Source organism: Coregonus clupeaformis, chromosome 16, assembly GCF_020615455.1.
Source record: "Coregonus clupeaformis isolate EN_2021a chromosome 16, ASM2061545v1, whole genome shotgun sequence".
Lineage (NCBI taxonomy): Eukaryota > Metazoa > Chordata > Actinopteri > Salmoniformes > Salmonidae > Coregonus > Coregonus clupeaformis.
In genome coordinates this window covers 30,562,490-30,706,668 of record NC_059207.1, presented here as the reverse complement: position 1 = coordinate 30,706,668, position 144,179 = coordinate 30,562,490, and the positions used below count along the sequence as shown (strand labels likewise).

The 144,179-nt window shown below is 44.3% G+C and overlaps 6 protein-coding genes across 12 annotated transcripts in view; 1 reads left to right on the top strand and 5 right to left on the bottom strand.

Annotated features, from left to right (window-relative positions):
- Positions 1–1,063: 1,063 nt before the first annotated feature.
- On the bottom strand, positions 1,064–3,051 carry LOC121583986 (coiled-coil domain-containing protein 42). Its single transcript, XM_041899829.1, has 3 exons — positions 2,992–3,051; positions 1,792–1,953; positions 1,064–1,679 (listed from the first exon to the last, which is right to left on the bottom strand). The coding sequence occupies exons 1-3, from the start codon at positions 3,049–3,051 to the stop codon at positions 1,467–1,469; spliced, it is 435 nt and encodes a 144-aa protein (XP_041755763.1). The 3' UTR covers positions 1,064–1,466.
- A 28,661-nt stretch (positions 3,052–31,712) lies between these two features.
- On the bottom strand, positions 31,713–57,115 carry LOC121584921 (T-box transcription factor TBX5). Of its 4 annotated transcripts, none has more exons than XM_041901176.2 (10): positions 56,922–57,115; positions 54,854–54,964; positions 53,260–53,424; positions 52,371–52,465; positions 43,080–43,199; positions 40,274–40,421; positions 39,617–39,769; positions 36,125–36,216; positions 33,775–33,992; positions 31,713–33,602 (listed from the first exon to the last, which is right to left on the bottom strand). In XM_041901176.2, exons 3-10 carry the CDS (start codon positions 53,392–53,394, stop codon positions 33,130–33,132), a joined length of 1,434 nt encoding a protein of 477 aa, XP_041757110.2. In that variant the 5' UTR covers positions 53,395–53,424; positions 54,854–54,964; positions 56,922–57,115; the 3' UTR covers positions 31,713–33,129. The 4 variants fall into 4 exon arrangements, with proteins under 4 accessions (XP_041757110.2, XP_041757111.2, XP_041757112.2 ...); XM_041901177.2 differs by having other exon boundaries at positions 54,854–54,951; XM_041901178.2 differs by lacking the exon at positions 54,854–54,964.
- Positions 57,116–61,693: 4,578 nt separating this feature from the next.
- On the bottom strand, positions 61,694–81,781 carry LOC121584922 (pleckstrin homology domain-containing family A member 2). Of its 2 annotated transcripts, XM_041901179.1 has the most exons (12): positions 81,610–81,781; positions 79,522–79,686; positions 74,934–74,990; positions 74,789–74,837; positions 70,803–70,900; positions 66,929–67,057; positions 65,236–65,337; positions 65,084–65,152; positions 64,669–64,739; positions 64,505–64,568; positions 64,117–64,194; positions 61,694–63,929 (listed from the first exon to the last, which is right to left on the bottom strand). In XM_041901179.1, exons 2-12 carry the CDS (start codon positions 79,660–79,662, stop codon positions 63,459–63,461), a joined length of 1,329 nt encoding a protein of 442 aa, XP_041757113.1. In that variant the 5' UTR covers positions 79,663–79,686; positions 81,610–81,781; the 3' UTR covers positions 61,694–63,458. The 2 variants fall into 2 exon arrangements, with proteins under 2 accessions (XP_041757113.1, XP_041757114.1); XM_041901180.1 differs by lacking the exon at positions 65,236–65,337.
- Positions 81,782–83,133: 1,352 nt separating this feature from the next.
- On the bottom strand, positions 83,134–87,599 carry si:ch211-113d22.2 (activin receptor type-1C). Its single transcript, XM_041900025.1, has 3 exons — positions 87,472–87,599; positions 86,602–86,715; positions 83,134–84,003 (listed from the first exon to the last, which is right to left on the bottom strand). Exons 1-3 carry the CDS (start codon positions 87,518–87,520, stop codon positions 83,786–83,788), a joined length of 381 nt encoding a protein of 126 aa, XP_041755959.1. The 5' UTR covers positions 87,521–87,599; the 3' UTR covers positions 83,134–83,785.
- Positions 87,600–89,016: 1,417 nt separating this feature from the next.
- Positions 89,017–123,157, bottom strand: LOC121584924 (transforming acidic coiled-coil-containing protein 1). Of its 3 annotated transcripts, none has more exons than XM_041901183.2 (14): positions 122,670–123,157; positions 102,165–102,256; positions 97,161–97,569; positions 96,930–96,965; positions 96,147–96,207; positions 95,613–95,697; positions 94,844–94,896; positions 91,923–92,060; positions 91,765–91,841; positions 91,404–91,447; positions 91,112–91,272; positions 90,886–90,992; positions 90,651–90,771; positions 89,017–90,471 (listed from the first exon to the last, which is right to left on the bottom strand). In XM_041901183.2, the coding sequence occupies exons 1-14, from the start codon at positions 122,732–122,734 to the stop codon at positions 90,403–90,405; spliced, it is 1,518 nt and encodes a 505-aa protein (XP_041757117.1). In that variant the 5' UTR covers positions 122,735–123,157; the 3' UTR covers positions 89,017–90,402. The 3 variants fall into 3 exon arrangements, with proteins under 3 accessions (XP_041757117.1, XP_041757115.1, XP_041757116.1); XM_041901181.2 differs by lacking the exon at positions 122,670–123,157 and adding an exon at positions 103,694–104,443; XM_041901182.2 differs by lacking the exons at positions 96,930–96,965; positions 122,670–123,157 and adding an exon at positions 103,694–104,442.
- Positions 123,158–142,812: 19,655 nt separating this feature from the next.
- Positions 142,813–144,179, top strand: part of si:ch211-166a6.5 (clustered mitochondria protein homolog) — an 18,381-nt gene continuing 17,014 nt past the window's right edge. Inside the window, exon 1 of the mRNA XM_041901185.2 lies at positions 142,813–143,110. Coding sequence (XP_041757119.1) covers positions 143,065–143,110 — 46 coding nt within the window. The 5' untranslated portion in view covers positions 142,813–143,064. The remainder of the gene's footprint in view (positions 143,111–144,179) is intronic.

Sequence of the window (144,179 nt, the reverse complement as noted above, 5' to 3'; positions counted from 1 at the left end):
GGTAAGCCTACACAAACACAGCCCTTATTTGAAGTGTTTCTAAAATCCCCTATGGGAAAAATGAATGGTGGAAAAACGATTGGAACCATTTCTGTGTTTGACTGCTAGGTTTTATGGATATTATGACTCATTCTGTGGTACTCTATGCTGTCCTGGAGGAGGACTTCAGTCAGGTCTAGGATGAGTGGTGTGGCTGAGGAGGGAGGGAGGAGGAGCAGAGAGAGATGGGAAAGAGGAGCCACGCTGCCACCCTGATCCAGGCCTACTGGAGTGGCCACTGTGTCCGCAAGGCCATGAGGGGGAAGAAAGGCAAATAACAGCAGTTGTCCTGTGGAAAACTCAGTCAGACCAGGACAGCCTATTAGTCTAGCATGGTTTTTATATTTGTGGAAAAGATGTGGCAGCACTCCAAAAACACGCAAATTTTCCTTTTCTTCTTTTGTATGTTTGTCTTTTAGGTGTCAACGCAGCACTAGATGACTATTTTCTGATTACTATGCCATGTTTTATTTTATCTCTTTGTTCAACAACAATGCCAAAGTGTTCCTTAAAAAAAAAGGTGATTTTTGTTTTGAACCATTCTGAAGATTTTTATTGAAACATATACAGTGCATGAGGTATTAATAAAGCAGTATAAATAGAACTCAACAATTGTATTATTGTTATGCAACACTGCATGGTCAGAATAATAGAATACTGACACAGTGGAATTGTTGGATACACTTGATCGAGGCTTGAGAAACACTAGTAGGCCCTCTATTGATGTGTGTATAGTAATTATTCCCTCTGGTTGCCACTAGTTGTCAGTACTAGACTAATTGCAGAAGTATTATTGTCATCATGGCACGTTTGCTGCACATTGCTGATCATTACATTAGTATTTGTGTGGAAACAACACAATATATGTAATATCAACCCCCAACAATAAGCTCTGCAGGATCCTATGTCTGTCCACTTGATCATCCTCCACCTGCTCACTTCAAATTGGCTTTTGTAGTAAGCTGAGAAGGGCTCTGTTTGAGGTTGATAACTATGGCTGGATGAAGAGCTGGGTCTGGAGAGAAAAATACATTTAGATTTTACTGTTAGCAAATTCATTTCTCCCCTACTCTACATCACTGTGACATCACTAACCTTCTCTAACTGTGACATCACTAACCTTCTCTAGCTGTGACAATAAGGTGACATCACTAACCTTCTCCAACTCTGACATCACTGTGACATATGCCACATTCATATGCTAGTCGGAACTAGGAAACTCAAAAATCAGACTTGCTGATTCATTGAACGCGGCACGTGTATAACTACAAACAGCAAGTTGGAAATGTAGAGTTTCCTAGTTCCGACTAGCAAATGAACGCTGCAATAGCTGACCTTCAGCTGTCATCACTAACCCTCCCTATCTGTGACATCACAAACCTCCATCTGTAACATCACTGACCTTCTCCAGCTGTGACATCATAAATCTACTCCATCTGTGACATCACAAACCTCAATCTATGACATAATGACATCACTACCTTCTCCAGCTGGGTCACTGTGTCATTGATGGCCACTCCCTCTTCCTGCCCTGCGGTCCCGCCCATCATGTGGTAAAGGCTAAAGGTTACCTCTTTGATTTGGCCCAATAGAAGCATCTCCTTTACTGCTGTGGTTTGGATGTGGTACCATGTGCTCTCCTGAACCCCCCCAAAAAACGGTTTATAGTCTGGACAGAGACACATGGACTATAATACATGGTAAATCTGGGACCCATCTAAAGGTCTGTGAGTGTGTGATCAGGTCTGGTACCCATCTGAGAGTGTTGGAGCGTATCTGGTCTAGCTCTGTCTGTAGCTGAGACAGCAGGTTTTTCTTCTGCAGAATGCTGCAGCTCTGCTGGTCTGTGTATCTTTGTAGTGCCCCCCGTTGGCCGTCAGCCTGATCCTGCACCTCCTTTTCCCTCTGCTGCAACTACTCTCTGGTGGATAGCAAGGTGGCAAACCTCCCCAGCAGCTCCCACACCTCCTCTTACTACATATACACATGCACACGTTATACATTTGAACATGAAGCTAGGGTTAGGTTTGTGGTTGAGGCTGGGATTTGGGTTGAACTGGGATGTGGACATGGCATTTGCAACAAACATGAGCTGGTAGATGAATCAGCCCACATTTCCAAGAGAAAGCATGTGCACTGATCCCACAGGAAAAATGGGAGCTTTTTAAATGCTCTGAAGTTGAACAGATAAACACATTTCTCAGGAGGGGGATTGTAGGCTATAATGGCCTGGCTCTCCGGGTGGATCCATGATAATACCTAGAAAATAGGTTTAGCCATTATAACTTTTCAGGTCATTTTCTAGATATCCTTCCAGGAAACCTTCCCGTAACTTTCCCAGAAACTTCAAACTTCAAATTGGCACAAATTAACGACCTGATATTATAGATTTTCACACACAGGTAATTTCCCAGGTAATTTTCCCAGGTAACTTTCCCGAAAACGTTGTAGTCAATTTTCCCAGAAATCTTTGTCTCAGTCAGTGGTGTGACAAGGCCTTAGTATGTGCCAATCGTTGGCACCTTGGCCAGTCTGAGGACCTGTTCCAGGAAGGTCCAGTAGAGGGCAATCTCCACCCTGCGCTGCAGCCTCAGTTTGCAAGCCTCCAGGATAGCGCACTCCTCCGTCTCTCCCTCCCTCTTTCTGACACACAGCATCCCTCTCTCTTTCTGCCGCCTTCTTACCATGACCTCGCTTTGCGTCGTTCTCCTGCAAGACGGCACATGTGACTATGATGGTTTTTCCAGTGTCTGTGTGTGTGTTTGTGTTTGTGTGTATGTGTGTGTTAGCCACCCACTATGAGGAATTTGTCAAATTCGAGCAGCGACTCCTTCAGTTTCTCCTCCTTCTTCATCACCTCATCTCTCCGTATGTTAACTCCGATAGTCACATTTTTGTCACTTTGTTTTTATGATTGCTATGATTATTATGAATAAGAACATAGATCCTCACCTCTCTGTTTGTCTGGAGCTGTTTATCCACCTCTCTGATCTCTCTCTGTTTCTCAATCATCTATGTGGCTCCACTCATCAGACCTTTGTCCTGCACAGGCATTTTCCTACACACGCACACACACACACAGAACTCAGAAACTTTCAGTGGACATAAATCTGTGTTTCTTTACACAACCCTACTAGTGGAAGCATAACACAAACACATACAAACTCACAATAAGAGTTGTTCCTCGAAGACAGTCTGAAAATAATCCTCCAGATCCAAGGCAGTTTTATCCACTGTCTCCAGGGAGTTTCTGATCAGCGGTTAGAAACTTGAGAAACGTTCTCTTCAGACTGCCCTCTACCCTGCTGTACTGTCTTGTCTCTATGGCAACACATAGACAAAGCCTCTGTTGCCCCTAATGGCAAACTACTGAAATAGAAGCTCCACTACAGTGTGTGTGTGTGTGTGTGTGTGTGTGTGTGTGTGTGTGTGTGTGTGTGTGTGTGTTCTGTGTGTCTGTGTGTCTGTGTCTGTGTGTCTGTGTGTGTGTGTGTGTGTGTGTGTGTGTGTGTGTGTGTGTGTGTGTGTGTGTGTGTGTGTGTGTGTCTGTGTCTGTGTGTCTGTGTGTGTGTGTGTGTGTGTGTGTGCGTCTGATAAGGCATGTGGTCTGTTTTCCATGCTGTCTCTGTCTCTCTCTCTACTTCTATTTATAGCCTACCTGCATATCCATAAGGACTATCTTTAGCCTATATATTTCTCACTACCCAGAATCCTTTCAGATAGCCTCAGAGGTGTGTGTGCGTGCGTGCATGTGTGTGTATTTCTCCCATCTGACTAATGGCTGCTGACAAACAGAGAAAAGTGTAATCTCGTGACTTCAAGCTGTAATGTCACACCTGATATCACACATTTCTATGGGGACTGTGCCACAGCTAATACATCCAGTCGTATTTAGTGACTATAACTGATCTTCACTGACTAGTTGCTACCTGTGATCCAGAGAGCATTGTCATCTTCAGATCGCAGACAGTAAACAGCTCAGTCGTCACCTTGTTAGACTACATTACAACATAACAGGAGACAGATGGGAATGTTATTAACAATCATATAATGTAGCTAATGGAAATACAGTGTGATGTTATGCCTGCCAGTTGAGTGTAACTCTACTGATCGTAATGTGTTAAAGATGGTGAGACAGATGAGAGAATAGCAGGAAAAGGCATCTACAAATGCAAATGTGACACACACACACACTGCCGTGACCCAGAGCCATTGGAGGGGAAAAATAACAATACAACGATGAAGGGAGTAGGGAGACGCAGCTGTATGTATTTTTGATGCAAGACACACACACAGGCCACTCATGCATGGAGATGTCGCACACACACACATACGGACACACATGCCACACACACATGCATACACTATTAAAATAAAAGTGTGTTGTTGGAGGTGACAGTGTGAGATTAAGGAGATGGAGACCTCACACCCATGTAAATGCCACCAGACCTTTTAACAGCTGATTAATATTTGAAGGCATCCTCCTGACTCTCAGGCTGATTATCTGTGATTTTTTGTCGTTTTCTGCTCCATCTATCCCTGGGTCTCTCTCTGTCACTCTGCTGTCCCCTGGGAGAGGAGAGGAGTGGCAGACACCAGCACACACACATCAACCTCCAGCCATGAATATACACACACTTCAGCTTTCGGAGACACACATCACACATCTCTTGAATTTTTTATTTATTTATTTAACTTATTATTTATTTATTTTTTACAATAAACAAAACATACATAGACAAAAACAATAGACAACTTAACATTTACGTACATTTCCACAAACATTAATGACATCACACTTGCTCAGACCCACATGTTCCCACAGTAACCACACCCAATGTTGTTTCTAATGCTTCTAAGACTCTGCCCATATGACTTCAAATTGCTTCATGTTGTTTCTGTCTGTAGCAAGATTTTTTGCAAAATATATTGAAATAATAAAGAGCTTGATTCTTCCATTCACTTAACGCTGGTATCGTTTGACTTCCAGTATTTAAGTCATAGCTTCTTCAATATAAATGACGAAAATAATATTGTCCAACCCATTGGGTATCTCACCGCACCCCCATATGACATGTCTTGAAATATGCAGATAGACGGATTAAAAGTAAATTTACATTATACAACTTCTGACAGCCAGCTTTCTAACTGCCCATAACTTTTGGACTTTATAGCACTCCCAAAAATAAGGAATTATTGAGTCATTGTTAGTTTTACACTTAAGATGTGACTCTGAAGTTGTGCTGTAGAATTTGTGAATTTTGTCTCTTGTATAATAAATTCTATACATTAGTTTATACTGGATTAAGCGTATATTTTTGTTAACTGTAATTTCAGTTATTTTTAAGTCTTGGTTCCAGTAGTTTATATTTTTTTCTAAGAGATTGTCAGGTGGATAGGCTCTCTGCAAGGTTTGGTATATCTTACTTAACATATGACTATCTTTTTCTGACTCAAATAGGATTCCCTCAACATTGCTCTGATGTCCAAAAGCTTTCAGGTCGAAATTCCGTGATAGAAAACGTTTACGTTGCATAGATATTTTTAATTCTGTCATGGAAATAATTGTATTTCCTACTACCACGTCATTTACGGTTTCTATGACTTTAGTTTTCCATGTGGGCCAATTTATCTGTGAATTCTGAAAAGCTATCCAAGGATTGTTTCATAGCGGTGAGTGGCGCAGTGGTCTAAGGCACTGCATCGCAGTGCTAACTGTGCCACTAGAGATCCTGGTTCGAATCCAGGCTCTGTCGCAGCCGGCCGCGACCGGGAGACTCATGGGCAGCGCACAATTGGTCCAGGGTAGGGGAGGGAATGGCCGGCAGGGATGTAGCTCAGTTGATAGAGCATGGCGTTTGCAATGCCAGGGTTGTGGGTTCGATTCCCACAGGGGGCCAGTATAATAAAATATGTATTCACTAACTGTAAGTCGCTCTGGATAAGAGCGTCTGCTAAATGACTAAAATGTAATGTGAAAATGTGTGTTTTTAGGGAGTGATATTGGTTATTGTATAATGCGTTTCATTTTCGCCCATGTTGTTATAGTGTTCTTTACTATGAAGTTGTTAATGTTCTTAGCTCCATCTTTTCAAAACAGACAAGTGAAAAGATTCTGGGGATGAGCATGCACATGTTCAATATGTACCCATTGTTTCTCTTTAGTGCATTTAACAATATGTCGCAAGTAAAAGCCACCTAAAAGCCTTGGGTGGCGAGTTGACACACTTCCCAATCTGGGAAGTTAAAACCACCCTCAGATTTAGGGACATGTAAAACTTTCCTATATATTCTGAGTTTTATTTGCCCATATAAAGTCTGTTATGGTGAGTATACTTTTTTAAATAATGTATTAGTGAAAATAAATATACAAACTTTGGGAGCCATGCCATTCTAAAGAGGTATATTCTACCTATAAGATGAATGGGGAGATTGTTCCATTTAATTAGATCTGCTTTCATGTTGAGTAATGGGATAAAGTTTCTTTTTTTTCTTTTCTTAATGGTTGTTTTTGTCACTTATTAAGCATCCTAAGCATTTCATATTTTTTGTGGTCCACTGAAAGGATTGCTGTAGATCATGAGTTATTCTTTTTCTTTTCCTATTGACACTATTTCAGTTTTTTCCACATTAATTTTATATCTTAAGATTGTAGAGTATTCAGAAAATATTTTTGACAAGGGGGGCATTGAGTTTTCAATATTAGTCAGGTATATCAGGAGATCGTCGGCAAATACGTTTAGTTTATATTCATGTTTACCAATACTAATAACTCTTACATTTGGGTCCTGTGTCTAATTATTTCTGCAAGCGGTTCAATTGCCAATGCAAACAGGAGGGAGGAGACAGGACATCCCTGTTTCATGCCCCTTTCTAAAGCAATTTCACCAGATAATATATTATTTGTGTATATTTTTGCTTTAGGATATTTATATAATATTTGTATGAAATGTATTATTTCAGATGGAAAAATGAATGCTTCCAAAGTTTTTAATAGAAAAGGCCATTACTAATAAATCTGCATCTTGTTTCTTTGCATATTGTATTGTACTTGTATTAGTTTGTAAGTGTCTATTTTTAATAATGACTGTTTGATTAATATGTTTCAAGTCTGGTCAAACTTTTGCCATTCTGTTGCTTATGAGTTTTGTATTATTTTATTGTCGCAATTTATTAAATGTATGGGTCTGTAATCTGCAGGGGACTCTCCAGATGATCCTGGTTTTAATATAACTGAGATAACTGTTTGATACATGGAACTTGGAAGCACTGAATTGAGTGACATGTGTGATGTCATTTGAGTAAATAGGGGCGCTACTTTGTCCCATAATATTAAAAATATTCAATGGGAAAGCCGTCCATCCCTGGTGCTTTTCTCCACACAAAGGTTTTAACAGTGTCTAATATTGATTTTGGGGTGTTTTCCATTTTTTGTGATAATTTTATATCTGCTGATAGTTGCTTCAGGGTTATTGAGTCTAAGAAGGCTATAGGATCTGTCACTGTTATTTAATTCTGATTTATATAGATTTTCATGGAAGCTTTTAAATGTGTTATTAATAGCATTGTCGTTTCTAATTAAGGCATTTGTATCCTTATCTTTTAAAATGTTAACTGGTTTTGCCAGGTGTTTACCAGGTATATTTGCCATTAATTAGTATGCTTTATTTTAGTTTAACCTGTAGTTGTTGACTTTCTTCAAAGTAAAAGATAATATTTCTGCTTAAGTAAAGATTTTTTATGGGCTTTTTCTAAGATAGTGATTTTGTTTTCTTTTTCTTAAATTGTAATTTCTAACTCAGATTTAACTTTACATTTTGGGTCTTGAAGATGCGCTCTGTGTTTTTCTCCATATTCTGTCGCAAAGTGTATTCTCTGTTTGTAAAACTAAGCATGGGACAGGAGAATGAACGATATCACTATATAATAGATTTTAGAATCCAGTACATTGTTGAGTACATTTTGGGAAATAAAAATGTAGTCAATTCTTGAATAGCTTTTCTTACTTTGAGAAAAAAAAGGAGTAGTCTTTTGTAGTTGGGAATAATAATCTCCAGGTGTCCTGTAAAAAATGGTATATAGATGAAATTTGTCAGCCTCTTTGGCGGCTCCTTGAATTTCCCTTTTTTATTGCTATGTCTAAGCTGCTGTCACGTTCGTTGAGTACAGGATTGGACCAAGGTGCAGCGTGGAATGCATACATGTTTATTAACTACGTAAACACACGACAAAACAACAAAAGCAACGTAACGTGAAGCTCACAATGGCTACACACAAACAAGCCAAACAAGAGTCAAGATCCCACAACATAGGTAGGCAAAATGGCTACCTAAGTATGATCCCCAATCAGAGACAACGATCGACAGCTGCCTCTGATTGGGAACCACACCCGGCCAACATAGATCTACAAACATAGAATGTACACATAGAAATACACACCTTGACCAAACCAACTAAAGAAAACCGGTCTCTCAAGGCCAGGGCGTGACAGTACCCTCCCCCCAAAGGTGCGGACTCTGGTCGCAAAACCTAACTTAACAGGGGAGGGTCCGGGTGGGCATCTAGCCTCGGTGGCGGCTCCGGCTCCGGGCGTGACGTCCTCTCCCTTACTGCCTCCCCGTTGCACCGCTGGTCCGGTCTGGACCTTGGCGCGATGCTTCCCCTCTCAGTCTTCCCACGATGCACCAAGCCCTGTCTGGACCCTGGTGTGGGAGGCCCCGACCCTGGAGAGGGGCCGACGTCTGGGCCTGGACCAGCAATCCCCCCGCGATGCACCAAGCCCTGTCTGGACCCTGGTGTGGGAGTACCCGACCCTGGAGAGGAGTTGACATCTGGTTCTGGAGTGGAGACGCCGACTGGAGCTGAACTGGACCCCGGTGGATCGGACTGCTCTGGCTCTGGACTGGAGCAGCCGACCGGGGCTGGACTAGGCACCGGTAGAGCGGACTACTCTGGCACTGGAGTGGAGCGCTGACCGGAGCTGAACTGGACCCCGGTGGAGCGGACTGCTCTGGCTCTGGACTGAAGCAGCTGACCGGAGCTGGACTGGGCACCGGTGGAGCGGACTAATCTAACACTGGAGTGGAGCAGCTGACCTAAGCTGGACTGGGCACCGGTGGAGCGGACTGTTCTGGCACTGGAGTGGAGCAGCTGACCGGAGCTGGACTGGGCACCGGTGGAGCGGACTGCTCTGGCACTGGAGTGGAGCAGCTGACCAGAGCTGGACTGGGCACCGGTGGAGCGGACTGTTCTGGCACCAGCCATACCTGGGGACACGCACCACTGGTCTGGTGCGAGGAACAGGCACGGGCCGCACCGGGCTGGGGACACGCACCACTGGTCTGGTGCGAGGAACAGGCACGGGCCGCACCGGGCTGGGAACACGCACCACTGGTCTGGTGCAAGGAGCAGGCACGGGCCGTACCGGACTGGAGACACGCACCCCTGGTTTGGTGCGGGGAGCAGGTACGGGCCGTACCGGACTGGATACACGCACCACTGATTTGGTGCGGGGAGCTGGTACGGGGCGTACCGGGCTGGCGACACGCACCACTGGTTTGGTGCGGGGAGCAGGTATGGGCTGTACCGGACTGGATACATGCACCACTGGTTTGGTGCGGGGAGCAGGCACGGGCCGTACCGGACTGGAGACACGCACCACTGGTTTGGTGCGAGGAGCAGGTACGGGGCATACCGGTCTGGGGAGGCGCACTGGTAACCCAGTGCGTAGGACCGGAGCAGGATATACTGTACCGTGGAGGCGCACTGGAGGTCTGGAGTGTAAAGCTGGCACAACCCATCCTGGCTGGATGCCCACTTTCGCACGACACGTGCGGGGCGCTGGCACATGACACACTGGGCTGTGAAGGCGCACTGGCGACACAGTGCGGATCTCCGCATAACTTGGTTCCTCAATGAACACATGCTCCTTACAGCGAGTACGGGGAGTTGGCTCTGCTAAACCTCTGCTCTAAGGCCCGAGCTCTCTGCTGCTGGAGGGTTAACTCCTCTCTCAGTTCCTCCTGTTGCCTGGCCAGCTCCTCTCTCCGTGCATCCACTAATTCCTTCTCCCTTTGGGCCTCCTGCAGCGCCTCCTTCTGAAGTGAGAGCTCCTGCTCCCTCTTCTCTAACAGCTCCCGTAATGTGGTGGCCTCCTCTCTCATACTGCTGATCCGCAGGTCTTGGAGGACCTCTACAATAGCGGCCTCCTCCCCCACAGTTAGCCCTTTCACGGCCTCCTGCTGCTTCGTCGACCACCCCGTGTGACCCCCCAAAACATTTTCTTGTGGTTGCCTCTCGGGTCTCCTTCGTCGTTTCGCATTTTGGAATTGCCGTCGATCCGGACTCCAGCCCTCCTCCATTACCTTACCGTAACGGACGGATTCCTCCTCTCTAATTTTCCCCCAACCGAGGAGGGCATCTACCAATGTTGCTTCCCGCTGTGTCCAGGGTGTTTGCTCCTCCTGGGCACGCTGCTTGGTCCGTTGGTGGTGGGATCTTCTGTCACGCTCGTTGAGTACAGGATTGGACCAAGGTGCAGCGTGGAATGCTGCACCTATGTTTATTAACTAAGTAAACACACAACAAAACAACAAAAGCAATGTAACGTGAAGCTCACAATGGCTACACACAAACAAGCCAAACAAGAGTCAAGATCCCACAACATAGGTAGGCAAAATGGCTACGTAAGTATGATCCCCAATAAGAGACAACGATCGACAGCTGCCTCTGATTGGGAACCACACCCGGCCAACATAGATCTACAAACATAGAATGTACACATGGAAATACACACCCTGACCAAACCAACTAAAGAAAACCGATCTCTCAAGGCCAGGGCGTGACAGCTGCTGAATGCTTGATTTAGGTCACCTGCTAAAATAATAGTTCCTGTCTGGGTTAGATCTAATATAGCTTAAATTATATCTAAAAACACCAGGTTTGCCCCTTAAATCAATGTCTATTTTTTCCCCTTGTAAGGTACAATTCAAAATTAGAAAATGTCCTTGGTCCGTGTGCTGGGATATAAGGGAAAAGGGTGTATTCTTATTTATCAGGATGCCTACACCTCTTTTGTTACTACAGTAGGTGGCTGCATAGGCTTCTCCAACCCAGCTCCTCTTTACATTTCAAATTTCAATTTTTTTGAAGCAGGAAAACCACATCTGCTGACAATCTCTTTAAATGTTCAAGTACCGTAGGCTTTTTTTTGGCATCATGAAGCCTGTGCACATTCCATATAATAAGTTGGATTTTGTTGGCCTTTACTTGTATAGAATCAAAGTATAACATCAAACCTTGTCTGTTCCATCTGTCATTGAAGAACCAGATTAAACATTTTATCAGACATGCCATATGAGGGTGGTGGACATCCCATGGATACGGAAGAGTCGAAGTATGAATACATAGTTATTGTATACATTACATATATAAAATGTGTGAACATGTAGGCTAACCAAACATTTAACAGAGAACACACAAAAAACATAAAGCAAGTACTTCTTTGTACTTTAGGGTGCTATGCCTTTTTAGGGCTTTTAAGCTCCTACTCCTCCCCTAATGTACCAAATTATGTGGATTATTTCATTGCAAATACATTGGAGAAAGACTGCCACCTAAATACTGTGGTCAGTTTGTAATACCTTGTGAATTAAATAAAAGTATGGTGGCTGGTGGGGCTCTACTTGGGGAGAGTGGGTCAACCGAGAGACCAAAGTGAGATGAGTGGAGGCACCACATACACTTCAGGGAAGTGTCTGATGCCCTCCCAGCTCCCCCGTCCTGATCCCTCGGATAGAGCCCATCTCCACTCTTGTCAATAACCACCATTGGATCTTAACTATAATGGCAAACAATAAATAATAATGACTTCACGTCCTCTCCTAATTTGGCCAGAACTCTTAATCATTTTACAGCAGGTTTGCGAGTCACAATATAGATCCTTCCTTCCCTTTTCCCCAATCAAAGCTTGTCCCTCTCCACCTCATCACACATCTCAACTCCAGCTACTTTGATGGATGCACGAACACAAAGCCTAAATCTGCAGTAACTAACAAAACGTGAAGAAAACAAATGTTAAAAAACCAAAGTGGAACTTCCTAAAAGACGCTTCCCTTTCTCCCTCTCTCTCTCCTTCTCTCTCTCTCCCTCACTCTCTCTGTCTCCCCCACTGAGCGGCGATAAACATTTGGACATCCATTATTAAAGGTCAACAGGACAGCCCAAACAAAGCATGTATGTCCCTGAGAGGAAGTCTGTGTTTATGGTAATGATGGTCTTTGGGCTCATCGATTAGTGATGAGAGACCATATTTGAGGGATGCATGGAGAGTATGTGTGTGTGTGTGTGTTTGGGGAGGGGGGAGTAGGGGAAAACATGGCCAACAATGGGATGGTAAAAGGGAGGGTGTGTGTGTGCATTGGGGGATGTGTGTATGGATGTGTGTAGGAGTGTGTGTATGCATTTGTTTGTTTATTGATGTTTTTGTTGTGTGTTAGTGTCTCTGCAGGGGTCTTGTTGGGCTGTTTGCCAACATCATGGAACACGGGTAACAACAAACCTCCAGGGAACACTGGGGGAACACTGGGGGAGGAGCCTTCTGGCTGCATGTGCTGCCTGGCTGCTGAAGTAGGGCCTGAGGCCTGGACGTTGTAGTCTCATCTGAAGTTGCTTTTAAACTTTTTGTTGATTGACATGAGACGTTATAATATAATAAATTATATAATTAAATACAATTATTTGAAGTCACACTCGCTGATTTTCTAGGTGGTGAAAGAGGGTTGTGTGTGTGTGTATGTGTATGTGTGCGTGTGTGTGTGAGCGCACGTGTGTGTGTTTATGGGTGGAGGGGGATGGGTGGATTAGCGTGCCTCTCAACTCCCCTGTCTGTAATGAGACTGGACACTGGCTCCACGTCGACCCCCAACCCTCCAACTACTCACTGGGGGGTGCGTCTCTACTCCCCTTTCCTCGCTTTCATATGTGTGTGCCTCTGTGTGTGTGCCTCTGTGTGTGTGCCTCTGTGTGTGTGTGTGTGTGTGTGTGTGTGTGTGTCTGTCTGTCTGTCTGTCTGCCTGTCTGTGCCTCTATTCCTGTGTGTATGAGAGCGGAGGTTATTTGGGTCTAGTAGTAATTTGTTTGAGTTTCTGGGCTGGTGAACAGAGCATGACTCTATTAGAGGTGGTTTGTCTTTTTGTGCCTCACTGGAGACATGCAGGCTGGTCACTGGGCCTCCTTATAGAGCGCCGCACTGGAGACATGCAGGCTGGTCACTGGGCCTCCTCATGGAGCGCCGCACTGGAGACATACAGGCTGGTCACTGGGCCTCCTCATGGAGCGCCGCACTGGAGACATGCAGGCTGGTCACTGGGCCTCCTCATGGAGCGCCGCACTGGAGACATGCAGGCTGGGTACTGGGACTCCTCATGGATCGCCTCACTGGAGACATGCAGGCTGGTCACTGTGCCTCCTCATGGAGCGCCTCACTGGAGACATGCAGGCTGGTCACTGGGCCTCCTCATGGAGCGCCGTACTGGAGACATGCAGGCTGGTCACTGGGCCTCCTCATGGAGCGCCGCACTGGAGACATGCAGGCTGGTCACTGGGCCTCCTCATGGAGCGCCTCACTGGAGACATGCAGGCTGGTCACTGGGCCTCCTCATCGAGCGCCGTACTGGAGACATGCAGGCTGGTCACTGGGCCTCCTCATGGAGCGCCGCACTGGAGACATGCAGGCTGGTCACTGGGCCTCCTCATGGAGCGCCTCACTGGAGACATGCAGGCTGGTCACTGGGCCTCCTCATCGAGCGCCGTACTGGAGACATGCAGGCTGGTCACTGGGCCTCCTCATGGAGCGCCATACTGGAGACATGCAGGCTGGTCACTGGGCCTCCTCACAGAGCTCCATGCTGCAAACAGATGGGAAGTTAGGATGGATCTCTGTCCTCCACCTGAACAGCCTCTGACACTCTAAACCTGCAGGATTAGGGTTGTTTAACGCATACAGGGATCTATACTGCAGACTGTATGGGCTATATACAGCACTAGACCAGTGGCGGCCCCACTTGTGATTGGTAAAAAAATATGGATTATGTTTCAAATGCTCATAAAAGTGCACTAAATGTGTACATTTTCCTGTTTCAAAACTACACTGCTCCAAAAAATTAAGGGAACACTAAAATAACACATCCTAGATCTGAATGAATGAAATAATCTTATTAAATACTTTTTTCTTTACATAGTTGAATGTGCTGACAACAAAATCACACAAAAAATTATCAATGGAAATCAAATTTATCAACCCATGGAGGTCTGGATTTGGAGTTGTCGTATCGGGTGAATGGTGGCAATTATTGCTGTCAACAAAGAGTCCGCTTATGCTGCACAATGATTTAGAGGCTTTTATTAATATCACAAGGTTACAGCATAAGTTACAGACCCGCGGTGTCCGGAGAACGGCGTCTCAGATTGTCATGGCCGTTCTGCCCTTTCTGTAGTCTAGCCCCTATTTATAAACAATGCAAAAAGATGCTCCCTCTTCTGGCCAATCACCAGTCTCCCCTGTCTACAACACACTTCCTGTCTGTTGTATGTGGCGTTACACTAAAACATTCCCTTTTGATACTAACATAAACAACATTCCATTTCTTCATGAAAAACATTTAACAAAGACATAATCTTCATATACGATAGAGTCACCCTCAAAATTAAAGTGGAAAACCACACTACAGGCTGATCCAACTTTGATGTAATGTCCTTAAAACAAGTCAAAATGAGGCTCAGTAGTGTGTGTGGCCTCCACGTGCCTGTATGACCTCCCTGCAACGCCTGGGCATGCTCCTGATGAGGTGGCGGATGGTCTCCTGAGGGATCTCCTCCCAGACCTGGACTAAAGCATCCGCCAACTCCTGGACAGTCTGTGGTGCAACGTGGATGGAGCGAGACATGATGTCCCAGATGTGCTCAATTGGATTCAGGTCTGGGAACAGGCGGGCCAGTCCATTGCATCAATGCCTTCCTCTTGCAGGAACTGCTGACACACTCCAGCCACATGAGGTCTAGCATTGTCTTGCATTAGGAGGAACCCAGGGCCAACCGCACCAGCATATGGTCTCACAAGGGGTCTGAGGATCTCATCTCGGTACCTAATGGCAGTCAGGCTACCTCTGGCGAGCACATGGAGGGCTGTGCGGCCCCCCAAAGAAATGCCACCCCACACCATGACTGACCCACCGCCAAACCGGTCATGCTGGAGGATGTTGCAGGCAGCAGAACGTTCTCCACGGCGTCTCCAGACTCCAGACACATGTGCTCAGTGTGAACCTGCTTTCATCTGTGAAGAGCACAGGGCGCCAGTGGCGAATTTGCCAATCTTGGTGTTCTCTGGCAAATGCCAAACGTCCTGCACGGTGTTGGGCTGTAAGCACAACCCCCACCTGTGGACATTGGGCCGTCATACCACCCTCATGGAGTCTGTTTCTGACCGTTTGAGCAGACACATGCAAATTTGTGGCCTGCTGGAGGTCATTTTGCAGGGCTCTGGCAGTGCTCCTCCTGCTCCTCCTTGCACAAAGGCGGAGGTAGCAGTCCTGCTGCTGGGTTGTTGCCCTCCTACGGCCTCCTCCACGTCTCCTGATGTACTGGCCTGTCTCCTGGTAGCGCCTCCATGCTCTGGACACTACGCTGACAGACACAGCAAACCTTCTTGCCACAGCTCGCATTGATGTGCCATCCTGGATGAGCTGCACTACCTGAGCCACTTGTGTGGGTTGTAGACTCCGTCTCATGCTACCACTAGAGTGAAAGCACCGCCAGCATTCAAAAGTGACCAAAACATCAGCCAGGAAGCATAGGAACTGAGAAGTGGTCTGTGGTCACCACCTGCAAAACCAGTCCTTTATTGGGGGTGTCTTGCTAATTGCCTATAATTTCCACCTGTTGCTGTTGTCTATTCCATTTGCACAACAGCATGTGACATTTATTGTCAATCAGTGTTGCTTCCTAAGTGGACAGTTTGATTTCACAGAAGTGTGATTGACTTGGAGTTACATTACAGTGTTGTTTAAGTGTTCCCTTTATTTTTTTGAGCAGTGTATATTGTTCAAAACAAGCTGTTCAGTTACTTACTATTCTGCTCCTCAGTGACTGCCAGCAACAGCTCCGCCTCCAGGGGCGCATAGGCCGTGAGAACATTACTTGGATTGTTTTGCCAGCTATTTTCTATGAGGGGGAACTACCCCAATGAAATCGCAGGATTTCATAGCATAAATTATAACAGCACAAAGTAAATGGACCGTCCTGGGACGCTCAAATGTGCATTCAGTCAAAACTTCTGGGTCTGCTCTAGTCTCCTTCCCAATGAGTCTCTCGCGCCAGACAGCTTACTTCCGCACGTGAAACTAGATCTGCGCTATCAGGTACAGATTGCGATAAAGCAAAAAGCAAATTGTAATTAACTTGTAAATCAATAATCATAACAGTCATGGGAGCCTGGGTCTTGATAAACCAGACATCTACATCTAACAAGAGTCGAAGGACAGAGGGATACAATAGCTGGAACCTTCTCATTGCGGATCTGGTAGGACAAAAAAGCATGACGGTGGCTGGACAATTTTATTGTTTCCCCCAATGTTGTTCATCAGGTTCTACTGTAGGTGACAGGGCGACATGTGTGGACTAAAACAGCATAAGACCGGGTGTATCACAAAGCTACAGTAATTTTGAGAAACATTGAGAAATAGTTCGGTTGATTCTTTTGGGTCATATTACCAGTTATCTACCTTTGATAAGCAGCTATCTAGCTATAGCTAGCTGGTAGCATGCTAGCTAGTTAGCGGCCATGCCAATTTCAAGTCTTTCTACACTAATATCTGACTAACTCTGAAATATGAAGTTATTTCAGAATGAAAGTTAACTGGCTAGTGTTACGCCCCTGAAAAAGGGGAGAAATAATCACGAGAGTGATGCAGTTGTTTCCTCACTGAAAACTTTAGTATAATCCTTTTACAAAAATACCACATTTTACAGAACAACAGATCTACAGGAACCAGAGTTTTGTAGGGTACAAAGCTTATTCAAATCACAATAGCATAAACTGTAATTCACTAAAACATATACAAATGTTTCAATATAACTGTCAAACACAAAGTAGCTTTAGCTCAGTAACCCATAACTACATTTATCAACCATGTCAACAAAGTATTCGAAACACATTATACAAATAACCCCAAATATATTATTAACAGCGCACATGTTCATTCACAATTAGCATAAAATGGCAGCTACTCTCAGTACGAAGCTAATCTTCGCTGCAACCAAGCAGATTTCACTCACACACGCACCTAAATACTCTCTTCAACTTAACTCTAACTTACTCAAGATGTTACTAACACATACCTTAAACTCTCTTGACATGTTAGCAAGTTATTACATTCAAATTAACTCGTTTTATATCAATAACGTACCTGAAAAAGGGGAGAAATAATCACGAGAGTGATGCAGTTGTTTCCTCACTGAAAACTTTAGTATAATGAGGAAAAAGACCGCGATTTCCCCAGGAAGTTGGGTGGAGACCAGAGCAATCGATCTCAGGCTCATAGATTAAGAGCATTTAGTAGATCACAGATTAACACTTTTACCCTTAAATTAGGCACCACAAAATAAAGTAGTCAATATAACGTTTACACATTCCTCTTACAATATTTACCCTTTTACACTTGACGGATTTTAACACATTTATGAATTTTATCAATCTCTATGAACTAGTACTGGATGCATGATCTTTTTAACCTTAGATATTTTAAGATCCTTACATACCATGAACTTACTAATACTTTTTTAGTGTATAACAGGCTATGAATATGTCCTTTAACCTGTCACACTCTCCCCGACAAAATAAATGTTGTCCCAACATTACCAACATTGTCTTCTTAAACAGTCTATAAGCACTGGACGTAGAAAATCCTCTTCTGTAAGATAGTCCTTGAGCAGAGGTCAAAGTTCACAGTTCAAATAGAACCAAGAAGTTATATTCACAGTCCATATCTGTTGACCAGCTGTATAAACAGTCCATAAGCAGTCTTTTCTCATACTATTGTCAACAGTCCATCAGTTTTAATGATCTATATGCATAGTCTGCTAATTGTCTCGTGAAAGTCTGTGAAATCAGTCAGTAGTCCATGGTCAAACATGTCAACTCTGTCTGTGGCCTCAAGTTTGCTGAAGTCCATACATGTAGGGTGGCTGAAGGTAATATCGCTGTAGTGATGGCAGCCATGGAACCAGTCCTGGTGCAGGGTAGACAGGGAACAACTGTGGCTGTGGCTGGATACTGTAGCAGGAAGGGATACCAAGCTGATCATAGGTGGTACGTCTAGGAGGGTGTCTCTCTCTTTGTGGCAGCTGGTAAGCTGGTTCCTCAGGTTCAGCAGCAGCAGTTAATGAAGGAAAGGCACTTAGTGGACGATCATCAGGCACATTTTCAGCAGGCAAGTTCATCTCCTCAGCAGGCAGTTCTTTAACTGTTGTTTTCTCCTCCAGCTGATTTTCAACAAGCGGCTGTGCTGGTAGCATATCAGGAACTGGCATCGCAACTGTTTGTTTCACTGGTGGGGGCCTGTTTTCCGACTCTCTCGCTGGTTCAGCATACCTCTCAGGTACTGTAGGAGATGTGGGGACCTGTAGCGGCTCATGATGAAGGTCATATTCATCCCCGCTGTCTTCATCAGAATCTAGAGGCTGTGATCCAGGCTGATGTCTCTTTTTCTTACTTTTGTCATCTTTAGTCATTTCTGGTTGTCTCTCAAAAGGTAAGTAGTCACAGGACATGAGCAGGTTTCTGTGCAGGACCCTGGAGCGTCCCCTACCCTTTTCTGGTCTCAACTCATAAATCGGCAGGTCTGAACCCATTTGTCTCACTACTGTGTGAATTTGATCTTCCCAATAGTTACGGAGTTTGCCTGGTCCTCCTCTTGGTGTCAGGTTTTTAATCAGAACTTCGCTCGCCAGGCTGTAGCACTGAACTCCTAACTTTAGTGTCATAGTACTTCTTACTTCTTTCAGCAGCTTTCTGAGCATTTTCATTTGCAATGGCGTATGCTTCTTCCATTCCTCGTTTCCAGTTCTCCACGTAGTCTCGCTGGTTACTGGAACCTGCCTCTGTGCACAATCCAAAGAACATATCAACTGGAAGCCTGGGTGATCTCCCAAACAGAAGATAAAATGGTGAATAGCCAGTCACTTCGCAACGGGTGCAGTTATAGGCATAAACCAGTTTGTTTAGAGACTCCTTCCAGTTTGACTTTTGTGTCTCAGTTAGTGTCTTTAGCATTTGCAACAATGTTCTGTTCATTCGTTCCACTTGACCGTTCCCCATCGGGTGGTAGGGTGTTGTTCTGGACCCCACCATGCCACTGAGTTTCTTTACTGATGGAACAACTGATTTTCGAATTCTCCCCCTTGGTCATGGTGGATGCGGGAGGGGAACCCAAACTTCAGGGAAAAGTCATTGAAGATGAGATTTGCAGCAGTTTTTCCTGACTTTGATGTGGTGGCGTAGGCTTGAGTGAAACGTGTAAAATGATCAACAATCACGAGGATGTACTCATATCCCCCTTTGCATCTGTCGAGATGGAGGAAATCTATACATACCAGTTCAAATGGCTGTGTTGTCACAATGTTTGTCAGAGGAGCTCTTGTTTCATGGCCTGGCTTTTTTCTGCTTGACACAGCTACAAGTTTTAGTCACATAGTGCTCGATGTCAGATTGCATATAAGGCCAGAAGAAGCGGTCACGTACTAGTGATACAGTGCGGTCAGTACCTTGGTGTCCCATGTTATTGTGCAACTCTTCCATCACTTTACCTTTGTACTGCTCTGGTAGAACTAACTGCTTGCGGGCTGTAGTGATTCTGTAAAGAATACCATCATTGTCGATTGTCAATTTGTCCCATTCTCTGAATAGGCATTTTGTCTTTGGACTGAATTCCTTTTGCTCTTTAACTGGCGGTTTGGAACCAGACAGCTTGAAATCGAGCACAGGACGGATGACCGGATCAGACTCTTGTGCCTCTCTTATCCCCTCTTTTGGGATCGAGCTGATTGTTGCTGTAGTTGTCTCACCTTCAGCTGATACTGACATAGATGCAGCTGAAATTGACCAAGGCACAAAAGGCTCTTTCTGTACCTCTACTGCTTGTATCGTGGCGGCAATGGTGTCTGATGGAAGCTCCTCAGAACATTCTCTCATCAGTGACTCTACATCCAGTGGCATCCTCGACAAAGCATCTGCATCACCGTTCTCTCTGCCTGGCCTGTACTTTATTGTAAAGTGGAAATCAGCCAATTCTGCAACCCACCTGGAAGTGGTTTGCGTTCAGTTTGCAGTAGACAGAATGTAGCTGAGCGGGTTGTTATCACTGTATACAGTGAAGGTCGGAGCATAGTACAAATAATCATGGAACTTATCAGTGATTGCCCATTTTAGAGCTAGAAATTCTAGCTTGCCAGAGTGGTAGTGATAGTTCTTCTCAGCTGCTGTTAAGGTTTGAGAGCCATAAGCAATGACCCTAAGCTTCCCATCTTGCTCTTGATAAAGAACTGCTCCCAAGCCTTGGTGTGACGCATCAGTGTGTACAACAAATGGCTGAGTGAAGTCAGGGAAACCTAAGACTGGTGGGTGAAGCAGACACTCAATCAGCTGTTCAAGTGCCTGTTGATGCTGGTCAGTCCACAGGATTGGCTTGTTTGAGGGCACCACATGACTTACTTTCTTTGTTTTTGCTTTCCGTGGGTGGTCAGGTAATTTCTCTGAATCTGCTTTCAGGAGGTCATACAGACAGCTGGCCCTCCTAGAAAAGTCTTTGATGTACTGTCTGTAGTAAGTGAGTAAACCAAGCATTTTTCTGAGCTGGCCCACAGTCTGTGGTCTGATCTCTTTCAATGCTCTTACTGCTTCAAAATCGGCTGGGTCAACTTTGCTGCCGTCTGCAGACACTATTCTGCCCAAATAACGGACCTGGGGTTTAAAGAGATCACACTTACTTGGCTTGAGTTTGATGCCATACTCTCTGAGACGCTGCAAAACCTTTTGCACATCATTCACATGGCTGTCGAAAGTTTTACTGAAAACTAGCGTGTCGTCCAGATAAGGAATGCAGATGTTGTCCCGGAGCCCTTCCAAACATTCCTCCATACAACGCTGAAAAGCTGCAGGAGCGTTCATGAGGCCGAATGGCATACGTATCCACTCATAGAGTCCCCATGGGGTCACAAATGCTGTCAGTGATCTGCTTTCTTCAGAGATGAACCCTTGGTGATATGCTTTTCCCTGATCTAAAAGGGAGAACCAGGAATTACCACCTAAACTGTCCATGATGTCCTGGACCCGAGGGATGGGCTGGCGGTCGGGATGTGTCTTTCTGTTCAGGTCTCTGTAATCTATACACAACCGGAGGGTCCCGTCCTTCTTCCTAACACACACGACAGGTGAAGAATATGAAGAGTTTGACTTCCTAACCCAACCCTGGGCTATGAGGTCATGAAGGTAACCCTTCATCTCCTGATACAGTGGCCTGGGCACTGACATGTATGTGCGCTTGACTGGTTCAGAGTCCATTAGAGAAATAGTCATTTTCAATCGTTCAATGCAGCCAATGTCATTGTCTGATCTGGAGAAGGAGTGACACTCTTCTCTAAGCATTTTCCTAACAACCTCTCTCTGTTCTTCGGTTAGGTGACTTAAACCTACTGGTGGATCCCACTGTTCAGTAGCAGTACATGGGGTTTGAACACTGGTGTGATCTACAGACACTGTTGTTCCTCACTGAAAACTTTAGTATAATCCTTTTACAAAAATACCACATTTTACAGAACAACAGATCTACAGGAACCAGAGTTTTGTAGGGTACAAAGCTTATTCAAATCACAATAGCATAAACTGTAATTCACTAAAACATATACAAATGTTTCAATATAACTGTCAAACACAAAGTAGCTTTAGCTCAGTAACCCATAACTACATTTATCAACCATGTCAACAAAGTATTCGAAACACATTATACAAATAACCCCAAATATATTATTAACAGCGCACATGTTCATTCACAATTAGCATAAAATGGCAGCTACTCTCAGTACGAAGCTAATCTTCGCTGCAACCAAGCAGATTTCACTCACACACGCACCTAAATACTCTCTTCAACTTAACTCTAACTTACTCAAGATGTTACTAACACATACCTTAAACTCTCTTGACATGTTAGCAAGTTATTACATTCAAATTAACTCGTTTTATATCAATAACGTACCTGAAAAAAGGGGAGAAATAATCACGAGAGTGATGCAGTTGTTTCCTCACTGAAAACTTTAGTATAATGAGGAAAAAGACCGCGATTTCCCCAGGAAGTTGGGTGGAGACCAGAGCAATCGATCTCAGGCTCATAGATTAAGAGCATTTAGTAGATCACAGATTAACACTTTTACCCTTAAATTAGGCACCACAAAATAAAGTAGTCAATATAACGTTTACACATTCCTCTTACAATATTTACCCTTTTACACTTGACGGATTTTAACACATTTATGAATTTTATCAATCTCTATGAACTAGTACTGGATGCATGATCTTTTTAACCTTAGATATTTTAAGATCCTTACATACCATGAACTTACTAATACTTTTTAGTGTATAACAGGCTATGAATATGTCCTTTAACCTGTCACACTAGGTCATCATTTACATTTTAGTCATTTTAGCAGATGCTCTTATCCAGAGCGACTTACAGTTAGTGAGTGCATACATTTTCCATACTGGCCCCCGTGGGAATCGAACCCACAACCCTGGCATTGCAAGCGCCATGCTCTACCAACTGAGCTACAGGAGGCCCATCATGCTTTGTGACATTATGTTAGCTAGCTATCCCCAGTTAGATAATGTGTTTTCACGTATTGCATCTGCATGCTTGTTGCGTTCTCCTTGGTGCATTCGTTCGGTCATGAGCTGGCTGCTTATTCTAAATAGTACAGTGGCTTGCGAAAGTATTCACCCCCTTGGCATTTTTCCTATTTTGTTGCCTTACAACCTGGAATTAAAATAGATTTTTGGGGGGTTTGTATCATTTGATTTACACAACATGCCTACCACTTTGAAGATGCAAAATATTTTTTCTTGTGAAACAAACAAGAAATAAGACAAAAAAACTGAAAACTTGAGCGTGCATAACTATTCACCCCCCCCCCAAAGTCAATACTTTGTAGAGCCACATTTTGCGGCAATTACAGCTGCAAGTCTCTTGGGGTATGTCTCTATAAGCTTGGCACATCTAGCCACTGGAATTTTTTCCCATTCTTCAAGGCAAAACTGCTCCAGCTTCTTCAAGTTGGATGGGTTCTGCTGGTGTACAGCAATCTTTAAGTAACCCCACAGATTCTCAATTGGATTGAGGTCTGGGCTTTGGCTAGGCCATTCCAAGACATTTAAATGTTTCCCCTTAAACCACTTGAGTGTTGCTTTAGCAGTATGCTTAGGGTCATTGTCCTGCTGGAAGGTGAACCTCCGTCCTAGTCTCAAATCTCTGGAAGACTGAAACAGTTTCCCTCAAGAATTTCCCTGTATTTAGCGCCATCCATCATTCCTTCAATTCTGACCAGTTTCCCAGTCCCTGCCAATGAAAAACATCCCCACAGCATGATGCTGCCAACACCATGCTTCACTGTGGGGATGGTGTTCTCGGGGTGATGAGAGGTGTTGGGTTTGCGCCAGACATAGCGTTTTCCTTGATAGTCAAAAAGCTCAATTTTAGTCTAATCTGACCAGAGTACCTTCTTCCATATGTTTGGGGAGTCTCCCACATGCCTTTTGGCGAACACCAAACGTGTTGTTATTTTTTTCTTTAAGCAATGCCTTTTTTCTGGCCACTCTTCCGAAAAAGCCAACCTCTGTGGAGTGTACAGCTTAAAGTGGTCCTATGGACAGATACTCCAATCTCCGCTGTGGAGCTTTGCAGCTCCTTCAGGGTTATCTTTGGTCTCTTTGTTGCCTCTCTGATTAATGCCCTCTTTGCCTGGTCCGTGAGTTTTGGTGGGCGGCACTCTCTTGGCAGGTTTGTTGTTGTGCCATATTCTTTCAATTTTTTAAGAATGGATTTTATGGTGCTCCGTGGGATGTTCAAAGTTTCAGATATTATTTTATAACCCAACCCTGATCTGTACTTCTCCACAACTTTGTCCCTGACCTGTTTGGAGAGCTCCTTGGTCTTCATGGTGCCGCTTGCTTGGTGGTGCCCCTTGCTTAGGGGTGTTGCAGACTCTGGGGCCTTTCAGAGCAGGTGTATATATACTGAGATCATGTGACACTTAGATTGCACACAGGTGGACTTTATTTAACTAATTATGTGACTTCTGAAGGTAAATGGTTGCACCAGATCTTATTTAGGGGCTTCATAGCAAAGGGGGGTGAATACATATGCACGCACCATTTTTCCATTATTTATTTTCTTGCATTTTTTGTAAGTTATTTTTTGCATTTCACTTCACCAATTTGGACTATTTTGTGTATGTCCATTACATGAAATCCAAATAAAAATCAATTTAAATTACAGGTTGTAATGCAACAAAATAGGAAAAATGCCAATGGGGATGAATACTTTTACAAGGCACTGTATAATCTAATCTGTTCAAAACAGTAGCAGCATGTGCAGCAGTGGTCATTCAGTTTTTGACATGCAAAAGTGAAATAGGTGTATTTATGCTGTTGTTCAAATGCACAGATCGCGTTATACACTGAGTGTACAAAACATTAAGAACACATTAGGAGTTGCACCCCCTTTTCCCCTCAGAACAGCCTCAATTTGTCGGGGCATGGACTATACAAGGTGTGGAAAGCACTCCACAGGGATGCTGGCCCATGTTGACTCCAATGCTTCCCACAGTTGTGTCAAGTTGGCTGGATGTCCTTTGGGTGGTGGACCATTCTTTTTTTTTGGGGGGGTATATCAGCTTAATATTGCAGATAGATTGTAACTATGTAATTGTCTGCATCACTTCCAATCCCCCATGTTTATATATATATATATATATATATATACAGTTGAAGTCGGAAGTTTACATATGCCTTAGCCAAATACATTTAAACTCAGTTTTTCACAATTCCTGACATTTAATCCTAGTAAAGGTTCCCTGTCTTAGGTCAGTTAGGATCACCACTTTATTTTAAGAATGTGAAATGTTAGAATAATAGTAGAGAATGATTTATTTCAGCTTTTATTTATTTCATCACATTCCCAGTGGGTCAGAAGTTTACATACACTCAATTAGTATTTGGTAGCATTGCCTTTAAATTGTTTAACTTGGGTCAAATGTTTCGGGTAGCCTTCCACAAGCTTCCCACAATAAATTGGGTGAATTTTGGCCAATTCCTCCTGACAGAGCTGGTGTAACTGAGTCAGGTTTGTAGGCCTCCTTGCTCACACATGCTTTTTCAATTCTGCCCACAAATGTTCTATAGGATTGAGGTCAGGGCTTTGTGATGGCCACTCCAATACCTTGACTTTGTTGTCCTTAAGCCATTTTGCCACAACTTTGGAAGTATGCTTGGGGTCATTGTCCATTTGGAAGACCCATTTGCGATCAAGCTTTAACTTCCTGACTGATGTCTTGAGATGTTGCTTCAATATATCCACATAATTTTCCTTCCTCGTGATGCCATCTATTCTGTGAAGTGCACCAGTCCCTCCTGCAGCAAAGCACCCCCACAGCATGATGCTGCCACCCCCGTGCTTCACGGTTGGGATGGTGTTCTTCGGCTTGCAAGCCCCACCTTTTTCCTCCAAACATAACGATGGTCATTATGGCCAAACAGTTCTATTTTTGTTTAATCAGACCAGAGGACATTTCTCCAAAAAGTACGATCTTTGTCCCCATGTGCAGTTGCAAACCGTAGTCTGGCTTTTTTATGGCGGTTTTGGAGCAGTGGCTTCTTCTTTGCTGAGCGGCCTTTCAGGTTATGTCGATATAGGACTTGTTTTACTGTGGATATAGATACTTTTGTACCTGTTTCCTCCAGCATCTTCACAAGGTCCTTTGCTGTTGTTCTGGGATTGATTTGCACTTTTCGCACCAAAATACGTTCATCTCTAGGAGACAGAACGCGTCTCCTTCCTGAGCGGTATGATGGCTGCGTGGTCCCATGGTGTTTATACTTGCGTACTATTGTTTGTACAGATGAACGTGGTACCTTCAGGCGTTTGGAAATTGCTTCCAAGGATGAACCAGTCTTGTGGAGGTTTACAATTATTTTTCTGAGGTCTTGGCTGATTTCTTTTGATTTTCCCATGATGTCAAGCAAAGAGGCACTGAGTTTGAAGGTAAGCCTTGAAATACATCCACAGGTACACCTCCAATTGACTCAAATGATGTCAATTAGCCTATCAGAAGCTTCTAAAGCCATGACATCATTTTCTGGAATTTTCCAAGCTGTTTAAAAGCACAGTCAACTTAGTGTATGTAAACATCTGACCCACTAGAATTGTGATACAGTGAATTATAAGTGAAACAATTGGTCTGTAAACAATTGTTGGAAAAATTACTTGTGTCATGCACAAAGTAGATGTCCTAACCGACTTGCCAAAATGATAGTTTGTTAACAAGAAATTTGTGGAGTGGTTGAAAAACGAGTTTTAATTACTCCAACCTAAGTGTATGTAAACTTCCGACTTCAACTGTATGTATATATATATATATATATATATATATATATATATATATATATATATATATATATATATATATCACATACATATACATACATACACACACACACATATACATACATACATATACATACGTACACATACATACATGCATGCATGCATACATACATACATACATACACATACATATCCTTTAAAAAAAGGACCACACCACCCTTTCCCTAATTGGAGTAAACTAGTGAACAACAATGCTTAGGCCTCTACTTCCATCTTATACGTACTATATACATTTTATGGACACAGTCAATTTTACAATAATTATATTTTGTTTGTTTTTTCTCCTGAACTTCTTCTACTCTCAACCTCTCCGATAATTTTAATGATGTCCATCCGGTTTGCTTCTATATGCCATATCTTTCTAACTGTGCTCTTTCACAAAAGCTCCCAACCTACAACCTATATACTTATTATGGACACAGTATGCTTACATTATTAGTTATCTTGTTATTAGTTGTTGTTAGTTGTTATTAGTCCCATCCTTCAACTCCATTCAAAACCACCCATCTATCTCTTAACACCATCCATATAGGATTTCTATTTGCCATATATTTTTCAACTGTACTGTGATGTTTTACAAAAGTTCTGAACCTTTCTATTCTCATTGTTTCTACAGATTGTAAATTGAAAATAATTTTTTTTGCTAAGAGTATTATTATATTATTGATCGATTGACTATGACTTTTCAGATCACCCAGTAATGCTATCTGCAAGGTTAGCTCCAGGTAAATATTGCAATCCTTTAGCCATTCCTTGTTCTCAACTGGTTTACCTGGTTAAATAAAAATGAAATAGAAATAAAAAAAATAAAAATAAAATCCTGGACTTGTGTCCAAAAACAAGCTACAAATGGACAGTACCAAAACAAATGATCTAATGATTCTGTCTCTTCGCAGCAAAATCTGCAGAGCTGGGAAGATTGTATCCCCCATGTAAATAACATTGTATTGGTAGCAAGAATTGTATATAATAATTTAAATTGAAAGATTCTAAGTTTTGAATCCGGTGGTGGACATTCTTGATACACACAGGAAACTGTTGAGCGTGGAAAACCCAGCAGCTTTGCAGTTCTTGACACACTCAAACCAGTGCGCCTGGCAAACTGGTGCACCCACTACCATACCCTGTTCAAAGGCACTTAAATATTTTGTCTTGCCCATTCACCCTCTGAATGGCACACATACACAATCAATTTCTCAATTGTCTCAAGGCTTAAAAATCATTCTTTAACCTGTCTTCTCCCCTTGAAGTGGATTTAACAGGTGACATCAATAAGGGACCATGGCTTTCACCTGGATTGACCTGGTCAGTCTATGTCATGGAAAGAGCAGGTGTATCTATTGTTCTGTATACTCAGTGTATATCTTCTCAAAGAAACTACCGTTAGTTCTAAAACTTGGCATCATATTTCTGTCATGCTGCTTTGTTGACAACTCCAACCACGTCACAGCCCAGTGACCACCACTGCACTAGACCAGTGGTGAGGTATTACAACAGCCTTTCTAGATTCTCTAATCAGGTTAGTCTGACCCCCCTGACCTGTCTGCTGTTAGCTTGACCTGCAACCCCTCCCATTGTCTTCATGCTGCAGCTCACTGACCCGCTCACCAGCGTGTGTGTGTGTGTGTGTGTGTGTGTGTGTGTGTGTGTGTGTGTGTGTGTGTGTGTGTGAGGGGGAGGACTAATGATGAGTTCAGCGTAATGATAATCGGTATTTATCTATCCTTTGCACAATTTACAAGATTTTACCCCCACTGTGTTTTTGTGTTTTTGTGTGTTTGTGTGTGTGCCTTAATCCTTAAACGGGTAGTTTGGGATTTTGGAAATGAAGCCCCTTCTACTTTCCCAGAGTCAGATGAACTCATGTATACAATTTTTTTGTATCTGTGTTCAGTTTAAAGGAAGTTGCTAAATAGCGTTAGCGCAATTGCTAATTAGTGTTACAATCCCTTTAACCCTACTCACAGAAACACAAATAGATGAGAGCTGCTGTATGAAAATTAAATCCTGTCTCCCTGCCAGGGCACAGTGCATCAGTCCACCTGCATCATCTCTCAGTACAGCTACAATACACATGCACGCCTGCTTGCACAATGACAACTGCTTGTGTGTACACCCACCCCTGTGCTCTTTGCCCTCTCTTATCCCTGACAGTTTGCATCCATATTAAGATCTACTCCAGAACAACCAAGACTATTTCAGCAATAAAGTCTCATTTGGGGTTATTAGCCTGAGTCTGGGGCTCGTTACTATGAACAGCTTAATGACATTACCACTCTCAGGGCTTTTAAACCGTAGAATTAGAATTGATAGAACAGACATTATCCTTCTAATCAACCGTGCCTGGTGGGTGTACCATATTTGATACATATCGTTTGGAATGTTGGGTCAAATGATGTGGAACTGCTGCGGTCATGGTACTGTAAGTAGGCTATCATTGTTGCATGCAGCAGCTGTAGTGACTAACTGAAAAATGTGTGTATAGCTACTAGCTAGCTAATGTAGCCTAGTTAACTGTTGGCAGATACAAGTTACTTATGAGCAGTTACTTTTGTTTCAGCCTTACTGTAACGCACCTGTTTCTCCTAAGCTCGATCCATGCTAATTCTATGTTTTAAACACTTACAGGAGAGAGATCCACAGAGCCTGAGTTAGATGCTAGAGCTAGACGAACATCAGACCACTCTACTTCTGTAAGTGACTGACTCCTAGGACCTACTGCTGTAAGTGGAACATAATCAGTTTTTTCAATTACACTCCATTTCTAATGACTTATTTCCCCCAAATGATGTCATTAAGGACCGAACATCGCACAAATGCCTGTGTTCTTAAAGAGGATGGGTAAAACTGCAGATATTTATGTCAGATTATAATTAGATCTAATACTTGTCTAAAACCAAAACCAAGGAAGGAGGTAGAGGGAGAGGGGAAGAAAGAGAGGGAAGGAAGGAGGAGGAGAGGGGAAGAAAGAGAGGGACAGAGAGAGGGGAAGAGGGGAAGACAGAGGGACAGAGGGAGGGGGAGAGGGGGAGACAGAGAGGGACAGAGGGAGGGGGAGAGGGGGAAGACAGAGGGACAGAGAGAGGGGAAGAGGGGGAAGACAGAGGGACAGAGGGAGGGGGAGAGGGGGAGACAGAGAGGGAAAGAGGGAGGGGAAGAGGGGAAGACAGAGAGGGACAGAGGGAGGGGGAGAGGGGGAAGACAGAGAGGGACAGAGGGAGGGGGAGAGGGGGGAGACAGAGAGGGACAGAGGGAGGGGGAGAGGGGGAGACAGAGAGGGACGAAGGAGGAATGGAGGGGGAGAGGGGAAGACAGAGAGGGACAGAGGGAGGGGAAGAGGGGGAGAGGGGAAGAAAGAGGGAGCGAGGAAGAGAGGGAAGAGGCAGGGAAAGATAACTAACTAGCTCTCACAGTCTCACGTCAAAATTAGACTTTAATCCATGCTTCTCAAATGTAAAATGTTGAAGTTGTTGGAAACGTCAAATTTCAAAGTGTTTACGGTTAAGATTAGGCATTAACTCCGAATTAAAGGTTAGGGTTAAGTTTAGGCATTATCTCCTAAATCGCTGGATTCAAACTTGCAACCTTTAGAATCAGAGGCAGATGCTTACACCCATCCGCCTTCCCCGTCCACAACACAAAATCTACTTGAAGGTAACAGTCCTCACTGTTGCCCCTAGTGGCTGGTTTCCACATCATCTCCCGACATCCTCAGACATGGATGAACGTCGAATACTGACTTGTATCATGGGTGACCTGGCTGGAGATACCAATAAGCACCACTTAGGCTCTTTGATCTCAGTCTCCAGACTGAACATTCAGCTTTTGCAATATACACATGCACGCAAGCATGCACACACGCACACACACACAATCTTTGATAGTCTCAACAGTTACAGAGAGACATTTCTCATTCATAATCTGGTTGTTTCTTATCTCTGTCTGGAGAGCCCTGTTGTATTATTATGGTAGTGTAACTGAACATTCCTCTAGGAGCTTGTGATAGGGTGATTCATCTCCACTGTGTTTGTGTAACAGATGGATCAGGGGCCTCTCCACTCCCCCTCTCCTCCTTTCAGCACTCTCTAACACAGGAGAGGAAGGGTTAAGGAGGAACGGACCTTCAAAGGAGCTGTGTGCTTAACCCCGACCCCAGAGAGAGAAAGAGGGAGAGAGGGAGAAAGAGGGAGAGAGAGACGTAGAGAGTAAGAGTGTGTTTACATTTTGGCTGTGGCAAAGTCTTGCAGAGAAAGCTGGGGAAAGTCAAGCTGACACACACACACGCAAGTGCACATGTTTCTCTACCATACACTGTGTGTGTCTGAGTGTCTGTTTGTGTTGTAACGGTCTCATCCTTTCCCTGAGCTGTGAGCAGGTGTGAGGAGTCCTTAACCCCACTGAGGAGCAGAAACACGACACCTTAACGAGAATCACTGCAGAGGAAAGAGAGAGGGACAGAGAGTGAGATGGAGGATCACCAACACTCCTCATGGTGATGCCCGCTCCAGCCCAGTCAACCCCACTCCTCTCTGGGCAGCAGGTCATCTGTGTGAGGGGGTACAGCTGGAGGAGACTGGAGAGGCCAAACAAACTGTCAGAGATAAGAGAAAACACACACACATAGCTGCACTCGAACTAGACTACTCTGTTTAACTTCACCTCCTTTATCAACACAGCTCAGCTCACCACATACTGGAAGTGTTCTTTAACCTGCACTGTAGGAGCTACTCCCTACTCAGCCTTAGTGTGTGTGTGTGTGTGTGTGTGTGTGTGTGTGTGTGTGTATGTATGTGATGCACGTCTCTTCAGAAGGAACATAAACATGACAACAGATTGAGTTATTCCAAATACTCTTCAAATGTATTTAAGTTCTGTAAATACATTTGTGCATATATACACATCAGAACAGAAAAAGTAATAAGCCATTTATTACAACCATGTTAAATATTGTATTCAAAAGGAAATGACAGGAGATGGGATGGAGGAAAGCAAATAAAATTAACTTCAATGAGAAACAAACAGCTTGAACAATTCAACCAACAATGTGTCATTTCACGATCTTACAACAAAACCAGCCAATATCTCGAGGCCAATAAATACTATAAACAATAACAATACAATAAAGTACAAACACTTCTCAAATGATCACAGGACGTCTCTTTTTAACGCATTGCTTTCACACAAACACACGCATGCTGGCGCGCACACACACACACACACACAGGAATGACTCTCGCTCTGCACATACAGTGCTTCTGTACTGATCCTCTGTGAACCAATATGAACTCTTCTTATGTTAGTGCAAAACACCAGGCCATCACCTGGTTCCAACTAATGCACCCACTGACTCTCAAGGAAAATAAAACGACAACTAGACAAGAACAATAATCATATGATGTCTATGTGTAGGAACAAAAATATGTTTTACATTGTGACTATAATATGACTCCCTTCTACTGGCTTGAAAGGGGCGAGGGCTAGAAACACAGACGGAGAGAGAGGGGTAGAGAGAGAGAGAAATGTAGTGTTGATCAAGTGTTTATTGGTCAGTTCGGGGTAAAGGAGAGTGTTGATTGATTGGTCAGTTCAGAGAAATGGAGAGTGTTGATTGGTCAGTTCAGAGAAACTGAGAGTGTTGTTTGGTCAGTTCAGGGGTAAAGGAGAGGTCAGCAGTGACAGCTGCATGATGATGAGATGTGCGTATAGCCAAAATGCAATGGGAGTGTGTACAGTTCTTCTGCCAGGCGGCTGCCTCTAAACAAGATCTCTGTGTTTGTGAGTGTGTGTGTGCAGGTCTTCCTCCCTGCAGCCTGGTGTAAACTAACAGTTTATCTCTCTTCTGCTCTGCCTGTGGCCACCGCAGCCCCTCTCAGCCGACATTAACTCACAGGAGCCCTGAGCTGAGCTGACACTTACAAAGATTAGAAATATGGTTTCGTCTGTTGGGTCACAGGGATTTCGGTGGGTCACAAACCAACTGGGAACCATGGCCACAGAGAGACAGTCTCACTTCTTCAGGGGACAGGGTGACAGGGTGACAGACAGGTCACATACTGTATTAAAAACAGTCTCAGGAATGAAGCTCGGAACATTTTAGCTGATGGCATCATCTTTCTTTCTGTCCCTCTAGTGAGAGTGCTTATCCACCAAGTTCCTCTAACATCAGTTCCTTCCAGAGCGGTCCCAGTCAGAGGGGGATGGAATTAAACGTAACACACAGACGATCCAAGGGAAAGACACAACTGGCCAATGAAATCTCTTCACACATCAAAGAACAACACCTCACATAAATAGAACCCCAAGCCTTTCCCCTACACCTGTGGTCCAATCAGGTGGGCTCGCTCCACTCTGGGACCCCTCCCATGACGTGTGTGTGAAGGGTGTGGTAGTGGGGAGGAGATGAGGAGGAGGGGTAGCGGTGGTATTCTCTGAGGGGTGGGCTGGGGCTCAGCTGAGCGTTCTGGGGACTGGAGGAGTAGGGCTGGTGGGGGAAGGTTGTGTAGGGGTCAGTAGGGGTCATGGGGGCCATGTCAGGAGTCAAAGGGCAGCTGTAGGACCATGATGTACAGCTGAGGTTGTCCAGTCTGGACTCTGAGCCAGCAAACATACACGCCTGCCGCTGCCCCGCCTCTGACCTGTAGGTGGAGTCAGAGAGACCAGGGGGAGGGGGATGGACGGTGGGAGGGAGAGGGGGAGGAGGGTAAGCAGACGGGTGATAGTAAGACTCGTCGTTGCTGGGAGAACTGTCGATGTAGGGCTTCCTGTACTGGTGATTCTCTGCTGTAGAACAGCTATCATCCGCTGTGAGAGAGAGAAAGAGAGAGGTGTAAGATTGAGTAATACACTATAAAAGGGACTGGTCTTCCGCGAGCAACGACAATCATAGAAACAAAACACGCCAGAGACAAAGAGGCAATACAAACTGCTCCAGTGTCTAGAGTGACAGTAATCGGACAAATGCAGCATAGCGTACCTTTTCTCTTGTTGCAGTGCATGTGTTCGTGTGGGTCTGGTTGGGGGAGGGTGTAGGGGGCTGGAGGGGGGATGAGGAGGTCCTGGGTGGTGCTGCTCACCCCATTCTCACAGGAATAGGGGTGCAAACCCAACCCCCTCGCATTCCCCCCAAACAGACTCCCACTAGGACCCACCCTCTGACGCACTGAGCTACGAGGAACAACCGGATACTCCTTACTGAAAGACAGAGAGAGAGCAAGAGAGAGAGGGGGAGCAATATATTATTTGCAACACATTTCAAATAATATTTTAGTCCAAGCACAGTAAAGAGACAGGTCTCCAGTACTAAGAAAACTCAACTACCACCCACTGGGCACACACTGGTTAAATCAACCTTCAATGTAATTTGTCAACATATTGTGACGTGGAATCAATGTGGAAAATACATTGGATTTGAAAAAAGTAATCAACCAGTATTGTTTTCATCTAATTTCAACCAGCATTATAAACATTTAAATTAGGGTAAAACTTTAACCTAAATATATTGACTTAACCTGACTAACAGGTTGTTACATCAGTCTAATTTCAACATAATCATCAGAAATATGTATACGTTTAAATTGCGTGAAAATTTCCACATTTTGTTGAATACCTAGCGACACGTTGAAATTATGGTGTCCTTTGTTGGGCAAATCAGATGTCAATGTAGCCTACATAAACTCAACCTCACTCCAAATGTACTTTCACATACAGCCTGTGTAAAAAGGGTTAGAGGAGTTACGTTATTTAGGTCGTCTACGCAAATGAGTATGGAAGCTGATCAATGTCTAAATGTGTTGACATGATAGCTCAGCTGAAACGTACACAGCTGGTTTCCAAAGCTAAGCAGGGTACATAGAGGTAGGCATCTGGATGGTAGACTTGTTATCACTGAAGTGCATTACCCCTCATATACCAGTAGAAGTCACTGTTCAGGCAGAAATCGTTGGACTGTGGCTTCACATTATATTTCAATATACCTCTTTATTTAGGTTGATAGCATGACGTTGATTCAAACATAACATTTTACTATCAACATTGAAACATGGTCAAATAAAATACTTCTAATTAAATAAAAAATGCAACATAATTTCAACCATTCATTGAATATAGGATGAAAAATATTTTTTACTTTTCTATGTGGAATTTTAAACTCAATTTCAATGTATACATAGTTGGAATTAGATTGATGTAAGAATCTGTTAGTCAAGTTAAGTCAATGTATTCAAGTTGAAGTTTTACCCTAATTTCAATGTTTATAATGCTGTTTGAAATTAGATAAAAACAGTACTGGTTGATGATTCTTTTTAAATCCAATGTATTTTCCACATTGATTCCACGTCACAATACGTTGACAAATTACGTTGAAAGAACATTGATTCAACTAGTGTGTGCCCAGTGAGCAGATATATTAATATATTTTAGGCCAAACAATCTAATTAATGTAGATGTGAAAATATTGTCTAAGCTGCTTGCCAAAATATTACACAAAAATTTACTTCCACCTGTTCTTCAATATACTGTACATTTCCATACTTGTGTCTATGCCTTATGATTCAAAAACCTCAATTCACACTCAGTATTGCTTTCTTTTTGTAGTCTCCCTCCCAGTTTGATGATTATTTGTCTATTATACACTTGCATGTTATGATGTCATTGTATTGTTCTCTGTAGGCCCTACTCTATTTATGTCTAAATGTTTTCTGCTAGTTTTGACTGCCTGCTGTACAGCAAATATCCCCTCTGGTAAAAGAAAGATTTTCTCTACTCTCTTTCTCTTGTACACTGGCCTCTCGGTGGCCTCAGTGGTATGTAGGGGACAGTGGTCTGTGGCACTCTACCTCTCATCCTGCTCTGACACACCCACACACACATGCACGCACACACACACACACACACTGTGCTGAGAGATAATATACTACTCTAAAAATAAACTCTCAGCCTCATGCCACTTCAGATACACTCTCCTCTCTCCCTCATCTCTCTCTCTCTGCTCTCATCGTCTCTCTCTGTCTCCCTAACACCACAGTCCATTCCCTCTCTTCTTTTCACATCCCTCAGTCTTCACCTAGAGCAGTACAGTGACTCAGGAAATAACTCTCCAGTCCCCTCTCCTCATCCGCTCTCCTCCCCTCCTCCTCCTAAGTTACAGTCTATCTGAGAGGAGACTTAACCCTCAAACTGCCTCACACAATATGCACAAAACAGACTGTCCCTTTCAGACGGGCTGGAGCAAAAGTCAGAGAGAGAGAGAGAGAGAGAGGGAGAGAGAGACGAGGAGAGAGAGAGTGGGAGAGAGAAAGAGAGAGAGGGAGGGAGTCTGTACTCACCCCTGTATCTTAGCCATGCGGTGCAGCTCCATGTCATCACTGCCTCTGAAGCCCTTAGCGAACGGGTTGTTCTCTATCTTCAGCTGGGTGATCTGACAGGGACACAACACACTGCCTTAGATCACTAAACACCCTGCCCAGTCCTGTGTGTTACTGTACTGATCCATGAGAAACTAAATGTTGAATCTGGACCTGAACAGTTGCTCGATTCTGGGATTCTGGAACACAACATGGACATTCCACAGACACTGACCATGTTCTGAAAGTATTCATTTCGAACCAGCAGAATCACAGTGTGATTTCCCTAAACAGTCGGCAGGTTTAAAGATGGAATCCGCATTAGGAAAAACAGCGCCACTGTCCGCCCCAGCACCTTTGTTATTGTTTTGTGGACAAAACAGAGGTGAGGTGCGTCGAGCAGTGTGGTAAAAAAAAAATTGCAGTGCATATTCTGCTGTTCTATTCAATGATGTTTGAAGGGGAAAAAACTAAACAATGTTTGTTGTTTGTAGTAACTTCTTTGTTGTTGTAATATCCCAAATGAACGTAGCAGTTTTACCACTAAGGATTCCAGCTTTAAAGTCCTTAAGCCAAATATAGTGGTTCTTGGAACATTTGGGGTGAAAAATATGTATTTTAATTGACAACGACATGGTGGGAAACTTGCCGTTGGTTTGTGTTTTTCTTGTTAGGTGTGGTGATGTGTTTATCACAGTGCACGTGGGCTTTCACTATAGAGCTCTATAAATGCCAACAGAAATAGAATTAAACTGGCCTCCTGAGTGGCGCAGCGGTCTAAGTCAGTGCTTGAGGTGTCACTATAGACCTGGGTTCAATCCCAGGCTGTGTCACAACTGGCCGTGACAGGGAGTCCCATAAAGTGGCGCACAATTGGCCCAGCGTCGTCCGGGTTATGGGAGGGTTTGGCTGGCGGGGTCTTTACTTGGCTCATCGCACTCTAGCTACTCCTTGTGGTGGGCTGACTTCGATCGTCAGTTGAGCGGCGTTTCCTCCAACACATTGGTGCAGGTGTTAAGGAGTGCGGTTTGGCGGGTCATGTTTCGGAGGACGCATGACTTGACCTTCGCCTCTCCTGACCCGTTGTGGAGTTGCAGCGATGAGACAAGATTGAAAAAGGGGGAAAAATGCTAAAAATAAATTGAATTAAACAATTTTGAATTTGTGTTCAGGATTCAATTTGAATTCAATAGTTTAGAATTGTGTATTGCACATACAGTACCAGTCAAAAGTTTGGACACACCTACTCCTTCTAGGGTTTTTCTTTATTTTTACTATTTTATACATTGTAGAATAATAGTGAAGACATCAAAACTATGAAATAATACATATGGAATCATGTAGTAGCCAAAAAAGTGTTAAACAAATCAAAATATATTTTATATTTTATATTCTTCAAAGTAGCACTTCATCACTCTCCTTCTTGGTCAAATAGCCCTTACACAGCCTGGAGGGGTGTTGGGTCAATGTCCTGTTGAAAAACAAATGATAGTCCCACTAAGCGCAAACCAGATGGGATGGCGTATTGCTGCAGAATGCTTTGGTAGCCATGCTGGTTAAGTGTGCCTTGAATTCTAAATAAATCACTGACAGTGTCACCAGCAAAGCCCCCCCACACCATCACACCTCCTCCTCCATGCTTCACGGTGGTATCCACACATGCGGAGATCATCCGTTCACCTACAGATTTCCACCGCTCGTGTTTCTTGGCCCAAGCAAGTCTCTTCTTATTATTGGTGTCCTTTAGTAGTGGTTTCTTTGCAGCAATTTGACCATGAAGGACTGATTCACGCAGTCTCCTCTGAACAGTTGATGTTGAGATGTGTCTGTTACGTGAACTCTGTGAAGCATTTATTTGGGCTGCAATTTCTGAGTCTGGTAACTCTAATGAACTTATCCTCTGCAGCAGAGGTGACTCTGGGTCTTCCTTTCCTGTGGCGGTCCTCATGAGAGCCAGTTTCATCATAGCGCTTGATGGTTTTTGCGACTGCACTTGAAGAAACTTTCAAAGTTCTTGACATTTTCCGTATTGACTGACCTTCATGTCTTAATGTAATGATGGACTGTCATTTCTCTTTGCTTATTTGAACTGTTCTTGACATAATATGGACTTGGTCTTTTACCAAATAGGGCTATCTTCTGTATACCACCCCTACCTTGTCACAACACAACTGATTGGCTCAAACGCATTAAGAAGGATAGAAATTACACAAATTAACTTTTAAGAAGGCACACCTGTTCATTTAAATGCATTCCAGGTGACTACCTCATGAAGCTGGTTGAGAGAATGCCAAGAGTGTGCAAAGCTGTCATCAAGGCAAAGGGTGGCTACTTTGAAGAATCTCAAAATTAAAATATATTTTGATTTGTTTAACACTTTCTTGGTTACTACATGATTCCATACGTGTTATTTCATAGTTTTGATGTCTTCACTATTATTGTACAATGTAAAAATAAAGAAAAACCCTGGAATGAGTAGCTGTGTCCAAACTTTTGACTGGTACTGTAATTTGAACTTGTGTTTCAGTGTGTGTGTGTGTGTGTTTGAGTGAGTGAGTGAGGAGAGAGAGAGAGAGTGAGAGAAACTACAGGTAACTGCCAAAATAAAGGAAACACCAACATAAAGTATTTTAATAGGGCGTTGGGCCACCACGAGCCGCCAGAACAGCTTCAATGCGCCTTGGCATAGATTCTACAAGTGTCTGGAATGCTATTGGAGGGATGCAACACCATTCTTTCATGAGAAATGCTATCATTTGGTGTTTTGTTGATGTTGGTGGAAAACGCTGTCTCAGGCACCACTCCAGAAACTCTCATAAGTGTTCAATTGGGTTGAAATCTGGTGATTGACACACCTACACACACACCATTTAAACCCCCCTATGCTCATTTGAGACCCCTCTTTCAAAGTCAGTGAGATCTCTTCTTCTAGCCATGGTAGCCAAAATATTGGGCAACTGGGCATTTCTATACATGACCCTAAGCATGATGGGATGTTCATTGCTTAATTAACTCAGGAACCACACCTGTGTGAAAGCACCTGCTTTCAATATTCTTTGTATCCCTCATTTACTCAAGTGTTTCCTTTATTTTAGTAGTTACCTGTGAGAGCGATTTCTCTATGGTGCTGGAACCATAACAGATATGATCAAAGGAAAGGAACAGGTCAGAGCTGCCCTGTGACGCGTAAACACTGTGACGTAATCAAACTGGACATGCTGAAATGAGAACAGTGATGCACTGATTCACATGGCTAACACAAAACAATATACCCATAAGACAACTCTGGCCTGCACAACAGGACCTGGACAATTTTACTTTATCTATGAAAAAAGAATCCTGAAATATCTGATAAAATAAGATATTTTGGACCCCTTCGGACACGTCAGTCCTCAACCTCTCTACCCGAATACAAAATTTGACTTTTTGAAAAAGAAAAATCATAATTATTTTGTGTGTTCAGTGTTTCGGTACCTTGTGGTTCTGGTATGATGTCACGGCAATGAAGGCGGTCTCTGAGAACACGTGCGTGCAGAAGGCGGTGTTCTTGGAACCAAACCTGTTGTATTCGTCTGCTTTGACGATATGGAGGCGGGGCTGGTATTTATGCATGGAGTTTAATATGATCTGTAATACAACAAAAACAGATACATAAACCAATGCTCTAGCTCCATCCCACTTGTAGGAGGATATATTCAATAGACCTATCCATACATTTGCCATTGTGTCTGGACGCATGCTATGCTGAAGCTAAGTTGTTTATTTCCAAATGCGTGTCTTTATGTACCAATGCACTGTGCGTATGTTTGTCGTGTCAGTGACTTTGCTCCATCTCTGGTAGCCATGCTCTGTGTGTAATAATAACGTATTAACAGATAATAGGCCTAGCAGAAAGCAGATAATAGTGTGTGTGTGTGTTTGTGCGCGCGTGTGTGTGTTTGTTCGTCGAGAGGCCTAATCCTAATTGGTGTGACGTTCCTACCAGGCATGGATGAGCTAATGACCCTTAACGTACCTAACATCATTATTGAGGTTACCGCTGTTCTAACAGAACCACAGCAGACAGCAGCACTATCCCTTCACACACACACACACACACACACACACAGGGTAGAGAGGTTGAGGACTGACGTGTCCGAAGGGGTCCAGATGGTTGTTGGTGAGTTTGAGTTTCTGGAAGGAGACAAGCTGGCGTGTCCAGTGGCTTCCGGTGGCCGGAGAATCAGGATGGACGTACAACCTCCCTGGCATGGCCGGCTCCGCCTTCCCCATCACAGACCTGACGCATACACACACACAATATTCACTCAACCAAATATCAATCACAATTGGATGCTGATGTAAGAGTCAGTTAGCCCTGCCCTTTTTCCTGCCCCTCGTACTGTGTGTCTTTCTCACTCTCGCTCTCCCGCACACACACACACACACACACACACACAGTCTAACCTGGCCATGCTCTCTACTGTGTTCCTCGTGCTGTCACACTGGCACAGGGGACACACAGATCTGACATGCCATGGTGCGCTGCTGGCTATATCTATTATGATCTATTATTATTATTAGACCAACATCCTCCTCACACTTCAACTGCTTTTTTTAAACGAAGAGACACCGCTGGCCCTCGTCTGTTACATCAGGATATGTTAATACCAATACAGGTGTTAATCAGAGCGATGAGGTACAAGTAAATCCCAACCATGTGAAAATATACACATGGAACATACAGTACCAGTCAAAAGTTTGGACACACCTACTCATTCAAAGGTTTTTCTTTATTTTTACTATTTTCTATATTGTAGAATAATAGTGAAGACATCAAAACTATGAAATAACACATATGGAATCATGTAGTAACCAAAAAAGTGTTAAACAAATCAAAATATATTTCATATTTGAGATTCTTCAAAGTAGCCACCCTTTGCCTTGATGACAGCTTTGCACACTCTTGGCACTCTCTCAACCAGCTTCATGAGGAATACTTTTCCAACAGTCTTGAAGGAGGTGTGTCCAAACTTTTGACTGGTACTGTATTTCCGAAAGCTATTGTCTTTGTAGGACTATCAACTAATCTGATCTATACTGAACAAAAATATAAATGCAACATGTAAAGTGTTGGTCCTATGTTTCATGAGCTGAAATAAAAGATCCCCGAAATTTTCCATAAGCACAAAAAAATTGTTTCTCTCAAATTTTGTGCAGAAATTTGTTTACATCCCTGTTAGTGAGCATTTCTCCTTTGCCAAGATAATCCATCCACCTGACTGGTGTGGCATATCAAGAAGCTGATTAAACAGCATGATCATTACACAGGTGCACCTTGTGCTGGGGACAATAAAATGGCACTATAGAATGTGCAGTTTTGTCATACAACACAATGCCACAGATGTCTCAAGTTTTTAGGGAGCGTGCAATTGGCATGCTGACTGCAGGAATGTCCACCAGAGCTGTTGCCAGATCATTTAATGTTAATTTCTCTACCGTAAGCCGCCTCCAACGTCATTTTAGAGAATTTGGCAGTACGTCCAACTGGCCTCACAACCGCAGACCACGTGTAACCATGACACCCCAGGACCTCCACATCCGGCTTCTTCACCTGCGGGATCATCTGAGACCAGCCACCCGGACAGCTGATGAAACTGAGGAGTATTTCTCTGTAATAAAGCCCTTTTGTGGGGAAAAACGTATTCTGATTGGCTGGGCCTGGCTCCCCAGTGGGTGGGCCTGGCTCCCAAGTGGGTGGGCCTATGCCCTCCCAGACCCACCCATGGCTGCGCCCCTGCCCAGTCATGTGAAGTCCATAGATTAGGGCCTAATGAATTTATTTAAATTGACTGATTTCCTTATATGAACTGTAACTCAGTAAAATTGTTGAAATTGTTGCATGTTGCGTTTATATTTCTGTTCAGTATATTTCAAACATGCAACATTTTCTGGTTCACTTTACAGGATTGGGGTCAATTTCATTTAAATTCCAGTCAATTCAGAAACTAAACCAAATTCCAATTCCAAATTTTCCTCATTGAATTTCAGTGTACTTCCTGAATTGAAAAGGAATTGATCCCAACCTTGTCACTTTAAAGACAATAGCCTATGACGTGTGTGTGTGTTGTTTTCGTGTGTATGACTCCTTAAATTGGAATCTGTCAACTGGACCGAGCTGGCAAACATGTTCACTGAAGTTATTCCACTTCTGTCAAATATGACAGGGAAATGACAGACCACCGCTGATATTTACAAACAAATAATCTACCCATGCATAACAACGTTCACATTAGGCATTAACATCGTCCCTTGTCTAAACATATGACTGAAAATGGAGCGCCCGCCTTCTATTGTATCAGATGAATGATGTGTCCTTAAGGGCACCACCGGGCTTCATCACGTGACCAGGGAGAGGATGAGACTCACGCAGCACGAGAGAGTTTATGCAGCGTTCATGTCATGTCGGAAACCTGGGACCTCCTAGTTAAAGGGAACGTAAGTTATTTGCGTAGAGCTTCGTATTGGTTGTATCTGATACTTCCCAAGAGGGAAACTCGGGTAAGATCTTTCTACAATGAGTAAGCAAATCAGAAATGTCTGAGTTTGAGTTTCCGACACGATGTGAACGCGGCTTTAGATCTCCCCTGCAGCCTGGTGCTAACCTCAGTGAAACCTCGCCTTTAATCTGCCCGCCACATGAACCCATGGTACTGAGACTGAACCGGCGGTCAGGGGCAGGAAACTAGGCCACAGAGCACAGGGCACTGAGTGGGACTGTGACATCACGGCAGCGTGTTAGCAGGCCTAAACATCCACGTCCCTGCTCTGTGTTGTTATGTTTCGCTCTCTATAATGCTGTTAAAATATATACTGTTTTATTATTTATTTTTATCAGCTCAAAACACATACTGTAGGCTATTTAAATATACAAAGTTTTGATATGTAGCTAGCTTACCATTTATTATCCGCAAACTTGTAGCGGTGGTCATCCGCTGGCACGATATCCATGAGGAGGATGTACTTGGCTTTAGGGCTGAGGCCCGTCACCTTCACCTTGTAGCAGGGGAACATCCGCCTGGCAAGACAGCAACAACACAGGCAGTCAGCATCATAGCAATATCAGTAGTCTATCACTGAGGCATAGCAACCATTGCTACAGTTGTGAGCAAAATCAAAACCCTAAACATCAAAATAATTTACAGAGTGGCTGCGGTTCCGGATTTTCTGGAGGCCCAATTTGCTGTGGCTAAAGATACTGAAATTTCTGCACATGTGTGTCACGATCGTCGGTGAGAGATGAGGACCAAGGCGCAGCGTTGAATGTGAACATATTTATTTAATTTGATGATCACACGATCAAAACAACAAAACGATGACGTGACAGTCAATGGTCATACACAAACCAAATCCGAACAAGAAACCACAAACACAAAAGGGAAAGATAGACAGTTTAAATATGGCTCCCAATCAGAGACAACCAGCTGACACTCGTTGCCTCTGATTGGGAGTCACTCTGGCCAACATAGAAATACAAACATAGAATTACACACCCTGGCTCAACATAACAGTGTCCCCAGAGCCAGGGCGTGACAGTACCCCCCCCTAAAGGCGCGGACTCCGACCGCGCCAACTAAATACCACAGGGGAGGGACCGGGTGGGCACTCCGCCTTGGCGGCGGATCCGGCGCCGGGCCTGATCCCCACTCCCTCTCCAACCCCCCAAAGTACCCCTGGTCCGGTCTGGCCCCGCTGGCCGGAGCTGGACTGCACACTGATGGAGCGGATTGCTCTAGCTCCGGCGTAACGCATCTGACCGGTGCCGGACCAGGCACCAGTGGAACAGGCACGGGCCGTGCCGGACCGACGACGCACACCACTGGCTTGGTGTGGGGAACAGGCACGGGCCGTGCTGGACTGACGACGCACACCACTGGCTTGGTGTGGGGAGCAGGAGCGGGCCGGACAGGGCTGACGAAACGCACCACTGACTTGGTGCGGGGAGCAGTCCGGGCCGAGCTGGCGACACGCACCGTAGACTTGGTGCGGGGAGCAGGAACGGGCCGAGCCGGGCTGACGAAACACACCACAGACTTGGTGCGGGGAGCAGGAATGGGCCGGACTGGGCTGGCGACGCGCACCACAGACTTGGTGCGGAGAGCAGGAACGGGCCGGACAGGGCTGGCGCAAACGCACCACAGACTTGGTGCGGGGAGCAGGAATGGGCCGGACTGGGCTGGCGACGCGCACCACAGACTTGGTGCGGAGAGCAGGAACGGGCCGGACAGGGCTGACGAAACGCACCACAGACTTGGTGCGGGGAGCAGGAACAGACCGGACCGTACTGGGGACACACACCACTGGCCCTACATCGGGATCTGGAACGGGCCGGACCGGACTGGTAACACACCCCAGTACCTCTCGCCGTGCCTCTCCACCTTCCATCCCCTCTTCGACCAGTGGCCCCCGTAACCTGGCGGCCTCCTCTGCTAACCCGCTGGACCGCTCTATCGCGGCCTCCTGCTGCCCCGACGTCGTGAGCCCCCCCCTAAAAATGTTCTGGGGGTCTCTCCTCCCCGTGGGCCAGGCCTCTATCGTTCTCGCCCAACTCTCGCTCTTCTGTCTCCAACTCCCGCTATTCAGCTCCTCAATGGGCTTGACCCAGTCGAAGCTCTTCCTCAACTGTTCCCAAGTCCACCCTCTCTGCTCCTCACTAGGCTTGACCCAGTCAAGGTTGCCACGGAGATCTGCTAGCGATGGCTCCTGGACACGCTGCTTGGTCCGGTTTTGGTGGTTTCTTCTGTCACAATCGTCGGTGAGAGATGAGGACCAAGGCGCAGCGTTGAATGTGAACATATTTATTTAATTTGATGATCACACGATCAAAACAACAAAACGATGACGTGACAGTCAATGGTCATACACAAACCAAATCCGAACAAGAAACCACAAACACAAAAGGGAAAGATAGACAGTTTAAATATGGCTCCCAATCAGAGACAACCAGCTGACACTCGTTGCCTCTGATTGGGAGTCACTCAGGCCAACATAGAAATACAAACATAGAATTACACACCCTGGCTCAACATAACAGTGTCCCCAGAGCCAGGGCGTGACAATGTGCAGGAATTTTTTTTACGTAACTGCTGCCCACTCCGGTGCCTGCGTAGCTGCTGCCCACTGCTCTGCTGCCGCTTCCCCCTCCTTAATCCGCGATTAACAACTTTGTCTGGTGTAGCCTACAAACTTCATGTTGTACACAAAGGATATGGTCGACATGTTCTAACTATTGCATTCCATGCCTCAATAGGATGTTAAGCATAAGCACGATTTATTATAGCAATTGTAAAGATTTGCACAGACCTACAACCTTTGCATGCTATCTTGAACATGCACGCTTTCTAAGATGACATAAAAATACATTTATAGTTACAGTAGGCTAACCTCAAAATGTGGCCATTTTAAGGTTGAATAAATACTGTTACATTAGTTTCCAAAATAGCCTTAACTTTAGGCTATTGACAACACAACCAAATATCAACATTTAAAGGATATCGAATGCTTGGATAGTTTCATCTGAGCCACAGCCTTAATCCTATTCTTTAAAGTTTATTTTAGGTTTAGTTGGAGATGTGAATCCAACATTTAGTATCATTTGTTAACTTGTCGACAAGTTAATAGGCTATTTATTGTATTACAAAAGTGATATTGAATTGTTTTGTTGTCAACGCAACCAAATATCAACATTTGAAGGAGATGTATCTTTTGTGCCACTGATTTAGTCTGGCTTTAATTCCAGTTTGTCTACAAATTATTAATTGATCAATTGGATTCACATCTCCATCTCAACAAAGAATCAAAGTTAAATAATAGTACTAAATCAAATCAAACTTTATTTAAAGTGTATTTAAAATTTGATTGTTTAACAGATTTTTGGTTGAGATGCAGAAGTGAATCCAACATATCAATTATGAATTTGTAGACAACCTGGAATTAAACAAAGTCAGTGGCACAGATGGAACTATCCAAGCAGAAGATACATCTCCTTCAAATGTTGATATTTGGTTACGTTGACACAATTCAATATCCAGATTGTCTAGAAATGAATAATTGATATAGACGTCTCAACCTCAACCAAATATCTAAGTTAAATAATAGACCGGGAGACTCATGGGCGGCGCACAATTGGCCCAGCGTCGTCCAGGGTAGGGGAGGGAATGGCCGGCAGGGACGTAGCTCAGTTGATAGAGCATGGCGTTTGCAACGTCAGGGTTGTGGGTTCGATTCCCACGGGGGGGGGGCAGTATTAAAATTAAAATAAAAAAATAAAAAAGGTATTCACTAACTGTAAGTCGCTCTGGATAAGAGCGTCTGCTAAATGACTAAAATGTAAAATGTAATAGGACTCAGTCTAATCTAATCAAACTTTAAATGCACTTTAAATAAAGTTTGATTTAGTCCTATTCTTTAGCCTTGATTTTTGGTTAAGATGGAGACTTGAATCCAATGATTAACTTGAAGATTAAATTTGAAATCAACCAAAGCTTGAAACCCTAGGCCTATACAGTGCCTTTAGAAAGTATTCACACCCCTTGACTTTTTCCACATTTTATTGTGTTACAGCCTACATTTATAATGGATTAACCTTTCTTTAGATGTTGTGTCACTGATCTACACACAATACCCCATAATGTCAAAGTAAAATTATGTTTTTAGACATTTTTACAAATTAATACTGTGTAACTGTGTGCAATAATGGTGTTTAACATGATTTGTTTCACACTTTGGATGGTGTATTAATACACCCAGTTACTACAGAAATACAGGTGTCCTTCCTAACTCAGTTGATGGAGAGGAAGGAAACCGCTCAGGGATTTCACAATGAGCCCAATGGTGATTTTAAACCAGTTACAGAGTTAAATGGCTGTGATAGGAGAAAACTGAGGATGGATCACCAACAGTGTAGCTACTCCACAATACTATCCTAAATGTATTTTGGAATATAAAACTATTACAAAACATGCATCCTGTTTGCAATAAGGCACTAAAGTAATACTGCAAAAAATGTGGAAAATAAATACACTCTTTGTCCTGAATACAAAGCATTATGTTTGGGGCAAATCCAACACAACACATCACTGAGTACTACTCTTTATATTTTCAAACATCGTGGTGGCTGCATCATGTTATGGGTATGCTTGTCATTGGCAAGGACTAGTGAGTTTTTTTAGGATAAAAAATCAAAGGAATAGAGCTAAGCACAGGCAAAGTCCTAGAGGAAAGCCTGGTTCAGTTTGCTTTCCAACAGACACTGGGAGACAAATCTACTTTTCAGCAGGAAAATAACCTAAAATACAAGGTCAAATATACTACTTACCAAGACGGCATTGAATGTTCCTGAGTAGCCTAGTTACAGTTTTGACTTAAATTGGCTGAAAAATATATGGCAAGACTTGAAAATGGCTGTCTAGCAATGATCAACAACTAACTTGACAGAGCTTGAAGAATTTTGAAAAGAATAATGGGCAAATATTGAACAATCCAGGTTTGCAAAGCTCTTAAGAGACTTACCCAGAAAGACTCCCAGCTGTAATTGCTGCCAAAGGTGCTTCTAACATGTATTGACTCAGGGGGTTGAATACTTATCTAATCAAAATACATGAGTGTTTTATTATTTATTTTTATCTTCCACTTTGAAATTACGGAGTATTTTGTGTCGATCGTTGACAAAAAATGACAATTAAATCCATTTTAATCCCACTTTGTAAAACAACAAAATGTGGAAAAAGTCGAGGGGTATGAATACTCTGAGGGCACTGTATGTATTGTCTATTTTTAGTGAACCCTGGGTTGAATTGAAACATAGCCGTTGATGACTTTGCAAATGCTATATAGGCCTAAATAGTATAATTGATGATCTATGATTTCTAAAGTATGGTTAAATGTCATTTGCTCTGTTAAACCTACCATTTGGAATGACTTCGATAGCTATAGTGAATTTTGTTATTAAGAGATCTCTCAATAACCATTCTCACGATAGCACATTGGTATTAGTCAGTGACAAATATCAAAGCTAAGCAGGGCTTGGTTAAAACCCTGGATGAGAAACCAAATGAATAGCTGTAGAAAGAGCATCTCTCCAGTAGGAGGTGCTGCTCAGCCTATTGTTTTTATCTGATGGTGAGCTCCAAAAGGGACAAAAAGTACTGGGACAAATTAACTTATATGGATGTGTATTAAAGTAGTCATGCATCTGTAACTTTCTCACTCATCAATATTCACGATTCATTCAGGTTTATCCATCATCCTGGTAGCATCCATATTAATGTAGAAGTGTTTTGAAACATATTATATTCTCATTTACAATAAAAGTGACTCCAAAATGACACAAAACAGTATTGACCGTTAATTTCTATTGGGCACAAAAATAATCTGAAACACAACCAAAACAAACAGCAAATGCATCCAACAAGTTTGTAGAGTCACAAGCTTGATGGAATCATTGCGTGCTAGGAATATGGGACCAAATACTAAACTTTTGACTACTTTAATACATACAGTGGGGAGAACAAGTATTTGATACACTGCCGATTTTGCAGGTTTTCCTACTTACAAAGCATGTAGAGGTCTGTAATGTTTATCATAGGTACACTTCAACTGTGAGAGACGGAATCTAAAACAAAAATCCAGAAAATCACATTGTATGATTTTTAAGTAATTAATTTGCATTTTATTGCATGACATAAGTATTTGATACATCAGAAAAGCAGAACTTAATATTTGGTACAGAAACCTTTGTTTGCAATTACAGAGATCATACATTTCCTGTAGGTCTTGACCAGGTTTGCACACACTGCAGCAGGGATTTTGGCCCACTCCTCCATACAGACCTTCTCCAGATCCTTCAGGTTTCGGGGTTGTCGCTGGGCAATACGGACTTTCAGCTCCCTCCAAAGATTTTCTATTGGGTTCAGGTCTGGAGGCTGGCTAGGCCACTCCAGGACCTTGAGATGCTTCTTACGGAGCCACTCCTTAGTTGCCCTGGCTGTGTGTTTCGGGTCGTTGTCATGCTGGAAGACCCAGCCACGACCCATCTTCAATGCTCTTACTGAGGGAGAGAGGTTGTTGGCCAAGATCTCACGATACATGGCCCCTTCCATCCTCCCCTCAATACGGTGCAGTCGTCCTGTCCCCTTTGCAGAAAAGCATCCCCAAAGAATGATTTTTCCACCTCCATGCTTCACGGTTGGGATGGTGTTCTTGGGGTTGTACTCATCCTTCTTCTTCCTCCAAACACGGCGAGTGGAGTTTAGACCAAAAAGCTCTATTTTTGTCTCAGACCACATGACCTTCTCCCATTCCTCCTCTGGATCATCCAGATGGTCATTGGCAAACTTCAGACGGGCCTGGACATGCGCTGGCTTGAGCAGGGGGACCTTGCGTGCGCTGCATGATTTTAATCCATGACGGCGTAGTGTGTTACTAATGGTTTTCTTTGAGACTGTGGTCCCAGCTCTCTTCAGGTCATTGACCAGGTCCTGCCGTGTAGTTCTGGGCTGATCACTCACCTTCCTCATGATCATTGATGCCCCATGAGGTGAGATCTTGCATGGAGCCCCAGACCGAGGGTGATTGACCGTCATCTTGAACTTCTTCCATTTTCTAATAATTGCGCCAACAGTTGTTGCCTTCTCACCAAGCTGCTTGCCTATTGTCCTGTAGCCCATCCCAGCCTTGTGCAGGTCTACAATTTTAACCCTGATATCCTTATACAGCGCTCTGGTCTTGGCCATTGTGGAGAGGTTGGAGTCTGTTTGATTGAGTGTGTGGACAGGTGTATTTTATACAGGTAACGAGTTCAAACAGGTGCAGTTAATACAGGTAATGAGTGGAGAACAGGAGGGCTTCTTAAAGAAAAACTAACAGGTCTGTGAGAGCCGGAATTCTTACTGGTTGGTAGGTGATCAAATACTTATGTCATGCAATAAAATGCAAATTAATTACTTAAAAATCATACAATGTGATTTTCTGGATTTTTGTTTTAGATTCCGTCTCTCACAGTTGAAGTGTACCTATGATAAAAATTACAGACCTCTACATGCTTTGTAAGTAGGAAAACCTGCAAAATCGGCAGTATATCAAATACTTGTTCTCCCCACTGTATATTAAATAAATACTCCCGAGTGGCGCAGTGGTCTAAGGCACTGCATCGCAGTGCTAGCTGTGCCGCTAGAGACCCTGGTTCTAATCCAGGCTCTGTCATAGCCGGCCGCAACCGGGAGACCAATGGGGCGGCGCACAATTGGCCCAGCGTCGTCTAGGGTAGGGGAGGGAATGGCCGGCAGGGAGGTAGCTCAGTTGTTAGAGCATGGCGTTTGCAACGCCAGGGTTGTGGGTTCGACTCCCACGGGGGGCCAGTATTTAAAAAAAACTGTAAGTCGCTCTGGATAAGAGCGTCTGCTAAATGATATAAGTGAATTTGTCCCAATACTTTTGGTGTAAAAGAACCCCCAGCTTTGGTGTTAATAACCAGAACCACGCTTATCATTATCATATTTCCAAGCATGCTCTACTGCGGTTGATATTTTAGGATTGTTTTTAATATCTGTGTTTTTGCTTTTGGTTTTGATTGATTGATTGATTAATCGTATGCTCCACAAAGATAAATAACATACATTTTTCTAAACTAATACAATCAATTAGTAAGATTTATTGCACCTGTCACCTAAATGGTTGTTCCAGTTTAAATGGTTTAGGTAGTCTTCTTATCAAATTTCCTAACCCTGAAAGTAATTCTGAATGCAGGTTGCTGGTGAATAAATATTCAAACTGTTGAATATCCTAACTCTGGCTGGATTCCAATAGGAATTACACATCACTTTGCAAGCCAGCATAATGTGACTTGCAGGCCTGATGTGGCCTGTAAACCAGGAGTTTCCTAACACCACTGTGTAAGGGTAAAACTAGGCCATCAAAGTAAGGCCTTATGATATATGTATTGTATTGTCATAGAGTTTAATTTTAATGATAGCATTCGACTAGGTACTCACTTGGTGAAAGCCACAGGCCTTTAAAATTAAAGAATTCAATAACCATGTCTCTGTCACTAACAAATACAGTCATGGGTGGAAACTCTACAATTCACTCAAAAAAAGAAAAGGCACCCTGGGAAATATGCAAATTAGGCGTTACACCATACAGTGTTAAAACAACACCTACAAATTATTTCCTGTAACACTACAGGTGTTAATTTCTTACACTGAGAAAGTGTAGCAGCGTCAGCACTAAGCAAAGTGAGTCCAGTTTACTCTAAATCAAGTGTTATGTTTTACGCTGTAGGTGCTGCATATTACTCTACAGTAGAGCTATGCAAACACCACAATCAAGTTAATTTGAACACTTTAAGAGTTGAATTGGGAACACTGTAACATAGTTAAATCTTTAACACTTTCAAAAGTGTTAGTTTAACACCAGTTCAATGTGACTCATATGTTCACTGAACATAGTGTATGTTTAACACTTTCAGAGTTAAATGTACACCATTGATTTTACTGTATACTTTTGGAGCTCACTGTAAGTTGAAGATCTAAAGTTGTTTCAAATGCACAAATTGAACATATTTTATACAAGGTTTGTCTATGTTGAAAATTGGTGGATGAAATTTCACCCTCCAAACAACAGTTTACATTGATTACTTTTTTCAAATCCAATGTATTTTCCTCGTACATCCCACGTCACAATATATTGACAAGTTACTAGCTACGTTGATTCAACCAACCAGTTTGTGCCCAGTGGGAGGCTACATCATCATGGTTCGTTCAGAAGAGGGTGAGTAAAGAGAGAAACGTGAAGGGAAGTGAAATGTGAGCAGCAAGAAAAAATGCCTCGCGGGGCGAGTGCGAAAACTCCATATTCACAGCCACCGCCAATAATTTATTAGGCTAATGAGAAAATGATGTTTTGTGAAAATGTGTACCCGGACAATATCCTACTTGTTATATGCCTAATTATAAATACAAACGTTACAAACATTATGCCTAATCACAAAAATGTGACGTTTAACAGGTCTAGGCCTAGTGGATATTATATTTGTTTTCCTAAATGTTCAGTGTTAATTAACGGAAGTTCAAAAAACCTATAGCCTAAGAGAGAAAACAATATTTGCTAGTTTATAGGCTTAATTGTAGCCTATAATGGACACGATTTTTAATTCTTACCTAATGCAAGAAAATATGGAGCACGCATTTACCTTCCCGCTTTAGTGATGATCATCTCTGTTCCGACCTCGTGGAACTTCTCCCACAGCTCGCGCTCGTGCAGGTAGAATTTTATTCCTTCCATCCCCTGAGAATAGAGAACAGATGAGGTAAGAGATATATATACTAAATATTTAAACCAATGTCCCGATCCATCCTTGCATGAATATCCTACCGATAGGCCTAAATAAATTCCATTGAACATTGTAAAAACAGTTTTTTAAACAAACCTAAGCCTATACAGTCTGGCCAATAACATTTAATTTGATCTTAATGAGACTGTTGTATTATTGGAACGGTTTGATTAAAATGACAATACGTTAGGTCCTATATTAATATTAATAACAGCAAGCCTGTTTATTAGATGCTGCATAGGCCTACACAGTTAAATAGGCTACTGAAGGTTTCAAATGTATACGAGAACCACGATATTTTTACTAACGGGATTTGACACAGATTTAACCAGATAGTCAGTCAGTGTTGCTCTGGGCATGTTTTGGTAACCAACCGACTGTTTAGAAACCAAATCTAGGTCATATTTAGCTCCTGAGTTCCTAAAATCGTCTGTCTGTTTCTGCTTTGACATGACATGCACTACTTCGCCGACTTTTGTTATTATATTGGGGGAATAATCGTTTAAATTAGTTGCCTATATTATTCAGAGTATTTTCATTTTTTTCTCTTCAATAGGCTATGGGCCTACTATAGATTATTAATCTAATTACATTATTTTCAACAATTATTTTTCCATTTCGCTTTAGTAGAGACAATCATGCATAAATCGTGATCACCCACAATTTAAAAATAAATAAAAGTGCATCGTTTTCATGTTTTGACAAATTCAACATTTACACACACAGACACACACACACGGGAAGTTACCTGCTGTGTGCACGTGGTCTCCGGTGACAGTGGAGAGCTGGAGCAAGTGTGATTCTCCGGTTTGGTCTCTTTCGGTGAGTCCGTGTCTGTGTCCATGCGCTCTGGGATGGCGAACGGGTCTCCACCGTTAGCCATGACAAACACTACCTGACACCAAGGGACACACTGACGGGATAGACACACACACACACACACACACTATTATCTGATAAGCCTAATATACAGTATGTTAATACTTTATTTTTAGCCTATTAGGCCTGGGATAATAGAGCTGATAATAATGACTTGAATTCAATACACACCTCAGTCTCATTTCACAGAAAATATGACAAAATAATAATGCAATTCAAACTAAAACTATATTACAAAATAAACTGTGTTGTGCATTTTTTTAAATGTAGGGCCTAAAGAAATAGGCTCATGCATAAATGGTCTAGATAATCAAATGAAACAAATTAAGAAAAATAAGCATAATTAAAATATATATTTTAATAGTCATTTAAATGTGTATTTAGATAGTCAATTAAATGTATATTATTCTGATTTAGATAGCCACCTGCAACATGTAGGCTAGTTTAATATCAGTAGGCTAAGGCTTTGTGGCTTAATCTATTATAAATCTATTATTTAAAATAATATTATGGCTATGTCACAGTGTGTGCATATTTAACAACATGTAATAATAACAATAATAATAATAACAATCATCATCATCATCATCATCATCATCATCATCATAATAATCGAATAACAGTCATAATTAATAATAAGATAACAATAATAGGAATAGGTTTACTGATCATAATAATGAAGCTTTAATTAAGTAGGTCTATAAATAATGTAGCCTATCCTTAATAATAACGCGTAACAATATCCTACTAGTGATTAAATATGCTATAAGTAAGCTAATAGATGGACGGTTATATAAGGATGCTATTATTATAAGCTGTGAAAGATCAGGGCCCACTGGTAAAACATTGTTTTGTTTTCGATAAATTATTGACAATAACATTTCCAGTGACACTAAATCCAAACAGTGTTTCTAGACTACCGAAGAGAGGTCCAGTTTGGCTTATTGTTGGTAAAATCCCTGACTGCACCTCTCACTGTACTAGATCTGGGCTCAAATACATGCGTTTTTAAGCAGGCCTATTTGTTATTTAAATACTTATTTTCTGTGTATTTGAGTATTTTCAAATAATATGGCCAAATCAGCTACTTATATTTTACATTATTTGAAAGTATTTTCAAATAAATTCCTATAAAAGCCGAAACTACAGTATTTTTAAATAGGATACAATATTTGTATTTGAAAATACTTTCCAAGTGTTTCCAAAAACATTCCAATATTCAACTAGCCTACATGTATTTTCAAAGAAAAATTATCCAAATACTTACTTCGAAATGTCTTTAGGGTATTTCAATTAATTTCAAAGTATTTGAACCCAGGTCTGCACTCTACATCAACTCTGGACCCGAACAGTGAAGACATGGAGACAGCCGTCTAAAGCCAATCTGCTGAGACTAAACAACACTACATCCAGCCGCACACATTCACTCAAACACTCCTCACACACACTTCGGGTCTGTGTACCTCATGCGCTGTTCTGTTTCGGACCTGGAGACCACAGTTCCACGGTCATCCTGGTGTGTGTGTGTGTGTTAGATCGGTGTCCAGAGTCGCTGTGTCACCTAATCCGCAATTCTCCAAAGGCGCAGACCCACAGAGTTCACCGAATTAAATTGAACACTCCGTCAGACCTCCTTCAGTAACGCATTATTATCGTAAATAATCACACTGGACGAAGGTTAGGCTATATACGTTTAGTATTTTAAAACTGGATTGTACCATATGTCTGGATGAACATTCCTCACTATGTCTGACTCTGACGGTTGCAGAAGCCAGGTCCACCCTCAAGAGACCCCCAATCTTTTCCCGTCTCTCTCTCTCTCTCTCTCTCTCTCTCTCTCTCTCTCTCTCTCTCTCTCTCTCTCTCTCTCTCTCTCTCTCTCTCTCTCTCTCTCGCCGAGTCTATATTGACCCTCAAATCAGGAATTATGCATTTCAAGGCACCCCCTACGTTTTTCAGCCCCCACCCCCATCGTACCCACTCGTCATAGGCAGTCACTGAAAGAATGTAGGCCTCTAAACTTGCTCTATCTCTCCCACCTCTCTCTCACACACGCAGAGAGAGAGACAGAGCTTTAGCAACAGTGGCCTTGTCATTCATGCTAATAAAGATGATATGAATCAGAGAGAGAGACAGCGAGAGAGATTTCCCTCAGATTACACAGATCCACAAATAATTCGAAAACAAACCCAACTTTGATAAACTATCTACTGGGTGAAATACCACAGCATGCCATCACAGCAGCAATATTTGTGACCTGTTGCCACAAGAAAAGGAAACCAGTGAAGAACAAACACCATTGTAAATACAACCCATATTTATGTTGATTTATTTTCCCATTTGTGCTTGCACATTGTTACAACACTGTATATATACATAATATGACATTTGAAATGTCTTTATTATTTTGGAACTTCTGAGTGTAATGTTTACTGTTAATTTTTATTGTTTATTTCACTTTTGTTTACTATCTACTTCACTTGCTTTGGTAATGTTAACATACGTTTCCCATGCCAGTAAAGCACTTAAATTGAAATTGAATTGAATTGAGAGACAAGAGAGATTAATTCATTCCCTGCATGGCCAGGGATTATTTTGAGAAAATGGAGGTCGGTTTATGAGGATCTGGTTTGATTTAAAGAGCATGAAGGTATTATCCCTATTTAAGAGAGGAGCAACATTTTCTGTAAATACATGCATGCATGATCTCAGAATATAAATACTATTAGACTATCTTTTCCTTTTTTATATAATAGCTAGGCTAGCCTTCATGTATATTATCTCAAAGGCCACCATCCTTCACATAGCATTTCGCTGCAGGGCGCGTGCGTCTGTACTGAGAATCGAGATAATCAACCGGTCGCCCTCATTACCGTGCAGCTCTTGAGCAGAGTCAACCGGAGTTGAAGGGGTCAGCATGAGGTAAACAGGCGCTCGTTTAGGCTCGGCTCTCTCCATCTGGCGGAATGAACTTGACTCAGATTTTAATCAAATAATCAATCCGCGATCACACACACACATTGAAATAGGATAGGTTTGCAGCGATACAGTCTATTACAATAGTGTGGAATTATAGCCTGGACTCATTGGTGTAAGAAAATAGGCCAACCTCGCGTAAATATAGCCTAATTATAACCTAATCTGATTTGCTTTTCTCACATTGTCTTGGCTACGACTCATAGGCTACCGATGATGACTCTGTAGCCTTAACATTCTGCTTCGATAATGCTCTTGTTCCTCAAAACGGTAATCTGTCTCACAGTAATAAACTCGTTATTACAGGATTGTAACCAGAATTTTGGCTTTTACTCATGCAGTGTCCCGCGCGCTCTAAAGCGCAAGGTTTTCTTCAATCCAACAATTATTTCCTAAAGTGATAGCCTAGCAGATCATTTAGGCAAATATTGGGCATATTAGTAAAAGGCTTGACCTCTATTTTTATCACAAATAAGAAGGCCTATAGCCAGTCGGTCATGCATGGTCTCCAAAACAGACCAGTAGTAGGTTATTTCAACAATTGTTGTATCTTACCGTGTTCAGATGGCAGTTCAACGCTGGGACATTTACGGTCTATTCGGTCTGTAACCAAGGCCTAGTGTGTCAACAGTCCTCGATGGTCTCATATGAAGCAGTCCATGCGTCTGTGCGTCGGGGCATTCACATATGCCTAGAGCATGTGCTGTCGTGTAGTGGCATTGAGATTGTGGCTGTTGTGGAGTGGGCATTGATTTCCGTCGCTGCTTGCACCACACACGTCACTGCTCACACGACTGACCCCACTGTGAATAATTACAAAGATATAAAGTCAACATTAGGCCGATACTATACTGCTACCAGTATGTGGCATTTCAACTGCCAGAGAAATGAATGGAAATTACTGATGGACAAAGATCAACTTTCTATTGATAACCAACCGATGTGAGGGTGTTCTGCGAATATCAGACCACAACTGTTTCTAAACTTAATGTGCAGTGGAACTCAGGCCTCTGTCTCACCCCTCTCGCCCTCTGACCTGTACGTGTTCTCTTTTATATTTGGGGCCTTGGACCCTGATAAAGAGAGAGAAAGATAGAGACTCATTAACATCTCAAATCCTGCACTGCTAATCAGAAACAGCGGCCTTGGTGTGAGATATACAAAAATCTTGAAATATTTTATGTGTAGAATATTTAGAATTCTGTTAAACAATCTTTTCGAGATAGTTGGCCTACACTCACTCACAGTATATTTATAGAATAGGCCTATTTCATGTTTGGTCAAGTGATGGTCGGTCGTCTTGTCTGGCTGCGGCTGCACGTGAAGTTGTGAACGTGTATGATTTGAACACGTATGATTCAGATGAAATAATGTCTGATACTTTCTCAATACCGTCTATAATAATAATAATAATAATATGCCATTTAGCAGACGCTTTTTATCCAAAGCGACTTACAGTCATGCGTGCATACATTTTTGTGTATGGGTGGTCCCGGGGATCGAACCCACTACCTTGGCGTTACAACCGCCGTGCTCTACCAGTTGAGCTACAGAGGTCCAGTAGGTCTAGGCCGACTGTTTTAATTAATAGCTATAATTGTAGTCCTCTATGTGTAATCACATTTTGATCTAATCGGAACAAAAACATTCATTACGAACAGCAACTGTTTGTGAGAATTTTTTTTGGTAGGCTATAGTTTGACAGGCGTGTTGGCCGAGGCGCGTGTAGGCCTGAAGGACGCGCATTTCCAATTCACCTTTTTTAATAATTAATGTTTTATAAAACAACTATTAGGCATAATTCGAAAACCGTTATTCTTTATAACTTCAATATTACAAATATATCAGATTGTTATAAACGAATGTAGGGGCCTATCGCTAAATTCAAAGAGTTAGCTTCAGTAAAATTAGATTAGGAATTAGGCCTAACATTTTTTTTCCCAGGTCCGAGGGTCAATGGTAGGCTATATTTTTAAGTTTAGGTATATATTAATGACATGTGTTTATTTAAACAATCTTAAACTGACTGACAGGGAGTGAAACATCCCATAATCAAATCATACATGTAGAAAGCCTATTAATTTGAATGCCACTTAACATTTTTGAAAACTATTTTTGTCTCCCCCCACCTTTGAGTGTTCTAATACTCATCACGTGCTGTTTTATACAATTTAGTCGTCTTAAGCAATATCTAAAATACTATGATTTTAAAGAGATTTTAGTTTAGGTATTCATAATTGCAGATAATATATCCTATATTTCGTCTCTGTGTGTAGAAATCTAATAAAGTACACTAATAGTTGAAGAGTACATTGTTTGAAAAAAGGCAAATTAATCATTTAAAATTATTTATTGACTGTTATCACAAATATTCCTCACAAACTGAATTTGATTGTTTTGAACTTGTCATATCTATATTTTACATAAGACTTATAGAACATCATCTCAGTCGGTAAAGATAAGCAAGGGTAGGCCCAGGGAGAGTATAGAAGCTGAGTAACCAAACAAACTTCTCCATGTTAGAACTAACTTTATAGGACTACTAAGAAGCTGAAAGATACATAGACAGAGAGAGGTAAAATACATGCCTTTTTGTGGCCATGGTTGGACTACACTGTCCCATCCTTACTTCTACAGTTCCTCTATCAAGTCTTTATTTTTTTAAAACATTTTAGTCATTTAGCATACACTCTTATCCAAAGCAACTTACAGGAGCAATTAGGGTTAAGTGGCTTGCTCAAGGGCACATCAACCGATTTTTCACGTAGTCGGCTTGGGGATTCGAACCAGCGACCTTTTGGTTATGCCAGTAACTGGTCCAACGCTCTTAACCACTGGGTCTGTATGGAGGAAGTGGTTCCAAGTGTCCCACACACCTACAGCCAGACCAAAGGGAAGGAGTGTGTGTGTGTGACTGTGTGTGTGTCAGCAAGGGACAAGGTCAACCTACTGCTCTGCAAACAATCACATCACACAGGGTAAGTCACATTCCTACACCTCTCTCTCTCTCTCTCTCTCTCTCTCTCTCTCTCTCTCTCTCTCTCTCTCTCTCTCTCTCTCTCTCTCTCTCTCTCTCTCTCACTCACTCACTCACTCACCCCCCTTACCCCCTTCAGTCAGGTGGTCTCTCTCAGGTCCTGTTTTGTGGAAAAGAGAGGGCTGTTTACATCATAAACTACATAAAGAATACCTGCAAGCTGTCCTGATTGGATTCCAATGAGAGATGCCGAATGGCACAGAGACTCAAGGAAGTGTTGTTTCACTGTGTTATTACTTTATATTGGGGTTCGAATGCAGGACATAGCTTTCTGGCACCAGGTCCCAGGCTGCAATACACACTTTGTTAGCACACTTTACTGTCTGTTAGCCCACACTACACTTTTTACATTTTAGTCATTTAGCAGACGCTCTTATCCAGAGCGACTTACAGTTAGTGAGTGCATACATTTTTTTTCCATACTGGCCCCCCGTGGGAATCGAACCCACAACCCTGGCGTTGCAAACACCATGCTCTACCAACTGAGCTACTTCCCTGCTGGCCATTCCCTCCCCTACCCTGGACGACGCTGGGACAATTGTGCGCCGCCCCATGGGTCTCCCGGTCGCGGCCGGCTACGACAGAGCCTGGATTCGAACCAGGATCTCTAGTGGCACAGCTAGACCACTGACCATTGTTCAATAAAACAACATCACTACTGTAAATGACTTGTATCATTAGTCAGGCTGTCTGTGTGTGCAGTGTGTGTTCCCCAGACAGGGCTAGTCTCTTCTAGGGTCACTGTCCTGATAGGGAGCTGTGTCTGGCACTCCAGCGCCCTCTAGTGTTGGCCCTCTGGTCTGACAGACACAGCAGAACAGGGACTAAAACTACAATAGCACACAGAAACACGGTGCTCAAACTCACTCTGAGGAGTTCCAAACCATCAGGTCACACACTCCTAAACTCTTCTTAACATACTCACACACATAGATGGCAGTGTGTCTCTGCAGAAAAGTGCCCATTATTCTATCCGCTGGAATTTGACCAATGAAGTCGCGGGTGCAGAGTTAGTGGGGACAGAAAGGGTGTGGGGTTAGGGTGAGAGGGGCAGAGGGGGCACAGAGGTGTCCATGTGGGAACATTAACATTTAGGATACCAGCCTCTGTGCCTGGGTGCATGTCCAGAGAGGAACATGTCACTTACAGGCGTCACTCTGAAGTGTTACTAAACACAGGCTACCTTCTTTACGCACTGATAGCCATTGGCCACTCACACACACATACAAGAGAGATGGAGAGAAAGAGAGTGAGCGACAGAATGGCTTAGAGCTTCATCAGAAAAAGGTTATCGCAGGATGAACTACTTCATGCAGTAACACCTCATATCTTCCATATACTGCTCACGGGCCTAGACATCATCATCTCTTCCTCTCCTCCTCACCTAGGCATCATTATCCTCCTCCTCTCCTCCTCACCTAGACATTATTATCTCCTCCTCACCTAGACATTATTATCTCCTCCACACCTAGACATCACCTCCTCCTCACCCAGACATTATCTCCTCCTTTCCTCCTCACCTAGACATGATCTCCTCCTCACCTAGATATCATTATCTCCTCCTCACCTAGACATTATCTCCTTTCCTCCTCACCTAGATATCATTATCTCCTCACCTAGACATCATCTCATCCTCACCTAGACATCATCTCCTCACCTAGACATCATCATCTCCTCCTCCTCTACATAACTTCTTCTCAACCTTCCTCGTCCTCCATCAGTCAGTCCTGTTTAACTGCTGCCTTTAAAAAGCTTCTTCCTTCCAGTTGGATACTTTATCACTTCTAGGATGTCAGTCTTTAAAGGCTGAAAACTCATGTCAACACAGCTGACATTTGTGATGCTCTAAGGCCCTTTACTGTGTTAATGTGGCCTTTACTGTGGCTCACCCATTTCCCCACCATGGTATAGAGCTCAGAAGGCCTGTCCCCAGGTGGGGTGGTCTGGGTTAGCGTTGGGTCACAGGTTTCAGCACTGGACGTGTGAATGACTTCACTTAACACAGCCTCTAGCGGGGCCGGCCAGGGTGGACGGTCTGGGGTCACTTCATCTCACCTCTAGGAGAGAGATCGGAGAGGAATAAGAGTATTTCTGTCTGTCTGTCTCTTTCTCAGACCATCTGTTCAGTTCTTAGTGTTGCTTGTATCCAGCGCGACAGTGACAATGCCAGATCCCAGGATGACAAACAGTTACTAGTATAGCAGGACTGAGCGTGTCATACACTCACTTCATATCAAAAGCACTGGCCAATACTAGATTGGTTTCAAATCAGACAACTTTACAACAGAACTAAAAAGCTTTTGTCTTATTATTTAATGCACTTGCTTACAAGTAAAAAAAACAACAACACCATTATGATCAGGCAGGTGAGTGGACACCAGGTACGAGGTAGAAGGCAGTCCATTACATCTGAAATACTGTACCACAGGAATTAAATCAGAGAAAAGTAACCAGAAGAGCAAAATACATTAAATTGCATTAGAAATAGCAGACATTAGCATTTAACCGTTCTCGTTCCAGAATGACAGTACTACAAAATGCTAAAAGAGCGTATCCAGAAATCAAAGATGCCTTAACTTAAGTGTTTGACCAGCCAGTCAACCATGATGAACCCGACAACACAAACACACAGATACAGACACACACCCTGGGTTCAAATACATGTGTGTTTGAGCATTTGTTATTTAAATACTTTCTTTCTGTGTATTTCAGTATTTTCAAATACACAGCTCAAAACAGGCACTTTTCTTTGAGTTATTTGTAAAAACCAAATAGTTGACCAAATTGTATTTTAAAGTATATTCCAAATAATTATTTCAAATACTATTTTCAAATACCTGGGTTAAATGCATGGGAGTGTATTTGACTATTTTCAAATACTTTCCAAGTGTATTTCCAAATACAGATATCATCAATATTCAACTACTTGTTTTTTTTCAAATAAAGGTTATCTGAATACTTGTTTTGAAATATATTGAAAAGTAATTGAAATACATGAAATAGTATTTGAACCCAGGTCTGACACACACACATGCGCACAAACACACAGCCCTTCATGCTAAGCAGATATAGATGTTTGTGATTTATAACAGGAGTCTATGTATAGAATCAGAAACATGACAGGTTTAGTTTAAAAGAGAAAAGCACACCTGGACCTGGGTTGGTAAGGTGCAGGCAGGCAAAACACAACACGTGACATGACACAATACCATAGTAGATCATCTGGATTTGAGCAAGAGAATTCGGCTTGTGGAAGAGTGTGCAGCAATACGATAAAAGCATTTATACAAAATGTGCTGCTGACATAGTGATTTCATACAATTGGATGCAGTCTAACAAGGGAACAGGATTGTCTACCGACAGGCAGAGCCACAGACACTAACATGTTCCATGACCAGGTTATTGATTGAATGGGACTCTTGGGTTCGGTCCCAATTGGCAGTGGTACCATATTCATTATATAGTGTACTACTTTTGACCAGGGCCCTTAGTGGGTGGCAATTGGGACGTAGCCTTGGTTAATACAGGCAAAAGACCAGCTGACCTATACTAGTGGAGGGTGTTTGGTAGACAGACCAGGCTCCACCACAGCACACACCTTCCTTCATCTCAGTACCTGGGTGGACTACATTCAAGTTTTAAGAGGAAATCGTACAATAAAATACAACGTATCCTTCACATTCCACTAGACACTCTAACACTGATAACCCCTCCCAGTCTGCCCAACACTGCTCTCTCTGAGTCATCCTCTATACCAGAAGCCCACAGCCACTACTAACACACCCCTCAGTGAGACAACGCATCCAGGAACCCCAGTTTGCGTCACTACCCTCCCCCACCAGGGCTAATTCAGTAAACAGAACCCCAGCAGACGCAGCAGGCCTATTAAACTCTCAGAGCAGAGCAGAGGAGAAGGGGGTGGGGGAGGGAGGTTCAGTCTTTCAAAGGGAGAAAGCACTCAAACAAGCGTAATTGTTTCTCTACACATTGGTTCTAGATGGTGGTTCTACATTTTGTTGGATCCAGAGTTTTGTTGATTCTAGACGTGGTTGGTTCTAGATGTCGGTGGTGCGGATGCCATCATGGTCCAGGCTGAAAGGGAAGCTGCAGTCTTTGGGTGGCTGAGGCTGAGAGCGGTATCTCCTCCGGCTGCTGGAGGGGCCTGGAGCTATGGGGACAGGGCAGGCTGGGACCCCCACACCACTGGCCAGGGCTGGAGCTGGGACCCCCTGTGGGATGAGAGTGGGAGTGGAGGGGGATGATGAAGATGATGAGGTGGAGGAAGAGGTGGAGAGAGAGGAGAGGCTGGTGGGCAGAGCGCTAAATGGACTGTCCTTGTCCAGTATGCCCAGATCGGGAGCCTCTCTTTGGGGTACGGGGGTCCAGGGCTGCCACCCCGGGGCCACGGAACATGACTTCACTAGTGGGGGTCTCCTGTCATTTCCCTGGCGACCACGGAACACAGAGGGTGGGTGGGAGGAGTTACCATGGTGATACAGAGAGGAGGCAAATGTAAATGCAGAGCCCTGAGAGAGAGAGAGAGAGAGAGAAAGACACCATTTTTCCAATTCCCCCACTGAATCACGCTTGTATTTGGGTGTGCCATAATGACCACTAATAGTACTGGTCTGAATTGCTAGTCAGCCCATTGGGTCATGTGGGGAAAATTCTGAGGAGTTGTGATATGAGGCTTTCGTATGCATCTAAATCTACCTTGGCAGGGCCTCTGAAGTCCTGTATCTTCATCTCAATGTCTCTGATCCAGCCCTGCATGTCCTCTGGAGTGTCTGTCTGCAACAAAACCAGCACATGCTTACACATCACGCTTAAACAACACAGTAAGCACAAACACACACCTCTCTGTGATCTGAGGCCCCTGCTCCTAGTCAGCTGTTCTCCCATGGGGGGACAAGGGATGTTATTGCTCTTATGGTTAGTGTTGGGAGAGTTCTCCTCCAATTCACAAAAAACATCCCGTCCATTTCTCCAAAAACGGCACTAAGGCCACACATGAGCAACTGAGCATTAAGCCAGAGAGGAGTCAACACAGAGGGAAGCCCAGCTGACGACAATACACACACACACACACACACACAATTACCTGGATGTAGAAGACCCTGGAGCTGGTGATGATCTCAAACAGGTTATCTCTCATCAGCAGGTCCCTGACAGAGAAGTGGGTAAGACATTGAGCTTCTGTGTGTGTGTGGGGGTGTGTGTGTGTGTGTGGAGAGAGCGAGAGAAAGAGAGGTGTGTGACTCTCACCCAGATTTCACCAGACACTCATGGACCTTCTGAATGTCTCTCAGAGGAACAGCTCTCAGCGGCTCCTTATCCTGAAATACATATCAAATACAGGTTACATGCACTCACACACACACACACACACACACACACACACACACACACACACACACACACCCCGTGCATAAGAGAAACACCACTTTACTCTATTCCACTGACACATCTGTCACACTGAACAAATACCACACCAAAGCAGAAACAAAGACTTAAACACGGAGGACATGTTTTTCCCACAATGTATTGGCTTGGTTTGTATTTCCTCCCCAAATCCATTTGAGGACATCTGTAATTACACCCCACTGAGGTCTAAACTGCAACAGCGTTACCACCCAGAGACACACAGAGAGGAGAGAAGAGAAGAGGGATATGACCTCACCATCTCACACTTGTAGTAACTGACAGCGTTGTGGTCCAGCGTGAAGAAACGTCTCTTCCAGCTTTTCCTCTGAAACATACAACAGATTAGTTCAAACGTGTGTGTGTGTATGTGCACGCGTGTGTGGTGTGCGTGCGCGTGTGTGTACTCACCACGTTACCCTGTTTGACACAATAGCCACACCTCAGCACACCTGGTCTACTGCCTACAGAGGAGACCCTCCTGTCCCCTACCTCCATCTCCTCCCCCTCATTCTGCAACACACACACAATCATCATCGTCATCTTCTCTGTCATCGTGGCAATGGTGTATTTGGTCTACCGACCCGTAGCACTGACGTCTGTAGCCATGAAGTGCTTTGAAAGGCTGGTCATGGCTCACATCAACACCATTATCCCAGAAACCCTAGACCCACTCCAATTTGCATACCGCCCCAACAGATCCACAGATGATGCAATCTCTATTGCACTCCACACTGCCCTTTCCCACCTAGACAAGAGGAACACCTACGTGAGAATGCTATTCATTGACTACAGCTCAGCATTCAACACCATAGTGCCCTCAAAGCTCATCACTAAGCTAAGGATCCTGGGACTAAACACCTCCCTCTGCAACTGGATCCTGGACTTCCTGACGGGCCGCCACCAGGTGGTAAGGGTAGGTAACAACACATCTGCCACACTGATCCTCAACACGGGGGCCCCCTCAGGGGTGCGTGCTCAGTCCCCTCCTGTACTCCCCTGTTCACCCATGACTGCATGGCCAGGCACGACTCCAACACCATCATTAAGTTTGCCGATGACACAACAGTGGTAGGCCTGATCACCGACAACGATGAGACAGCCTATAGGGAGGAGGTCAGAGACCTGGCCGTGTGGTGCCAGGATAACAACCTCTCCCTCAATGTGACCAAGACAAAGGAGATGATTGTGGACTACAGGAAAAAAAAGAGGACTGAGCACGCCCCCATTCTCATCTACGGGGCTGTAGTGGAACAGGATGAGAGCTTCAAGTTCCTTGGTGTCCACATCACCAATGAACTATCATGGTCCAAACACACCAAGACAGTCGTGAAAAGGGCACGACAAAGCCTATTCCCCCTCAGGAGACTGAAAAGATTTGGCATGGGTCCTCAGATCCTCAAAAAAATTCTACAGCTGCACCATCGAGAGCATCCTGACTGGTTGCATCACCGCCTGGTATGGCAACTGCTTGGCCTCCGACCGCAAGGCACTACAGAGGGTAGTGCGTACGGCCCAGTACATCACTGGGGCCAAGCTTCCTGCCATCCAGGACCTCTATACCAGGCGGTGTCAGAGGAAGGCCCTCAAAATTGTCAAAGACTCCAGCCACCCTAGTCATAGACTGTTCTCTCTGCTACCGCACTGCAAGCGGTACCGGAGTGCCAAGTCTAGGTCCAAAAGACTTCTCAACAGCTTCTACCCCCAAGCCATAAGACTCCTGAACAGCTAATCATGGCTACCCGGACTATTTGCACTGCCCCCCCACCCCATCTTTTTACGCTGCTGCTACTCTGTTAATTATTTATGCATAGTCACTTTAACTCTACCCACATGTATATATTACTTCAACTACCTCAACTAGCCGGTGCCCCGCACATTGACTCTGCACCGGTACCCCCCTGTATATATAGCCTCCCTACTGTTATTTTATTTTACTTCTGCTCTTTTTTTCTCAACACTTTTTTGTTGTTTTATTCTACTTTTTTATTAAAAATAAATGTACTGTTGGTTAAGGGCTGTAATTAAGCATTCACTGTAATGTCTGCACCTGTTGTATTCGGCACATGTGGCCAATACAATTTGATTTGATTTGATTTAGTACCTGGTAGATGGGTGTATGCACCACCACTCCCCCGATGATCTCAGTCTTGTAGGCCAACCTCTTACCCCCTGCCTCACAGGTTACTGTAGAAACCTCTGATCTGGGCTGGAGAGGCCCTGCTTTAGGGACCTACAGAAAACTACAGTTTGAGCATTAAGCCAAACACACAGCTAGCATTTAGCATTTAGCACACAATGCATTATCATTCAGGTTTACTTATTGATATCCTATGAAACTATCAATTCATTCTAACATATTTATGGAGTAATAAACAAGACATTTGAGATAAACAAGGCCCATAAGGCATACAGGGTTTTTTCAAGGGGAGTACAGGGCAGTTAAAGAGAAAGTGGAAGAGCGAGAGCTGTGTGAGGGCAGGTGACAATTGAGAAGAAACAGAGCAGCACCACACTTCAGCCTCACACACAGTGGTGACCTTTCTGACACAGGTCCCAATAACCTCTCCTTCCTTCCGAAGTGTGACACTTCCCTTCATGGATTGGAAAGAAAATGACTGCTACAGTGCCTTCAGAAAGTATTTGCACCCATTTATTTTTTCCACATTTTGTTGTGTTACAGCCTGAATTTAAAATTGATTAAATTTAGATTGTGTGTCACTGGCCTACACACAATATCCCATAATGTCAAATTGGAATTATGTTTTTTGAAATTTTTAGAAATTGGTTAAAAATGAAAAGCTGAAATGTCTTGAGTCAATAAGTATTCAACCCCTTTGTTATGGCAAGCCTAAATAAGTTCAGGAATAAAAATGTGCTTAACAAGTCACATAATAAGTTGCATGGACTCACTCTGTGTGCAATAATAGTATTTAACATGATTTTTGAATGACTACCTCATCTCTGTACCCCACGAATACAATTATCATCTGTAAGGTCCCTCAGTCGAGCAGTGAAACACAGATTCAACCACAAAGACCAGGGAGGTTCTCTCAAATGCCTCGCAAAGAAGGGCACCTATTGGTAGATTGGTTAAAAAAAACAGGCATTGAATATCCCTTTGAGCATGGTGAAGTTATTAATTTGACTTTGGATGGTGTATCAATATACCCAGTCACTACAAAGATACAGGCGTCCTTCCTAACTCAGTGGCCAGAGAGGAAGGAAACCGCTCAGGGATTTCACCATGAGGCCAATGGAAACAGTTACAGAGTTTAATGGCTGTGATAGGAGAAAACTGAGGATGGATCAACAACAGTGTAGTTACTCCACAATACTAACCTAAATGACAGAGTGAAAAGAAGCAAGCCTGTACAGAATACAAATATTCAAAAATATGCATTCTGTTTGCAATAAGTCACTAAAGTAAAAAAGAAAATAAATGAACTTTATGTCCTGAATACAAAGCGTTATGATTGGAACAAATCCAACACAACACATCAGAGTACCACGCTATAGATTTTCAAGCATGGTGGTGGTTGCATCATGTTATGAGTATGCTTGTCATCGGCACGGACTAGGGAGTTTTTTGGGATAAAAAGAAACGGAATAGAGCTAAGCACAGGCAAAATCCTAGAGGAAACCTGGTGTTCAGTCTGCTTTCCAACAGACACTGGGAGACAAATTCACCTGTCAGCAGGACAACAACCTAAAACAAAGGCCAAAAATACACTGGAGTAGCTTACCCAGACGACATGAATGTTCCTGAGTGGCCTAGTTATAGTTTTGACTTAAATCGGCAAGATTTGAAAACGGCTGTCTAGCAATGATCAACAACCAACTTGACAGAGCTTGAAGATTCTAACATGTATTGACTCAGGGGTGTGAATACTTACGTAAATGAGATATTTCTGTATTTATAAAAACATGTTCTCACTTTGTCATTATGGGGTATTTTGTGTAGATATGTGAGAGAGAAAAATAATATTTTATCCATTTTGAATTCAGGCTGTAACACAACAAAATGTGGAATAAGTAAAGGAATATGAATACTTTCTGAAGGCACTGTATATGGAAACTCCCTCTAGGCCATGCCTACACCAATCCAATGTTTTCAAATTTGTGGGAAGTGGTTAACGAGTGCACACTTCAGGAGAATAAAAGAGAGAGAAAATAAAGATTATTGGGACATAACCACTAACTGCTGCTCTCATCCCTCTGTAGTAGTGTGGAGGGGAGGAGTTACAGGCCTTATGACTGCCATGATTCAGCATTAAACTCTCTGGTCAAGAAGTTTGCATATGTGTCAGTGTGTGTGTGTGTGCTCTTTACTGCAGCTCCACAGCACAAACAGCAGCTGTGTGTGGTCCTCTGTAGCTCAGTTGGTAGAGCATGGCGCATGTAACTAGAGGCCTTCACGGGTCCAACTCCGAAATGGAACTGGGGCATTCCCACCCGGAACAGATATGCATGAATTAACTTTTTTAAATATAGTTAGACCCATTCCGAACGGACCAGAGGACAACTAGACCCGTTCCGTATAGACCTCGTCAGATCCGGACCCAGTCCCAGCCGATCTGAGTGAGGGAAGCAGCATACAATTATATTTTTAAAGGTACTTTATTAACCGGAGCTGATAAAGCGTGAGGGAGAGGAGGTGACGGTCTAGCAGGGGCGGTGCAGTGTGTGTAGGTCACTGTGAGTGTGTGACACGGGAACAGGGAGGAGGGAGGGAGAGACTACAACCAACCAAGCCGACTCGCACTATAGTAGATTAATAGCTAGGTTATTTATAATCTAATATGATTACGTAGTACCTGTCTTGACTGCATCAAACCAGAAGAAGCTAGTTAACTAGCCATCTAGGCTAATTGAAGCTGCATGCGCGTTCTCGTCCTACACAGTTACAAACAACAACAACTCCATTCAGAATATAAAGTAGCAGCCTACCTGTTGGCTCTTAGTTGTTGTAGCTCATCCTTCTCCTTTAACTTTCCATGCCATCATTTTAATTCCATCTTCCATTGATTACATATCTCCTAACTTTTGCCCCACACGGAGGCTCTGACTGTAGCCTATTGCCGCTTTGATGACATGATTGGCCAACAACAACATGCTTCACGCGCCAAGCAAAGAGCAGCAGCATAAATGATAAAATGTCTCTCTCTCTCTCTCTACTGCAGCAGTCGCGTTCGGATCTATATGGGTCCTTCTGGACAAGTCAGTTAAAATTACACATACCCGAGACAATCATATCAGATTCGAACCAGACCCGTGACATTATTTAGAATTCTGGATCTGGACCCGCTCAGGTCCTGGATCGTGCCTCGGGTACAAGTGGGTCTGTGAAGACCTCTACTTGCAACGCCAAGATAGGGTTTGATTCCCGGGCAACACAATTAAGTAAAATGTATCCACGCATGACTAAGTCGCTTTGGATAAAAGCATCTTCTAAATGGCATATATAGTACTATATTATAAACAGTGTATGTGTGGAAAGCCCCCCAACAGGCTGAATATAGGATTCAACACACACACTGTGCTGGAATGTACTCTGTGAAACCTCAAACACAATCATGCTGTCCTCTTTCACCATTTCCTCATATTCTAGATATGAGTGTGTGTGTGTGTGTGTGTGTGTGTGTGTGAGACAGAGTGAGTGAGTGAGAGAGTGTGTGTGCCAAACCAAATGCATAATTAGCGGCGGGGGGATCCAATCGTAAAATGAGAAAAGGAGTAGCACTGTGTGGTGTCAAGACACAGAAATCCAGTAGCTGCCTGCCGCTTTATGGTGGGAATTTATTTCCCCCATCAATCAAATTAATTATTGTAAGGGAAAATTGACCTGTCTCTCATATTTAATATTGGGGGGGGGGTTACGCACCTGGTTATACGTGTAATAATTAGATTAATCATATGTTATATTAATGTTACCATATGTTAATGGTAATGCTAGCTACATGAGTTGGGGTACTCACAGTGATCTTGGTGGCTTTGTTCAGAGAAAGGACCCAGTCTCTCAGGTCAGCAGCATCGTTGGCATGGAGGAAATAACGCCGAGACACTGCATTGATCACTGCAGACATCGTGATATACAGAAATACAGAACATAAATACAGAGGCTATAATAGCATTGATCACTGCAAGGAGAACAGAACAGGTATGGGTCGTTCCACCTCAAAAAACACCAGAAAGAGGATTGACACCCACCATCTCAGATTGTTACATTTACATTTACATTTTAGTCATTTAGCAGACGCTCTTATCCAGAGCGACTTACAGTTAGCACATACATTATTTTATCGAACCCACAACCCTGGCGTTGCAAACGCCATGCTCTACCAACTGAGCTACATTCTTAGTAACAGATATAATTAGCATTCCTGAAACATTATTTTGTTGAAATATAATTTAATCTATGAGAAATTAAGCTAACTGATTGCACCCAAATTGGCCATTTTAATGTATAGGATTCTGATAATATTCAATAAATATAGTACCCAACATCCAATTTGGACCAAACGTCTTCCTACCAATTAGTAAGACATGAGGAATCCATTTTTTTCTCCAAAAGCCACCCATGGAACCCTCACACTCTATGCCAATCCCACCCCAACATCCAGTATACAGTATCAGTTCTCTATGCTTGACAAATAGTATGAAGCTGTAGCTTGCTTCTCCATACTGTGTAATGTGTTCCCTGTGAATCTGGTCATGTTTTTGTTCCCCTGTAGTCACTGACGTCGCTTGCATTATTTATCATAAAGTAGTGTCAATGGTTTATAGAGAGGGTCTTCTAAGTGGGGAGCGGACCACTTAGAAGACATGTCAATTTGCCCTTATCAACATTAAAGATAACAATTACATTTTAGAAAAAAAATGGCAACACTAGCTATTCTCTTGTGGAATTTGAAAGGCCTTAATAGTCGTTTCAAACATTCCAGCTGTTTTGATATTCTAAAACCCCATTCATAGAGCAATGCTCCAAGAAACACACATGAAACTGAATTGAATGAATTCATAAATCACTAACAAAAATTCAGTCGATGATTCTCTGATTTTATGGGACACCATCAAAGGTTTTATTAAAAACAATGCAACTGCATTTGCATCTGGGCTGAATAAAATCACAATTAAAGAAGATATTGGATAAGTTGTTAACGACGTTAGAGCGTTCTCAACAAACACTTTTTTCAGACCAGGTAGCAACTACTCTCTCCAAAGTCAAGACAGAACTTAATCTATTGATAAGACAGAGAGCAGAATTTGCCATCCATCGAGTTAAACTTAACCATTAGTTTAATGGTAATCGACCCAGTCGTCTTCCAGCTAACAAGCTTCTCAGTAATTAGCGGATATTAACGGATATTGCAACCACTGAAACTGAATCAGGTGAATTACTATCAGAACCCAAATTAAATAAACTAAAGTTTCCCCCGTTTCTATAAAGAATTGTACCCCTTGGAGTGTTAATCCACTCCAAGCCAGACAGAGTCCTTTTTAAAAGATGTAAGAACTCTTCTTCTCTCAGCTGAGGAAGCCAGTTTGATGGGAGCCCAAATCGCTCTCCATAAACTTAAAAGGGCATTGGATAACATGAAAAGGCAAATCACCTGGTTGGGACGGTATTCCTCCGGAGGTCTATTTAACATTTTGGAACCAATTAGGTCAACTATTACTCAAAATGATTAACACAGCTGTTCACAAAGGGTCATTTGGAAGGGATGTTAATACAGCACTAATTTTGGTTTTATTAAAAAAAGGTACAGATGAAGTCAGAAGTTTACATACACTTAGGTTGGAGTCATTAAAACTTGTTTTTCAACCACTCCACAAATTTCTTGTTAACAAACTATAGTTTTGGCAAGTCGGTTAGGACATCTACTTTGTGCATGACATAAGTAATTTTTCCAACAATTGTTTACAGACAGATTATTTCACTTATAATTCACTGTATCACAATTCCAGTGGGTCAGAAGTTTACATACACCTAACTTGACTGTGCCTTTAAACAGCTTGGAAAATTCCAGAAAATGATGTCATGGCTTTAGAAGCTTCTGATAGGCTAATTGACATCATTTGAGTCAATTGGAGGTGTACCTGTGGATGTATTTCAAGGCCTACCTTCAAACTCAGTGCCTCTTTGCTTGACATCATGCGAAAATCAAAAGAAATCAGCCAAGGTACCACGTTCATCTGTACAAACAATAGTACGCAAGTATAAACACCATGGGACCACGCAGCCGTCATACCGCTCAGGAAGGAGATGAGTTCTGTCTCCTAGAGAGAACGTACTTTGGTGCGAAAAGTGCAAATCAATCACAGAACAACAGCAAAGGACCTTGCTGGAGGAAACAGGTACAAAAGTATCTATATCCACAGTAAAACGAGTCCTATATCGACATAACCTGAAAGGCCTGCTCAGCAAGGAAGAAGCCACTGCTCCAAAACCGCCATAAAAAAGGCAGACTACGGTTTGCAACTGCACATGGGGACAAAGATCATACTTTTTGGAGAAATGTCCTCTGGTCTGATGAAACAAAAATAGAACTGTTTGGCCATAATGACCATCGTTATGTTTGGAGGAAAAAGGGGGATGCTTGCAAGCCGAAGAACACCATCCCAACCGTGAAGCACGGGGGTGGCAGCATCATGCTGTGGGGGTGCTTTGCTGCAGGAGGGACTGGTGCACTTCACAAAATAGATGGCATCATGAGGAAGGAAAATTATGTGGATATACTGAAGCAACATCTCAAGACATCGGTCAGGAAGTTAAAGCTTGGTCGCAAATGGGTCTTCCAAATGGACAATGACCCCAAGCATACTTCCAAAGTTGTGGCAAAATGGCTTAAGGACAACAAAGTCAAGGTATTGGAGTGGCCATCACAAAGCCCTGACCTCAATCCTATAGAAAATGTGTGGGCAGAACTGAAAAAGCGTGTGCGAGCAAGGAGGCCTACAAACCTGACTAAGTGACACCAGCTCTGTCAGGAGGAACGCGCCAAAATTCACCCAACTTATTGTGGGAAGCTTGTGGAAGGCTACCCAAGTTAAACAACTTAAAGGCAATGCTACCAAATACTAATTGAGTGTATGTAAACTTCTGACCCACTGGAAATGTGATGAAATAAATAAAAGCTGAAATAAATCACTCTCTACTATTATTCTGACATTTCACATTCTTAAAATAAAGTGGTGATCCTAACTGACCTAAGACGGGGAATTTGTACTAGGATTAAATGTCAGGAATTGTGAAAAACTGAGTTTAAATGTATTTGGCTAAGGTGTATGTAAACTTCCGACTTCAACTGTAAGTATACCACACAGTGCTCTCACCATCTTTGATAAACACAGATATACAACTATTTTCAAACATTCTGTCATCCGTCTCGAAACTTACTTACCCAAAATGGTACATCCAGACCAAAACGGGTTTGTTAAACAATTATTATCCTCAGATAACCTTTGTCATCTATTACATATCTTACATCAGGGTTCCCAAACTGATATTTTTTTCTTATTTTCTTTTAGCAACTGTAATGATGTATTTGCGAGACAACAAGTGCCCATTGTGCAAATTTATTTATTTATTTATTCAATAAAAATTGGAGACGTAATATAGCTTAAATGGGTCCTGTGTGGCTCAGTTGGTAGGGCGTGGCGCTTGCAACGGCAGGGTTGTAAGTTCAATTCCCACGGGGGACCAGTACGGAAAAAAATTATGCACTAATACTGTAAGTCGCTCTGGATAAGAGCATCTGCTAAATGACAAAAACAAAATTAATAATAATAATATAATATATATGAGATGGTGGGTGTCATGGCTTGCTGAAATGACATGGAATGACTCATATGACACATAATTGAACCCATTTTACTGTACGCGTTTCACCAGGGCTATGAGAAGACCTTACACTCCAATACTTACGCACACAAAAGCACGCACACAAACACTTTGACTCACCAAAGCAGAACTCCGTCTTGGGCTTCTGTTTCCCAGTGGCCTCGCTCACCTAACCCCCGAACAGAGAAGCAGAAGAGAAGATGAGAGTCTGGAATCAGTCAAAAACATTGCCCTTACTAAGTAGTCTGTTTTAGGGTGTTGTTACCTTGGAGATGTATGTCAGCTGCAGACTCCCAACTGCGTACGCTCCACTAGGCAGGTTCTACAGGCAGACATACAACACAACAATGTAATAAACACAGTAACACAACAAGTAGGGTTGGGCGGTATCCAGATTTTCATACCGTTTCTGTACCATACCGGGGTATATGGTATTACCGAATGTGCACACAAGGGCCACTATAAATAATAAAATAAAAAAATACATACCAGTATATATAATTTTTTGGACGCAACAATTTAGGCAACAGAGATCTTGATCCAGGAGGGGATTGAATATCTCTGCTGTAACCAAGAAGCTTGACCTTGACATCTAGCCACTTAGCTAGCAAGTTAGCAAACCAAATGCATAGCTGGTGCCCTAAGCTGGATATATATTTCTTATAGTTATACTTAACTTACAGTTAGAGATAAGCAGTGGCATAGCATGCAACCCTGCGAGACGGGGGTGCCCTCAACCCCTCCCCCCAAAATAATAAATAAATAAATACATACAGTGGGGAGAACAAGTATTTGATACACTGCCGATTTTGCAGGTTTTCCTACTTACAAAGCATGTAGAGGTCTGTCATTTTTATCATAGGTACACTTCAACTTTGAGAGACGGAATCTAAGACAGAAATCCAGAAAGTCACATTGTATGATTTTTAAGTAATTAATTTGCATTTTATTGCACGACATAAGTATTTGATCACCTACCAACCAGTAAGAATTCCGGCTCTCACAGCCCTGTTAGTTTTTCTTTAAGAAGCCCTCCTGTTCTCCACTCATTACCTGTATTAACTGCACCTGTTTGAACTCGTTACCTGTATAAAAGACACCTGTCCACACACTCAATCAAACAGACTCCAACCTCTCCACAATGGCCAAGACCAGAGAGCTGTGTAAGGACATCAGGGATAAAATTGTAGACCTGCACAAGGCTGGGATGGGCTACAGGACAATAGGCAAGCAGCTTGGTGAGAAGGCAACAACTGTTGGCGCAATTATTAGAAAATGGAAGAAGTTCAAGATGACGGTCAATCACCCTCGGTCTGGGGCTCCATGCAAGATCTCACCTCGTGGGGCATCAATGATCATGAGGAAGGTGAGTGATCAGCCCAGAACTACACGGCAGGACCTGGTCAATGACCTGAAGAGAGCTGGGACCACAGTCTCAAAGAAAACCATTAGTAACACACTACGCCGTCATGGATCCTGCAGCGCACGCATGGTCCCCCTGCTCAAGCCAGCACATGTCCAGGCCCATCTGAAGTTTGCCAATGACCATCTGGATGATCCAGAGGAGGAATGGGAGAAGGTCATGTGGTCTGATGAGACAAAAATAGAGCTTTTTGGTCTAAACTCCACTCGCCGTGTTTGGGGGAAGAAGAAGGATGAGTACAACCCTAAGAACACCATCCCAACCGTGAAGCATGGAGGTGGAAACATCATTCTTTGGGGATGCTTTTCTGCAAAGGGGACAGGACGACTGCACCGTATTGAGGGGAGGATGGATGGGGCCATGTATCGCGAGATCTTGGCCAACAACCTCCTTCCCTCAGTAAGAGCATTGAAGATGGGTCGTGGCTGGGTCTTCCAGCATGACAACAACCCAAAACACACAGCCAGGGCAACTAAGGAGTGGCTCCGTAAGAAGCATCTCAAGGTCCTGGAGTGGCCTAGCCAGTCTCCAGACCTGAACCCAATAGAAAATCTTTGGAGGGAGCTGAAAGTTCGTAATGCCCAGCGACAGCCCCGAAACCTGAAGGATCTGGAGAAGGTCTGTATGGAGGAGTGGGCCAAAATCCCTGCTGCAGTGTGTGCAAACCTGGTCAAGACCTACAGGAAACGTATGATCTCTGTAATTGCAAACAAAGGTTTCTGTACCAAATATTAAGTTCTGCTTTTCTGATGTATCAAATACTTATGTCATGCAATAAAATGCAAATGAATTACTTAAAAATCATACAATGTGATTTTCTGGATTCTTGTTTTAGATTCTGTCTCTCACAGTTGAAGTGTACCTATGATAAAAATTACAGACCTCTACATGCTTTGTAAGTAGGAAAACCTGCAAAATCGGCAGTGTATCAAATACTTGTTCTCCCCACTGTACATATAGTACCAGTCAAACGTTTGGACACACCTACTCATTTAAGGGTTTTTCTTTATTTTTACTAGTTTCTAGAATAATAGCGAAGACATCAAAACTATGAAATAACACGTGGAATCATGTAGTAACCAAAATAGTGTTCAATCAAAATATATTTTATATTTGAGATTCTTCAAAGTAGCCACCCTTTGCCCTGATGACAGCTTTGCACACTCTCAACCTGACCTCAACCCAATTGAGATGGTTTGGGTTGAGTCGGACGGCAGAGTGAAGGAAAAGCAGCCAACAAGTGCTCAGCATATGTGGGAACTCCTTCAAGACTGTTGGAAAAACATTCCAGGTGAAGCTGGTTGAGAGAATGCCAAGAGTATGCAATTATGTCATCAAGGCAATGGGTGGCTATTTGAAGAATCTCAAATATATTTTGATTTGTTTAACACTTTTTGGGTTACTACATGATTCCATATGTGTTATTTCATAGTTTTGATGTCTTCAATATTATTATACAATGTAAAAAGTAGCAAAAACTTAAGAAAACCCTTGAATGAGTAGGTGTGTCCAAACTTTTGACTGATATATATATATATATATATATACACATACATACACACACACACACACACACACACACACAGTGCATTCGGAAAGTATTCTAACCCTTTGACATTTTGTTATGTTACAGCCTTATTTTAGAATTGATTAAATTGTTTTTTTCCCCATCAATCTACACACAATACCCCATAATGACGAAGCAAAAACAGGTTAAGACATTTTAGAAAATTTATAAAAAATAAAAAACAGAAATATCACAAGTATTCAGACCCTTTACTCAGTACTCTGTTGAAGCACCTTTGGCAGCGATTACAGCCTCGAGTCTTCTTGGGTATGACGCTACAAGCTTGGCACACCTGTATTTGGGGAGTTTCTCCCATTCTTCTCTGCAGATCCTCTCAAGCTCTGTCAGGTTGGATGGGGAGCGTCGCTGCACAGCTATTTTCAGGTCTCTCCAGAGATGTTAGATCGGGTTCAAGTCCGGGCCACTCAAGGACATTCAGAGACTTGTCCCGAAGCCACTCCTGCATGGTCTTGGCTATGTGCTTAGGGTCCTGTTGGAAGGTGAACCTTTGCCCCGGTCTGAGGTCCTGAGCGCTCTGGAGCAGGTTATCATCAAGGATCTCTCTGTACTTTGCTCTGTTCATATTTTCCTCGATCCTGACTAGTCTCTTAGTCCCTACCGCTGAAAAACATCCCCACAGCATGATGCTGCCACCACCATGCTTCACCGTAGGGATGGTGTCAGGTTTCCTCCAGACGTGACGCTTGGCATTCAGGCCAAAGAGTTCAATCTTGGTCTCATCAGACCAGAGAATCTTGTTTCTCATGGTCTGAGAGTCCTTTAGGTACCTTTTGGCAAACTCCAAGCAGGCTGTCATGTGCCTTTTACTGAGGAGTGGCTTCCGTCTGGCCACTCTATCATAAAAGCCTGATTGGTGGAGTGCTGCAGAGATGGTTGCCCTTCTGGAAGGTTCTCCCATCTCCACACAGGAACTCTGGAGCTCTGTCAGAGTGACCATCGGGTTCTTGGTCACCTCCCTGACCAAGGAACTTCTCGCCCGATTGCTCCGTTTGGCCGGGCTGCCAGCTCTAGGAAGAGTCTTGGTGGTTCCAAACTTCTTCCATTTAAGAATGATGGAGGCCACTGTGTTCTTGGGGACCTTCAATGCTGCAGATATTTTTTGGTACCCTTCGCCAGATCTGTGCCTCGACACAATCCTGTCTCGGAGCTCTACGGACAATTCCGTCGACCTCATGGCTTGGTTTTTGCTCGGACATGCACTGTCAACTGTGGGACCTTATATAGACAGGTGTGTGCCTTTCCAAATCATGTCCAATCAATTGAATTTACCACAGGTGGACTCCAATGAAGTTGTAGAAACATCTCAAGGATGATCAATGGAAACAGGAGGCACCTGAGCTCAATTTCGAGTCTCATAGTAAAGGGTCTGAATACTTATGTAAATAAGGTATTTCTGTTTTTAATTTTTAATACATTTTCAAACATTTCTAAAAACCTGTTTTCGCTTTGTCATTATGGGGTATTGTGTATAGATTGATGAGGAAAACAATTAATTTAATCCATTTTAGAATAAGGCTGTAACGTAACAAAATGTGGAAAAAGTCAAGGGGTCTGAATACTTTCTGAATGCACTGTATATATTTATTTATTTTTAAACGGTATTGAAAATCATACCATCGGTATTTCTAAGGTATAAACGGTATATCGCCCAAGCCTAACAACAAGCACTTATGCAGGCAGAGAGAGAGTTAAAGACCTAGAGAAACCTTCTACTCCCAGTCTCACTTCCTCTACTCTGCTTGTGGCGGAACACACACACACTATCTGAACACAGTCTGCCTCAGACACATCAGAGGTCATGTGTGTTTGTACAGGTACTATAATGACTGTGTGTGTGTGTACCTGGGGGTTGTCCATGTACCACAGCAATGTGTTGCGCTGTGTGTCCAGTATGAAGTAGCGCCTCTGGAAGCGACTGCTGCCCTCCTTCTCCTCAATGTCCAGGAAGCCACACACACGGTTCTGCCTGTCCACGTATGGCATACTGTTCTCTGCTACCACATATCACTGAGAGATGGAGAGCGGGGGGAGTCTATTTGTAAGACATTTTAAAAGAATCTTGCACAGTAATGACACAGGCTTCCAATTCTTCAGAAAACCCAAATCCCCTTTTAGAGCAACAGTAACAGTGAATTTGCCCGGAGGAGAGCGAGCAGTCATGTCACACACACACACACACACACACACACACAGACAAACACTCACACTCAGCAGTTTTTCATGTGACGTTATTGAGGCAGCCTAGCTAAGCCTAAGGCCTCAGGCTGTGCTGCTAACCAGAGGATTCACCACAGCTGGAAATTACAGACTACTAAACCAATCTGCATACAGGCACGTTTCATCTGGCCAGATAGGGGGGAGGCAGAGAGAGAGGAGGGGAGAGATAGAGAGAGTGAGATGAGAAAGAGGAGAGGGGGGAGAGAGCAAGAAAGAGAGAGCGGAGGGAGGGGCAGGTCAGAGAGTGACAAAGGAATGAACATTAGAGGACAACCTAACCTAACTCTGTCAGAGAGACTGACTGACATGCTGAGGACATGACATCATCCTGACTGATGCCTGTCTGTACAGTAGTTGCACCTACCTGGTCACATGAGCATGTTAACACAACTTTCCCTCTGGAACAGCAATATGAAGAACATTTTGTGTTCATGGTGTTGTTTTAGGAAAGAAAGAAACACACAGACACACACAAAGCCAGTGCTTTGGCATCAGAAAAAGCATATGTTTTGGGCATTTAGCATAGCAGGAGTGACCAAGTCTGAAATTGGCATTGATGGCAAACTTTAAGTAGTTCTCAATCTTTACAAGCTATGGGACATTTGATGCATTTAAACTTAGCATGACATTATTAGTGGGTTAAAAGTGATTTGTGTGAGATACCATGCTGTTGGTTCTATGTAGGCCTTATTCGAAGGGCTGGCAAAGTTATCCTATAATTGTGTAACCGACAATTATGAACAATAACGCTGAACAACAAAAACTGTCAGAATCGTTTTAATACATGTATTTTAGGAGAAGGGGAGGTTCAACTTTATATCGGTAGTCATTTTACCAGCAGAATGGCACGGTCGGGAGGAGAAGCTTCATTTCCAAAAGTTCAATGCGGTCAAAACTAGTTTTGACACAGGGGTGTGTGTCACCAAGCTGTGATATTCATTAGGCAAGTAGTAGCTAATTTTCAAAAAATGCATTACAAGCTCAAAACAATTAAGACAATAACCGTGGCCATTTGCATGACAATTAGTCGTCACCCAAAATCGTCACAACCCTACTGATTCGTGTGAATCATAAAGTTTAGTTTTTTCATGAACAGCTATTATTCCCCAAACAGAATGAGGAGCAGATACAGAGATAGAAGCTACATATGAATACTATAGGAGGGCAATTCCACGGTGCATTCCAACAGTGCAGATGTCATGTTTGGTAACAGAATGACAGCACAAACAGCACAAAACGTAATTCTGTTACCAAACTTTGTTCTTCAAGTAAAGTAAAATGTTCTGTACAAATGGTTAAAAATAGTCATTGTGCATAGAGTTGTATGGTTCGTTTCGCTTTGCAATCATTGGTTTTTCTTTGACATACATTTTTAAGTGAAAATTCGGAGTATTAGTGTGACTGTTACCATGGAATTACCCAGGAGGATCAGATACACGTGGAACCCATCCTGTATCATAGATAGGCCTACATTATTATTTGATCAGGTGCTCAGTGTGCTATGTTCTGTAGGCTAGATACTCTGTCAGTTATTTCACTAGTTGTCGACTTGTATGGATAATTACTTTTCTGCCCAATAACGCATGATTTAGCATCAGGTTGAAATGACATGAAAGTTTAATGCTGAAACGATCTGCCGACCACAACTCTAGGTATGTTTGCCACACCTAGGCTACTCCCCCCAACACAGACAGATAGACACACAAAACTTACCCGTTTCACTGTTCAGTGTGCGTGCGTCTGAAGTGTCGCAAAGAGTAAAACACGTCTCATCATGGTAAAAGTATAAACCTGCTGTTACTCTTATTTGACATCTGTCAACTATCTGAAATGTAAGTATGCGGTCAGCTGAGGCTTCTTTCCTGTTAGGGCTCGCGATTAGAATGAACCAACCCCGGAAATGATCTAGTCTCTTGTCGTTTTTTGCAGTAGCTACGGTATAAGGAACTGAATTGAGATTAACTCTTGAATTTGTCTGGCTGGAGCAAGGAGTTTGGGTAGCCAGACAACTCTTGACTGGCGCTGCCGCTGATCTCTCTGTTGTTGCTTTGGGTTTAAACTTTTTTCATGGCTGTCAATGTGCTGGGTCATCAAACATTAATAATAGGTGTACCACTCACTTCATAATACGCAGGTATGCTTCCTGTACATCTGATATACAGTCAAATAGATTGTGGACCGACCTATACTTTATTTAGATAACCTATAGGCTATTACCAGCGCTTGACTTGGACTGAAATAGGTGCCTGTAATCATGTTGGGTGCCGGTACTGTTTGTATTTAGGTGCAGGAGCTCCACAATACTTTTGAGCTAATATTCTATAAGAGGAACAGGAGCTCAAGCAGTAGAACATTTGAGGTGCTGTAGCCGGTACTCCAGTGAGCTCCTGCCCAAGTCAAGCACGGCTATTGCATAGGTTAGTTTTACTTGTTCAATACATTTTTAACCATGCATTTATGATCAATTCTCACAAACAGAGCGATATTCTAACCATTTATCTCTTCCCTTCTTATTTCCATTTTTATCTACCATTCTTTCTCCTTCTCTCAGCTGGCAGCATTGCTATGGGAACTGGGTCAAAGTCACATCATATGATTCAGGATCTGTATGTCTCTCTCTCTTTCTCTGTCTCTCTTTCTCTCTCTCTTCGCTCAGCTGACTGGTTGGTATTTATGTGGGCTCAGACAGAGGAGGGAGAGAGACATGGTCTCACATGAAGAAGAGGCTAACAGGGAAATAGAAGTTACAGTAACAGTCTGCTATGGTGCGCAGAGCTACTGTGACTAGCCTAAATGGGGTAGATATTCTGTCTGAATGGGGTGATTAGTGGGTACGATCTGTATCCTTGTCTAGACCAGTTGTTCTCTCTGCCTCGTCCAACTGTCCTTACCTGAGTCTGCCCTGCACAGAGTGATTATACAGTCTGAGACAGAGACAGAGAAGAAGTCAGCGTTCGCTAGAGACAGACTGGAGGTGTGAGGAGGAAATGTGTTTGTGTGTGTTCGTGCGTGTGTGTGACCTCACGTCCTGTCCTAGGTCAGAGGTCACAGAAACGGAGGAGGGAGTCTAAACCTATGGTCTCAACATTTCCACTGATGCCACCCACTGACAGTCTCACACTGTAGCACGCTACACACACACACACACACACACACACACACACACACACACACACACACACACACACACCAACAACAAAACCAACTGCAGAGAGATAGAAAGGAAAAGTAAGGGTGTAATAGCATGTTTATTTATAAATAAGTATTGAAGCATAACAATATGAACAATGGAAGAAGTACCAACATGTCTCTCAGTGTGGAGTTTCTGTTTAATTCATGATGATTGGAGTCTGAAGGCTGAAGAGTGCCCTAATGTATGTGGTCACTGTGGGAACGAGCCTAACACTAGGCCTACTGTGAGTCCAGCACTAACCAACAATGTCATACATACACACAGGCTACCATGGGTGACATTTTAGATCTGCCCCAGGTATAAAGCTCTAACCCCAGCCTGGCTCACATCCACCCAGAGTCTACTGACACTACAGGAGTTCCATCCTCTCTCTTATCATATCAAACATCTCAGTTTGTATATATGACTGGTTATGGACACACATCTGCATTAGTGACAGAGCTAACTCATATAGAGTGATACATCAGTTCCATCTGTCTTTAAACTTGGTTGAATGTGCTTTTATGACCCCCACCACAGGCATCACACACACTCTTACTAATCCCTGTGTGATTCACCAAACCCTGGCTCATCAGCATTCTGCAGACTCACTCCGAGGGGATGGATGGATAAATGGTTTTGTGGTAGGGCTGTATGAAAGAATGAATAAATGGATACATGGATAGTAAAGGGATGAATCTATTTATGATCAGGAGTTTAGAACCTGCTGAGGGCCATGCGGAGCATCAGAGCCCCAAGTAGCAGAACAGGGCTGGCTCCCAGGGCCTCAGCTGTGTTTTTGTGCTCCCCGTGCTGGTGGCCCTTATGAGGCCCATTGCAGTCATCAGTGAAACAACACTCCATCTTGGCTCCAGAGTTGCCACTGTGGGCCTTATCACAGAACGCTTTGTAGGAGCATGACTTCATCACCGTGTCTGAAACACAGGAGGGAGAGAGGAGTGGGGAGAAAGGGAGAGAGGGAGGAGAGAGGAGTGGGGAGGGAGGGAGGAGAGGAGTGGGGAGGGAGGGAGGGAGAGAAAGAGGGGAGGAAAGGTGTGAGGAAGGAGATTGTTTTATTGTCCTCTTCGGAGGACACATCTAGTTTTGTTTTTACAGCTTTTCAGCTACATATACATACATTTTACATACACATGTTACATACATGGTACTTTTATATATAGCAATCACATAACAATAATGCATTACCGAACATAAACTCTTTAATCCCACCCCTCAGCCAATCTCAGCCCATCCCACCTATCACCATAGACCACCCTCGTTTGGTTTCCATGTGCCATATATTTTTCAATTGTGCTGTGATGTTTTACATATATTTGGAACCTTTCTAATTGCATAGTATGCACAGATTGTGAGCTAAAGATGAAAACCTTTCCTACGAGTATCATTATATTATTGATTGATTTACTATTGCTTTCCAAATCGCTCAACACTGCTATTTGTAGGTTTAATTTAAGTGAATGTTGTGATTTTTTTTTACCATTCATGAACCTGTGACCAGAAACAAGCTACATAGGGGCAATACCATAATAAATGATCCTGTCTCTTCGCAGCAAAATCTACAGAGCTGAGATTGTTGTATGCTCCATATATATAGCATTCTGTTGGTTGCAATAATTTTGTATAATAATTTACATTGAAAAACTCGAAGTGTTGAATCAAGTGTTGTTTTTTGTATCAGTTCAAAAACCATGTGCCATGGAATCGGTACATCAAACATCTCTTCCCATTTATTTTGCAACATGTATGGAGCAGCTGTACAAGGAGAGTTCGTTTTATTTTATATTTCAACCCTGTTGAATCATGGCTTCCTACTCTTCTCCTCTTCCTTTCATCTGCCCTTCTTCGCCCTCGCCCTTCCCATCTACCCACCAACTCCCCCCCCACTCAGACACAGAGGGTTGTGGTTGATAAAAGCTGCTGAGAATTTATCCAGAAACCTGAGAGATGAGGACACAGTGATTACAGGGCACGGAGAGAGCGGGAGAGCGACCGCTGACAAAAGAGAGAGCAATACGTACATATCTACTCTATTATCGAATTTGCGTGGTTATTGATTTAGTGTGTGATATAGTATAGTAGCATAAAGACTCATGTTTATTTAGCTTTAAAATCTGTTTTGTACAAGATGTGTTCAAGATGTGTTCATATCAGTTCCACAGTAGCTAGAACACTGATAATGGGGGGAATGATGAAGTCTAAAAAGTATACCTTGCAGATCTTTGCTGAATTTAATATTTTTGCACTCTAATCATTTCAGATATACAGAAGTCCCTATAGGAGGCAGGGTCTAGGGGTCGATGTGGATTTCGGCACTTGTATGTCTGTGCTCTATTTCCAGCAGTGTATAGTCAAAGATAGTTCATCTGTGTCGTTTTCAATGGGAGCAAATTAATCATAGTTGGCAGAACAAGCAAGAAGGTGGGCAGAGCCAAGCACGAGCTAGCGAGATCCTATTGGCGCGTTCTATCAGGTATTTGCATATTTTCATTAGGGAACGTTATCGCTGTGAAGTGAGCGTGTGCTATAACTCATTTCGCCCTAGCACTCCTTGTAAACAACGCCATTTGTAGAAACTTTGGCAAAGGGTCACGTCTACAAAACTTAGTGCACTCTGTTCGTAACATATTTTAGTTTTGGGAACAGAAAACTGAATTGAGAGCTTTCCTTAGATGACAAAATCTGCAGAATGTTGGCCCAGATCTATCTCGCGCCATTCTACACTGCATGCCACTGGGCTTCCTCTTCGCACCATATTTGGTGGGGAGTGGAAATTCTATCCGGATGCTTCAGATTTATACAGCCGGTGAAACATCTGGCTCCTTGTTCCATCTGTGGTGTAGTGCTGATTGTGTAGTGCTGATGGTGTTGCCACAGAGTTTCTAAACCCAGAGGCGCAACATTGCGAGACTTTCGAGAACACTTGCGAAACAGACCAAGCCGGGGTTTGATAAGTCAATGAGAGAAGTAAAACATTCTTCCTTAGTTGTTAATTTTCTCAAAATCTTAAGGCACAACCTAGATGTCTTAACTAGTCGATATTATTTATCCAACCTCGTGATAGTGACAAACTGATACGTTTTCATTTTCGTCAAAAACAACTTTATATCGAAGAAGTTCCTTTGATTTGATTGCCAGCACAGGCGCAGTTCGGCGCGAGACAACCGTTGGACCGCCGACGTCTTTCTACGCATGAGCCTTTGAAAAAGAAAAGGAGAGCCGCACACTCTAGGAGCTCAGATGCAATAATTTAATAACCAACGTTTCGACAGACAAGCTGTCTTCCTCATGAGCCTACCTAACCAACGTCGCCTTGACATTGCCTACAAGTGTGATCGGGGATTTCTATTGGAGAAGCAGTTTTAGCCTATCTTCATACTGTACTGTCTTTGGTGGTGCTGTCCTCCACTACAACCAGGAAGATCAACTGACTCCTAGAACTAGCCTGACATCTAGTGGTAGAAAATAATGCTGCACGCTTTGGTCATGAAAGTAATTTGTGGGTGTGTACTTACTATGTCCTGTGATGGTGGAGCAGGCGTCAGCGAATTGAGGGCAGGTGGTGGATCCTTGTTTAGTACAATCATCCTCATTGGACGCTACGCATGAGTGACACTTCAGTGCGTGACCTTTAGACATGGAACAGGAGAGAACGTCTGAGATGAGACTAAGCAGCATGTACCAACACACACAGACAGACAAGCAATCCCTCTGCAAGAGGGTTGGATCGAGGCTACCTCTCAACATAACCCTAACTCTCAGTCTCAACATGCACACATTGTCCCTGAGTAACTGGGAGCCCATAAATACAAACTGATATCTGATAATGTACAGAGCAACTCCAAGGCTGTGTCTGTGACCTAACCCAGACTGGCCCTGTCCATGTGTCCTGTCCTGTCAACCCCTCTGGCTTTCATGAACAAATAAGAGCACACTGAAACCCACTGCCAGCCAGCCAGACAGAGAGACAGACAAGTAAACACAGCCCTTCACTTCAAGGCACAACCCTTACCAATATGATGACTAAAACAAAATAAACTGAAATCTGACCCCCTGGTACAGTTAGGGTTAGTGTTGACCTATGGCTAGGGTTAGTGTTAGCATCAGTTACTCTCATTGGGTCCCAGACTCTTCTGTGAGTTATGTGATCCAACTAAGCTCTTGACATTTTGTTTGACACCCACCAGATAAACAACCCAACATTTCTAACCTGATTACATCTTTTAACATTGACCCAGTAAAGACTATATATTCAGACCCACCGTTTGAGAATCAGAGCCCCCTTTAAAAAAAACGTATAACCCCTTATAAAACCCAGAATCCCCCAGACGGTCCCCCTCTAGTTGCTCAAATAACCCTGCTACTACATGTACAGAGAGACTTACTGTGGCAGGCCAGGCACACCAACATCAGCAGAGCCAGGACAGCCTTCATAGTGCCGGATGCACGGTGTGTATCAGTGTACGTTTGGGAGTCCAGTACTGGAGTGGGAGCAAAGAGGAGGTAAACGCAGAGGAGAGAAAAGAGAAGGGGGTGGGGGTGTCTTGGGGCAATAACGTCTTAGCCCTAATCCCTATCAACCCTGCACACCCAGCACCCTTTGTTATTGTGTTAATGGACTTACCCAGGGTAGCTTTGACAGGGTCAGGTATACTCTCAGTACTGTTGTCTGTACTGTATTCACTCACTGACTCACTCACTCACTCACTCACTCACTCACTCACTCACTCACTCACTCACTCACTCACTCACTCACTCACTCACTCACTCACTCACTCACTCACTCACTCACTCACTCACTCACTCACTCACTCACTCACTCACACACTCATTCACCTTTACGGGCATCACACACCCCCTACAGTATGCTGTCTAAGTGATCAGAGAAATAATACAACCACACTAGGTTGTCACAGATCATTCTCCCCAACTACAGGGAAATTCAACCTAAAATGTGTCACTTGCATGCACTTGCCCTCTAACTCAAGGTCAGAGTCTCATGACATCCATTTCGCTCTGTATATGTGTGGCTGTGTGAGTGCATGTGTCTATATTTCTGTGAGTGTGTCAGACAGAGGACATAAGTGTTGTGTCAGGGGATGTTAGGTCTGAGAATAAGAGGATAAAGCAGACATGGTGACGCCTTTCACACTCTTCTTTGTTCAGCTGCTAGTCCAGGGCTAGGCTGCGGTTCCCTCTGGCAGAGACTGAAGATGCCAGAGACTGAGGATTCAGTTAAGTCAGTGCTTGTAGCTGTGATGTCAGACCCAACCCGTGAAGCTGTGATGTCAGACCATACCTGTGAAGCTGTGAACAAAGAAACTCTCCTGCACACAGAAGCCATGAGAATACACTTCTTTATTATTACAGTCTTGTTTAATCAGGACACACACTGCATATACCGTATTAGTCAACATAGTCAGTACAGTACAACTGTGCGTTTCTTATTCCCACTTTACAAATATTAATGACAATTCAAAAAGGGATCATCAGTGATGTACATAACGTAAAAAAAAACAATATTGTCTAACGAAACCTTCAATGAAGCTGGAGGTAACACAACTGCAGAATGGCACAAAGATGTGTATGATAGACACTCAGGCGTGTGTGTGTGTGTGCATGCATGTGTGCATGTTATACTTAAGCAATAAGGCCCGAGGGGGTGTGGTATATGGCCAATATATCACGGCTAAGGGCTGTTCTTATGTACGACGCAACGCAGAGTGCCTGGACACAGCCCTTAGTCATGGTATATTAGCCATATATGACAAACCCCCAAGGTGCCTTATTGCTATTATAAACTGGTTACCAACGTAATTAGAGCAGTTCAATTAAATGTTTTTTCATACCCGTGGTATATGGTCTAATATACCACGTCTATCAGACAATCAGCATTCAGGGCTCGAACCATCTAGTTATAATGTATCTTGTTTAACTATGGCATTCACAGAGTAGAATGGCAGAGAGGGAACTAGTACCGTGAGGCGGTGTGACGCTCTCCACTGGGGGAAGAAGAGTATTTAACAGAACCAGTTCAGCTGAGAACAGTTAAGCAGTGAATAAGATAAACGTTATCTTTCTATGCCACTAAATAGGTGCTGCAGTAAAACACAGTAGTTTCGTCCCAAATGGCACCCTATTCCCTATATAGTGCACTACTTTTGAACAGGGTCCATGGGAGCTCACATTATCCTGGAACAGTTCTCTCTACCTCCATGTCATAACATTTCACACCTGGACACTACAGGTGCTGTGCATGTCAGTGGCTAAAGGGGAACATGAGCAGGATATTCTGAGCATTTTTTATTCTGAACAACCAATAATAACAGCCAGTCATTAAAACACTCTTCCAGTTTACAGTATTTGTTTGTACATATACAAAATATATAGTCTTTGTATTAAATTCACCATTTCCAGATTTCCAGTAACTGAGTATACTACTCTCTGGTCCAACACACTGGCCTGAGACAAACACTAACCAGGTGGAGTTTAGGACAGTGGGAAACCCTCCCCTGTGCTGTTGTGCTGGAGGTTATCTAAACCTGTCCAAGACCGCACAGAGCAGAATATACAGTAGACCTACAGCTCCTCTTCCTCTGCTAACACAAGGCCTCATATACAGACAGGAGAAATGCTTTATATTTCCCAGGACAACCCCCCACATGACCCCTATCAATAGCAGTGCATCCTAACCCTGACCCTACGCCCATATCCCCCCTCCTTATAATAGTGCAGTCATACAGAAGGGTTAAACACATCTCACCCCTGATCTCTAATCCCTGACTGTCCTAGAGCCTAGATTGTCTACCTGGTCCTGCCCTAGTCTCCTAGTGTTCAGAATAAATACCCTATGTACAGTACATCTCAGCAAGGGTGTTTTTTGTTTTGGGGTTTATGTATATAATCTATGAATAAATGCTCTACAAAATGTTACCATCAGGTAAATAAGCACAAATCTATGCAACGCCAAGACAGCACATTATATTAGTGTTACAGGACAGAAAGACAGACGGATGGAGGGAGTAAGGGATTTGGTCTTGCGTGGCGAAAACGACCAAAACAAAAACAGTCCACATGTAACATAGGCTCTGGCTCAAATGACACCCTACTCTCCATATAGTGCACTACTTTTGACCAAGAGAAATGGGTTATCATATGACATTTGACCTGTACAGCAGCATTAGGGGCAGGCGCCCCAAGGGAAAACTGAACTGTTCATTGGCTGGACACATGCACAGGGCAGGGTATGCCATAGGTTGTAGGCAGGGTTGTCTTGGCGGGTCAAGATTGAAGGATTTGGACATATGGAATCTGTCTCAGTCTGTTCTGCCCATCTTGGCGATGAGCTCGTCACAGATCTTGGTGAGCTCCTCGATTTCCTCAGCCTGTGAAAAGACAGAAGATCACGTCAGGGAGATTCAAGACTAAGATCTGGTTAGCGAAAACGCTGTGTTATGTAGAGCAAGCAACTTTCTGTTATCATGAAGAGTTTGTGTTGTGTGTTACTTTCTGCTATGGGGCTAAATAAAAGGCATTAGCATGTAGCATTTGTGTTGTTCGTTACCTTCTGCTGCAGGGCTCTCTCCAGAGACTCCACCCTCATCTGCTCCTTCCTCAGGCTGGCGGTCAGAGCAACACTCTCAGAGCTGGCCTTGCTGCGTACCTGGGCTATGTCCTGATTAGCCCTGAGGGGAGGAATAGGGTAGATGTTTCATTGGTTAGTAGGTAGTCACAGACCCCTGTGTGTGTGTGTGTGTGTGTGTGTGTGTAGTGTGTGTAGTGTGCGTGCGTGATCATACTTGTCTAGTTTCTCCTCAGCGTGGAGTTTGAGCGTCTGGTATCTCTGCTCCTCCTGCTTGACTCTGGCCAGATACTCCTGAGCACACTTCTTCAACACCTCCTCATTCTACATGCACACAATGGTAGAACCACAACATTCCACATAAAAAATATACATCAAATGTGCTTAAAGACTAATGATACTCAGGTCAGACTATTCTTGACCCCTGAACTCTGACCTCTAACCTTCTTAAAGCCGTCCAGGGTGCTCTTCATGTTCTCGTAGCGGCGGAACATATCGGACAGCGAGCGTTCTACTGAGCTCAGGTCTGCAAGCGCCAACTCCTTCTCCATGGTTACAGCCTGCAAAGACTTCTGGGAGCTCATGGTGTTGCGCTGTTCGTCCTCTGAGCAAGAGAGAGTTCACACGGACGGGTCATTTTATGATTCCATGCATCGATGCCACCACTACACTGGGTATACCAGTCATTTATGGAAAGGAATGTTTGAAGAGGTTTGGTTGACCTAAGCCACTCACCAATCATCTGGGCGATGGTCTTCTCATACTCTGCCACAATCTTCCTGTGAGAGAGGAGGAACGGTTACTGAGGAGTCTCTACTAGCTAACCCTCAGTCTGTTCACAGCTCAGCACACATCACATCATTACTAGCCTCACAGTACAGTTCAGGTGACTGGTAACAGAATGGTACATGTGAATAGGGTTGGAAAATTCCTGGAACTTTCAATAAATTCCCTGGTTTTCCCCAAATCCCAGCTGGAGGTTTCCCGGAATCAGGAGGGAATAAGCAGGAAATCCATACCCTCCAACCAGGATTTCTGGAATTCCAGGGAATTTATTGAAAGTTCCGTGAATTTTGTAACCCTACATGTGAGTTACCTCATCTCCATGACTTCCTGTCTGCTGTCCTCATACTTTCTCCTCCAGTCACTGGCCTCCGTCTCCTTAGTGATGATCTGACACAGGAGACAGTTATTACTGTGTTACCCTGTGTGTGTGTGTGTGTGTGTGTGTGTGTGGTCTACTATTTAACCTACCTCCTCTCTGATAAGGGTGAGAACAGCCGTTTTCTCTTCCTCGCTGATGCAAATGGGGTCTAGAACCTCACTTCCTGTCTTCTTCTGCATGTTACTTCCTCCCAGCTTGGCGTTCTTCAGCTGGCAGGGGTCCTCATACTGCAGAGAGATGGGTGTCAGAGTAGGAGAGGAGTTCCATCAGTACCTGACTAGATGTTAGATTAAATTGACCCAAACCCGGATTTAGTCACAATGTCAACTGTGGCCTGTAGCATTGATACACTCTCTGTGAATGTTTCTGTCACGATCGTCGGGAACAGAGGACCAAGGCGCAGCGTAGAAGGTGAACATACTTTTTATTTAATGATACACGAACAAAAACAACAAAACGATAACGTGACGTCCTTGGATCAAACACAAACCTAATTGGAACAAGATCCCACAAACACTGTGGGAAAACTGGCTGCTTAAGTATGGTTCCCAATCAGAGACAACAAGCAACAGCTGATACACGTTGCCTCTGATTGAGAACCACACTGGCCAACATAGAAATACTAAACTAGAACGAAAAACAATGAAAACTCACACCCTGGCTCAACATACTAGAGTCCCCAGAGCCAGGGCGTGACAGTACCCCACCCCCCAACCAAACACCACAGGGGAGGGACCGGGTGGGCACTCCGCCTTGGCGGCGGTTCCGGCTCCGGGCATGATCCCCACTCCCTCTCTAACCCCCCAAAGTACCCCTGGTCCGGTCCGGCCCCGCTGACCGGAGCTGGACTGCACACCGGTGGAGCGGACCGCTCTAGCTCCGGCGTGAAGCAGCTGACCCGTGCCGAACCAGGCACCGGTGGAACAGGCACGGGCTGTGCCGGGCTGACGACGCACACCACTGGCTTGGTGTGGGGAGCAGGAACGGGCCGAGCCGGGCTAACAAAACGCACCCCTGACTTGGTGCGGGGAGCAGGAGCGGGCCGGACCTGGCTGACGAAGCGCACCACTGACTTGGTGCGGGGAGCAGGAACGGGCCGGACCGGGCTGACGAAGCGCACCACTGACTTGGTGCGGGGAGCAGGAACGGGCCGGACCGGGCTGACGAGGCGCACCACTGAGTTGGTGCGGGGAGCAGGAGCGGACCGGACCGGGCTGACGAAGCGCACCACTGACTTGGTGCGGGGAGCAGGAGCGGACCGGACCGGGCTGACGAAGCGCACCACTGACTTGGTGCGGGGAGCAGGAGCGGGCCGGACCGGGCTGACGACGCGCACCACAGGCTCGATGCGAGGGACAGGAACAGGCCGGACCGTACTGGGGACACACACCACTGGCCCTACGCAGGGATCAGGAACGGGCCGGACCGGACTGGTAACACACCCCAGTACCTCTCGCCGTGCCTCTACACTTTCCTTCCCCTTTGTGACCAGTGGCCCCCTTAACCTGGCGGCCTCCTCTGCCAACCCGCTGGACCGCTCTATCGCGGCCTCCTGCTGCCCCGTCGTCCACGGCGTGAGCCCCCCCCTAAAAATTTTCTGGGTGTCTCTCCTCCCCGTGGACCAGGCCTCCCTAGTTCTCGCCAGACTCTCACCCCACTGCTCCAAAGTCCAACCTCTCTGCTCTTCACTTGGCTTGGCCCAGTCGAGACTCTTAATCCACTGCTCCATAGTCCAACCTCTCTGCTCTTCACTTGGCTTGGCCCAGTCGAGACTCCTACTCAACTGATCCCAGGTCCATCCTCTCTCCTCTTCACGCTGCTTGGTGCTGTCTTGGTGGGATCTTCTGTCACGATCGTCGGGAACAGAGGACCAAGGCGCAGCGTGGAAGGTGAACATACTTTTTATTTAATGATACACGAACAAAAACAACAAAACGATAACGTGACGTCCTTGGATCAAACACAAACCTAATTGGAACAAGATCCCACAAACACTGTGGGAAAACTGGCTGCTTAAGTATGGTTCCCAATCAGAGACAACAAGCAACAGCTGATACACGTTGCCTCTGATTGAGAACCACACTGGCCAACATAGAAATACTAAACTAGAACGAAAAACAAATGAAAACTCACACCCTGGCTCAACATACTAGAGTCCCCAGAGCCAGGGCGTGACAGTTTCTGGGTGTGGCAGACTGGTTAAACAGTTTGTTTGTAGGTAAATTCCTTCTGTGTGTTTCACTCAATAATAAACAGATTATAGTACAGTGTAGTATAGTGTTTGTCAGAGCTGTATACAGACACAATCACTTCTGTATTGGCTCTGCCTTCATCAGCATGTCTACTCTGGTGCTCTCAGAGGAGGGGGGCTAGAGGGAGGTTAGAAGTTGAGGTCTTGTTCCTCAGTGCCGGAGCTAAGGGTGGTTATTTCCATCTCTTTCTCTAGCCCTCCTCTCGCCCTCCCCCTCAACCCTCGTCCTCCTCTTATCCTTCCCTAGATTATAACTCACACTCATATCCTAATCCTATGCGACTGATCATCTCAAGCCCTCTATCGCCTGACGAGCTGGAGATGATGACAGACAGACAAGCTGAGGAGCTCGTGGTCAGTTCATGTGCATACAGTGTGGGAGTAAAGCTACCATGGTACTGTACTGTAGTGGGCTACTGTAGTGGGCACCGGGTAGACTAGAAGACTAATCAAGCCAGTCACCATCACCATCTCAGCGGGCCAGATAGCTCCTCAACATCACTGTGAACACAGCTCTAATCCACTACTAGAACATGATGATGATGACAATGATTGTTAACACTCTACAGTAGCATCATGGCCATGATCTGTTTTCCGAAAAGTGTTCCATACAGCTAGCTCACTGGTGTCGCCATCTAGTGGTCACCAGTGGGATCACATGATTCTGACAGAACCATCATCTCTAGATCCGTCTCTGAAGTGGACCAAACTCTCTCTGGTCTATATGTGACTGTTAACAGGGCATGTTAGTGTACTCACCATAGAACAGCAGTCTGACTCCTCTGGTCTGGCTGACACATTCAGCTCTTGCCCTGGAAGAGAACAACACATCACATCAAACATTTGTACCCTTGAATGACAAGTCACTAAAAGTGTCTGTGTCAAATATCCCACACTGTATTCTCAAAAGGAACTGTTATATTCTGTTCTGTTATTTTTCTATTATTTTTTTATTCAATTCTATTATTGTATTTTATTTTCTGTTCTATTCTTATCTGACTCCAACCACTGGGAGCTCCATGTATTGCTGCTGTATAACCAGGAGGGGGCAGTGTATGCCTGCAGCACAGAGGACTGTCTCATAATAAATTCCTAAAATGACAGACAGAATCTACCATATACTTCTCCACAGACTAGACAGAAATAAACAGAGCAGAGCAGAACAGAGCAGAACAGACAATATAAAGGCCAACTCAACACCGTAGAACACAGCTACAGTAGAAGTGTGTCGCATGCAGCCTGAGGGACTATTGATCGGGTACAGTCTGTCTGCTTCCTGTCACACTGCTGGGGTTTTGCTTATTGGCTCATACACACATAGACCCATCAGGCATACACTACAACAAGCTGCATGAGTCATACACAGTAGGCCTAGCGGTCGAGTCAGCATGAGGGATGGTGGAAGGCCAGATTAGAGCATCTGGGGTGGAGGGGACAACAATGACCTTCCCTGTGATATTCATTAACCAACACATGGGTTCACACACACTGATGTTGGGTGTGTCTGATCCCCTTATTCCCCACTCACCGTTGTGGTCTCTATCTGCTCTGATTCCTGTCGTGCTGGCTAGCTTCTCCTCATCTGTAGCGTGACCTTTGCGATGGTCGTCGTCCTACAGGCAGGGAGGGAGGGACAGACGGTCAGAGACATTTTCATCTGTAATTGGACAGTCTCCCTTCTCTCCCTGTTGCCATGCCAGAGCAGGCCTGACATATACTGAGGGCTGAGGTAAAGTAGAGGACAGGGCTCTCAGAGAGGAACGTGTAGGTTAACCAGGGTCATGGTCATGTACACAGAGGAAAGGTACCAGCGTGAGAAACACTACAACACTACACTACACTACACAACACTACACTACAATCGCACGCACTCACACACACACACAAAATGTGATACAATGATGACCAAGGACAGCGATACATACACTTTTATCTGGAGCATTCAAAATCATTCTTTTAAAAATAACAGTTAAATAAAGTTTGCTGTCTTTATGGGAAAGGTATGAAGAAGAAAAGTAAAGCATTTCCTGTTTGAGAAGCTGGTTAGAACATTAACCCTTACCTTTCCGCTGGCATTCTGTAACAGAGTCTGGTTGTCCAGCTTCTTCACTTTACAGGAGTTCCTGAAGACAAAGAGCACTGAGGTCAGAGCTACTGAGACCTACCCTTATGCTAACCCTACCCAGATCATAGCTGACCCACCGACCATGTGTCTGGGACAGCAGCCAGACCCAAAGGTAGCAGAGTCCTATTATATGATATTAGGTGAGACTGAAACGATGTTGCTCTTACTGAGTATAAAGAGAGTACAGTAGGAGGAACGGAGAGAAAGCAGAGGAGAAAGCAGACTTTATAATCAGACCTCATTCTGTGCTTTCTCTGTTGAGTTGCTCTGTGCAGCTAAACTACTAAAGCAGAAAGCAGATTAATGAAACAGGCCGTTGCCTAATAGAAATAAAGCTGAGTCACCAAACTACTGCACAGAGCATGATTACACTTGAACAGAGAGTATTGTTAAGTTGCTGTAGACTAGAGTATTGTGAGGTTCTCTCTCTCTCGCTCTTTCTCTCTCTCTCTGAGGTGAAGTAGTGATAATGTAACAGACTCTGAGATCGACTAGCCCTGCCTGAGAGAATCTGATGACCAAACGGTTATCATTAAATTTGTCTCCATGCGTCAACCTGACACAGCACTAAAGAAGTCTAGCCAGGGCTGCTCTGACTGCAGTGAGTCGTGGTGTAGGAGAACATGCATGGAGGGCAGGGAGAGGGGAGACACAGAGGCTGGGGATTTGGTCAAGGTTTAATGGCGGGACAACAGAGACAGTACAGTATTCAGTACTTACAGCATCATACATAGTAAACGGACCTGGTCAGCAGTCCTGACGCCACACAGAAATAGACTCAGAGACAGGTAGAGTACAGAGAAAGAGCGGAGTGTGGGTGAGACATGAGAGGGGGTGGAGGGGAGAGGAGGGGGTATGATTGGTTGAGGGAGGGAGAGATAAGATCATGTGATTGTATGCTAAGTGGTCAGGCATGTGTAAGATAAGATGTCTTATATGAGTGTTACTCACGTGATGCCCGTGCTCATCCTAGGTGACTGTCTGTCTGAGTCCGGTCTGTCCAGTTCAGGGGTCAGGCTGTTGGGGTCAGAGTTCATGTTGCCGTTGGGGTCAGAGGTCATAGGAGCAAGGTCATCAACCTCGGCGGGGTCAGGGCAGTTGTGGACGGCGAGCGAGGGAGGGCGTAGGGTGCGGGGCTGGGGCAGAGGGGACGGGGAGAGACCTTCTTCTTCTCCAGGTCTGGAGGTCAACCTCAAGTTCAGGTTCTGGTCCAAACCTGCTCCACTCAGAGAAGGGGAAGAGCTATTGAGGTTGTTTAGGGCATCCTGGACTTCCTGAAGGGAGGCGGGATAAACATCCTGATTGGAGTTTCTGTCCAGGAAGAGGTGGGGCGTCAGCTGTCCGACATCTCTGGTGAGGACTGAAGAGAGGTGGAGTTAGTATCTCATGCTGGAGACAAGCAAGACAGCAACCTTTCTTTAAAAGTAGCACCAATAATGATGTTATGTCAACAACAACAACAACAGACATTTTAGCAGCAAATACATCTTGGGATTTATCTTTGTATGGTTTTCTTGTTTCAGATAATATACTACAGGAAATGCACATCTCTCTTCACCACTCTCTCTATAGCTTATATTTTCTCTATAGGATATTCTCTCTGTGGGAGCTCAGTTCCCACTGCATCAGGGTGAAAAACATATCTGGAATTGTGGACAGTGGCTCAAAACACAGGGAACATTTAATGCACTGCAGGCCAGCCTCAGTCCATGTCTAGTTAAAAGCGTGACTAGCTGAGCTGCAGCTTGTGGACTGAGCTATGTTTGAATGGCCTCTCACTTCCTGTTAGAACAATCAGAATGGCTCCTGACTCCCTGCTAGAATGCTAAAATTGGTCCCTTACAATGGTCCCTGCGTCAACAAAAACCTTGTCAACATCAAACACACACACAAACACAATGGTCCTCTCCCTAAGAGCACAGTAATGCTTTGAGTGCATGTTTAGCCAGGATCCTGCTGTGTTTATAACAGCTGACGGCAATGCACTTAACATGCTTCTGTTCTCTGGGGGCTGGGGCTGCTCAATTCAGTCTGGGCTTACACTGCTGAGAGAAGAGAGGCTCTAGCCCAGTGTGTGTGTGGGTGGTTATGTCAGAGTTGCTGACTCATACTGCTGTACAGTGAGCTCTCTGTTACAGAGAAATCCAGCACAAAGCCCAGGAACGCAGAACAATGTGACTACACTGCAATTCACACACACACTTGTGATATTGCTCAATGCTCTCACTCTCTGTGTCAGATCTGTTGTGTTCAGCACTGATTTTTTATTATAGCTTCCATGATTCGTATCATCGATTGCACAGTCTGTTTTGTTGATATGTTGTTATCGAAAATCACTAGGTGATTTGGTTGTTCTATTTCTGTTGTATGTGAGATGCTACCACAGATTATCCATTATATTGACCAGATAGTCTAGTGGCCACTCATAACAATGAAAATAAATGTCTTCAAAAATGGAAGGCAGTCGGGAGGAGGCAAGATCAGGTGGGACCATTCTAGCCAATGAGAGAGCAGATACGTGTAGGCAAAATGGTTTCCACTAGTTAACATAGCATCAGTCAAAATTGGCTATATCATAAAAATTCATGAAAACAAATTTGCTTTTTTGGTTTTAAATTAAGATTAGGGTTAGGCATAAGGTTAGCAGTGTGGTTAAAGCTAGGTTTAAAATAACCTTTTAAGAAGAAGAAATGGGCGGGGTTTATGACACAGACAAAATAAAATAACCTTTTAAGAAGAAGAAATGGGCGGGGTTTATGACTTTGTGGCTGTGGTAACTAGTGACGACCAGGCACAACTCCGATATTTAAAGTGTTTTTTCTCAAAGTTGCCAGGATGTCAATTGTTCTACTTACATCAGTACACTCGTAACAACCTAAGCATTACGAAACTTATATCAGATCAAATAAGCCACACAAGGCAAATAAGCCATTACATTTTTGACAATCTCATTGTTCTCCATACAAAAACTACTCGCTTAATGAGCGAAAAAAATTGAAAAACGCCACCTGCTGGAAAATACTGATTTTGGGCCCAGTTATCCCTCTTGCTTCGCCTCTTTCTATCTGATGTTACTCGTTTATATAAACATCAGGCTCAACTGAAAACAAGTGTTTGTTTGGTTCTTTTCCAAAATAACATTTGGCGAGCGAGGATGGCTGAAAGTATTTCTACAATATCCCTATCCTCCACCGGAGCAGTGGCCTCACACGGGCGAACCAACAATCCCATGGGACAGATGGAAGTTGTCGTTCGTGACATACATGCTAGCTACCGGACTGGATGTTGTTAGCCCTGAGAGGGAAAGAGCCATTCTTCTCCACTGTCTCTGTGCCGAGGGCCAGCGCATTTTCCAAACGCTCAGGGAAGCGCACACATATGATGCAGCTGTTTAACTTTTGTATGGACATTTTGCAAAGAAACAGAGTGTGCTTCTGAAAGGCTGCATTTTCGACAGCGCGCGAGTGAGTCAGTGACACAGTACGTCACTGATCTTAAAGGGCTAGCGCAGTATGTCAGTTCGGATATCTTCGACATGAAATTATCAGGGACCAGTTAATTGAAAGAACCTCAAGTTCACTCGTGCGGGAGAGGCTTCTCCTTGAAGAGGATGATCTGACTTTAGCAAAAGCTGTAGCCATAGCTTCCCAAGTGAAATCAGCAGCTCACTGTGCAACTAAGATCTGTGAGGCACAAACACATGCTTCCAGTGCTGTGCAACAAGCAAGCCCCACAGACACACCCTTTCCTGTCACTCGCCTGGTTGGCTTAAACCCAGCTGGATCACACCCCACAGACACGCCCCCTCCAGTCTTTCACAAAGTTGTCTCAAACTGGCCTGGGTCATGCCCCAGGCCACGCCACCTCCTGTCACTCGCACTGTTGGCTCAAACCCGACTGGGTTTTCCACTTGTACTGTATACCTGGGTGACTCCTGCATTCCTCTCGTGCTAGACAGAGGAGCAAAAGTGTTGCTCCTCAACATGGCCACCTAAGAGCAGTTCATGTCCCACCTGCCCCTCCAGCCGCCCAGCTTTAGCCTGTACGGATATGGGCGCTCAGTGATTGATGTTGTCTGCTTTATACACTCACCTGTGCAGTATGGCAACAAGGCCCTCATTTAGTTCCCCTTCCACATCACACGACAGGGCACTAATATCTTAGGTCTGGACCTGTTCACCAGCCTGGGGTTCTCTCTGTTGAACAACAGTGGCTCAACAATCCTGCACGTCGCCTCCCCATGGCCTACCCTCTTCAACGACGTAGGTGCCCTGACAGCGTTTGCACATAATAACCCTCCTCGGCCCTATGGTGACTCCAGTCATTCAGCCTCTACGGCATATCCTGCAAGGAGGTCAATAAGGATCTACACAAGCAGCTGGAGGATGGATTTATCTAGCCGGTGGACATCTTCCCATGGGTGTCCAACTTGGTCAACACAGTTCTTTCAAACTGCGCACCGACCACCAGGCCCCACAGCCTTGATGTCTACCTCCGGGTCAGGACACAAGCTCCTCCGCATGTACCGCTGGTCAGACCGATTCCAGCAGTATAACTTTAAGCTGCAGTTCAGGCCGGGCAGGGACAATGTGTTGGCCGACTTCCTTTAGCGCTAAGTTCCCCCAGACTCCACCTGTGCCCAGGTTGACTCAGATGACCTCATCCAGCTCCTACACTCACTCTCCAAGACACAGTGTCGCACAAGAAGCTGACCCAAGAATCAGCCAACGACCCCATCTTCACGACCTTGTGGGGAAATACGTAGCCAATGGCTGGCCGGCACAGCACCCATCGGAACTCCAACCATGTGCCAGGTTCAAACATGAGCTGTCATGCTGGTATGACACGTCTGGCCTGCGGAAACTGCATCGTCATACCAAGCAGGCTCAGAGGACAAGTGTTGGCCATGGCTCATGGGGGCCACCTTGGCATTGTGAAGCTGAAGCAGCCCTGCCGGGATATGACAATCCCATATGTCTGCTGTCTGAACAGGAGAATAAACATTCCCTAGCTCCAACTCTAACCAGAATCATCTGGGAGTATAGCAGGACAACCTTGCCCCTGGCCTTTAGGCCTCACCCTGTAGCCTAGCAACCAATAAACAACAGCCTCTACACAGTTTAACAGGGTACCACACTGACCAGCGCGAGAGAGAGAGAGAGAGAGAGAGAGAGAGAGAGGGGAGGGGGAGATGGGAGGGTCTATTTGATTTCTCTAAACAATCAAGCACAATAACAAGACAGGCCTCCAATTCTTCAGAAACCCTAAATTCCAACTCTGCTCAGACTTCTAACCCAGTCAACAGACGACATACATCTAATATATAGTGTTGTGTTGTGTTGTTACCGTGTAATTTCTCCCTGCGGTGCTGTAGTCAAGTAGACTATTATTATTCCTCCAGACTGAATTATCTCTCAGTCAATGTTTTATTTATGTCAGTAACCCAGAAATACACAGGCAGACAGCATGTGACTGGCTGCTGTTCTATAAGAGGCGAGGTTGTTATTGTCTACAGAGACAAAGGAGATTTAGTACATTAGGATCATAGAATCCCATTTTCTAAATTGCATTGTGTCCAGAACTAAGATTATGAATCCCAAACAAATGAACGAATCCAGTCCAAGACGCCACAGAGCAGTTTAACATTTTAATAGGATAATATTATTTGTCTATAAAACTCTACAATGGTCAACAACACATTAACTGTTTCTTATCACCCGTGTGTGCTGTTGGTTTGCGATGTCAGCGGCGTGCGCGGGTATGTGTGTGTTGGAGGGGCACACTTGTTCATCTTAAGCCAGTCTTTATTGGTGAAGACGCGCCAGTACTTCAGGTCTTTACAGAGCGATGGCTTTACAGAGCGATGCTAGAGTAGCTTACAACCACCTGCTATCATTGTTCCTACTGAGCAGGAGGGGTTTCGCTGACACACAGGTAGAGAGGACATCATCTCACCTGTGTGGGCAGAGTTATCCAGCTGGGTCAGGTCATTCAGCAGGCCAGGAGACTCCGCCTCTGGGGTCTCAAAGTTCCCTTCTGAGTCCGAACTAGAGAGAGAGAGAGAGAGAGAGGGAGAGAGAGATTGATTACAAGTTTATATAGCACCTCCATGGTTCCAAAGTTGTGTTTGTGTGCCAGACTGAGCCAGACTGAGCCAGACTGGACTAAAGCCTTAGCTGACACAACACACCCAGATCTGTAACACACTGATCCGTTTCTTCATGTTCAAATACACACACAGTATCAGGGTCTGCTGCCTCAGCTGCCCGATTTATTTCCATGCTGTGCTCCAAAGTGTGTGTTTGTGCTCCCATGCAGTTAAATGCACATCAAACCGTCCACACACTAATGAAAAACAGCTCAGGGGAACAAAGACACAGGCTCCCGGAATACAGACAGCGCTCTCTCTCTCACACACACACACACACACACACACACACACACACACACACACACACACACACACACACACACACACACATCACATCTAAACCACACAGAGTAATCCTTAAAAACACACGCACACACACACACATACAAAGCAGAGAAAGACAATCAGAAATTAAGTCCCAGCGATGACCTCTACACTGCAATCTTGGACGGTTACTTGGAAACTAGAAACTAGCACAAAAAATCCCACATCTTTAGAAAACTCAACCTCCCTTCCCCCAACTTTCCCAAACCTTCCCCCATCCCTCTCCTGCCCTTCACTCACTCAAACACACATAAAGGAAGACATATTTTCCTAAGTATCTGTGGTTCACAGGAGGCTGCTGAGGGGAGGATGGCTCATAATAATGTCTGGAATGGAGTAATGGTAAATGCCTGGATGTATAATGGAGTAAATGCCTGGGTGTGTAATGGAGTAAATGCCTGGGTGTGTAATGGTGTAAATGCCTGGGTGTGTAATGGAGTAAATGCCTGGGTGTGTAATGGAGTAAATGCCTGGGTGTGTAATGGAGTAAATGCCTGGGTGTGTAATGGAGTAAATGCCTGGGTGTGTGTGTGGTCACCTGACCGACTCTGCTTTTAGACATGACAATATCATCTAGTCACTGTTACACAGGGTGCAAGGGAAGACAAGAGACCATATCACAACAACATCACATCTGCTTCTCTCTCTCTCTCTCTCTCTCTCTCTCTCTCTCTCTCTCTCTCTCTCTCTCTCTCTCTCTCTCTCTCTCTCTCTCTCTCTCTCTCTCTCTCTCTCTCTCTCTCTCTCTCTCTCTCTCTCTCTCTATATCTATATCTATATCTATCTGTATGAATAATAACAGCAAATTACCCCAAGTCATCCTGGCAGGAGGAGCCAGACACACATTCAGCCTGTTGCCATTCACACACAGTGATCTCTCAGCACATGTACACACGCAATCTCTCTTTATTTCTCTCCCTCTCTCACGTGTGCCAGACAGGCATCAGGCATCACACACACATGCACACGAACAAACTCACTCACACACACACACCTGTAGCCCACTTACTTTTCCCCTTCATCATTGGTTCCGGGGGCTCCCTCCTCCCCCTCATCCTCCCCTCCCCCCCGTACAGCTGACCAAGTCCATTTAGCCCACTGGACCGGAGACAGCAAAGACCCCCAGGACATCTCTACAGAGACGCACCAGCTCCTCTATACAGTATACAACCCTCTGGGTCCGGTTCCACCCCACTGGGTTTGATGATACTCCTGGTTGTAGTGGTCTGGTCCCTCACGTGTTCTACAGTTCCACTGTCGGTTCTGTTACTCCCTCACAGTCTGGTTCTCCTCCTCTGGCTCTGGATTGGACTCCTCTCTTAGTTCTGCTGCTCCTCTGTGAATCAGCAACAACACACCAGAGGAGAGGAGAAGAGAGGAGGAGTGACTCACCACAGTCTGTTTACTTGTATCTCTCTCTCTCTTTCTCTCTCTCTGTCTTGGAGCTTATCCGTGTGTTCTCTCTCTCTCTTTTTGGAAGGATGTTGATTTTATGGCATCTCTTGTTTCTCTCTTCACTTCCTCCTCTTGCTTTCGTTTCCCAGACTGCTCTTCTGCATTGTTGATCCCGGAACAAACCGTGACAAGAGGCTGATAGATCTGAGATGACGCTGTTGGTTTCTTACTCTCTGTTAGATTACAGATTACTGTAGCATCAGTAGCCTCTTCTCCCTCTGCTTCTCTCTGTTTTCTCTCAGCCTCTCTCTCTCCATCCTCCGCTTCGACTCTGAATGCCAGAGCAGTGATCAGCTGGCTGCCAGACTGCTCCCTCCTCCCTCCTTCTTCCTCTCTCTCACCCTCCCTCGCTCTCTCTCACTCCCACCCAAAATGAGTTTGCCTAGCCCTCCACCCTCCCCCCTCCCCCAACTCTCTCAGGCTACTCTTGTGATAGAGGAGAGATTCAAGGCGTGTTGTGAGAGGAAGGAGAAGAGAGGGAGGGGAGAGGGGGGGGTCAGACCTGACCAGACATACTCTGTTAGAGGACAGGAGATCTAAGAGACCAATAGATAGAAAGATGTGTCTGCAGAGGATCAGAGTGAATCAGGCTGGGTGGACAGACAGCAACTCGGAGATGCACTCTATCTAGTCTATCTAGATAAGAATACCAACATTTAGTTTGCTCTTGGGCTGTATCTGTTCCACTGACTCTTCTATCCTCTGTCATTACAGTCTAATTAATCTGTAACATCAAAACAAATCAAACGTGAACATTTAGTTCCTCCTATGAATATACAACCACCCTCCAGAGCTCTTTATACTCTCTATGGAACGTGTCTGTAACTGTGTGACCATGGCAGGCTGTGGTTAGTCAACCATGTGGAAACTCTCTCCTTCCCAACTCTGCAGACACACACACACGCACACACACACACACACACACACACACAAACGTGCACACATACAACCACACACCTAGAGGCTGTTCATGATGGCTTACATAACTCACAAAACATGCACACAGACACATTGACACACAGCACTGAGTACCAAATGCACTGACACAACTCTGATTAACATGCATCCCACTCACTGAAACACATGCACACACACACACACACACACACACACACACACACACACACACACACACACACACACACACACACACACACACACACACACACACATAACTAGGCCAAGCCAAATGAGATGTGTTGTATGAGAAACATCAACCATGACTAATCTAATAACTATTTGCTTCTGTAGAAGAGAGGAACGAGGTACGGATAAATAGAGGTAACAGAGGAAAGCGTCTCTTGTATTTTCCCTTTACTCTGCTCTCTTCTGCTCAGACGTGATCAGAAAGCTGGAGAACCCACAAACACACACAGAGGGTACCCTGTCTCTCCCTCTCTGTCACTCTCTCTTTTTTTCTCTCTCGCTCTCTCTCTCTCAGACCGAACCCTATTTAGCACAGCTCTCTGTGACCGTTTGACAGAGAGAGAGGGAGGGCAGAAGAGAAAGAGAGTGAGTGTGTACTGTGTATATATTTTGGTAGGATTTGTTGTCATAGCTATCAGGGATGTATGGCATTGTTTCCCTCCCCTCTCTATTGTCTGTTGTCTGTAGCAGGCAGGACAGACCTGTTAGGGGAGCTATTGAACCTTATCACCTCTCTCTACACCTGTATAGACCAGGGTCCACCCACACTAGCCTGGTCAACTAGCCAAACCGCTATGCTCACGTTTCGTTTCAGAATGTGAGCTATCGTGAGATTAGGCTGGTTTCACAAGGCTACACCCACACTACAGGTAGGATAAACAGCCCACCTCAAACACAAGTACACATGAACGCACTCGCACACAAACACAGGAAGGTCTCAGTCACCTTGACTCACAGGCAGGAAAATGTGCAGAGGAGAGGAAAGAGAGGGAGATGAAGAGAAAGAGAGACTAATCAGGTCTTATGTAACTCCTTTCCTTGGACCCAGAAATAGCTCAGCACACATGGAACACTGGCGGAGCTACAGACACACAGCCATGCTCTAGCCTCGAACCCATGCAGTTGGGAACACACTGAGACTTCTAGAACCACTGTCACGGTTTCGGCCGAGGCTGCCTCTCTCCCTTGTTCGGGCAGGCTTCGGCGTTCGTCGTCTCCGGAATTCTAGCTGCCACCGTTCTATGTTCTGTGTTTCCTGTTTGATTAGTTTTGTCTGTTAGCCACACCTGTTTTGTGTTAGGTCTCATTATGCACCCTATTTAGTTCCCTGTTTGTGTGTATAGTGTTGTGTGTAATTGTCGCTTGTCAGATGGTTGCGTAGCTGTGTTATTTTTCCAGTACGCCAGTATTAGTAGTGTCCTCCTCTGTTTAGGAGAGTTTTGCGCACTGTGTTTTCGTGCGATCGTGTGTTGACGCCTGTGCGCGTCTGTTTGGCCTCCTGCCGTCTGTGGATTATTTTGCATAGTAAAGTCTTGTTGGACTGTACCTCTGCTTCTGCGCCTGATTCCCCACCACACCATCACTACATCGCTGACAGAATTACACACCCCTTAAACATGGAATCAGCGGGAGCCGAAGCAGCGCCGACGAGACTGGAGGTCCAGGTTCGGGAGCAACAGGAACAGATCCTCCAGATGGGAACCGCCCTGCAGGAGGTAATCACCACGCTCCGAGGCTGGGGCGCACCTCCAACACCTTCCTCACCGCCAGCCCAGCCAGCACCATCGGCCAGCCTGCCCATTCCAGCGCCAGAACACCGAGGGATCCGACTCGCTCTCCCGAGGGCCTACGACGGAACCGCGGCTGGGTGTCAGGGATTCCTCCTCCAGGTGGAGTTGTACCTGGCCACCGTACACCCGGCACCCTCGGGGCATGAGAGCGTGTCTGCCCTGATATCCTGCCTGTCCGGGAAGGCGTTGGAATGGGCCAACGCGGAGTGGAGGAAGATCGACGCCGCGAGTATCACCTACGACGAGTTCTCCCGCCGCTTTAGGGCGGTGTTCGACCATCCCCGGAGGGGAAAGCGGCGGGGAGCGTCTGGTCTTCCTCCGGCAGGGGAGGAGGAGTGCTCAGGAATTCGCGCTGAATTCCGTGACTCTAGCGGCTGATGCAGGGTGGAATGAGCGGGCCCTCGTCGATATATATCGATGTAGCCTAAGAGAGGACGTCCGTAGGGAGCTGGCCTGTAGGGACACCAGTCTCTCTTTCGACCAGCTGGTCGACATGTCAATCAGGTTAGATAACCTATTGGCCACCCGCGGACGTCCTGAGGGGGGTCCGTCCATTTCACCCTCCAGCGCATCCGAGCCGTGTCCTATGGAGCTCGGGGCGCTGGCGCTAGAGATAGGAGGAGTCGGCAGGTGAGGGGGTCCATCCACTGCACCAACTGTGGTCGGGGAGGACACACCGCGGCTAGGTGCTGGGGATGGCCTCCTCGGGGAGATGACGACAGGTCCCGCACTGGGGATTCCCTCCAGGTGAGTAGGCGCCCCACTCACCCAGAGCTCACTGTTGCCCATTTTTGTATGCCTGTGCGTTTTCCGGCAGGTGGCACCTCATTCCCAGTATAAGGCGCTGGTAGATTCAGGCGCGGCTGGGAATTTTGTTGATAAGAAGTTTTGTTTAGAGTTAGGGTTTCCCCTTCTCCCTGTTGATGTTCCTTTTCCCCGTTCACGCCCTAGATAGTCGTCCGTTGGGTACGGGCTTGATCAGGGGAGGTCACGGCGCCACTTAGGATGTGTGCGCAGGGGAGTCATCAGGAGATAATTCAACTGTTTCTGATTGACTCTCCTGCGTATCCGGTGGTGCTGGGCATGCCCTGGTTAAGTACCCATAACCCCGTTATTTCGTGGCAGGAGAGGGCTCTGATGGAGTGGTCTGCTCAGTGTGTGGGTAGATGTTTGGGCGTTTCCATAGGGGCTACCTCGGTGGAGAGTCCAAACCAGGTGCCCGCATTGCACATTCCACCTGAGTATGGGGATTTGGCTATTGCGTTTAGTAAGGCGAGGGCGACGCGGTTGCCACCCCATAGGCAGGGGGATTGTGCGATAGACCTTCAGGCAGGGAGCTGCGCTCCCACGGAGTCATGTGTATCCTCTGTCTCAGGAGGAGAAGAAAGCTATGGAGGTTTACATAGACGAATCACTGAGACAAGGATACATACGGCCGTCCACTTCCCCGCGTCCTCGAGTTTCTTTTTCGTGAAGAAGAAGGATGGGGGTTTGCGTCCGTGCATCGATTACCGTGGTCTCAATCAGATTACGGTGAAGTATAGTTATCCACTCCCGCTGATTGCGACCATGACTGAGTCGTTGCATGGGGCGCGTTTCTTCACGAAATTAGATCTCAGGAGCGCGTACAACTTGGTGCGCATCAGGAAGGATGATGAATGGAAAACAGCCTTTAGTACCACCTCGGGCCATTACGAGTATCTAGTCATGCCATACGGGTTGATGAATGCTCCGTCAGTTTTCCAATCATTCGTGGATGAGATCTTCAGGGACATGCAGGGACAGGGAGTCGTGGTGTACATAGATGACATTCTCGTGTACTCACCTACCCGTGTCGAGCATGTGGCCCTGGTGCGCAGGGTGTTGCGGAGGCTGGTGGAGCACGACCTGTATGTGAAGGCAGAGAAGTGTCTGTTTTTCCAGGAGTCGATTTCCTTTTTGGGGTATCAGTTGTCTGCGTCAGGGGTGAAGATGGAGGTAGACCGAGTGTCAGCCGTGCGTAATTGGCAAACACCAACCACTGTGAAAGAGGTGCAGCAGTTTTTGGGGGTTTGCGAATTACTACCGGAGGTTTATCCGGGGTTTTGGGCAAGTGGCAGCTCCCATCACGTCTCTCTTAAAGGGGGGCCCAGTGCGTCTGCAGTGGTCAGTCGAGGCGGACAGGGCGTTTGAGAAGCTGAAGGACCTGTTCACCTCGGCTCCGGTGCTGGCGCATCCGGATCCCTCTTTACCATTTCAGGTAGAGGTGGACGCGTCTGAGGCCGGTATTGGCGCCGTGCTTTCACAACGGTCAGGCGCGCCACCTAAACTCCGCCCCTGTGCCTTCTATTCCAAGAAGCTCAGCCCGGCGGAGCGAAATTATGACGTAGGGGACAGGGAGCTGTTAGCTGTGGTACAGGCCCTTAAGGTGTGGAGGCACTGGCTTGAGGGGGCTCAACACCCTTTCCTCATTTTGACGGACCACCGTAACCTGGAGTACATCCGGGCAGCGAGGAGGCTGAACCCTCGACAGGCTAGATGGAGTATGTTTTTGACCCGTTTCTCTTTTAAGATCACCTACATCCCTGGGTCACAAAACGGTAAGGCAGATGCGCTGTCTCGGCGGTATGACGGGGAGGAGAGGTCCGTGGAGCCCACTCCCATACTGCCGGAGTCGTGTCTAGTGGCACCGGTGGTGTGGGAGCTCGATTCTGAGCTCGAGCGGGCATTACGCACCGACCTAGTCCACCACAATGCCCGGAGGGTCGGAAGTATGTTCCGCTCGAGTGTCGGGATCGATTGATCTATTGGGCTCACACGTCACCCTCCTCTGGACATCCGGGTATCGGCCGGACAGTGCACTGTCTTAGTGCCAAATATTGGTGGCCCACGTTGGCCAGGGATGTGAGGGTTTATGTTTCCTCCTGCTCGGTGTGCGCCCAGTGTAAGGCGCCTAGACATCTGCCTAGGGGTAAGTTACTGCCCCTGCCCGTTCCACAACGACCATGGTCCCACCTCTCGGTGGATTTTATAACTGACCTTCCCCTCTCTCAAGGGAATACTACACTCCTGGTCGTTGTGGACCGGTTCTCTAAGGCCTGTCGTTTGCTCCCCATGCCGGGTCTTCCTACTGCCCTACAGACCGCCGAAGCACTATTCACTCATGTGTTCCGGCACTACGGGGTGCCCGAGGACATTGTGGCTGACCGGGGTCCCCAATTCACCTCCAGAGTCTGGAGAGCTTTTATGGAGCGGTTGGGGGTCTCGGTGAGCCTCACCTCGGGTTACCACCCGGAGAGTAATGGGCAGGTGGAACGCGTAAACCAGGATGTGGGCAGGTTTCTCAGAACATACTGCCGGGACCGGCTGGAGGAGTGGGCGAGATATGTGCCCTGGGCCGAGATGGCACAGAACTCTCTCCGCCACTCCTCCACCCAACTAACCCCTTTTCAGTGTGTTTTAGGGTACCAGCCGGTTCTGGCACCATGGCATGAGAGCCAGATCGAGGCCCCCGCTGTGGATGAGTGGGTGCGGCGCTCGGAGGAGACGTGGAACGCTGCACACGTCCATCTGCAGCGTGCCATACGTCGACAGAAGACGAGCGCCGACCTACACCGCAGTGAGGGGCCTGTGTACGCACCTGGAGATCGAGTCTGGCTCTCTGCCAGAAACCTGCCCCTCCGCCTGCCCTGTCGGAAACTGGGTCGGCGGTTTGTAGGGCCATTTAAAGTCCTGAGAAGGTTGAACGAGGTTTGTTATAGATTACAGTTACCAGTGGAGTATAAGTGTATTAACCCCTCGTTCCATGTGTCCCTTCTCAGGCCGGTGGTAGCGGGCCCACTCCAAGAACATGAGATCTTGGAGACTCCTCCGCCCCCGTTGGACATCGAGGGGGCACCGGCGTACACCGTGAGATCCATCTTGGATTCTAGACGTCGGAGGGGGGGTCTTCAGTATCTAGTGGAGTGGGAGGGGTACGAGGAGCGGTGCTGGGTGCCGAGGAGAGACATTTTGGACCCGTCGCTCCTGACGGAATTCCATCGGGGGTATCCGACGCGCCCTGCGCCGCGGCCTCCGGGTCGTCCCCAAGGCCGGAGTCGGCGCGCGTCTGGAGCCGCGGCGTCAAGGGGGGGTACTGTCACGGTTTCGGCCGAGGCTGCCTCTCTCCCTTGTTCGGGCAGGCTTCGGCGTTCGTCGTCTCCGGAATTCTAGCTGCCACCGTTCTATGTTCTGTGTTTCCTGTTTGATTAGTTTTGTCTGTTAGCCACACCTGTTTTGTGTTAGGTCTCATTATGCACCCTATTTAGTTCCCTGTTTGTGTGTATAGTGTTGTGTGTAATTGTCGCTTGTCAGATGGTTGCGTAGCTGTGTTATTTTTCCAGTACGCCAGTATTAGTAGTGTCCTCATCTGTTTAGGAGAGTTTTGCGCACTGTGTTTTCGTGCGATCGTGTGTTGACGCCTGTGCGCGTCTGTTTGGCCTCCTGCCGTCTGTGGATTATTTTGCATAGTAAAGTCTTGTTGGACTGTACCTCTGCTTCTGCGCCTGATTCCCCACCACACCATCACTACATCGCTGACAACCACACCAAAGATCTCACTCCAGGAAGCTTCAGAGAGCTTAAGTCAAACAGAGGCTATTTCTGAAGAGTAAATAAGGATATTATCATTTCTAACAGACATACAAGCCCAGTCACATTTGTGACTATAGACAACTTCAGCTTCCCTGAGTAAACACAGAGGGTCACATTCCCTGTGTCTGGAATCTTTGTCTCCATCTGAACCCAGACCACATTCTAACTCTATCCCTCTGGACCCAGACAACTAGCAGACCACTGTGTGTGTGTGTGTGTGTGTGTGTGTGTGTGTGTGTGTGTGTGTGTGTGTGTGTGTGTGTGTGTGTGTGTGTGGATTGTATGTGTATGTGTGTGTGTGTGTGTGTGTGAGTGAGTGTGTGTATGTGTGTGTGTGTGTGTGTGTGTGAGTGTGTGTGTGTGTGTGTGTGTGTGTGTGTGTGTGTGTGTGTGTATGTGCGGGCAGCCTAACCTATCATCCTTTTCATTCAATTAAGAATTGACTGAAAGTCACAGATGTGTGTGTGGTAAGGAGCTAAATATAACTAGTATAAACATTCATAGTAGCCACATAGCGACATGAGGAGTGATGTGATACCATATGAGATAATTGAGCACGCTAGGACACACATATGTGGATTACCAAAAGCATTTTAATCCCTCCAATGATTCTGAATAAAGATCTGAACAGTAAGTTTATCTTTCCTATAATAACATGGCTGCCTGGTGAAGCTGTGGCACTGAGACAAAAACAGGCGCAACAGTCCCATCTGGTGGTAAACAGAAGTCAACACATCTCTCTGGCCCTACTTGGCAAGTACATACTGTAATGTTGCGATGAACCGCAGCATTGGTTTCGTTTCGTTTATTAGGATCCCTGTTAGCTACTGCACATGCAGCAGCTACTCTTCCTGGGGTCCTCATAAAACGTACAAATACATGACAAAGTACAGAACAGTTATAGACAAGAACAACATAAGATATTACATTACATTCAAAATACAAATAAATAAGAGTTATATATAAGAAAGAAACCAAGAGACATCAAAAATACTATTTACACACTATTCATATATACATATTCATATTCTTATATTCAGTACAGGTAAATTAGATATTTAGAAAGAGGAGAGGCGCTGTTTTTTAAAGCTAAACTTGCTTTTTGCCTGAGTAACCTCTGGTGTCAGAGCATTCCATGCTGACATGCCTCTATACATAACTGAGCGACGCATTAAATCAGTTTTTTGGTTTGGGTACTGTGAAGAAACCCATAGTGGCGTCTCTGGTGGGGTATATATGTCTGTTTGAAGTGTATGCAAATAGATTATACAAGTGGTTAGGCATTTTCAACACACACGTTTCTTAAAAAGACTAGAAGAAAAGTAGTCAATTTCTCTTCAACCCTCAACCATGAAAGACTATCATGCATGTTGTTGATGTTAGTTCTGTGTGTGCAGTTAAGGGCGAGGCGTGCTGCTTTGTTTTGAGCCAGCTGCAGCTTTGCTAGGTCTTTCTTTGCTGCACCTGACCATATTACCAGACGGTAATCAAGATCAGAGCCTAAATTGTATTGATGATACAGTCCCCTATATTTTAAGGCCATACAGTCCTACACCCTCAGCCCCATACAGCACTATAACAGCTTCATTCAAGGTAAACTCATGGTGTATACACAGGACCCTTCTCTGCCTTGTGTGGGAGGAGCGCTCCACCTAGAGGCGATCAGTGGTATCTGACCAGGTCTCTCTCACTGTCAAACTGGAGAGTGTTGACTGGGATACTCAGTCTCAGGCAGACAGGAACACACAGGAATAAGAGAGAAACACTGCTTAGAGTGCTGAGTACACTCACCCTCTCAGTCTCTATTAGTCCATGAGTCTCTCTGTCTCTCTCAGTCCCCCTCAGGCAGTAAAAGCCATGTTTGAATACAGTTCTACAACGATGTACTGAATGGAGTAATGCTTTAGCCTAGTTTCTCTCATGCTTTTGTGTGTGCATGTGTGTGTAGAGCATCATCATGACAGGTGTTTAAATTAAACAGAGGAGAAGTGTAGTACAGCGCCGGTCGGCACAGTTACAGTAACCAGGCCAGCTGACATTACAGCATCACCCTGGGGATGTAGTTTGAAGTGCATTACATCATCTTGTACTGTTACAAAAGCCCTTGTAATTGTGCTAGCTGAGTGAGAGAGAGAGAGGGATGGGGGAGGAGAGAGAGATGAGTTGGAGAGATAAGTGCAGATAGTGCTACAATAAGTCCTTTGATGGTGAATTTGGGAAGCGTGACCGAGATAGTTTGCATATATAACTAACTATCTGCATATTTAATCGAAGCCCAACTTTATTGTAATCAGAGCGGAAAACACACACAGACACACAAATGATAGATGAGAGGACCAGTAGAACCTTTACTACATGGAGGTCTAGAGATGTTATGTTGAATGTATGTTGGGATATGTTGCGTTTAATGAAGGCCTACAGGTAACTGCCAAAATAAAGGAAACACCAACATAAAGTGTCTTAATAGGGTGTTGGGCCACCATGAGCCAGAACAGCTTCAATGTGCCTTGGCATAGATTCTACATGTGTCTGGAACTCTGTTGGAGGGATGCAACACCATTCTTCAACAAGAAATTCCATAATTTGGTGTTTTGTTGATGGTGGTGGAAAACGCTGTCTCAGTCACTGCTCCAACTGGGAATTTTTATACATGACCCTAAGCATGATGGGATGTTATTTGCTTAATTAACTCAGGAACCACACCTGTGGAAGCACCTGCTTTCAATATACTTTGTATCCCTCATTTACTCAAGTGTTTCCTTTACCTGTATGTTGGAATATTTCAGAATAGGTTGGGCCGTTCCACCTCAAAAAGCACAAGAAAGAGGATTTCGACACCCACCATCTCAGATTGTTCTAAAATCGTTTCTGTAGTTAGTAACAGATACGATTAGCATTCCTGAAATATTGAAATATAATTTGATCTCTGAGAAATTCCGCTAATTAATTGCACACAAATGTCCCATTATAATTTATATGATTCAAATAATATTCAATAAGTATAGTACCCAACACCCGATGAGGAATCCCCAAATCATTCTCAAACGACACCCACAAACCCCCACACCCCATGCCAATCCCACCCCAACAACCAATATACAGTATGACAAGTAGTATGAAGTTGTGGCTTTGATGATTGCTTCTCCATTCTATGTAATATATTCCCTGTGAATCTGGTGAGGTTTTTTTTCCCCTGTTCAGAGACATTTGTAATTGAAGTCGCTTGCATTATTTACCATAAAGTAGTGTGAAAATACCAGGTTTTGACCACTAGATGCTGCTGTTCCTGCTATACCGTCACACTCTTTTATCCATTTTGCTGGTCTCTTGTGTTATATAGTTCACAACATTTTCTTTGCAACTTTTGGTAGAAAACCAATAGATTTTGCTCATGATTAAAATAAATTGTACAGCCATCCTCACAATTCAAGCCAGTCCTTCATGAAAGCAAAAAACAACAACCAGATTCACAGGGAATACATTACAAAGTATGAAGAAGCAATACTCCAAGCCGCAGCTTCATACTACTTGTCAAACATAGAGAACTGATACTGTATACTGGTTGTTGGGGTGGGATTGGCATGGCGTGTGGGGAGGGCCGTGCATGGCTTTTTACTCATTGGTAGGAAGAGGCTTGGTCCAAATTGGATGTCCGGTTCTATATTAATTGAATATTATCTGAATCTATATATAAATTAAAATGTCAAATTTGAGTGCAATCAATTATCTTAGTTTCTCAGATATCAAAGAAAATGTTTACCAAATAATGTTTCAGGAATGCCAATCTTACCTGTTTCTAACTACAGAAACAATTTCAGAATGGCTTACCAAAAAAAAACTTCCAAAAGGACTAATTTGATGTAAAAATCAGTTGGAGTACTCAGCAAAAAAAAGGCAGGGATTGATTTCTTATTGCTCACTTTAATCCATTGTACAGGATGCGAACAGGTGGCTGACATCAAACTGATGTCTTCCTCAGAGTGACCTGACCATTGCACATAGCTCCTATTTATAGCCTAGTGGCCCATTGAGACACAACAATATAAAAAAGTTATAATTATAATATGTTTCATGGTAAATGGAAAATTATACCATAAAATAATACAATAAATAGTGTGTCTCGTTGATCAATAGGCCATGTCTAAATATACATAGGTGATATTTGGGTGTCTGTGAATCAAGGCAACAACACGTTTTTCTTGGTAAGCCATTCTCATGATTGTTGTCATTGTTGTTGAGCACCCCTCCTCTCCTTTGTTTGCTGAAGCACGAAGGCCCACCTGAACTCATGGTTAAAATACTATATGCCAATCCCTCAGCCATAGTAATAACAGGCAATACTTGCTCTGCTCCGTTCAGAATAACTAGAAGTAGCAGGCAAGGTGATCCCATCTCACCTCTGCTATTTTTATTGTCTGTAGATGGGTGAGCTGACAACGTCACGAAAACGATGTGCGCTCTTCCATGGGGCAGAAGTCTGCGTGTTGTTGTGATTCTGGATGGCCAGATTGCTACAGTAGCAAGAATGACAAGAAACTGCCATGTGGGGAATCGTAAGTGGCCTGTTTCAGCTCGTTTCATCTTGTTCTTGATAGCATGTCTTGTTTTGAGGTGTTCAAATCAAATCAAATGTATTGGTCACATACACATGGTTAGCAGATGTTATTGCGAGTGTAGCGAAATGCTTGTGCTTCTAGTTCCGACAGTGCAGCAATATCTAGCAAGTAATATCTAACAGTTCTACAACAAAAACCTAATACACACAAATCTAAGTAAAGGAATGGAATAAGAATATATAAATATTATCAGAGTGGCATAGTCTAAGATGCAATAGATAGTATAGAATACAGTATATACATATGAGTTGGGTAATGCAAGATATGTAAACATTATTAAGATAGTATAGAATACAATATATACATATGAGATGGGTAATGCAAGATATGTAAACATTAAAGTGACTAGTGTTCCATTTATTAAAGTGGCCAGTGATTTTCAAGTCTGTATGTAGGCAGCAGCCTCTCTGTGCTAGTGATGGCTGTTTAACAGTCTTGAGATAGAAGCTGTTTTTCAGTCTCCCAGTCCCAGCTTTGATGCACCTGTACTGTCCTCGCCTTCTGGATGATAGCGGGGTGAACAGGCAGTGGCTCGGGTGGTAGTTGTCCTTGATTATCTTACATTTTTACATTTTTAGTCATTTAGGAGACGCTCTTATCCAGAGCGACTTACAGTTAGTGAGTGCATACATTTTCATACTGGCCTCCCATGGGAATCGAACCCACAACCATGGCGCTACAAGCGCAATGCTCTACCAACTGAGCTACACGGGGCATGGGTCTTTTTGACCTTCCTGTGACATCGGGTGCTGTAGGTGACCTGGAGGGCAGGTAGTTTGCCCCTGGTGATGCGTTGTGCAGACCGCACCACCCTCTGGAGAGCCCTGCGGTTGTGGGCTGTGCAGTTGCCGTACCAGGCAGTGATACAGCCCGACAGGATGCTCTCAATTGTGCATCTGTAAAAGTTTGTGAGGGTTTTAGGTGACAGGCCAAATTTCTTCAGCCTCCTGAGGTTGAAGAGACGCTGTTGCGCCTTCTTCACCACACTGTCTGTGTGGGTGGACCATACCAGTTTGTCAGTGGTATGTACGCAGAGGAACTTAAAACTTTCCACCTTCTCCACTGCTGTCCTGTCAATGTGGATAGGGGGGTACTCCCTCTGCTGTTTCCTGAAGTCCACGATCATCTCCTTTGTTTTTTTACGTTGAGTGAGAGGTTATTTTCCTGACACCACACTCCGAGAGCCCTCACCTCCTCCCTGTAGGCTGTCTCATCGTTGTTGGTAATCAAGCCTACTACTGTTGTGTCGTCTGCAAACTTGCTGATTGAGTTGGAGGCGTGCATGGCTACTCAGTCATGGGTGAACAGGGAGTACAGAAGGGGGCTGAGCCCACACCCTTGGCTGAGCCCACACCCTTGTGGGGCCCCAGTGTTGAGGATCAGCGAAGTGGAGATGTTGTTTCCTACCTTCACCACCTGGGGGCGGCCCGTCAGGAAGTCCATGACCCAATTGCACAGGGAGGGGTTGAGACCCAGGGCCTCAAGCTTGATGATGAGCTTGGTGGGTACTATGGTGTTGAATGCAGAGCTATAGTCAATGAACAGCATTCTTACATAAGTATTCCTCTTGTCCAGATGGGATAGGGCAGTGTGCAGTGTGATGGCTATTGCATCGTCTGTGGACCTATTGGAGCGGTATGCAAATTGAAGTGGGTCTAGGATCCTTGACTAGTCTCTCAAAGCACTTCATGATGACAGAAGTGAGTGCTACGGGGCGATAGTAATTTAGTTCAGTTTCCTTTGCATTCTTGGGTACAGGAACAATGGTGGTCATCTTGAAGCATGTGGGGACAGCAGATTGGGATAGGGAGAGATTGAATATGTCCGTAAACACACCAGCCAGCTGGTCTGCGCATGCTCTGAGGACGCGACTAGGAATGCCGTCTGGGCCGGCAACCTTGCGAGAGTTAACACGTTTAAATGTCTTACTCACGTCGGCCACGGAGAAGGAGAGCCCACAGTCCTTGGTAGCTGGCCGCGTCGGTGGCACTGTGTTATCCTCAAAGCGGGTAAAGAACTTGTTTAGCTTGTCTGGCAGCAAGACGTCGGTGTCCGTGACGTGGCTGGTTTTCCTATTGTAGTCCGTGATTGTCTGTAAACCCTGCCACATACGTCTCTTGTCTGAGCCGTTGAATTGCGACTCCACTTTGTCTCGATATTGACGTTTTGCCTGTTTTTTTTGCCTTGCGGAGGGAACGACCACTCTGTTTGTATTCTGCCATATTCTCCGTCACCTTGCCATGGTTAAATGCGGTGGTTCGTGCTTTCAGTTTTTCGCGAATGCTGCCATCTATCCACGGTTTCTGGTTAGGGTAGGTTTAAATAGTCACAGTGGGTACGACATCTCCTATACACTTCCTTATTAACCCACTCACCGAATCAGCGTGTACGTCTATATTATTCTCAGAGGCTACCCGGAACATATCCCAGTCCGCGTGATCAAAACAATCTTGAAGCGTGGATTCCGATTGGTCAGACCAGCATTGAATAGTCCTAAGCACAGGTGCTACCTGTTTGAGTTTCTGCCTATAGGAAGGGAGGAGCAAAATGGAGTCGTGGTCAGATTTGCAGAATGGAGGGCGGGGGAGGGCCTTGTATGCATAGCGGAAATTTTCACATTTACATTTTAGTCATTTAGCAGACGCTCTTATCCAGAGCGACTTACAGTTAGTGAATACATATTATTTTATTTTATTTTTTATTTATATACTGGCCCCCCGTGGGAGTCGAACCCACAACCCTGGCGTTGCAAACGCCATGCTCTATCAACTGAGCTACATCCCTGCCGGCCATTCCCTCCCCTACCCTGGACGACGCTGGGCCAATTGTGCGCCGCCCATGAGTCTCCCGGTCGCGGCCGGCAGCGACAGAGCCTGGATTCAAACCAGGATCTCTAGTGGCACAGTTAACACTGCGATGCAGTGCCTTAGACCACTGCGCCACTCAGGGGAAATGAGTGTAACAATGGTCCAGCGTTTTTCCAGTGCCAGTGGTACAGTCAATATGCTGATAGAATTTAGGTAGCCTTTTTCTCAAATTTGGGTGCAATCAATTAAAATCCCCAGCTACAATAAATGCAGCCTCAGGATATATGGTTTCCAGTTTGCATAAAGTCCAGTGGAGTTCCTTGAGGGCCGTCATGGTATCGGCTTGAGGGGGGATATACACGGCTGTAACAATAACCGAAGATCATTCTCTTGGAAGATAATACGGTCGGCATTTGATTGTGAGGAATTGTGAACAAAATGACTTGAGTTCCTGTATGTTGTTACAATCACACCATGAGTCGTTAGTCATGAAACATACCCCCCCACCCCTCTTCTTCCCGGAGAGATGTTTATTCCTGTCGGCGCGATGTACTGAGAATCCAGATGGCTGTATGGACGGGGACAGTATATCCCGAGAGAGCCATGTTTCCGTGAAACAGAATATGTTACAATCCCTGATGTCTCTCTGGAAAGCAACCCTTGCCCTGATCTCATCCACTTTGTTGTTTAGGGACTGGACATTAGCGAGTAATATACTCGGAAGCCATGGATGGTGTGCGCGCCTCCTAATTCTGACTAGGAGACCGCTCCGGTTCCCTCTCCTCCGGCGGCGTTGTTTTGGGTCGGCCTCTGGAATCAGTTCAAATGCTCTGGGTGGTGCGAACAAAGGCTCCGCTTCGGGAAAGTCGTATTTCTGTTCGTAGTACTGGTAAGTTGACGCCGCTCTGATATCCAATAGTTCTTCCCTGCTGTATGTAATTACACTTAAGATTTTCTAGGCTAACAATGTAAGAAATAATACATAAAAAAACAAAATACTGCAACATTTCCTAAGGACTAGAAGCGAGGCAGCCCTCTCTGTTGGCGCCATCTGGGAGAGAGAGGGTTTCACGTTTCACGTTATATTAGTCATATGACCAGGATACACATGGTATACACCATGTCAATGCTAATATGGCTAAAATTTGCTAGCTAGCTAACCAACAACTGTAATTATGTATTTGAGAGACAGCAAGTGCTCATTGTGCAAATGTATTTATTCAATTAACATTGGAGACAAAATATAGCTTACATGTTGTCAACAATCTAAACCAACCCTGTCTGTTTTGCCCCATAGTTGCACACGCATCGGTTTTGTTGCTAAACAACTAACCCGTCTATGGAGCCCCTGGCCCAGGCAGTTCGATAATCAAAAGAAATTACACCAATATCTCTAAATTCTACAGATCACGTCATCTCATTATATGCCAACAATATCTTACTTTATCAAGACAATGTATCTCAATCTCTCCCAAACGCTTTGAAGAATGCCAATCTTACCTGTTTCTAACTACAGAAACAATTTCAGAACAATCTGCGATGGTGGATGTCATGGCTTGCTGAAATGACATGGAATGGCTCTATTGCGTTGATGTCTCAGAGTTACAGATACCTCCCAGAGTTCCTTACTATACCTGTCCTGCACAGTTCTATCATCAACCCCTGTTTACAGTTGAATGCTCTAACTGCAGATGTCTGTAGCTCTAACTCTAATGGCCTAACAATCTGGAGAATACATTGAGCTAAGCAGCTTGAACATGCCTCTAAATGGGAGAGAGAGGGTTTCAGGTTTCACATTATATTAGTCATATGACCAGGATACACATGGTATACACTGTCCAACGGAATGCTTACTTGACGGTTTCTTATCGACAATGCAACAACAATAAGAAATCATAAAAGATAAGAATACAAATATAAAAGTAAATAGCTCAGTAGAATAGAATAAACATTTTAGCATAAGTATAATACATTTTATAGTCCAATATTTGGGGGAAGGGGGGTTTGTGGGTGAGTGCTGGGAGGACTGACAGAGTAGGGGCAGGGGACAGACAGACACCAGGCTATGGTGTGTAACAATACAGGGACACAAAGGACACATAATTCCTCAAACAATGGTGTGCACACGCGCACACACATACACACACACACACACTGAGGGTCATCCAGGGCCTCCTCTTATGGTCCATGTCTGTCTATTGACAGCCAACTGAATTGTTGGTGATATAGTACTGACAGAGAGGAGGACAGGTTGAGAGGAAGAGAGGAGGAGAGGAAGAGATTCAGGCCAAAGATAGATCAGCGTTCTACAGTCTGAAATAGGGTCTAAAGGAGCTCCAAATGCAGGTCACTCTCAACTCCAAAAAGGAATGGAAGAGATGGAGGAGGGGTGGTGAGTGGAGGGGGGATTGAGAAATGAGGACTGAGGCAGATTTCTGTTCCACTTACAAATGAAAAAGATTATTTGATAAATATAGATCCACACACACACACACACACACACACACACACACACACACACACACACACACACACACACACTGAGAGAGAGAGAGACACACACATAAACAAGGACACTGCCTAGAAAAACACTGCTTAACCTACAGCACACACAGAAGCCTGACAGTGTGTAGTGAGGGGGCTCATCCCCATCCAGTAGAGAGTTGACTGGTTTATTTCTAATTGAAAGCTTGTTAATGTAAAACCAGCCAAACAAAGATGTCTCTGTTTGCAGACTCTCCTCTGATTCTCTGAGCACTCCAGCTAACAGAAGCTAACAGAAGAAGTCTCAGATCTAAGTCTCAGAGCCACTCATGGCTTCAGGCTTTCATTCTACTCTACAGTTGCACTACTCTGGGTCATTCAGTGTCAATTGGAATGACCTCCAGCGTAAACAACAACTGCTGTAGACGATGACAACCCCACTAATAGTGCCAGTGGCCCTGCTGAGTCACCGTGACAACAGGATGGGTAGAGCAGAGCAGCATCAGGGTATGACTAGGAAGGACATCAGCGAATGGGTAGAAAGTGTAATAGGCTCAGTAGCTCATTAACATGGTGATGATCCACTGGGACCTACTGGGAGAAAGAGAGGACTGGCTCTCTGTTACCATGGATTAGGGCAGGGTTTCCCAAACTCGGTCCTCAGGACCCCATAATCAACTAATCATCAAGCTTTGATAATTTGAATCAGCTGTGTAGTATTAGGAGAAAAGGCCAATAACAGCCTTTTACCATAAGACCGATGATTAAGGGATTCAACCACACCTCAACACTTGACTTAGTCAGAGGCCCTTATGAGACAAAGCATTATAGGGTTATATTATTCACCTGATTAATGGACATAAACTATTGGTCTCCTGTTGATTGATCACTCACCTTACATGCCACCTCATCTTGTGCATGGTCAGTACTAAAGAAGTGTCTCCGTCAGGAGATCTGATCACATCTCTCTCATTACATTGTTCTTCATTACATTAGCCTGTCTACTAATGACCCTAATTATCTGTCCATCTCCCCTATCTAGATCCCTCCCCTTTCTGTAATCAAATAAGTTCAATCTAAACAAGCTTTATTGTCGTGTCGGGTTCTGCTGCACTTTAGCTGATGGACAATGCTGGGAAACCAGTTCAGAGAGCGAACATCACAGTTACCTGATACACGACATTCACACTTGAAACTAAACCACATGCTCACGGGACAGGAAAAATATAAATAACGCGTGTGCAAGCACACACACGCACACACACACAATAACGGTGATTAGATTGTGTACTCACATACTGCTCTTCTTTCTGGGGGAGCTGAAGGAGCTCTTCCTGTGCTGACTGAGGGAGCCCCCCATGGCAACGCTGGGTGTGTGTGTTTGTGTGTGTAGTGTGTGTGTTGTGTCTTATTCCAAGCGACAGGCGTATCTCTTTTAGAGCACTCTCTGAAAATTGTAGAATCCCAGTGATGAGGGCACAACCACTATAGCCTCTTCTCATCTCACACACCGCATCTCTGACTAACTAGCTCCTTCTGTCTCTCTCTTTAGCTCCTTATGTCTCTCTCTCTGCTGCTGCTGATGTTGTATCTAGGCTGAATGGTATGGCTGCTCAGGAGTCCTGATCACATGTCAACTATTCTGCCAGTCCCTGCCTCTCTCTCCTTCTATCGCTTCCTCTAACCCCTCCTCTCCTCTCTCTCTCTCCCCTCTCTCGCTCTCTTTCGATCGAATGGTCCCTCCTGCACAGACCAGATTCCTTGCATTACAGAGCTTCTCTAAAGAAAGAGAGTTAGTGGGAGAGCGAAAGAATGAGAGAGAGGGAGGGAGGGGGGTAGTGTAAAGGCCACTAAGCTCTGACAGTGAAGGGGGAGGAGGGTAGGGGTGAAGGTATTGTTCCAGAGGGAGACTCGCCCCTATTGTTAGTCAGCTGAACAACAGACAGAGAGGGAGGAGGGAGAGGGATGGTGGGAGGAGAGAGAGAGAGAGGGATGGTGGGAGGAGAGAGAGAGAGAGGGATGGTGGGAGGAAAGAGAAGGGGGGTGAGCATTAACACAGGTCCTGTTGTTCTGAGACATTCTACCTGCTGTGAACCAGTGTGTGTCAGGACCCCTCCCTTAAGCCCAGCATTAGCATGTAAACACACACACACACAGAGCATGCCGAGGTTGGACTGCATAGCGTTCTTCTCAGTCAGAGGATGAAGGGAATCTGAGCAGTGGTGTAAAGTACTTAAGTAAAAATACTTTAAAGTACTACTTAAGTAGTTGTTTGGGTATCTGTACTTCACTTTTTAATATTAGGATGGTGTTCCTAATGTTTGGTATACTCAGTGTATTTTAGCAATTACATTTACTTTTGATACTTAAGTATATTTAATACTTTTACTTTTACTCAAGTAGTATTTTACTGGGTGACATTCAGTTTAACTTAAGTCATTTTCTATATATACAAAAGTAGTGTGGTCCTCTGTAGCTCAGCTGGTAGAGCACGGCGCTTGTAACACCAAGGTAGTGGGTTCGATCCCCGGGACCACCCATACACAAAAAAATAAAATAATGTATGCACGCATGACTGTAAGTCGCTTTGGATAAAAGCATCTGCTAAATGGCCGTGATTGGGAGTGCCATAGGGCGGCGCACAATTGCCCAGCGTCGTCCGGGTTTGGCCGGTGTAGGCCGTCATTGTAAATAAGAATCTGTTCTTAACTGACTTGCCTAGTTAAATAAAGAAAAAATCAAATCAACGTTTATTGGTCGCGTACACAGATTTGCAGATGTTATCACAGGTACAGCAAAATGGTTGTGTTTCTAGCTCCAACAGTCCAGTAATGCCTAGCAATAAAATACATAATCCAGAAAATTAAGAAATGTCAGAGACCAGAATTTAAATATATATACTTAACAAAAATATAAGCGCAACATGTAAAGATCCCAGAAATATTCCATACTCACAAAAAGCTTATTTCTCTCAAATTGTGTATACACATTTGTTTACATCCCTGTTAGTGAGCATTTCTCCTTTGCCAAGATAATCCATCCACCTGACAGGTGTGGCATATCAAGAAGCTGATTAAACAGCATGATCATTACACAGGTGCACCTTGTGCTGGGGACAATAATAGGCCACTCTAAAATGTGCCGTTTTGTCACACAACACAATGCCACAGATGTCTCAAGTTTTGAGGGAGCATGCAATTGGCATTCTGACTGCAGGAATGTCCACCAGAGCTGTTGCCAGAAATTGAATGTTAATTTCTCTACCATAAGTCGCCTCCAACTTCGTTTTACAGAATTTGTCAGTACGTCCAACCGGCCTCACAACCAGACCACGTGTAACCACGCCAGCCCAGGACCTCCACATCCGGCTTCTTCACCTACGACAGCTGATGAAACTGTGGGTTTACACAACAGAATAATTTCTGCACAAACTGTCAGAAACCGTCTCAGGGAAGCTCATCTGCATGCTCGTCGTCCTCACCAGGGTCTTGATCTGACTGTAGTTCGGCATCATAACCAATTTCAGTGGGCAAATGCTCACCTTCAATGGCCACTGGCACGCTGGAGAAGTGTGCTCTTTATGAATGAATCCAGGTTTTAACTGTACCGGGCAGATGGCAGACAGTGTGTATGGCGTCGTGTGGGCGAGTTTGCTTATGTCAACATTGTGAACAGAGTGCCCCATGGTGGCGGTGGGGTTATAGTATGGGCAGGCATAAGCTACGGACAACGAACACAATTGCATTTTATCAATGGCAATTTTAATGCACAGAGATACCGTGAATAGATCCTGAGGCCCATTGTCGTGCCATTCATCCTAGGCCTTCACCTCATGTTTCAGCATGATAATGCACACCCCCAAGGATCTATACACAATTCCTGGAAGCTGAAAATGTCCCAGTTCTTCCATGGCCTGCATACTCACCAGACATGTCACCCATTGAGCATGTTTGGGATGCTCTGAATCGACGTGTACAACAGTATGTTCCAGTTCCAGCCAACATCCAGCAACTTCGAACAGCCATTGAAGAGGAGTGGGACAACATTCCACAGGCCACAATCAACAGCCTGATCAACTCTATGTGAAGGATATGTGTCACGCTGCATGAGGCAAATGGTGGTCATAGCAGATACTGACTGGTTTTCTGATCCACGCCCCTACCTTTTAAAAAAAAAAAGGTATCTGTGACCAACAGATGCATATCTTCCCAGTCATGTGAAATCCATAGATAAGGGCTTAATGAATTTATTTCAATTGACTGATTTCCTTATATGAACTGTAACTCATATTTTTGGTCAGTATACATATAATGGTGTGTATAGACAGTATGGACAGTATATGAATAGAAAAGGTGTGTACATCACAAGTTATATAGGATGAGCCATGACTAGAATACAGTATACTGTATATTACCTTATGTCTTATCTCATAATGATCCTGACTAAATTACACAACAATTTTGAGTCAGTTAAAAAATTCTACATAGAGATCATATCATCATATTTAAAGTTTCATAATAAGACATAAGGCCCATGCTTATATCAAGCAATAAAGTATACCGGTCAGCTTTAAATGAAATGTTATTAATATTATCAATTTTGGTTTTAAATACACAATGCCACGAAGTGCAAAACTTGAGGTTAACAGAACAAAAGATGGCATTCGGGAGTGAAGCAGAGGGTGAGTGCTCACACAGCAGGGTTTAGGGGTCAGAGGTTAGGCATCAGAGATTAGGGATATCACACACAGCACATTTTGAGCAGGGAGTCAGCTGCCTAGCCAGAACCTCCAAGCCTCTTATGTGGTTGTAGAATGATGAGAAAACTAAGATCTACTGTTCAGCTATCTTCAGCTAGCTGAACAATAGCTCTGGTCCAGGGTGTTAGGTGTGGCGTCCTGTAATGCACTGGACCAGAGCTATTGTTCAGCTAGCTCTGTCAGCAGAAGCGTGTGAGGAGGTCAGTGATGATTCATGCCATGTTAAAGGACTGCTGTGGGTTTGTTACTGGTTGACTGACAGTGAAACCAGCAGGGTTGGGGTCAATTCAGGAAGTACACTGAAATTCCAACTCCAATTGTCTTCAATGCTTTTCAATAAGGGAAATTTGAATTTGGTTTACTTTCTGAATTGACTGGAATTGACCCCAACCCTGGAAACCTGTGTCAGAGATATCTCCAGAGAGAGAGGGAATGTATGTATAGCTATATGGGTCCTGTGATAGAGAATGGGTAGAAATTGGCCCCAACCACAGATTAAGAGGTTGGTTGGCACACACCAGAGGGGGAGGGGTGCTGCTGACATATCCTGTATAGCAGGATACTGCATTTCACTCACAAAACACACAGAAACAAGACGACCCTGTCCCTTTTCTACCCTCATACATTCCTGACTCTCCAATAAGTACTTGGAGGAAAACATGTATTGTGTCAGTTCCATTAAAGATATAGATCTTTAAATAATTAGCCTTTACATCATACAAATAAATACAAAAACGTAATTACCCATAGTCAGTCAGTCAGGTAGGCTAGAGAGGAGTGACATCAGAATATCATATTGCACTTTTTATGGTAACACTTTCTTGTGGTGATATGTATCAATAATAAAGCATTCATAAATGCTTTATATGCATGACAAAGAGTCAATGCCCTACATTTTTTAATACCCTTTATAACTGATTTTATGAGGTCTTATGCAGCATCTAAGTAAAGTGTTACCCTTTTGGTAGTCAGTACCGATACGTACTGATATACAACCACTAAACAGACAGGAGAGGAATCATCGTCCTGCATAATCGTCAGTCGTTGTATATGTATTATAGGAATAAGGCAAATTAAAAAAGAAATGACTTACAAATAACTGATAGAAAAGTTATGATAGAGACATGATCAAAAAGGATCTGATTGATTAGAAACACAGTTTGTTCCTACAACAGGTGGATCCAGCCCAGATCCTTCAGTGTGGTTTTAGGAGAAAGGAAACCATTCTTCACTGTGGTTATCCCATAGAGTTGTATAGAGGGCTCACTTGGATATTCTTTAATGTTGCTCTGTCACGATTTAAACTGAATATGAACCCAAATGCAGACAACTACACCGAGCCAGAGAAGGTTTAACAGGTTTATTTCAAAGTTAAATTGTCCAGGTTTCCAAAAATAGGGGAAGAGCAAGTCCAGGTCTACAGGGAGGGTAACAGATCCAGGGTTCTGAGCAGGAGTGGTACCGTAACGTCCTAGTGTCCGTGGTGAGTCCAAATGTGAGGTCCAGTAGTGGAAAGCAGGATGGTGGTGGCAGGAGTGAAGCGAAGGCAGGAGTCAGGTTCCAATAATCTGTGGCACAGGAGAAATGTAAATAGAACAGGCCAAAAACACAAAGAGCAAAAACAAGCAGGTTGAGTCAGCAGCGAGACTAACATGGTCGTCTTGACTATGATCTGACGATGAGTGGCAAGTTTGACCGGGTCTTTAAGGCTGAGGGTCTTTATGGTGAATGAGCTGCAGCTGGAACCCTGACTCCCACACACCAGACTTCACTCCTGCAATTAAGAACAGACAGAGGGGAGGGGGAGAGCAGAGAGAGAGAGCTACCTAGCAGCAGTAGGCCTAACATGCTCCCCATGTGGTCACAGAAAGAGCCATTTCAGAGATAGGAGATGAGCTCTCTAGTACTTCTCAATGGGTTCTCCAGTCCTCTTCATGTCAGCTGGTAGAGGTTTGGTTCTTCAGGGAAGAGTCACACCTCTGACACACACACCCAGAGGCAGATGCCATCTTGTCTGAAGAGTTGACTTGACAGTTTGGTGAGGCTCAGACACAAGGCATTCTGGGAGAGAGCTGTGGGCACGTTTAACATTGCAGCCAACTTTAAAGGTGAGTCGAGACTGACTGATCTACAAATCACCATCCATCATAAATCAGTCAGTCAGTCACAATTTACCCATGATGCATCACGGTTTTGATGCTCTCGAACACAGCCTGTGGCTCTGTGGTCGGCTTCCCTTCATCTCGTTGCTTTCATTACCATTGTTGCTTTCATTACCAGTAACTTATTAAGAACGCTCTGTGTATGTATAAAGCCTTTATAACTCTCTGTGTGGTTATAAAGCCTTTATAACTATGTGTGGTTATAAGTCTTTATGTGTGTTGCTATTGACTTACTTGACTCCTTTCAGCTCCTAGTAGAGCAAAGGGCCTTAACGGTGCATCTCTATTGAACTCATGTGTTGTTATTTAGCCTTTGCCTTTGTGTTTATAAAGGCTTTATTATTGCTGCTCAAAGGCCACACCCATTTTGTCATAGATCTCCTTCAGCAGCAGCAGAGCAGTGTCCTCAGACTCCCTGAACACACAGGACACACGAGCGGTATTAGCAACACACACACACACACACACACACACACACACACACACACACACACACACACACACACACACACCACTACAGGTACTGACCATTAGCAGAGGTGGGACTGGATGGCGAACAGGTATTCGTTGAAGCTCTCGATGGGTGCCTGCTGCAGTACGTAGTCTATCCTCCGCCCTCCGTTCAGCATCCCCACCTTCACCTGATGCCCCACCCCCTCCTCCCCCGACCCTGGAGACTCCGCCTCTTCACTTACACCTGCAGGGTCAGAGGTCAGAGATGGACCAATCACACTAAGGCAGACAGGTTCATAGGACCGGCCCAGAAACAACCCCTAACAGTTACTTGCCATTTGCAGATCTGAAAGGAAAGGAAAACCCAAAAGGATGCTGGCTCCACCTATCCTTCCAATAGGCTTAGGGAAGTTTCTGCCATTTTGCACACACCTAGATGGTTCTGTCAGATCTGCAGATGATGAAGCTAGCTAGAGAATAATAAGTGTTTCTGGACCAGGTCGTAAGTTTAGTGACTGCTGTTTAAAGGGAAGATAATGAAGAGGAGGGAAGATTGCTAGTAATTGTGAATGAGTGGCGTTAGAGAGTGGATGTATTGGTGTCGTGGGTCGAACCCCAAACCACTCGCAGACATTTGTTTACACCTTATTCAGTCATGTTACACCATTAGCTTGCTACCTAATGACCTGGCTACTTTAACAGTATATCCAAACATTTGGGGCACAGAAAGAAAGAAAAGGATAGCTTCTTCAAAAGATCAATGATCATAGCAATTAATAAATTATCTCTTGCATGTCATCACTCACCAACTTCACACTCTTAAAGAGACAGTGTACAATTTTCAAAGTATTGCGTCTCAATAGGTAGTACTTTTACACAACGTAGAAAGCTAATATTCCACAGATTACTTTTAATTTCAATGACAGGTTTTTGTATCAACATTTCAGCTTTTTATAATAAACAAATGTCTTTACAGGGTTACATATTCGTTTTTAGGACACAACCTGTGCTTCAAAAGTAGCTAGAATTTATATAGGCCCAATAGAGGCTATATCTCAATCAATTTAAAATATATTTTATTCTGGTGCTCCTAAATGTTATGTTGTGCTCCTAACTTTTTTAAGTGAACATTTTTAATTTAATTTAGAGCCCTGTGTGTGGGTGTTATATATTATACAATATCAGACAGACGGGGATGGTGTGTGTGTGTTCACTTACAGGAGGTACAGTGGGGGAAAAAAGTATTTAGTCAGCCACCAATTGTGCAAGTTCTCCCACTTAAAAAGATGAGAGAGGCCTGTAATTTTCATCATAGGTACACGTCAACTATGACAGACAAATTGAGAAAAAAAATCGAGAAAATCACATTGTAGGATTTTTAATGAATTTATTTGCAAATTATGGTGAAAATAAGTATTTGGTCACCTACAAACAAGCAAGATTTCTGGCTCTCACAGACCTGTAACTTCTTCTTTAAGAGGCTCCTCTGTCCTCCACTCGTTACCTGTATTAATGGCACCTGTTTGAACTTGTTATCAGTATAAAAGACACCTGTCCACAACCTCAAACAGTCACACTCCAAACTCCACTATGGCCAAGACCAAAGAGCTGTCAAAGGACACCAGAAACAAAATTGTAGACCTGCACCAGGCTGGGAAGACTGAATCTGCAATAGGTAAGCAGCTTAGTTTGAAGAAATCAACTGTGGGAGCAATTATTAGGAAATGGAAGACATACAAGACCACTGATAATCTCCCTCGATCTGGGGCTCCACGCAAGATCTCACCCCGTGGGGTCAAAATGATCACAAGAACGGTGAGCAAAAATCCCAGAACCACAAGGGGGGACCTAGTGAATGACCTGCTGAGAGCTGGGACCAAAGTAACAAAGCCTACCATCAGTAACACACTACGCCGCCAGGGACTCAAATCCTGCAGTGCCAGACGTGTCCCCCTGCTTAAGCCAGTACATGTCCAGGCCCATCTGAAGTTTGCTAGAGTGCATTTGGATGATCCAGAAGAGGATTGGGAGAATGTCATATGTCATATGGTCAGATGAAACCAAAATAGAACTTGTTGTGTTTGGAGGACAAAGAATGCTGAGTTGCATCCAAAGAACACCATACCTACTGTGAAGCATGGGGGTGGAAACATCATGCTTTGGGGCTGTTTTTCTGCAAAGGGACCAGGACGACTGATCCGTGTAAAGGAAAGTATGAATGGGGCCATGTATCGTGTGATTTTGAGTGAAAACCTCCTTCCATCAGCAAGGGCATTGAAGATGAAACGTGGCTGGGTCTTTCAGCATGACAATGATGCCAAACACACCGCCCGGGCAATGAAGGAGTGGCTTCGTAAGAAGCATTTCAAGGTCCTGGAGTGGCCTAGCCAGTCTCCAGATCTCAACCCCATAGAAAATCTTTGGAGGGAGTTGAAAGTCCGTGTTGCCCAGCGACAGCCCCATAACATCACTGCTCTAGAGGAGATCTGCATGGAGGAATGGGCCAAAATACCAGCAACAGTGTGTGAAAACCTTGTGAAGACTTACAGAAAACGTTTGACCTGTGTCATTGCCAACAAAGGGTATATAACAAAGTATTGAGAAACTTTTGTTATTGACCAAATACTTATTTTCCACCATAATTTGCAAATAAATTCATAAAAAATTCTACAATGGGATTTTCTGGATATTTTTTCCTCATTTTGTCTGTCATAGTTGACGTGTACCTATGATGAAAATTACAGGCCTCCCTCATCTTTTTAAGTGGGAGAACTTGCACAATTGGTGGCTGACTAAATACTTTTTTGCCCCACTGTATATATTACGATGGGAGAACCGAACGCAAAGAATGCTATGCTATGCTAAGTTTGGATGCATTTGTTATGGGGTATTGTCTTTAAAGCTGGGAATTGCCAGGGACCTCATGATACGAGGTCCCTGGCCCCCCCACTCACTCACCGATAGACCAGGCCTGTTCCAGTCTCTCCGAGTCCTCTCTGTTGAAGGGGAGCCAGAAGTCCTTGGAGTCTGCGCAGTGACAGTAAAACCAATGTGGTTGCATAGGCTGGTAGAGGGGCGGGGTTGGCTCCATGTCAACTAACTCGAAAGAGGAAGTGAAAGAAGGAGAGGTCTCATCCATCACACCAGACACCTGTAGGGGTAACATCATTATGACTTTATATTGTTACTTGCGGTGTAACTAAATAACTAGAAATCTGTGTTTCCACAAGCACACACGAAGCAACACAGGGGGGGCACTGAGTCACACACAATCATTCACCTGCTCCGCAGGTGTGTTCCCGTCCAGAGGTGTGTGTGCAAGTGTATTCCCGTCCAGAGGTTTGTGTGCAGGTGTGTCAGACAGGTCCTGAATGGTGCGGGTGGGGCAAGGCTGAGACGCCCCCCCCTCTGGCCCCACGCCCTCTGACATCACCCTGACATCTCAGGCCTACAGAGAGAGAGAGTTGGGCACAGAGGCACTTGCCCCAGGTTTGTTGTCTGTGTGATGCTCTGTGCCAGGCTAGGAGCCAGAGGAGTGGTAATTAACAGAGGAACCGAAAGACAAATAACAGCAAAACAACCATGTTAGCTAAACTCTGAGCACTAGCTAGAGATACACCAGAGAGTACTGGTATTACCCATGCATGGCATCTCTGTTTAAGATTAGATCAGCAATAGTCCAGATGACAACAGAAGTGCTGGTTCTTTATTATGGCAGCACATTAACAGCAGTCAGGAGCAATGGAATCATGTAGTAACTAAAAAAGTGTTAAACAAATCAAAATATATTTTATGTTTGAGATTCTTCAAATAGCCACCCTTTGCCTTGATGACAGCTTTGCACACTCTTGGCATTCTCTTATTCTACAATGTAGAAAATAGTACAAATAAAGAAAAACCCTTGAATGAGTAGGTGTTCTAAAACTTTTGACCAGTAGTATATATATATATTATTTTTTTGGCTCACATAATATAATATATATATAAGTATGCATTAAGGTGTCTGTAATAGAATACACGTGGCAGAAACAAATATAGAAATTAATAAATGCATTTCTATAGCTTCCAAAATATGTTCTACAACAGTGAGGGAATGCCAAGATGGAAGCACAGTAGCATCAACACATCAACACCCCCTATAAGTTATCTAGTGTATATATAAATTATTGGTCACTACTGGTTATGTGTCAGCCCCCAAACATCAACAGTACAGTCAAGAGGTGAGAGGACACTTGTGTGAGGCTATGGACCAATGATGTATATAAACCCTGGATTGCTGAAGCTATGTATTGGCCATTGAGAGGCTTTGAAGCCACCAGTCGGCCATATTGGCACTTCGCAGTAGGAGCAGTTCTCCTACTAATTTTAATTTACATTTTAGTCATTTAGCAGACACTCTTATCCAGAGCGACTTCCAGTAGTGAGTTTATACATTTTCATACTGGTGACTTACAGTAGTGAGTTCATAAGTTTTCCTACTTTTTTCGTACTGGTTCCCCGTGGGAATCGAACCCACAACCCTGGCGTTGCAAGCGCCATGCTCTACCAACTGAGCCACACGGTTGGTAGAGCGTGTTCCAAGGACATTATTTTCTTGTAGTGGGGACAGTAACATAAGTAATCAAAAATATACACTGCTCAAAAAAATAAAGGGAACACTTAAACAACACATCCTAGATCTGAATTTTTACATTTACATTTACATTTACGTCATTTAGCAGACGCTCTTATCCAGAGCGACTTACACATTTTTTTTTTGGGGGGGTAGAAGGATTACTTTATCCTATCCCAGGTATTCCTTAAAGAGGTGGGGTTTCAAATGTCTCCGGAAGGTGGTGAGTGACTCCGCTGTCCTGGCGTCGTGAGGGAGCTTGTTCCACCATTGGGGTGCCAGAGCAGCGAACAGTTTTGACTGGGCTGAGCGGGAACTATGCTTCCGCAGAGGAAGGGGAGCCAGCAGGCCAGAGGTGGATGAACGCAATGCCCTCGTTTGGGTGTAGGGACTGATCAGAGCCTGAAGGTACAGAGGTGCCGATCCCCTCACAGCTCCATAGGCAAGCACCATGGTCTTGTAACAGATGCAAGCTTCAACTGGAAGCCAGTGGAGTGTGCGGAGGAGCGGGGTGACGTGAGAGAACTTGGGAAGGTCGAACACCAGACGGGCTGCGGCATTCTGGATGAGTTGTAGGGGTTTAATGGCACAGGCAGGGAGCCCAGCCAACAGCGAGTTGCAGTAATCCAGACGGGAGATGACAAGTGCCTGGATTAGGACCTGTGCCGCTTCCTGTGTAAGGCAGGGTCGTACTCTCCGAATGTTGTAGAGCATGAACCTGCAGGATCGGGTCACCGCCTTGATGTTAGCGGAGAACGACAGGGTGTTGTCCAGGGTCACGCCAAGGCTCTTCGCACTCTGGGAGGAGGACACAACGGAGTTGTCAACCGTGATGGCGAGATCATGGAACGGGCAGTCCTTCCCCGGGAGGAAGAGCAGCTCCGTCTTGCCAAGGTTCAGCTTGAGGTGGTGATCCGTCATCCATACTGATATGTCTGCCAGACATGCAGAGATGCGATTCGCCACCTGGTTATCAGAAGGGGGAAAGGAGAAGATTAGTTGTGTATCGTCAGCGTAGCAATGATAGGAGAGGCCATGTGAGGATATGACAGAGCCAAGTGACTTGGTGTATAGGGAGAATAGGAGAGGGCCTAGAACTGAGCCCTGGGGGACACCAGTGGTGAGAGCACGTGGTGCGGAGACAGCTTCTCGCCACGCCACTTGGTAGGAGCGACCGGTCAGGTAGGACGCAATCCAGGAGTGAGCCGCGCCGGAGATGCCCAGCTCGGAGAGGGTGGAGAGGAGGATCTGATGGTTCACAGTATCAAAGGCAGCAGACAGGTCTAGAAGGACAAGAGCAGAGGAGAGAGAGTTAGCTTTAGCAGTGCGGAGAGCCTCCGTGACACAGAGAAGAGCAGTCTCAGTTGAATGACCAGTTGAATGAATGAAATAATCTTATTAAATACTTTTTTCTTTACATAATTACAAAAATTATCAATGGAAATCAAATTTATCAACCCATGGAGGTCTGGATTTGGAGTCACCCTCAAAATTAAAGTGGAAAACCACACTACAGGCTGATCCAACTTTGATGTAATGTCCTTAAAACAAGTCAAAATGAGGCTCAGTAGTGTGTGTGGCCTCCACGTGCCTGTATGACCTCCCTACAACGCCTGGGCATGCTCCTGATGAGGTGGCGGATGGTCTCCTGAGGGATCTCCTCCCAGACCTGGACTAAAGCATCCGCCAACTCCTACACAGTCTGTGGTGCAACGTGGCGTTGGTGGATGGAGCGAGACATGATGTCCCAGATGTGCTCAATTGGATTCAGGTCTGGGGAACGGGCGGTCCATAGCATCAATGCCTTCCTCTTGCAGGAACTACTGACACACTCTAGCATTGTCTTGCATTAGGAGGAACCCAGGGCCAACCACACCAGCATATGGTCTCACAAGGGGTCTGAGGATCTCATCTCGGTACCTAATGGCAGTCAGGCTACCTCTGGCGAGCACATGGAGGGCTGTGCGGCCCCCCAAAGAAATGCCACCCCACACCATGACTGACCCACCACCAAACCGGTCATGCTGGAGAATGTTGCAGGCAGCAGAACGTTCTCCACTGCGTCTCCAGACTCTGTCACGTCTGTCACATGTGCTCAGTGTGAACCTGCTTTCATCTGTGAAGAGCACAGAGCGCCAGTGGCGAATTTGTCAATCTTGGTGTTCTCTGGCAAATGCCAAATATCCTGCACGGTGTTGGGCTGTAAGCACAACCCCCACCTGTGGACGACGGGCCCTCATACCACCCTCATGGAGTCTGTTTCTGACCGTTTGAGCAGACACATGCACATTTGTGGCCTGCTGGAGGTCATTTTGCAGGGCTCTGGCAGTGCTCCTCCTGCTCCTCCTTGCACAAAGGCGGAGGTAGCGGTCCTGCTGCTGGGTTGTTGCCCTCCTACGGCCTGCTCCACGTCTCCTGATGTACTGGCCTGTCTCCTGGTAGCGCCTCCATGCTCTGGACACTACGCTGACAGACACAGCAAACCTTCTTGCCACAGCTCGCATTGATGTGCCATCCTGGATGAGCTGCACTACCTGAGCCACTTGTGTGGGTTGTAGACTCCGTCTCATGTTACCACTAGAGTGAAAGCACTGCCAGCATTCAAAAGTGACCAAAACATCAGCCACTTCTTTATTGGGGGTGTCTTGCTAATTGCCTATAATTTCCACCTGTTGTCTATTCCATTTGCACAACAGCATGTGACATTTATTGTCAATCAGTGTTGCGTCCTAAGTGGACAGTTTGATTTCACAGAAGTGTGATTGACTTGGAGTTACATTGTGTTGTTTAAGTGTTCCCTTTATTTTTTTGAGCAGTGTATATACTTTAAGGGAAAATTTGTATTTATACGTTAAGGAAAATAAATGTTTTAATGTTTAGCTCACATAATATAATGTAAAAGTATGCATTAAGGTGTCCGTAAAATAATACATCTGGCAAAAACGAATGTAGACATTGATAAATGCATTTCTATAGCTTCCAAAATATGTTTTACAACGGTGGGGGAGTGCCAAGATGGAGGCAAGGTGGTTTCAACACAGCGCCCCCTATTAGTCATCTAATGTATATATCAATAATTGATATGGACCAGGGCCTAAAACTAACTTTTTTGTCTACCAGCCACTGTGGCAGGTAGATACAAATATCTACCAGCCACTCACATTTTTTACCAGCCAAATGTAATTACACCACAAAACAGATGAAAATGCTTAGTAATGTTTCTAAAACAAGATATGTAATACGAGAAAGGAGTAATGTGTTAAATTGCTCAAATTATAAAAAATAAGTGCAACATTTAAAGTGTTGGTCCCATGTTTCATGAGCTGAAATAATAGATCCCAGAAATGTTCCATACGCACAAAAAGCTTATTTCTCTCAATTTTTTTGCACACATTTGTTTACATCCCTGTTAGTGAGCATTTCTCCTTTGCCAAGATAATCCATCCACCTGACAGGTGTGGCATATCAAGAAGCTGATTAAACAGCATGATCATTACACAGGTGCACCTTGTGCTAGGGACGATAAAAGGCCACTCTAAAATGTAGATTAGATTAGGGCCTAATGAATTTACTTCAATTGACTGATTTCCTTCTATGAACTGTAACTCAGTAAAATCTTTGAAATTGTTGCATGTTGCATTTATATTTTTGTTCAGTATAATGTAATACTTTTAACCAAAATATCCACAGATGAGGGGGGTAAAGGTTACCCGTAATGTTGGACGCTGTTGTACCTCTAATATAATGGTACAACCAGAGCTGTAGAGTTGTCAGACTCAGTTAGGCACTAAAAGGTCAAAACGAATATATTATAGTGAGAGTTCAACCTGGAATGTGATATGAGTGTAAACCTTTATCAAGTAGGAATGTTAGAGGTGTGTCGGTCGGTGTTGGTGTGTGTGTGAGAGAGGTGGTCAGCTGTTATTGGCGCCAGGTCTGGTGGCTCTTGGCCGGTGTCAGCATGCATAAACATGCTTCAATTCGGCTGGCAGCTAGCCGAAGTCGGCTATGCGAACCGAACGAATGTGCTCGCATACTCCCTTAAAATACCTTCCCTTGAAAAACGAGAAAAAAACGGGAATAGTACTGTTTGTCCGTTTTGAGACACCGTAGCCAATACACTTCCTCAAAATAGTCCTAATTTATGTAAGATAACTCAAGAAATCTGTCGTTCATTTTTACGTTTTTTGGCGAGGAGATCTTAGTCGCGCAATTTTACATCTAACTAAGATGTTTGGTACAGTATTTCTCAATAAAGAAAACGAGTCGTCTCTCGTTTAACGACAACTAAGACTTTCCTGAAGAATCCCTACTGTTGACCAATCACCGACGAAGGGGCGTAGACTTCGGCTCCGAATTTCGGTTTGCCTCAAGAAAAAATGTCGTGTGCCCGAACAGACGACAAAACCCTAACCTAAATCCAAAACTAACAAAAACGACACAAAATGTCGTCATAATATATGCACGAACTCTTCCGACATGTTTAGGCTGGGAAGCATGCGGACGCCTATTTCTTTATGCATCACCAGATATGAAACAAAATGGCAGAAATACTTCAAAAACAGCTACTGCAGCATTTATTTCGCTATGAATCACTACTCGCACATTTGCCCATACTTGACTTTTGACCATTTTTATGAAATGCTTGCACTGCAGAGCCTCGAGTGTGACCACCCGCCAACGTGGCTGGTGAATTGACGCTTCGCTAAGCCCCGCCCCCCTTGGAGAGGAAGGTCTTATGTCAGTATATAGACAATCTTTGAATTTATTCAGTCAGCCCAAAAACATGAACGAAAACGTAATTTCTACCGCGATAATATATTTTAGTGGCATGTGGGAATAATATTTTTTTTTAACTATAACGATATTGTACATTTATAAAATCTCTTAAGACAACAGAAATAGATAGAAACAATGATCCATTAATCCTTAGTTTGGGGGTTATAATAATTTACATTTACATTTACATCATTTAGCAGATGCTTTTATCCATAAGGTTAGACAATAATTCTCATTAAAGCATCAGCCATAATTGTTTGAAAATTACAGGGTATATTATATTAATTGAAATATCCACCTGTATCTGACTTCCATTTGGATTGGATTATAACAGTACATAGCCATTAAGGCCAGATTTTTCTCCAAGATGTTCAAAAGTTCATAGATGACCAGCAGGGTCAAATAATAATCACAGTGGTTGTAGAGGTTGCAACAGGTCAGTACATTAGGAGTAAATGTCACTTGGCTTTTCATAGCCGGGCATTTAGAGGTTGAAGTAGCAGGTGTGGTAGAGAGAGAGAGTTGAAAACAGCAGGTCTGGGACAAGGTAGCATGTCCGGTGAACAGGTCAGGGTTCCATAGCAGCAGGCAGAAGAGTTGAAACTGGAGCAGCAGCACGACCAGGTGGACTGGGGACAGCAAGGAGTCATCAGGCCTGGTAGTCCTGAGGCATGGTCCTAGGGCTCAGGTCCTCCGGGAGGGGAGGGAGAGAGAGAGAGAGAGAGAATTAGAGGGTGCATACTTAAATTCGACGATACCCCTGGACAGGGCCAACCAGGCAGGATATAACCCCACCCACTTTGCCAAAGCACAGCCCCCACACCACCAGAGGGATATCAACAGACTACCAACCTACTTCCCTGAGAAAAGGCTGAGTATAGCCCACGAAGATCTCCTCCTCGAGCCCGAGGGGGGGACAAACCGGACAGGAAGATCACGTCAGTGACTCAACCCACTCAAGTGACACACCCCTCCTAGGGACGTCATGGAAAGCACCAGTAAGCCAGTGATTCAGACCCCATAATAGGGTCAGAGGCAGAGAATCCCAATGGAGATACAGGAACCGGCCAGGCAGAGACAGCAAGGGTGGTTCGTCGCTCCAGTGCCTTTCCTTTCACCTTCACACCCCTGGGCCAGACTACACTCAATCATAGGACCTACTGAAGAGATGCGTCTTCAGTAAAGACTTAAAGGTCGAGACCGAGTCTGCGTCTCTCACATGGATAGGCAAACCATTCCAAAAAAATTGAGCTCTATAGGAGAAAGCCCTGCCTCCAGCTGTTTGCTTAGGAATTCTAGGGACAATAAGGAGGCCTGCGTCTTGTGACCTTGTAGGTATGTACGGCAGGACCAAATTGGAGAGATAGGTAGGAGCAAGCCCATGCAATGCTTTGTAGGTTAGCAGTAAAACTTTGAAATCACCCCTAGCCTTAACAGGAAGCCAGTGTAGAGAGGCTAGCACTGGAGTAATATGATCACATTTTTTGGTTCTAGTCAAGATTCTAGCAGCCATGTTTAGCACTAACTGAAGTTTATTTAGTGCTTTATCCGGGTAGCCAGAGAGAAGAGCATCGCAGTTGTCTCATCTAGAAGTGACAAAAGCATGGGTTATCTTTTCTGCATCATTTTTGGACATAAGGTTTCTGATTTTTGCAATGTTACGAAGATGGAAAAAAGCTGTCCTTGAAATATTCTTGATATGTTTGTCAAAAGCGAGATCAGGGTCCAGAGTAGCGCCGAGGTCCTTCACAGTTTTTTTTTGACGATTGTACAACCATCAAGATTAATTGTCAGATCCAACAGAATATCTCTTTGTTTCTTGGGACCTAGAACTAGCATCTCTGTTTTGTCCGAGTTTAAAAGTAAAACATTTGCCGCCATCCACTTCCTTATGTCTGAAACACAGGCTTCCAAGGTAGGACATTTTGGTGTTTCAGAATGACATCACCAAGAGGTAAAATATATAGTGAAAACAATAGTGGTCCTAAAACAGAACCTTGAGGAACACCGAAACTTACAAATGATTTGTCAGAGGACAAACCATCCACAGAGATGAACTGATATCTTTCCGACAGATAAGATCTAAACCAGGCAAGAACTTGTTCATGTAGACCAATTAAGGTTTCCAATCTCTCCAAAAGAATGTGGTGATCGATGGTGTCAAAAGCAGCACTAAGGTCTAGGAGCACTAGGACAAATGCAGAACCTGTCTTCAGGAAGGCAGTGAGTTGCTGCACAACAGCTGTTTCTATGTTTGAGAGGAATGGGAGATTCGATATAGGCCGATAGTGTTTTACATTTTCTGGGTCAAGGTTTGGCTTTTTCAAGAGATGCTTTATTACTGCCACTTTTAGTGAGTTTGGTACACATCTAGTGGATAGGGAGCCATTTATTATGTTCAACATAGGAGGGCCAAGCACAGGAAGTAGCTCTTTCAGTAGTTTAGTTGGAATAGGGTCCAGTATGCAGCTTGAAGGTTTAGAGGCCATGATTATTTTCATGAATAGAGGAGTCCGTAATTTGCTTTCTAATGATCATGATCTTTTCGTCGAAGAAGTTCATGAATTCATCACTGCTGAAGAGAAAGGCATCCTCTCTTGGGGAATGCTGCTTTTTAGTTAGCTTTGCGACAGTATCAAAGCTAACTGTGAACACATACTATTCACAGAGCCAGGTTACAGTGTGTGTGTCATTACCTATATGTTGAGCTGTAGGTTACATATGGTGTGTTATTACCTGTAGGTAGGCCTAGAACTGTCCCACTGGGTACACACTGGTTGAATCAACATTGTTTCAAATCAAATGAAATTGTATTTGTCACATGCGCCGAATACAACAGGTGTAGACCTTACCATGAAATGCTTACTTACGGGCCTTTAACCAACAATGCAGAGTTTTTAAATAGTACGTATGAAAAATGTGCTAAATAAACTAAAGGAAAAATACTAACACAATAGTAACACAATAAAATAACAATAATGAGGTTATATACCGGTACCGAGACAATGTGCAGGGGTACGGGTTAGTTGAGGTAATTGAGATAATATGTAGGAAGGGGTAAAGTGACTATGCATAGATAATAAACAGAGAGCAGCAGCAGAGTATGTGAAGAGTGTGAAGGAATGTGAATGTACTGTATGTGTGTGTGTGTGTGTGTGTGTGGCGTCAATATGCATGTGTGTGCGTGTTTTGTGTGTGTGTCCATGTGTGTGTTGTGTGTGTGTCTGTGTGTGTGTGTGTGTGTTGGAGTGTCAGTGTAGTATGTGTGAGTGTGTGGTTAGAGTCCAGTGAGTGTACATCGAGCCTGTGCAAGAAAAATAAAATAATCTGGGTAGCCATCTGATTAATTGTTCAGTAGTCTTATGGCTTGGGGGTAGAAGCTGTTAAGGAGCCTTTTGGTCCCAGACTTGACGCTCTGGTACCGCTTGCCGTACGGTAGCAGAGAGAACAAACAGTCTATGACATGGGTGGCTGGAGTCTTTGACAATTTTTAGGGCCTTCTTCTGACACCGCCTGGTATAGATGTCCTGGATGGCAGTAAGCTCGGCCCCAGTGATGTACTGGGCCGTACGCACTGCCCTCTGTAGCGCCTTGCGATCAGATGCCGAGCTGTTGCCATACCAAGCTGTAATGCAACCAGTTAGGATGCTCTTGATGGTGCAGCTGTATAACTTTTTGAGGATCTGAGGTCCCATGCCAAATCTTTTCAGCCTCCTGAGGGGGATTAGGCATTGTCGTGCCCTCTTCACGACTGTGTTTCAACCATGATAGGTCCTCTGTTTATTATCTATGCATAGTCACTTTACCTATACTACATGTACATATTACCTCAATTACCTCGACTAACCTGTGCCCACGCACATTGACTCTGTACCGGTACCCCCTGTATATAGCTTCGTTACTGTTATTTCATTGTTGCTCTTTAATAAAATAAAAAATACATATATTCATTTATTTTTTACTTCGGTTTATTTAGTAAATACTTTCTTAACACTTATTTTTCTTAAAACTGCAATGTTGGTTAAGAGCTTGTAAGTAAGCATTTCACTGTAAGGTCTACACCTGTTGTATTAGCCGCATGTGACAAATACAATTTTATTTTATTTTATTTTTGAAAGGTGTGAGAGTTTCACTGGTTGCTGCGGAAAAAGGAGGAGGTCAAAGGGGGGTGAGTGTAACCGGTGTGAAATGGCTAGCTAGTTAGCGGTGCGCGCTAGTAGCGTTTCAAGCGGTGATGTCACTCGCTCTGAGACCTTGAAGTAGTTGTTTCCTTTGCTCTGCAAGGGCCGTGGCTTTTGTGGAGCGACGGGTAATGGTGCTTCGAGGGTGACTGTTGTCGATGTGTGCAGAGGGTCCCTGGTTCAAGCCCAGGTAGGGGCGAGGAGAGGGATGGAAGCAACACTGTTACATCAGCATAATGTATGCGTGATTATATTCCCATTTCCCACATCCCTGGGTGTGTATGATCACACCTTTCCTCCAGGGCAGAGAGAGAAAGCGGGGGAGTGAGGGTAGAGGGGGAGGGGAAGGTAAAGGAGCGAGAGTGAAGAGCGAGAGAGACTGAAGAGAGCAAGATTGAGCAGACACACCCATTTTCAACACCTAGGTGAGGCACAGCAGCTTTGAGGGAGAAACAGAGAGAGTTAGAGAAATTGAATTGAAAGGGGGAAGGGCAGAGTTGTGCAACATTGGGTGTGGTTATCTTCCAGAGGGGAAACGATAAGCAGAGCTAGCTTGGTGGAACTCACTACACTCTTTCACTTGCTCACACACTGCATATACAAACACACAAAACTCCTGAACCCAATCAGTCTCACTCTGACTGGACGAAGAAAAGGGAGTGGGAACAGCAAGTCTGAGAGAGCAACCGCGTGCCAGCACAGAGAAACAAGAGAGTGAGGGAACAACCAAAAAAGAAATTAGACATGAAGGACAAAGTGAAGAGAGGAGGAGGAGATCAGGGAACGTCAGGTGAGAAAGAACGACCTTGCTCTGGTGTCTGTTTCACAACACTCTTCTCTCTTTCACTTTCTCCCACTTCCTTGTTTTTCCATACGGTGTCTCTCTTTTTCTCTGCTGTTCCAGACTGCCCTACAGAGGGCTGTTGTAGCACTGCTGGTCTGCTGTAGCCTGGTTCCAATTCAGTCAAACAGTTGTTTCCTTGCCAAATGTGCTGGTCTGCCAAAGCAACAGTAACAGTGTGGTATTGTTGAAGGCAGGTAGAGAATAATGACCGGAGTCCTGGTTGTATAGTTTTCAACATTTTACATTTAAGCCATTTAGCAGACGCTCTTATCCAGAGCGACTTACAGGAGCAATTAGGGTTAAGTGCCTTGCTCAAGGGCACATCGGCAGATTCTTCACCTAGTTGGCTCGGGGATTAGAACCAGAGACCTTTCGGTTACTGGCACAACGCTCTTAACCACTAAGCTACCTGCCGCCCCGACACTACCAATTGCTAAGCCATGTTGATGAAGGAAACAATGAAGGAAATGTTCACCTGTCTGATTTTTGAAGTCATCATCATGACATTCCTAGGAGATGCAGGAATGTACATAATACATAATCTCTGCTCTGTGTCGTTCCTCTTCATCACACCACATGTCTCTCTGCATGCTACAGTTTATTGTGCCCTTAGTCCAAGGGGGGCTTTTCTCCCTCTTCCTTGCTTGCACACACACACACACACACACACACACACACACACACACACACACACACACACACACCTCTTTCCATACTTGTGTAGCATATTTCTCATGGCAATGACCCAAGTAACTAAATACACACACATCTGCCTCTGTGTTACCCTCACCCAATACAGGGGTGGTGTGTATAGAATGAGTGATAGTGTGTGTGCATTTGTGTGTTTTCTCATGGATCCATACCTGTGTAGTGAGTGATGGTTTGTGTGTATGTGTGTGTGGGGGGGGGGGTGTATCTCCCCTGTGAGTATGCATATCACCAACCTCTAATATAATGGTACAACCAGAGCTGTAGAGTTGTCAGACTCGGTTAGGCAGTAAAAGGTCAAAACTAA

Coding starts and splice junctions, on each gene's coding strand:
- si:ch211-113d22.2 (XM_041900025.1), bottom strand. CDS start 87,520: ATGAAGGCTGTCCTGGCTCTGCTGATGTTGGTGTGCCTGGCCTGCCAC. Junction 86,716..87,471: donor GGTGTGCCTGGCCTGCCACA/GTAAGTCTCTCT, acceptor CCATGTCTAAAG/GTCACGCACTGAAGTGTCAC. Junction 84,004..86,601: donor CTCCACCATCACAGGACATA/GTAAGTACACAC, acceptor CCTGTGTTTCAG/ACACGGTGATGAAGTCATGC.
- LOC121584924 (XM_041901181.2), bottom strand. CDS start 103,815: ATGTCCTGGGGGTCTTTGCTGTCTCCGGTCCAGTGGGCTAAATGGACT. Junction 95,698..96,146: donor TACAGAATGCCAGCGGAAAG/GTAAGGGTTAAT, acceptor CCCTGCCTGTAG/GACGACGACCATCGCAAAGG. Junction 90,772..90,885: donor GCTGAGGAGAAACTAGACAA/GTATGATCACGC, acceptor TCCTCCCCTCAG/GGCTAATCAGGACATAGCCC.
- LOC121584921 (XM_041901176.2), bottom strand. CDS start 53,394: ATGGCTAACGGTGGAGACCCGTTCGCCATCCCAGAGCGCATGGACACA. Junction 36,217..39,616: donor CATCATACCAGAACCACAAG/GTACCGAAACAC, acceptor TGTCCCTGTCAG/ATCACCCAGCTGAAGATAGA. Junction 33,993..36,124: donor CGCATGGCTAAGATACAGGG/GTGAGTACAGAC, acceptor TCTGTCTTTCAG/TAAGGAGTATCCGGTTGTTC.
- LOC121583986 (XM_041899829.1), bottom strand. CDS start 3,051: ATGATTGAGAAACAGAGAGAGATCAGAGAGGTGGATAAACAGCTCCAG. Junction 1,954..2,991: donor AGCTCCAGACAAACAGAGAG/GTGAGGATCTAT, acceptor ACCAGAGAGTAG/TTGCAGCAGAGGGAAAAGGA. Junction 1,680..1,791: donor GCTCCAACACTCTCAGATGG/GTACCAGACCTG, acceptor GGGGGGGTTCAG/GAGAGCACATGGTACCACAT.
- LOC121584922 (XM_041901179.1), bottom strand. CDS start 79,662: ATGCCATACGTGGACAGGCAGAACCGTGTGTGTGGCTTCCTGGACATT. Junction 74,991..79,521: donor GGTACATGGACAACCCCCAG/GTACACACACAC, acceptor GTCTGCCTGTAG/AACCTGCCTAGTGGAGCGTA. Junction 64,195..64,504: donor CCAGGGTCTTCTACATCCAG/GTAATTGTGTGT, acceptor GTTTTGTTGCAG/ACAGACACTCCAGAGGACAT.